Source organism: Dioscorea cayenensis, chromosome 5 (assembly GCF_009730915.1).
Source record: "Dioscorea cayenensis subsp. rotundata cultivar TDr96_F1 chromosome 5, TDr96_F1_v2_PseudoChromosome.rev07_lg8_w22 25.fasta, whole genome shotgun sequence".
NCBI lineage: Eukaryota > Viridiplantae > Streptophyta > Magnoliopsida > Dioscoreales > Dioscoreaceae > Dioscorea > Dioscorea cayenensis.
Genome location: NC_052475.1, coordinates 20,678,012 through 20,801,827, shown reverse-complemented (window position 1 = coordinate 20,801,827; position 123,816 = coordinate 20,678,012). Strand labels below are relative to the sequence as shown.

At 34.8% G+C, this 123,816-nt stretch overlaps 9 protein-coding genes, 1 non-coding gene and 1 pseudogene across 13 annotated transcripts; 4 read left to right on the top strand and 7 right to left on the bottom strand.

Annotated features, from left to right (window-relative positions):
• The first annotated feature begins 22,885 nt into the window (after positions 1-22,885).
• On the top strand, positions 22,886-29,714 carry LOC120260641 (V-type proton ATPase subunit B2-like). Its single transcript, XM_039268170.1, has 15 exons — positions 22,886-23,011; positions 23,879-23,950; positions 24,332-24,387; positions 24,493-24,591; positions 25,066-25,125; positions 25,589-25,700; positions 25,805-26,013; positions 26,807-26,935; positions 27,101-27,238; positions 28,128-28,278; positions 28,458-28,540; positions 28,781-28,828; positions 28,949-29,002; positions 29,086-29,169; positions 29,272-29,714. The coding sequence occupies exons 2-15, from the start codon at positions 23,893-23,895 to the stop codon at positions 29,455-29,457; spliced, it is 1,467 nt and encodes a 488-aa protein (XP_039124104.1). The 5' UTR covers positions 22,886-23,011; positions 23,879-23,892; the 3' UTR covers positions 29,458-29,714.
• A 246-nt stretch (positions 29,715-29,960) lies between these two features.
• LOC120260642 (thioredoxin-like 2, chloroplastic) lies at positions 29,961-34,669 on the bottom strand. The gene is made up of 4 exons (XM_039268171.1): positions 34,487-34,669; positions 34,210-34,392; positions 33,033-33,197; positions 29,961-30,263 (listed from the first exon to the last, which is right to left on the bottom strand). The coding sequence occupies exons 1-4, from the start codon at positions 34,634-34,636 to the stop codon at positions 30,144-30,146; spliced, it is 618 nt and encodes a 205-aa protein (XP_039124105.1). The 5' UTR covers positions 34,637-34,669; the 3' UTR covers positions 29,961-30,143.
• Positions 34,670-35,778: 1,109 nt separating this feature from the next.
• LOC120260333 (histone deacetylase 2) lies at positions 35,779-39,950 on the bottom strand. Its single transcript, XM_039267775.1, is given in 14 exon segments — positions 35,779-36,017; positions 36,101-36,188; positions 36,774-36,860; positions 37,169-37,219; positions 37,320-37,364; positions 38,032-38,078; positions 38,153-38,217; positions 38,345-38,511; positions 38,585-38,653; positions 39,010-39,072; positions 39,144-39,261; positions 39,659-39,714; positions 39,790-39,859; positions 39,861-39,950. Coding segments are annotated over 14 exon segments (1,065 nt in total). The 5' UTR covers positions 39,899-39,950; the 3' UTR covers positions 35,779-35,916.
• Positions 39,951-60,895: 20,945 nt separating this feature from the next.
• LOC120261893 (GATA transcription factor 21-like) lies at positions 60,896-62,114 on the top strand. Of its 2 annotated transcripts, none has more exons than XM_039269907.1 (3): positions 60,896-61,245; positions 61,346-61,588; positions 61,741-62,114. In XM_039269907.1, the coding sequence occupies exons 1-3, from the start codon at positions 61,066-61,068 to the stop codon at positions 62,020-62,022; spliced, it is 705 nt and encodes a 234-aa protein (XP_039125841.1). In that variant the 5' UTR covers positions 60,896-61,065; the 3' UTR covers positions 62,023-62,114. The 2 variants fall into 2 exon arrangements, with proteins under 2 accessions (XP_039125841.1, XP_039125840.1); XM_039269906.1 differs by having other exon boundaries at positions 60,897-61,245; positions 61,711-62,114.
• Positions 62,115-64,315: 2,201 nt separating this feature from the next.
• LOC120261600 (DEAD-box ATP-dependent RNA helicase 20) lies at positions 64,316-69,388 on the bottom strand. 3 transcript variants are annotated; one of them, XR_005536622.1, is made up of 11 exons: positions 69,189-69,387; positions 68,854-69,102; positions 67,510-67,689; positions 67,228-67,389; positions 66,729-66,883; positions 65,860-65,952; positions 65,680-65,765; positions 65,377-65,603; positions 65,053-65,286; positions 64,599-64,752; positions 64,316-64,513 (listed from the first exon to the last, which is right to left on the bottom strand). XR_005536622.1 is itself a non-coding variant. In XM_039269547.1 (10 exons), the coding sequence occupies exons 1-10, from the start codon at positions 69,242-69,244 to the stop codon at positions 64,694-64,696; spliced, it is 1,503 nt and encodes a 500-aa protein (XP_039125481.1). In that variant the 5' UTR covers positions 69,245-69,388; the 3' UTR covers positions 64,316-64,693. The 3 variants fall into 3 exon arrangements, 2 of the variants coding, with proteins under 2 accessions (XP_039125481.1, XP_039125480.1); XM_039269547.1 differs by having other exon boundaries at positions 64,316-64,752; positions 67,510-67,687; positions 68,850-69,102; positions 69,189-69,388; XM_039269546.1 differs by having other exon boundaries at positions 64,316-64,752.
• Positions 69,389-72,297: 2,909 nt separating this feature from the next.
• On the top strand, positions 72,298-72,437 carry LOC120262687. The gene has a single exon (XR_005536944.1). It is a non-coding gene; the product is annotated as a small nucleolar RNA Z247 (small nucleolar RNA).
• Positions 72,438-74,197: 1,760 nt separating this feature from the next.
• LOC120260094 lies at positions 74,198-76,098 on the bottom strand (annotated as a pseudogene).
• Positions 76,099-79,182: 3,084 nt separating this feature from the next.
• On the bottom strand, positions 79,183-80,517 carry LOC120260093. Its single transcript, XM_039267535.1, has 5 exons — positions 80,046-80,517; positions 79,800-79,919; positions 79,597-79,667; positions 79,431-79,515; positions 79,183-79,301 (listed from the first exon to the last, which is right to left on the bottom strand). Exons 1-5 carry the CDS (start codon positions 80,515-80,517, stop codon positions 79,183-79,185), a joined length of 867 nt encoding a protein of 288 aa, XP_039123469.1.
• A 24,514-nt stretch (positions 80,518-105,031) lies between these two features.
• On the top strand, positions 105,032-108,398 carry LOC120260091 (nucleosome assembly protein 1;2-like). The gene is made up of 11 exons (XM_039267534.1): positions 105,032-105,210; positions 105,288-105,331; positions 105,422-105,517; positions 106,661-106,753; positions 106,993-107,083; positions 107,160-107,221; positions 107,336-107,520; positions 107,602-107,779; positions 107,878-107,921; positions 108,038-108,236; positions 108,333-108,398. Exons 1-11 carry the CDS (start codon positions 105,138-105,140, stop codon positions 108,396-108,398), a joined length of 1,131 nt encoding a protein of 376 aa, XP_039123468.1. The 5' UTR covers positions 105,032-105,137.
• Positions 108,399-110,112: 1,714 nt separating this feature from the next.
• LOC120260565 (probable ADP,ATP carrier protein At5g56450) lies at positions 110,113-113,042 on the bottom strand. The gene is made up of 2 exons (XM_039268065.1): positions 112,448-113,042; positions 110,113-110,869 (listed from the first exon to the last, which is right to left on the bottom strand). The coding sequence occupies exons 1-2, from the start codon at positions 112,805-112,807 to the stop codon at positions 110,225-110,227; spliced, it is 1,005 nt and encodes a 334-aa protein (XP_039123999.1). The 5' UTR covers positions 112,808-113,042; the 3' UTR covers positions 110,113-110,224.
• A 915-nt stretch (positions 113,043-113,957) lies between these two features.
• LOC120260090 (heterogeneous nuclear ribonucleoprotein Q-like) lies at positions 113,958-118,220 on the bottom strand. The gene is made up of 8 exons (XM_039267533.1): positions 118,151-118,220; positions 116,793-116,875; positions 116,591-116,714; positions 116,014-116,429; positions 115,707-115,899; positions 115,494-115,614; positions 114,881-114,920; positions 113,958-113,993 (listed from the first exon to the last, which is right to left on the bottom strand). Exons 4-8 carry the CDS (start codon positions 116,173-116,175, stop codon positions 113,958-113,960), a joined length of 552 nt encoding a protein of 183 aa, XP_039123467.1. The 5' UTR covers positions 116,176-116,429; positions 116,591-116,714; positions 116,793-116,875; positions 118,151-118,220.
• Positions 118,221-123,816: the final 5,596 nt, after the last annotated feature.

Here is a 123,816-nt window from a genome sequence, read left to right as displayed (position 1 = left end):
CTTATTTAATTCAACAAAATGTTGAGGATATACCTTATTAAGAGGAGGTCGGCTTTGTGGTTTATAGTGAACTATGAGACTTCAGCCCAGATAAGATTGGAGGAGCAGAGAAAATCAAGTATCCAAGTAATCAACATGGAGTAAATGGTAGTCGGAGAGAAAATATGCACTGTGGAAAGTGGTGGAGACAAATGTAAACTAGGGTCCCCTTACCCCCAAGATTTTAAAACCTTTAATATATATATATATATAATATTATAAATTGCCCCCAAATATTTTAATTTTCTTAAAAGTTCAAGTTAAAGTGTGTTGGGCTTGGGTTCCCTTCTTATGTGGAGAAAACCCAAATTTTTTGTGAGACCCATTTTATGATAACCTATCAAGGTTGTAATAATATTTTTTAGTAATTTTCTTTGAAAATAGGTCACGGTTTTGCAACCTCTTTGAGAAAACAAAGAAAGGAAGAGCTTGTGAGATATTCTATTATATAGGCAGTTTCATCAACTTAGCAATTGGATAATCATTTGTAGTTTGATCGAGCTGAGTTTTGGTAGGCATGTTCACATATCAATGTTCTTCATTTTGAATGGTGGAGATCTGATTTGACAGCTGGTTTTCTTATTAGAGCTCTCTGAATAGAAGGTGTTCTGGGTTATATTTCTGCTCCATCTAACTTCACGATCAATAGAGCATCCGTGGTTTGATTTTGCTGATTTTTTTGTTAGTTTAGAAGACATTTAGAGGTTTATTCTGAACGGTTGAGATAGTTATTTGAGGACATGAAGGTTGTCTTTTATTGCAATAACTACAGCTCTAATTAATGTCTCCATAGTCTTGTGTTTCTCTTTTGTGATGGTTGTTCATGTTTTTGGCATGATGTGCTAGTGAACATATTTGATTGATGTAGATGATGTTGATTCATAGTGAAGCCTTGTATTGGACCAAAGAGAGGTGTTGTGATTTTTATCCTTTTCTTTTGAAGGAGTTTTCCACGTTAAAAATTGTGTGGTTTGTGTGATGTTTTGTGATCTTTATTGTGTTTTTGGTCAAACAATTATTACTCCTCTTATACATTCAAGCATGAAAGGATTTGTTTTCCTCTTTTTCCTTTCCCAACAAGTGGTATCATAATAGGTTTGAGTTGTGCTATTTTTTTTTTACTTGATTGAATGATGGAAGCAAATTTGAGTAGAATGGTTTGTTTAGATGGCGCAAATTATCATAGGTGGAAAAAAAGATGAAAGATCTACTTTTTGTGAAGAAACTGCACTTGCCTGTGTTTCTTGCTCAAAAACCTAGGTCTAAAAGTGAAGAAGAATGGGAATTTGAGCACCAACAAGTTTGTGGTTTTATTCGGCAATGGGTGGAAGATAATGTATTGAATCAAATTGTCAATGAAACAAATGCTAGTTGATTGTGGGACAAACTTGAAACTTTGTATGCTTCAAAAACTGGCAATAACAAGCTATTTTTGCTCAAGTAGGCCATGCACTTAAGATATAAAGAGGGAAGCTCCATAGCATATCACTTAAATAAATTTCAAGGATGTTTTGATCAGTTGTCCAGCATGGGTGTAAAGTTTGATGATGAGATTCTTGGGATTTGGTTGCTTAATACTCTTCCTGATTCATGGGAGAATTTTCAGGTATCTCTGACTAACTCAATTCATAATGGTGTGGTGACCATGGAATATGTGAAGAGTGGTGTCCTAAATGAAGAAATGAGAAGGAGAACTCAAGGGGCATCAACATCATAGTCAGAGATTTTGGTTACTGAAAATAGAGGAAAGAGTAAAACCAAGAGTTAAGATCAAAATAGAGGCTTTAGCAGCAGTAAATCCAAGCCAAAGTATAAAAATTTTGAGTGCAATTATTGTGGCAAAAAGGGGCGCATAAAAAAAATTATTTTAAGTGAAAGAAAGAAAATAAGGGCAACAACAAGCAAGAAAATAAAGGTAATGATAAGAAGAATGACCATGTTGATGTTGCTACTTCAAATGATCTTCTTGTTGTGTATGGTGAAGATGGGATTAATCTTGCTTGTGATGAGACTAGTTGGGTAGTTGACAGTGGTGCTATTTTTCATGTTACATCAAGGAAGGAGTTCTTCACATCTTACATTCCCTGTGATTTTAGAGTTTTGAAGATGGGTAATGATAGTTTGTCAAAGGCAGTGGGTACTGGAATTATTTGTTTGGAGACTAGTATTAGCACAAAGCTGGTACTAAAAAATGTCAAGCATGTACCAGATATTCGATTACACTTAATCTCCATAGGTAAGCTTGATGATGATCAGTATTCCAGCACTTTTTATGATGGTCAGTGGAAATTGACTAAAAGCTCCATGGTTGTGGCTTTTGGGAAAAAGTCTTCTAATTTATATTACCTACATGCTTCAATTACTACCAACCTCATAAATGCAATTGAGAATGATGGTTCTTCAGAGTTATGGCATAGAATATTTAGTTACATTAGCAAGAAAGGCCTTGACTATCTAGCAAAGAATAATATGCTTTTAGGCTTGAAAGGTGCAAGGTTAGATAGATGTGCTCATTATTTGGGTCGAAAAATAAAGAAGGCTTTCTTTTAAGCATCGTTCCCCATCTAGGAAGAAGGATTTTTTTGAGATGGTACATTCAGATGTTTGTGGTCTTTTGAAAGAAAAATCATTTGGAGGTGCACGTTATTTTGTAACTTTTATTGATGATCACTCAAGGAAACTTTGGGTTCTCACTTTGAAGTCAAAGGATCAAGTACTTAATGTTTTTAAAGAATTTCAAGTTTCTATTGAGAGAGAAACATGCAAGAAACTTAAATGTATCCACATTGATGATGGTGGTGAATATCATGGCCCGTTTAATGCTTATTATCAAGAGCATGGTATTAAACATTAGATGACACCTCCTAAGACTCCATAGTTGAATGACTTGGCAGAAAGAATGAACAAAACTTCGGTGGAAAGAGTCAGATGTCTGCTTTCAGATGTAAAATTACATAGATCTTTTTGGGGTGAGGCTTTGTACACTATTGCATATGTTATCAATCTAACTCCTACCATTGCAAGTGCATGTGCCTAAAGATGAAAGATCTAACCTTGATGCTATGACAAGACAGTGTATCTTCATTGGCTATGGCAAAGATGAGTTTGGCTATCATTGTTATGATCCAATTAAGAAAAAGCTTGTCAGAAGTCGTGATGTGGTTTTTGCAGAAGATCAAACCATTGAAGACATTAGTAAGATAGAGAAGTCATAGTTCCAAATTGGTGACACTACAATAAATATAGGAAAAGGCAATGAAAATTTAGCAACGGAATTAGCAATAGAATCATTCCGACGGCTATTTTCAAGTCGCTATTCAAATTCCATCGGTATTATAAAATTTCATCGTTATTTCTTATGTTGTGCTGACGGACACTTCTGTTGCCAAACACAAGAACTCTGTTATTAATATAATGATAAAATCTTCATTTTTTGATGGTTCACAAAAATTCTGTTGCTATATTTCCGTCGCTATTTTTACATAGCAACAGAATATTCCATTACTATTATTGTTATACCAACGGAAAGTTTTATTTTATTGATAATATTTTTCTTATTTTAGCAACAGAATGTCCATCGCTATTATCTTATTTCTAATGAAAGTTCCATTGCTATGTCCTCATTAACTACAAAATCCATATTATTTCCGTTGCTATTTTTCTTGTAGCAACGGGATTTTGATTGTTTTATCCTATTAGCAACGATTTTTTTTCCCGTTGTTATTTTTCTTGTTGCAATGGAATTTTGGTTGTCATTTTCCTATTAGCAACGGATGTTTTTTTCCCGTTGCTATTTTTCTTGTTGCAATTGAATTTTGGTTATTGTTTTTTTATTAGCAAAGGATTTTCTTTTTTCCATTGCTATTTTCTTGTAGCAATAGAATTTCGGTTGTTGTTTTTTTTTTTAGCAACGGATTTTCCTTTTTTCCATTGCTATTTTCACTTGTATTAACGGAATTTCAGTTGTTGTTTTCCTATTATCATTTGTCATTTACAATGGAATATCCTTCGGTATTTTTTGTTATTGATTATCATAGCTATTAGCTACAGAATTTATTTTTTCACACAACCTGCATAATTTATTACACAAATGAAAAAAATTGTCCATACAAATACACTTAATATAAATTTTCCATACAAATGATCTATAAAACAAATTATCTCATTAAATATCAAAAATCCATCATTTCATTCATACCAAAAAGACAAATAATTTATACAAATGATCCGACATTCCATCACAACCAAAAATCCATCATAAAAAATTCTCTAATTCATCAATACAATTGTCATCAACAAACAAAGTTAAGTAAAAATCCATCATGAACATACATTGAATTACCTTGAGTTTCTTTGTTCCGTCTTCTTGCCCATTGTCTTCCCTTTTATTAAAAATCATAAAAAATTTAAAAATCCATCAAATAAAAATTGTTATAAAAAAATACAATTGTGAACAACATACAAAAGTAAAAAGTAATATATAAAGGTGTATTCAATTACCTTGAGTTTTTCCCTCGCCCCTAATGTCATCATCCTCTATGAAAATCATGAAAATTTAAAATCCATCAAATTAAATTGCACTAGAAATTTATAAGTATAACACAAAAAATTAAGAGAAGTAAGATCAAATTTATACCTGAAATCATTTACATATTGGTGGAGGAATATTTGATCCAAATTTCTCCATCATGAAATTTATCATAATCTGAAATTGATTTTTTAAGTCACTTATATCACCTATAGCAATCTTCACTTGACTCACAGCATCAGTCAATGATTCAAGCTTCCCCTCTATAAACTCACAATACTATCATCACTAAGAGAAGCATTCATATGCGGAGTTGACACGTTCGAATATGCGTGTAAACCGCAAGTGCACGGGTGTCGAAGTAATAATTACCCGTGAGTGGGTAGTCGAATCCACGAGGGAACAGGGCTACTAGTAATCGACTTCTTCTCTCGCTTTCTAACCCTAATGAGAAATGGAAAGGTGTGGTGATCTAATGTGCAAAAGAAATGAATACCGGAGACAAATATGCAAGGGTAAAAATGGAAGGAGAATCTCAATCAAGAAAAGTGGGGGTATTCGGGCAATGCTCCCCTAGGATTCGTGTATTAGGTACTCGGATAAGCAAAGTGTTTCTATGATGAGTAAGTTAAGTCGTGGAAATCCAAACATAATCGGGTCTCATCTCTAGATCATCGATACTAGTCCCCTCACGAGGTCCCGGTGGAGAAAATCGCTCAATCTCAACACCTCACACCACATATGACCGCAGAAAGCACTCTAGGGATTCCAAACCGTGTATCCAATTCCTAAAAGATTGATCCAACCCCTAATTCCCTGCGAAGGACCCTAACCCCCTACAAGGTCCCGCGGAGAAATCGAGCAATCTCACGCCTCCCACCAAATATGGTTGCATAGAGCGTAGGGAATGGAGATAGAATACACCAATCGGAGGGGAAAGGGGACACTTCACTATCTCATGACTCACCCTCTCAACCGCTCTTCAATCTTGAGGTTCTAACCCTAATGGAGATCTCTCTCCCACTAAGGCAACAAATCATGCAAACCAAATAACCATAAGATCAATAAGGCAAGCAAGCATTAAACAATCAAGAATGAAACTTAATCAAACTCGAATTAAATAGAAACACAAAGCAAATCCACAAAAGATGAGAATCCTAGTGTTCACAAGCCCAAATACCCTCTAGGGTTTTAGTCCTCCATGGAGCAACATACAAAACACACCATCAATAAATGAAAGTACATTAAAACCATAGAAATAAACCCCTTATATATGAACCGATGGCCTAGATGGAGAGCTTCGACGTCTTGAAGGACCCACTCCGAAGCTAGGTTCACCGGTGGCTTCCTTGATGCTATGACGGAGGAGGAACGATCACGCTAGTAACGAAGCGCCTCAAAGCCGCAAAGACCTCCTCTCCAAACCCTAGCCGCTCTCACCCTCAAGAGCCGCATAAAAAGATGAGAAAGAATAGGGCAAAACGGGCTATTTATAGGGCTTTTAGATCACGCTCATCACGTGCCCTCACGCCGCCGTGTGGATTTTTCCACGCTGACGTGCAGTGCAGAAATTTCGCAGGCGGCGTGAACAACAATTTTGCTACATGACTTCTACAGTGAAATTGCTACAGTACTTTTCACAAAACGCGATCCGAACACTCTTCTCTTAAGGCCACATGGGCACACGTCCATGTGGTAGACTATAAAACTTTTCTTCATCGACGTATCTTTGAGAGATCTTGCAATCTTCACAAAGAGAAGGAATATGAAAATGTGGGTCGCCTTTGTGCCCTTCCAAATAGTGAATTGACTTGAATCTTCTTGGAAGTTGGCACACATCTCCACGCTTTATGAACTCGCTCTCATGTCTTGATCCTTGAATTGAACAAGAACTCCCAACATTGTGTCTTTATAGCCTATCTTTGCTTCCTTTTTTTACTCTTCAAGGCATTCACAACCTATATGCATAAAAGAACACCAAATACACAATATGAGACATAAACCATAGTAAAAATGATGCTCAATGCATGTAAAACATATAGAAAAATATGTCTACTCAAGCATTTATCAGGAGTACTAGTAGAAGGATCACAAATTGAGTTAATTGTGCATACAACTGCACTAGAATTAGTATCAAATAATGCTTTAGAATTCACCATGGTGCCAAACCCACATACATGCGTGCGAGTAGCTATTTTTCCTCCAATTGATGATGTCCATGCTTCTAGATCAAACTCAGGATGATCAGAAGTATTATCACCATATTTTTCGGATAATGTAGATTGATATTTATCCTATAATAAGTGAAAATCATAAAAAAATTAATTGATTTAAGTTTACCAAAATATGAAGTAACAATTCACAACTTAAGGAATGAATTGCTAATGATTAACATACACTAACAACTTTGGATTTATTGTCTACAAAATCACGACTTCCTTTTGACCGTTTATGAGTTCTCTCAAACAATTCTGGATATTGTATTGGTCGTTGAAGCTCTTCTTCCTACATAAGGAATGTTTTTAATTAGACTATACATATAATTTAATTATTGCAAATGTGTCTATAATAAATTGGCAAAATTAAATCCATGACATGAGTGAAGTGAAAAAGTTAGATACCATTAGCTTTTGAGTAGCAAGAAATGAACGAGAATTGCTAGTGTGTCTCGTTATACTTCTTTTTTTTTTGGGTCCGTTTGATTCGCATGTGGGTACATCACAAGAGCACAACACAACACAAGGGGTTGTAGTACAGCACAACAACTTGTCCTGTACTCTGTTTGACATTCAAAGAACCGTACAAATTTTTTTGTGCTATTCTTCATTTGATTGGGGCAAGTACAGGACAAATAAATATAAAATTACTAATAATACCCTTTATATACTACTATGTTGGTAAAAGATAATATTTAAATTACTCACCACAAATATATTTTTAAAATTTTCAAAATGTATTAAACCAAAATATATTTTAAATCACATGTTGTAACATAATTCAATATAATTTGATTTTCATGCGACTCAATTACAAAATTTTCATAATAATATTTGCCATTTATGGAAAAAATTATAAGTACATATATATATATATATCCACCACATGCTTCATATCTTAACTAACTTTATCTAATTCTTTACTATGTTGGATCATTATTACAAAACTTAGGTTAAAATAAATAAATAAATAAAGCCTTTGATGGGGCAAATTTGACATTTGTTTGTGCTGTCCCATAGCTTAAAATTTGTACCATGGATTTGGTGGGATAGATTGTTTGCTCTTTTGTACTGTACTCCAATATCCTTTTGTGTTGTACCCAATCACATTTGCAAATCAAACAAGGGATAAGAGGATTGGTGTTGTCTTGTCCCTTATATTTTCGGGGATCAAACGGGCCCTTTGAGTTAAACGATTGGGCAATGTTTTCTTGGATTTGTTTTCCTAACTCTCTGTACTCCAAACTGTATCTATCAAAGCATACCAAATTTTAGTTGGCATCCAATTCCTTTCATTCCTTTACAATTCTTAATATCAACAATATTAGTGACACCGCTTCTTCCATAGTTTTTGTTCTTTCACCATTCAATGTGTCTTTGAATTGCTCCTTACATGTCTTTTCCCATACTCTTTGTACATTTGGTTCCTCTTGTAAGGACCAATTAAAAAATTCCTAATGTTGGGCATTAATAATTAGAAGTCATATACATAAAAATAAAATTTAAGGTTTAAGGAAGTAAATCAAGTTAAGACAAAATACACACAATTGATAGTTACCCCAAATTTCTTCCACATAGCTTCTTTTACATCATATGGAATTTTTTTTCCATGTTAGCCACACCCTGGTAAAAGAATTTTTAATTATTTTGACAATAGTTGATGACACCCCTTTCTTCACAAAAACACTGTGACAAGTTATAGTTAGCCATTAAACAATAAAAGTATAAAAACAAAAAAATAGTTAATAAACCCAAAGAAAAAAATCATTTGTGAATATATCACATTACATCCAAATGTTTTCAAATTACCTATTACCAAGAATTGTCAAAGTATGTTTTTTGTTTGCATCTTCTGGAGTGATTCTTCCTAAAGTAGGACCCTTTGTTTCGCGTTGTATATCTTGTCTTGTAACATCCTCAACTGTAGTTGATAATCCACCAGAACCTAATTCCAATATCTCATTTACTATTGGTTCAAGTGGTGGATTATTATTTGTCAATGGTTGATTGCTTGGACTACCCATAGAAGGTGCCATCATAAATGGTTCCGTAGTGGGCTGAATAGAGGAAGTTACTTTCAAATGTGGATGATATGCAGAATTCCTTGTAGGGCGAGTGTTGCTTGTTTCACTTGCTTGAACTTTACTTTTATTTATGGTCTTGGGATCTTTTGATTTAACCATTGCAACACTATTGCAAAAAAAAATTAATTGTTAGGACCAATTAACAATGGTAATCTTTAGCTACACATTAATACAAAAATTAAACAATATTCATGAACAACAAAAAAACATACATTCAATCTATATGTTAATGACTAAATTAACATATGAATTACATTAGTGACTATCACAATAACCGAAAGATACGCACAAAAATTAATCAATATTCATGAACAACAAAAAAAACACACATTTAATCTATATGTTAATGACTACATTAGACAAATTGCAAACATAAGCAAGATAATTTTTTCATGAAATAAGTTGCAGCCTAATGCCATAAGCTTTTGCATAACAAATTGGAAAACTAAAAATATTATGGTGAGATTAGTCCAAAAACTTAAAATAAATGTACAGATTAATATTTTTCATGAGCAATAGGCAAATTGATAAAATATCATCGATAAGTTTACATATAGAAATATATATATGTCCTTGACAAATAATATATTAAAAGCTCTCAATTATCATCGTAGTAATGAAAATAATTTTCTTCATCATTTTCAAATTCATCTCCATCATCCACATGTTTGCTTCATCCCCGTCTTCATCGCCATTTTAATCTCCATCTTCATCAACTTCATGTTCATCTTCTTGTCGTTCTTCGACAAATGAAATTATCTCCTCAAATATACCATTAGCAAGAACAATTGGGTGTTTAAGTCCCTTTAAAGGAGTAATATATGTAGAAATGCACATTTCATTTTCTTAATAAATGTCATCAACTAAATTAGCTGTACTTTCTTCATTAGTCTTCCTTGTATAAACATGAAATGTATTCCTTGCCTTTGTTTTGAAAACTACCCATCAATCACGGCGATCTCTCTTACTAGAGGGATAAGGAATATACCAAACTTATTGATCTTCATTAGCTAAAACAAATGGTTCACTACTATGAAGTATTGATTTGTGTTTAATTTCAACAAGACCATGACGAGGATCAAACTTAACCCCTCTTTCCATGTCAAACCAATGACATTTAAAAAGTATAACCTTGTTTCCAACAACAAAATATTCTAATTGGATAATATCCTTGAAGACACCATAAAAATCTCTCTCATGATCATTAGAAGAACTCTCTTTTACGCAAACTCCACTATTTTTTGTATTGCGGTTTTTCCCATAGTCTTGCATGTGGAACTTGAAACAATTTATAAAATAACCTTTGTAACATAAAGCAATTCGTCCAGGACCATATGACATTTCGACAACACAAGAATCAATTTCATCTTTATGTGTTGCCATCTAAAAAAGTGTAAGACATAGAACAATATTTTATGTCACAAATATATGCATTCACTAGTAATACAACCATATCTTTATACAAAACTTACAAATTGTCTAAACCATTTTGGAAATCTTGTATCTCGTAATTTCTTTTTTCGCACATTCTTTTTTCGCCATTTCATCGAACATCCTATATTTAAGAAAATAAAGTTAGTGATATTGATTAAGTTTAAATTTATATTTTGTGCCATAAATACTAGTTACAAAATAATACTTACTCCATATATGGATACATCTCCTCGCAATTCATAAGTACATATAGTTCTGCAGCATAATGTTCTTCGTCCTACAGATTTAACATCTCCACCATCATCATTGCGAGGTACACGATTTAATCTTGTTTCCATAGTAGATTCAAAAGCATCGAACAAAATAATGAGATTTCTTCTTCGATATATGCCTCACATATAAATCCTTCCACACATGCTTGATTTTTCACCTTTTTCTTTAAATGATGCAAAAAAAAAAAATCTAAACATCATAAAAGGAACTATAAGGTTTAAGTTACAATGTAAAAATATTAGAATAGGCTTTTATTTGTAATTAACCAAAGAGTAAAGAAAATGAAAAAGAAATGCTACCTTTCAAACAAATACATCCAACGATATTGCACCGGTTCTCCAACCTTAGCCTCATAAGGTAAGTGTATTAGCAAATGTTCCATTGAGTCAAAAAATACATGGGAAATTTTTTTTCTAGTTTGCATATTGTTTCAACAATGGTAACTTTCAATTTTTCCACATGCACTATGACAACGCCCCTTGCGTGTTACCCGCAAGTGCACAGATTTGTCGAAGTAATAAATCCCAGGTGAATGGGTATCGTATCCACAGGGAGTAGGGAATAAAAATACTAAAATTGCTACTTAACCAAGTGAAGATGAACAATGATTATGTTGATGAAATGTAATGTAAACAGAAATAAAAGAAACAAGAATGAGAGGCACAAATAAGTGAGAGAAAAGACAATCGATAAAAGTGGGGTACTCGGACAATGCTCCCCCTAGGACTAATGTTTCAAGTGCAAGACCAACTATTATGTCTCTTAATTGATGCTTAATAAGTCGTGGACATCCTTGAATACACGGTTCCAAACCTAAGGTCAACCGCAACTAACTCTACACTATGCCCTGGCGGAGAAATCAAACAGTCTCAACACCTCACACTGTGTAAAGTTGTAAGACGTTCCAGGGATTCCAGGTGATAAACCCTATTCTTATGTGTAGATCTAACCCTTTGGTCCAGGCGAAAGATCCCTAGTCACAATTAAGCCACAGGTGCTAAAGTCACTTCAACGCTTTACTCTGTTGCTCGCGCAACTAAGCCCCAGCAGAGTTCATCTCTTAGCCCTTTACTCTACTATGATATCAAAGAACTCTTGGAACGTGGAGGTAGGATAAATAACATCAGAAGAGAAAGGGAACGCTCCGCTACCTCTCGACTCACCCTCTCGACCCTCTCCAACCTTGCTTTGTCTAACCCTCATGGTGTGTCACTCATCCACAAAGGTTACCAAGATGGTCTCTCAACCCTAGTATAACTCTAAGGGAGAAATCATTCAACAAGCATTCAAAATTAGAACTAAATTAGAGACATCAATTAAGGAAAGCATAATAAAAGGTCAATGAAACAAAAACATCCTAGGGTTTACAAAATCCAAGTACCCACTAGGGGGTTTAGCTCTCTATGGAGCAAGATACAATTAATAATGAAATCGAAAGTGAAAACAAGTAATCTATAGGAAAACTCCCTCGGTATTCGTGTCGATAGGTCTTGTGGAGTAGCCTCTTCTTCTCCAAAGGCCCCTTTGTCCGACCTAGGGCACACCTCGCCGGATCGATACCGACGAAAGCTCCCCCAATAACCTTCTTCCAAGAGAAGCGCGATATCGAATCCGTAGGATGACTCCAAATACTTGCCAAAAGCCTCTCTAAACCCTAGCCGACGGGCTCCCAAAAGGAGGGAGAAAAGTTGGAGAGAAGGATGAAAAATGGCCCCCAAAATCGGGCTGAATCACGGCTTAAATAGGGCTGTAATCGGGCATTCACACGGGCCTGTGGATTTTTCACACGCCACTGTGGAATTTTCATACGGGCATGTGGAATTTCCACACGCCCGTATGGATTCTCTAGAATCCTGATTTTTGGCCAGTTGTGAACAGTAAGTGCTACAGTGCATTTCTACAGTACCTGCTAAAGTACCCCGCCAAAACACTCCCGATTCCATATTTTTCATCGAGGCAACATAAACGGGTACACGTCTATGTCGTAGATCGCGACGCTTCTTCAATAAAAAATCTCATTGGTGAAGATCTTGCTATCAATGCACAAGTCGGGATACGCAAATGCGACTGCCTTCATGCCCCTCCAACTCATTGTAATTACTTGAATACATGGAGGTTGACACACATTCACGTATCTTCGAACCTAACTTGTGTCTTCGTGTTTGTTCCTTCGAAGATTCCACCAAAGAGTGCATTCACCATCTACTTGGGCTTTTTTTCTTAATACTTAGCTTCACAAACCTATATGCACGAAAGTATCACAAATACACATGTATTAGCGCTAAAACCTGATAAAAGTAATGCTCATCGTAAGAAAAGAATACTTCATATTACTAATACACAAGCACTTATCACACTATGTGTATTTTAGTTGAGCATAAATCCCTAAAAAATGTGACAACTCAGTGATTGCGTCATATATAGAGTTGGGAACCATATCACGCATGATAATTGGCAGCAAACGTTGCATGAAAACATGACAGTCATGATTTTTCAACTCATAAAACTTGCATTTAGCTTCATTTACACACTAAGATATATTTGATGCAAAACCATTATGAAGTTTTAACTGTTTCACCCATGTGCAAATGCGTTTCCTATCTTCTTTACTCAAAGTGTACGAGTCTTGTGGGATGTAAACACAACCATTAGTTTCTATCAATTCCAATTCTTTACGATTGCAATACACCGCCACATCCGTACGAGCTTTTATGTTTTCTTTTGTTTTGCCCTTTATACCCATCATCATATTAAATATATACTCAAAGATATTTCTTTCAATATGCATCACATCTAAATTATGGCGTATAAGATTTGTGTGCCATTAAGGTAATTTCCAAAATATACTTTTCTTCACCCAATTACGACTTTCTCTGAACCCTATAAGCTTCTCTTCATTGCATTTAGTGCCACATGTAATATCTAGAAAGCAATTCAACTGTGTCAATATTTCTTCACCTAATAATCGAGGAATTAGATAGTCATGCTCAAGTCTTTTTGAAAATTTATATTTTTTTCTCCTAAAAGAATGATCTCTTCGCAAAAATTGGAGATGACAATAAAAAAAAGCATGGCTTCCTACCATGAACCAACCTGAAGGACTTAATATGCCCCATGCAATAAGGGCATAATAAAGTTCTGTGAGTACTCCAACCAGACAACATGCCATAAGTCGGGAAATCATTAATTGTCCATAACAATGATGCTCTCATTGTGAAATTATGTTACTTAAAAGCATCATACGTCAGGATACCATCAACCCTTAGATTTTTCAACTCATCTATCAAAGGCTGGAAGAACATGTCAATGTTTTGGCCTGGACCTTATTTCCCTTGGAATAACCATATTAAGAAATATGTATGGTTGCTTCATGCACATCCAAGGAGGTAAATTGTACACAACAATCATTACTGGCCAAATAGAATATGGTTTTGTTGCAGGTCCAAAAGAACTAAAACTATCCGCACATAACCCGAGTCTCACATTACATGGTTCTTGACTAAAAGATGGATATGTTTCATTGAAGTGTTGCCATGCCTCCCCATCAATAGGATGCCTAAGTACTCCATCAGTGCTTTGATTAGTTACATGTCATGTCATGTCTTCAGCAGTCTTTGCTAATATATAAAGTTTTTAAAGTCTAGGTATAAGTGGCAAATAACGTAAAATTTTGCATGGAATCTCCTTTTGCTTCCCCTTTTTAAATTTCTTCATTTGTCTCATCTTATACTGAGGATACCCATAAACAAAACAGTGGTTAAGTTCATCGGCTTCTTTATAAAACAACATGCAATTGTTTTGACAAACATGAATATTCTCATAACCCTATACCAAGATTTTTCATCTTCTGTTTTCTTCTATAAAAGTTGTCAAGTGGGCATGCATCTTCTGGAAGCATATTCTTAATGATCACCACAAGACGAACAAAACATGCTTCGCTCATGTTAAATTCATTCTTTAAATTTAGTAATTTGATAAAGTTGATAACTTTGTGTACTGGCCACAACTTTGATATAATGGTTCATCTACATCATGCAATAAAGAATAGAATGCAGCCACCTTTGGATTGGGTTCTTCTTCCACAAAACTTGAGCTACTACCATGATAGGGAAGAATATTAAAAGTTGGGCCCATAAAATCCATAATCAACTGAGTATATAGATTTTGGGATTCCACTTGAGACATTGTGTCAACGTGTTCATCTCCATATCTAGAAGATTGTCTAATTTCATATTCTCCATGAGAAGTCCAAGTTGTATAACCAAGCATAAATCCATTATAGTAAAGGTGTCTATGAACTATATCAACAATCTAAAACATGCTATTTTCACATAGATGACAAGGACATCTCATAGAATCCCCACTAACAATACCATTTTGAGAATATGCAAAGACAATAAATTCCTCTACTCCCTTTATAAATTCATCATTGATGAATGATGCCCAATCCCTACGGCAATACATCCAAGACCGATCTCTAACCATGTTTCAAGTCTAAAAAGAAAAAAAAACACAACATTGTATTAAAATTATTTGTACAATTAAAAATATTCAAATTATCAAGTATTTGTACAATTAAATTAATGTAGCATTATTTCCCCTTACTAGTAAACCAGTATGGTCATACAAATATGAGCGAAAGGTCTACATGCAATTCCATCAATAAATCCATGCTTAAAAAGAACAAACTAGTATCAAAATTGGAATCATTTGATAATATTAGAATGGGATAAAATTAATATTTTTTACTTCAACATAACTCCAAATTGCATTTTATGACAAATTAAAAAGAGATATGTGTACCATTAACAAGAGCGCAAAATTCAATTTGGAAATCACCAAAGAATTTCAAATCTATGGTCCACCCGAATCTGCAATCACAAAAGAATTGACTGAATATTATTTATAAATTCTAAGCATATATAAATTTTACTATCTAATTTATATAATAATTTTTTCATTAAAATTATAAACATATTTAAAATCCAAAATATTTTTAATAAAATTAAATAAATCTGAAAATAAATTTAAATTAATTTAAATAATATAATTGGATTAAAGACCAAGTTTTCTTTTTTAATTAGAAGTGCATTCTCCGTGTCATAGTTTGATTTCCATAGCTTACAAAAATGAATTATAAAAGTTGTGGTTGAGAAGTCTAGTGAATTAGAAGTTATAAGTTTTCATCAGATATCATTGAAGTAAGAAGGCCAGGATATTAGGAAGATTATTATCCAGATGAAGAACAAACGTAAGAGAGCATCATCTTCATTTCAATGGTAAATTCTTGTATCAACTTTACTGATAAATGAAATCAACTATACTGAAGAGATCAAATAATTGTGTGTGTGGTGGTTATTCAGTTGATCTATATGATGCACTTTCCAAATATAATGTGTTTGCCGTCAAGATAATTTCATTCTCAACTTTAATTTTCTATCCAAACATTTCAGCATCTCAATCTTAATAACATAAAGCACATGGATCTCGGAATCAACAGTTTCAAATATATTAATTATGAGTAGTCAATGTATGAGAACCTTTTTCAGATTAAAAAATATTAAATATATTATAAAAGTTTAATTGTTTCTTGTTTGGTATACAAAGCAAATTAAAAACAAGCTTCTTATTAAGCACTCAACTTTAATTTTATTAAGGTTTATCACAGAACCAGTAAAATGGTAAGAAGACAACAAGACGTTGAAGAAATAGCTAATAAAAGTTGGAAAACTCACACTAAAAACATATAACATTACATAACAGGCAAAGCGGTAAACAATTTTTAATAGATTAAGATTAGCAACAACGCTCGGACATGCTAAAAAAGATCCAGTAGTAAGTCTCAAAGACCAAAAATGGTATGCAAAACATCATCAAATTCTCATTTTAAAGAAGGGCAAACCAAAGAGAATCTCATCATAACATTTACTCTAATCAAGAACTCAACCCACCCCTACGGACTTGTCATAAAATACTGGCAGTACAAGAAGTCCCATTTCTTTTAAATTACCAAAATGATGCCATTGGTGCTACAAGATTATGTAGCAAAACCCATATTTCTATTTTTGTAATCAAAACCCATCATTTTTTTCTCCAAGAAATGCATCTCAAAAACCTAATATCCATAAACCAAAAACAAAGCAAAAAAGAAAGCAACCAAGCAAGAAAGAGCAAAAAAGGAATCCAAGAAATAAAGAAAGATAAAAGAAAAGGTTTCAATCTTGAAAAAGATAAACACAAACAACAACCTATGCAACATCTTCAAAACCACAACCCAAACAACACCCCCACACATTGCCCTGCTCTGCAAAGCAAAGCAAAGATACACAAAAACAAAGCAAAAGAAATGCGAGACAAAAGAGAAAGGCTACAAAGCCACCAAGAACAAGAAGATATCTCACCATTGAGTTAATCAAGATACATGAAGGGGCAAAATATGTTCTACTACGTACAAAGTCTTTGCAGATTCACACACCTTAGTCACCTCCAAGCTAGTTGCTTTTCTAATATCTTTTTCCTTTTGCTTGAAGTGAATCACTGGTTGATTCAATGCACAACAAACTATGAGCCTTTGATAAATATATGCATGTCGGCCCTAAAAGAGAAGATAAGGCATATTAAAAAAAAGTCTAAGTGATAAAGAACACTCAATAAACTATTAAAACAATGATTATGTGGGACTTCCAAAAGGCCTCTACTAAGATGCAATGTCCAACAACAATGCCCAACAGCTCTCAAAATATTTCTTGAGTAAATTATCACAAGAGATTGATTTCCAAATATCAAATAACATGTAGAAATCCAGAAACAACACCATAACTGGGTTGAATTCAAGAGCAAACTTACTTTCGATAGTGAGAACATCAATTTGATGCAACAAACGGAATACCAAGCAGAAAAAGCAATTGGCAGGGAATGAAACTATAATTGAAGTATCCTTTGCTCCATCTCCTCTCACGGTTTAGGGTTTGGTTTTCTGGACCTAATAGCCAAAATGAAACCGCAGATTAGAGAAGAAATACCACAAGATTTGAATATCTAGCAGAAGGATTTAGAGCTCACCGAAAATTGTAGAAAAACCTTTGAAAATCTAGGATATGAAAGAGCGATGAAGAGAGCAACTTTGTTTATCTTTGGAAACCCCCGTGTAATTGAGGATGAAGCCGTGTCGGATCTAAACCCACGTTATAATAGATGCAAATAGAAAATCCGATTTTGAGTCATAAACAAGTCGGATGCACTTACCAAGCGGATTCGGGTATAGGTTATAGTGGCACCTTAAAATTAATGCATTAATAGTGATGATAATATAATTTCTAATACATACTAAATTTTTGGTTTTACTTTTAATTTTTAGGATAAAAATATAATTTTTTATCTTTTCATAAAAAAATATTTTTAAATTTGCTCCCTCTCAATCCAATAATAAGGGGAATTTATAGCTTTGAGATGGGATTAGGGTTTCGTTGGTCTTCAAACACTTTGAATTTGTTCAGGTTTTTGTTTTCTTGTAAAAATTAGAAATTTTCCTATGAATGATTTATTTGTAAATGGAGACTTAAGTTAAATATTCTTTTTTTTTTAATTTTCCATACCTTTTTTTACATTATTCTATCTATACCTAATATTTTCTATACCCCAACTTGTCCTAAAAATCTCTATATATCATTCTATACCTTTTTTTTATTTTCTTTAAAAAAAATATATAAATAAAGAATTAAGGCATATTCTTATTTTTATTATTATATAGAAAAACTTACTCAATTTAAGACTTATGTTTGTTTTAATCTTTTAATATATAAATTGAAAATCAAATATTTTTTAAAAGTGAAAATGTATAAATGAAAAATATATAAATTATAAATATTAATAAATAATATTTTATTTATATTTTTAAAGTTTGGAATAGCAACGGACTTATTTTGTTGCTATGTTTCCATTGCAACTCATCTAAATTCTATTGCTATATTTTACAATTCCGTTGGTAATGTAATAAAAAAAACTGAACTTATAAAGTTTTATTCCGTTGGTAATCCGACACTGAGTCCGTCACCAATGTTTGGAAATAGCGATGAAACGGATCCGTAGCACTTTATTATCAACAGAAATTTGTGGGAAAATTAAGGCGTGTAATTTCTAGCAATGGAATAGTAACAAACTTATTCTGTTGCTATATTATACAATTCCATTATTAATGCAATAAAAACAAATTGAACTTCTGAAGTTTCATTTCGTCGGTAATCTGACGCTAATTCTATCGCCAATGTGTACAAATAGCAACAGAACTAATCCGTAGTAATATTTCCGTTGTCTTTTCTTGTATTTCTTGTAATGTGATGGATCAATAGATTTAGATCCTACTCCAATAAATGGGCCTGATGCAGCTAATATTGAGAATCCAGTTAATGTGTAGGATGAAGCTCAGAATGATCAAGTTGAGGGTGATCGAGCATGTAGTTGAGGAAGTAGATGCTTTTGTTGAGCAACTTGAAAATTTAGTTAGGCAGTCTACCAGAGACCAAAGATCTTCTAGCTGGTGCTCACCTATTGATTATGTACTTTTAACTGATGGAGAGGAACCTGAATGCTATCAAAAGGCAACTGAAAGTGATCAGAAGGAAGAATGGGTTGCATCCATGAAAGATTAAATGCATTCTTTACTTGATAATCATACTTATGAACTGGTGAAGCTTCCTAAAGGCAGAAAAGCTTTGAAAAATTGGTAGATTTATAGGGTAAAGCAAGAAGAGAATTCTTCACATCCTCGGTATAAAGCTAGATTAGTTGTTAAAGGCTTTGACCAGAAAAAAGGGATTGACTTTGAGGAGATTTTCTCTCAAGTGGTTAAGATGTCCTCCATTTGAGTTGTCTTGGGTTTAGTTGGCAGTCTTATTTAGAAATTGAGCAAATGGATGTGAAGACAACTTTTCTCCACTGTGATGTAGAGGAGGAAATCTACATGGAACAACCTAAAAGGGTTGTAGTGAAAGAGAAAGAAAGGCATGTGTGCAAGCTGAAGAAAAGTTTATATGGCTTGAAACAAGCACCAAGGTAATGGTACATAAAGTTTGAGTCAGTTATGGTTCAACAAGGACATAAGAAGTCTGCTTCAGATCATTGTGTTTTTGTACAAAACTTCTCTGATAATGACTTTGTCATTTTGTTGCTATATGTAGATGATATGCTCATTGTGGGTTATAATTCTTCCCGAATTGTTAGTTTGAAGAAAGAGTTGAGTAATTGTTTTGCAATGAAAGATATGGGGCCGGCAAAGAATATTATGGGCATGAGAATTATTCATAACAGGAAATGTAAGACATTATGGCTTTCTCAAGAAAAGTATTTATTGAGAAGCACTGAAGTGATTTAATATGGCTAAGGGTAAAGGTATAGGTACACCTCTTGCTGTATCTTTTAGATTGAGTGTTAATCATTCTCCTTCTAATAAGAAAGCGAGATAATATATGCAAAAGGTTCCTTATACATCTGCCGTTGGGAGTTTAATGGATGCAATGGTTTGTACTCGCCCAAATATAGCTCATGCAGTTAGCACAGTGAGTAGATTTTTATCTAATCCAAGAAAAGAACACTGGAATGCAGTAAAGTGGATTTTAAGATATCTCCATGTTACTTCTAGTTTGAAGCTTTGTTTCAGAAGTGAAACCCCAATTCTTATTGGCTATACTGATTCTGATTTAGCTGGAGATGTAAACTCAAGAAAATTCACTTCTGGGTATATGATTACTTTTGCAAGGGATGTTGTAGCATGGCAACCAAGACTATAAAAGTGTACAACATTGTCTACTACTGAGGCAGAGTTCATTGCAGCCACTGAAGCTTGCAAAGAATTGCTTTTGATGAAGAAATTCCTAAATAAGCTTGGTTTCATGCAAGAAAGGTATGTGCTATTTTGTGATTGTCAAAGCACAATTCATCTTAGCAAGAATCCTACTTTTCATGGTAGATTGAAACATATTGATATGAGGTATCATTAGATCCGTGAAGTCTTCGATTCTAAACAACTTGAGTTTGAGAAAATTCACACAGATGATAATGGTTTTTATATATGTACTAAGACGCTATCTAAATGGAAGTTTGAAGCATGTCGATCAGTTACCGGCTTGGCAATCTTTTCCACATTATCCTGAATGGGGAGAATTGTTGGGCTTGGGTTCTCTTCTTATGTGGAGAAAGCCCAAATTTTTTGTAAGGCCCATGTTATGATAACCCATTAGGGTTTTAATAATGTTTTTCAGTAATTTTCTTTGAAAACAGGTCATGGTTTTTGCAGCCTCTTTGAGAAAACAAAGAAAGTCAGAGTTTGTGAGATATTCTATTCTATAGCCAGTTTCATCAGCTTAACAATTGGATAATCATTTGTATTTTGATAGAACTAAGTTTTGGTAGGCGTGTTCGCATATCAATGTTTTTTATTCTGAACGGTAAAGATTTGATTTTGATGAGCTAGTTTTCTTATTAGAGCTCTCTGAATAGGTATTCTGGGTTGTATTTTTGCTTCGGCTGAGCATTCTAAGTCTAATTTGGCTGATTTTTTTGTCAATTTTAGAAGACATTTGGAGGTTTATTCTGAATAGTGGAGATCGTTGTTTGAGGTTAGGAAGGTTATCTTTTATTGCAATAACTGTATCCCTAATTTATCTATCCATATTCTTGTGTTTTTCTTTTGTGATGGTTGTTCATGTTTTGGCATGGTGCTAGTGAACATATTTGATTGTTGTAGACATTGTTGATTCATAGTAGATAGAGCCTTACATTTGGACGTAGAGAGAGGTCCCGTGATTTTTATCCTTCTCTTCCGAAGGAGTTTTCCATGTTAAAAATTGTTATGTGGTTTATGTGATGTTTTGTGATCTCTATTGTGTTTTTGGACAAACAATTATTGCTCCTCTTATTCATTCAAGCAGGAAAGGATTTGGTCTCCTTTGTTTCCCTTTCCCAACAAAGTGGGCCTCTCATTAGTTTTTTCATAAATATCCAATAGTCTATTTTAAACTTAAAAGTTCAAGTGGGCTTTGCAACATTTAGATTAACTTAACCTAAAGTCTCCATCAAAACCCTAACATCTCACATCCATGGCCTATGGCCCTTACCTTGCCTTCCAAATATTTCTTCCCTCTTCTCCAGACCCTATCCTCACAAATTAGTGGCCTCTTGGTGAAATAGCGGTGGTTTTTGATAGATCTAAGATTTCAATTTTGATAATCTTTCTATTAACTATTGTCTATGTTTAATCACTTCTATGCTTGATTTTTTTTATTTTTATCTTGAAATTCTTTAAAAGGTTGAATTTATTATTTCTCAATCTTGTTTTGTGATTGATTTTGATCAACATGTGGAGTTTAATATCCTAAAAATAAAATATAAATATTTGTTATTTATATTGAGAGATAAATTGCTGAAACTTTTGACTCAAAATCTGTACTTATGATTTCATTTCTTTGTATTCTCATCTTTAATTTTTTTTACATACTATATATCTTTTATATATGGAATGCCATACATAATAAAATTTTAAAATTTTTATGTAATAGGTATGCATATGAAACAAATTATACTATTTTTTTTATATATTTGACTTTAGTTTGATCTCCACAATATTGAAATTCTTAGCCACTACCCACTGGTTGTGGGATAAAATTAGTAGCATGTATATACATACTTTAGGTGCACACAATTTTTTTAAATTCATTTTAAATATAAAAAACATAAATTATACACTGTAAACACTTTTAAGGATCGCCACATTTTTCTCTATCTAAACTAATTGATACTTAACTAACTATTATTAACTTATTATTTTTAAAATAATATATATACCAAAGTTAATTTAAATTACTATCCTAACATAATAAAGTAGTTACTAAAATAAAAATTTTAAAATATATGATAATATTAGCAAATAATACATGCAATTAAAATTGAAAACATAATTAGTATGCCTCATCATGAGTAATAAATAATAGAGTGACCTTATCCATCCAGCTAGCCCAAATCCAGCTTGTCACACTATTTTATTTACACGTGTCAACATACCACTGGACAAGCTCCTCATCAATCACCACCCTTGATTTAACATTTAAATCCTTGATCTTGACCGTTCAAACAATAGACCCGCCAATAATGATGACTCTTAAAATCCAACGGTCAGGATCAATCCCAATCTCATCATCCTTTGTATTCATTACTGACACCTCTCCCGATCCAACCGGTAGTCTTAGCCCACGACATCATCATTGTCCACGTGCCATTCACGTGACGACGATGGGGATTAAAATATATATTAAAAAAAAAAAGAAAAAAGAAAAATCAAGGCGCGTTTCACATTATTCTCGTTTTTTTCTCACAAATCCGAAGGTCCATTCCTTCCTCGCCCTTGCTCTCGCTCCTCCTCTCGAGGCTCTTAGATCGAATCCGGGGTATGTTGTGCTTCTTCTGATCAGATTATCATTCGATTTGTGTATGTTTTCTCGTAATTCATCGATGTGTGTGTGAATCTCATGGCTGTGGATCGGATTCATGTGGTATTGCAGTATTTAGATTTATGATCCGCTTGAATCAGAGATTGGAATTATCCTGAGTTTTTTTTTATAATTATTTGGGGAAAAATGGTGGAATTGTATGGATCAGGGTTTTAGTGTGGGTTCTTGAGGCGTTTTGTGTGGAATTGTGTGCCAGTGTCTGTGGATCGCAAGATCTGGGTTTTCGATTTTGATGGAAAGTAGAGTTTTTCCATTTTTTCTGAAGGAATTCTGGGATTTGAGCTGATATTATTAGTCTTTTTTATGGATTTTTTCAGGGGTGAAATACCACCAAGCCTGTTGATTTTAGAAAGGTGTTTTGTCATTGATCATTGAGAATAGAACAGTTGACAGTGACATTAAAGTTAATGTGTGTGGTGTCTTGTCTAAGCTTTTTCTTTTTTCTTTTTCAATAATTTTGTTGTTTATTATCCTTTATTGGTTGGTTAACTTATGATATATATGTTTGTGTGTGCTATCATGAGAGTTTCTGGATCAAATATTGGTTGGTAAATGGGTAAATGATAAAACCTTGACATCTTCTTCATCAATGTTCTTAGACTGTTACTTTTGATTTTTGTGTGAATGAGTTGACATGACATGGAAGATCTAGCTTTGTACCATATTAATGTTTTGGTATTCATATGTTATGCAAGGGTTGAGACCATATTAGCCTGAAAGTTTTTGTTTGTTGGATTGACTACTGGATGGCTACTAGGTTTGGATTATATGGAGTATTTGATTTTGCTCTTTCCTTGCCTTCAGGTTGCTGGGTTGAAATGGGTGTGGCACAGAACAGTATTGACATGGAGGAGGGAACATTGGAGATTGGCATGGGTATGTTGCATCAGATTGCTTGTGCCATTTGTATTCATGTGAAATTTTGATTGGTTTACATGTGCATATGTTGCAATATTGCTTACCTTAATGTTTATTATAAACTTGAATTGTAAGAGTTAAATGTTACCATGACAGAAGAAATATTTGGTGCTAAGTAATACCTTGTGCTGTGTTGTTGGCTCACTTGACAATACAAAAACAAAAAAACAATAGTTCACAACAGCACGGGACAAAAGTGTTGTTACACAAATAGAGATACATACACCCATGCACACAATATACATTACATTTGAGATTAAATATGCTTGTTTTTAGTAGTGTTGCTTTTATCTTGTAGCATTTTCAATGGCTAAATTCCATTTATTTATTGTGATGCAGAATACAGGACTGTTTCTGGAGTGGCAGGACCTCTAGTTATTTTGGAGAAGGTCAAGGTATGTATTTTTCATTAGGGTCTGTCACCCAATGAATCATTGATGTATTCACCATTTTTGACATTTTCTATTAAAATTTTGCTCACTTATACTTGTCTTTTTTAGGGACCCAAGTACCAGGAAATTGTCAATATTAGATTGGGAGATGGCACAACTCGACGTGGGCAGGTCCTTGAAGTTGATGGTGAGAAGGCTGTTGTGCAGGTCAATGAGCTTACTTTATGTCTTTTAAATTTTTTGCTATTTGTACTCTGCATATTGTGGTTTGGGAGCAGTCCTAGGAGCTCATTGGTTAAGCCTTGGAACCTGATTCTCTGCAATCATAATCTTCATCTCGTCATCTTTCAAGAACCCACTTTAATTGCTTGCAGTCAAGAGATAAGAACCCCCAATAGAAGTGTTCTGACATGAATATATACATTTTTGATGTGTAAGGCATTATTGGAACTCAGTCTACTTATGGAACTAGGAGTGCATTGGCAAAGATTTATAAATTTAAATTAAAATTGGTAGCTAAAGTGTGTTAGATCTAGTTTTAGTATGACATGAATTTTACTAATTGTTTCTTTCAGATTTGCCACATGATATGTATATATATATATATATATATAGTTGTATATATTCTCCATAGAGGAATCTCTCTTCAAATATGTATGTGTTTTTGCCGATTTTTGTCAGGTTTTTGAGGGAACGTCAGGAATTGACAACAAATATACAACTGTCCAATTCACAGGAGAGGTGATGAACTTTCTAACACTATTTCATACTTATTTAAGTCAACTAATATAATCATCTACATTTTTATGTCATGTATATTATTATTTATGAGAGCCATTTACAGAGTTATTATTATATGAGAGGATGATGTTATGGGTGAGAGCTAACTAGGAGCATTTATTCTTCATTTTTGTCCTCTCTATGTGGTTTTCCCATGTTATTTTTATACCATTCAAGTGAGGCTTGGTTTATGCCATCCAATGATTATTGATTTTGGATCATGCTTGAACTGATGGAAGTGAGAGGAGAATTATAGAAAAAATTATCTTATCTGATGTGTAAAAAGAGCAAGAACTCAAGTTTGCTTATGAATAGCTACACTAGTACCTTTTTTCCTTGAGGGCAATATAATGTTGTAAATTCTTTTGATTTAAATATATGTTATCATATTCCATTGCACATATTTACCTTTGTATGTGTTCAGGTTTTGAAAACACCTGTTTCCTTGGATATGCTTGGACGGATTTTCAATGGTTCAGGGAAACCAATAGATAATGGTCCTCCAATTTTGCCTGAGGCTTACTTGGATATTTCTGGTAAGTTGATTGAGTTATATGGCGTATTTTATATTATAATGAAAGCTTTGAACTTTCTCCATATTTTTTCTGGCACACTTTAATTTTTTACAAGCATGTCGCAGGAAGTTCAATCAATCCCAGTGAACGAACATATCCTGAAGAGATGATTCAAACAGGAATATCAACCATTGATGTCATGAACTCTATTGCTCGAGGGCAAAAAATCCCTCTTTTTTCTGCAGCCGGTCTTCCTCATAATGAAATAGCTGCTCAAATTTGTAGACAAGCTGGTTTGGTGAAGCGTTTGGAGAAGTCTGATAATCTTTTGGAGGTAATTCAAATCTAAGCATGCTAATGCATGAATAAATGTTACGAATTTTCTAGGTTTAAAATTACTTCCACTGCTGGCGGCGAATGCAATTTTCATTTCGCATTTTAATATATTGAAGCATCTGAAAGTTAATTATGGAAATTATGGTTAGTTTCTTTGGTTGTTTAGAGGACAATTTTCATGAATTGCTTATGTTGCCTAGTTAACATTGATCTGAGAGATTGGTTTGTGACATATCAATAAAAGAGGCTGTTTTGACATATTTATCTTACCCTGTTGTATTAGGATTTTTGGAGTTCTTAATGTCCATTTGCTTCAGTATTATCTCATCTCTGGTTTTTGGTCAAGAAAAAAGGATGAATTTTTTTTTTTGGAAGATCCATTAGATTGTTCATTGTGTTTCTATGCTTGAATCTTTTTTACATTCTAAGGTAGGGTTCTACTTTTCTGTTAAAAACTATTATAAAATGTTATGTATAAGAAAAATTTTTAAGCCATTTGGGAAGACATTTGTAATTTCTTGATTGGAACTTCTTACTTCTGTGCAATCTACTTTAACCCTTTGACGGACAATGAACTTGGATTGCTGCCGAAAACTACTTTAGAATGTGTCATTATATATTACATCAAAGTGCAGTTATATATTGCATGATATAATGTGTTTCAATTCAGTAACTGACAAGTATTTAAAAATTTATTCATTTTGGATGGCCTTGATGTTTCTTCTTGCTGACTTAAGCTTATTGTTCCCTATTGTCCCGTCATTATGTACCCATTTCCCTTACATTTACAGGATGGAGAGGAGGAGAATTTTGCAATTGTGTTTGCAGCTATGGGAGTAAACATGGAAACTGCACAGTTTTTTAAACGAGATTTTGAAGAAAATGGTTCAATGGAGCGAGTCACCCTTTTCCTAAATCTGGTAATGTTCCAATGTCAGTTTGCTTAACAGTATATTAGTTACCATCATAATGTAGACACCATTTCTCAATGCCCTTTTAGCTTTTTACTCTGGAAAGTTGAACAGGGCAGGAATTTCACGTTCTTCATACTGTCTTTAGCTCTTTCTCTGGCCCTTTCTTTGCAGGCAAATGACCCCACAATTGAACGTATTATCACCCCTCGAATTGCTCTCACTACAGCAGAATACTTAGCTTATGAATGTGGGAAGCATGTGCTTGTCATCCTAACAGACATGAGCTCATACGCAGATGCACTTCGTGAGGTAAAGACTCCTGCTTGCCTTTTCCCCTGCGGATGCTGTGCGTGCAATTTTTGAAGTGTGATTCATAGCTTTTGTTCATTTCAATTCATAGCTTTTGTTCATTTCAATCTGAAGTGGTTAAGGCCCTTAACCACATGTCTGGAATGCAACTGTTTTCTGTTTAATGTGAGATCTGCGTATACCTAAATATGATTCTAGCTAGCTACATATATCATAGGTTTAAAAAAAAATGCTAGGTCTGCATAAATTTGTTCAACAAATCATTTGTGCTTGGCACACACCTTAATGAAGAATTTTGTTGATTATGTCATACCAAGTTTTCAGGTGTGGTGCAGGCATGGGTTTGTTCCTGCATTTTCTGTGGCTATAATCACATCTGAACCTGGATTATATGGAGTATTCCTTGTTTACTGATTGATGGCCTCATTTATTTGAAACTTCTACTCTTGCTGGCCTTTCATTTAACATCTTTTTGTGTGCTTACACTTACTAATCACTTGAGTACACATTCTGTTTAGAAGTACTAACGATGTTTATGTTTTGAAAATTCACCCTCAGGATCTTAAGTGAAGAAATTGTGTTAACCACTAAATGTAATTTTGCTTAGTGCAAAGTGTGTTTTTCATTCTGGTGAAGTGTATCGCAATTTTCAAGTCTATGTTTTGGATATTCACTCTCTGGATCGTAAGTGAAGAAATTGTGTTGACCACTAAATGTGATTTTGCTTAGTGCAAATGTGTTTTTCATTCTGGTGAAGTGTATTGCAATTTTGCTTCATGTGGCTGTTGTTTTATTTTTATTTTTATCTATCTTTTTATCTTATGCATTTGCTGCTCTTTGAATAATATGCTTTATTTGAATGATATCTGAATATTTGTTCTAATTTCAGGTATCTGCAGCCAGAGAGGAGGTCCCTGGAAGACGTGGTTATCCTGGGTACATGTATACTGATCTGGCTACTATTTATGAGCGTGCTGGACGTATAGAGGGAAGAAAAGGATCTATCACACAGATCCCTATCTTGACCATGCCTAATGATGGTATGTTTTGTTTTTTTAGTTTGTCTCTCATTATGATCATTTTTGCCTTATTTTATTTCTATAGACTTGCGTGGTACTTCCTTATTCCTGCTGGAAATTTCTCTCTGTTCTATCTTTAATGTGGGATAGAAAAAACAAATCCTTTTTTGTTTGATTCATTGGTTGTGTATACTGAACAGATATAACACATCCAACACCTGATCTTACTGGATACATCACTGAGGGTCAAATCTACATTGACAGGCAGCTTCATAATCGGCAGGTACTGCATCCCTACTTTCAAGAGTGTTTATTTAGAGCAATGATGTAGTTATCAACTTTGTTATTGGTGCTAGTGTTTCTGAAAATTGCTTCTGTCCATCTCTTTACCACCTGTTGTGACTGCACATTTTTATGAAATTTTTAAGACAAGCAGTTTTTCCATCTGGCAGTCTGGAGTTTTGTTTATTTGTGTATACATGATGTGCATGCTGGAATTCTAAAAGTCATTGCCCATTTGCAGATATACCCTCCGATCAATGTCCTCCCATCACTCTCAAGGCTGATGAAGGTTAACTTCTTGTAAATTCAATTCTTTCAAAGAACATGCATCCTCCTGGGTTTCTGGTATAACTAGAGATCTCCATGGATAGTATAGATTTTGTGTTTATTGAGTTGGTTTTGCTTGCAGAGTGCAATTGGTGAGGGCATGACTCGCCGTGATCACTCGGATGTGTCTAACCAGGTTGGTCATCAGGACTTCAGCTTGTTTGCAGTTGGCTGGTGTTTTAGACATGAGATAATGATTTGAATTTCTTTCTGATTCAGCTCTACGCTAATTATGCTATTGGGAAAGATGTTCAAGCCATGAAAGCAGTTGTCGGAGAGGAGGCACTCTCTTCAGAGGATCTGGTATCTCCCTTAAAACTTGCTCAATAATACAGATTGTCATTCTACCATGTTTTTATCTTTCTATATATTAATTTGATATTCTTTTCTTGATTTGAAACACAGCTGTACCTAGAGTTTCTGGAAAAGTTTGAGAGGAAATTCGTTACCCAAGGGGCATATGACACCCGAAACATTTTCCAGTCTCTTGATCTTGCCTGGACGCTGCTTCGCATCTTCCCTCGAGAGCTTCTCCATCGCATACCTGCGAAGACTTTGGACCAGTACTACAGCCGAGACAGCGCGCACTGAAACTGTCCGTCAGAGCCTTATTTTTTTCCCCGAAAAATTATATTGAGAGTTGCATAAATAAATTTATTTTGCTATCACCTTCAACTCGGCGGTTTGTCTGTCTGATAGTTTAGGTACTTATTCTTTTCCTGTCAAAATTCTCTGGTATTTATAATGCCTTTGCAAGGCATTTGTAACATTATTCCTTTTTCCCACTGGTGATGCTAAATTTGGTGTTTCAAGGTTATCTATATAAATTCAACTTATCAATGGCTGAAGTCTTTATTATATGAAATTCTTGTTGATTGTGGAGACCAGGTCCTTTAGATACATGATATTGTATTTGATGAAATTATGAAGCAGGAAAAAATGTGTCATAACTAATTTGATCTTCAGTTTCAGAAACTTTGAAGCATGTGAATCCTTATGTTTGTGGTATTCTTACAAGTAGGTTGAATAAAAGTCTAAAATTGATGCCACAATTTCCTAAAACTGTTTTCCAAAGCTGCAACCAAGCTTGATCATTAGTATAATAAAAAAGATTAGTGATTAAAAAATCCCTTAAAATTCACAAATTGTTACACCCATACCATACATCTGATTTTCAGAGTTTACAGTCTTATTCTTTTTTCCTTCCAACATATAAAACTTGACCTTACCGCTCCCGAGAACTTGCTTCAGCAGGCTTTTACAATGGAGAGCTTGTTTCAGCAGACTTCTCCAATGAAGTTTAAGGCTTCAAGGCCGATATTTCCAATACCCAAAGGTGGACCAAGGCTACACCGTGGTGTGTTATGTGTAGTAATAGCATCGATAATTTTTTGAAACTGCATACATAAATAGTCATTGATAATTTATAAGAATAGTTTTATATTATTTGTTACCAAATAAAACAATTTTCTATACTCGCATTAAAGAAAAAAATTAAAAATATCTTCCCTCCAAAGATGCAGTGCCTTGCATGAAATTTTGATAATGCTGAAGATAACAGCATTTGGGTAAGATTGGAGTGTTCTATTGCTGATGAACTATTATCCCAAGGGGTATCATGTACCATATGGTTGTATTTGGATAGAGGACTAAAGATAGATTAAGGTCCAGGTTCAAACCAATTTATTCTCCACTCTAATGCCCTTTAAGGTGTTTTAATAACTGTAGGAACCAATTAATACTAGATAAGAGGGGTAATATTTTATTCTGTAATAAGGTGTTCTAATTCACATGATGAGTGGTAATAAAAGAAGAGTATTAGTTTGTATTCTTTTCCGAGCACAGCCCATGAACTTCGCATTAGCATGCTGATAAAAATACGATCAGAAATGGTCATAATGTTTAGTAGCATAACATAGTTGAGATTATTCAACAGTACACTTAATAATTACACAAAAATCGAAAGCATAAAATGTGAATTATACTATCTACTAAAGAATATGAGTAGAAGATGAAGAGACAAAGGATACACAAAAATCAAAGCCATGTATGTGCAGGTGAGCCACTGAGAGGAAAAAACAAAAAATGGAGTTTGATAACTTGGAAGATACTGGTAGTAGATGTAATAGATTTGAGCTTTTCACAATGAAGTGGTTGAATTTATTGCACAATTAATTTAGACAGCATGCCTTGGTAATCTACATAATACTAAATTTCATAGTGGCAAACTATTTATTTAAGAAAATTGCTTGCATCTGTATGTAACAATGGGCAATAGGAATGCAAAACTATGACATGACTTATTAACACAGGCATGACATGGAGCTGAGTGGGTTTTGGATTTGATATAATGGTGTTGATGCTTAATTGCATTGATCCACTTAAAACATGAGAACTTTCCTATCATAATCAGATTGATCGGCCCATCTAGATCTGTTTAAATTTAAATTTAATACTTATTTTTTTAAGCATTTAATAATATTGATTGTAGATTCATTTAACCTTAAAAATAAATATAAAGCCAAAGGTAATATTTAACATTATCTCGAATTTAATGTCTATAACAAATTAACAATTCAATTAGATGTGTTTTGTACATGCGTTTCATAGTGTTGGGATTTCGGAGGTGTCAAAGGTTGTGACAGAAGGCAACATGAAAAACTATTGGTTTTTCACAAACAAACTTTCTAAAACCAAATTGCTGAGTTGAAACCAAAATAACAAATAATAGTAATTGCACAAGACAATAAAATAAAAGGTTAACAACTGAAATGAATAGTTTATTCACCATATGATTCAATGATGATGAGCTTGAGCTTGGTGATATTCTTCATTCTATATAGGGTGCATACTGAAAATACATAATCTAAAACTGTGTTTGATTGATAACTAGAAGGGTGTGTTTAAGAGAATATTTTCTGCAAATTGGTTTGGAGAGAAAACTCTTATATTGAGACACTTTCACTCAGTTGTTACTAATTAAAATTGAATAGTAATAGATATTTATTAATATTAATAATGTTTAAAACTTAATTAATAAATATATTTATCTAAATAATTAGATCTATACAAATAGGTATATGTTGATGAGATAAGTATCCGATATTTGGTTGGTGACCTTTAGTAACACACTAACCAAAGACTTCAACTTGAATTAGAATTCCTTAGCAGATATGGTTTCTCAATTTTGGTCGCATGGAAACTCACTAAAAGGAAGTCTAATTCACCCTAGAATTAATCCAAGGTGATTACTTCATAAACACAGAACTAAAAGTGAAACCATGAATTCAGGCCCACTGCCATGTTCTTGGGATGTTTCGGCTAAGTTTTTGACTGAGCTGGTCTTGGCCCTTTTGGGCCCTCTTTTGACATGGTCGCCCACCTCATAAGCCAAAGTGTCCCACCATCATCATTGGTGCCAGTTCTAAATTTATATTAGTTGATCCAAGTGGTTCTAACATGGACTTGGGTTCAGTTGGAATCATCATGGTTGCATCCAGCTCCTTGCCTAGTTCCTCCTTGTACTCATTCTTTTTTGCCTTGAACCATTTGTAAGGTTCTCTCATTTAGATGTGTCATAGGTCCTTAACATATCATGTTTTATCATGTAAAAACAAGACGTGATTAAATAAACTTGTCATCTGTACTACATTGTTTTAACTGTTTGCTAATCATGTCATGTCCATGTTTAGTTTTTGATAATTTTATTTAATTGTGTTGTGTTTGTGTTAGCCAAATTTCTGTAAAATGTAAAGGTTGACACCACTCTTTTATAATCATATAACCTGAATTGGCACCTAATAGTAATGCTGGGGCAAAGTTAGTAGGATAGTTCTCATAGACGTTTTATTTGCATGTCCAGCAGACATGCTTAAAAATGTTGAAGAATCAAAGAGAAATGATAAACAAGGTTGAACCAATATGAAGGAAATGAAAATTATTAACTAAATGTTAGATGGAAAACTAACAAGAAAAACAGAGTATTTTCATCAAGCCAAGCGATCAACGTAGCTAGTCATCGAATAAATAGAAAGGAAGTAGCTTATTATGCCTGGTTATTTATATATGTTATTATCAGTTCACGAAATGTCAGCATGGCTTCCTGACTGATAGAATATCCAAAGTTCCAAACCATAATATAATGAATAAGAGAAAAAAATTATTACCCTTGGAAGGGAGCAAGAAAATGACTCCAATAATCCATCTGCACCACGGTAAAACTGGAAACAAGGAAGCATCTTAACATTCAGTCTCCTGCACATTGGCTGGTTTTCATCATAGTCCACCTTGAGGAATAAAACATCAGGGTGATCTCGAGCTGTTCTGCATAACTGAAAGACAATGATGGGAAAAGGAAGAACATGAATACCTATATTATGATTTTCAACACTCAAACACTGCAATTTAAATCTCAATTACAAAGTAACACATGAGATGGTAAATGGAGAATTTTCTACTATTCAGCCAGCATTATCATGGCAGGTCATTATGTTTCATTCAGTCAAAAGTATCTAACTTGATATGAGCAAACTATAAAATCCTCTAGCATGATCAAACTGACAATAAAACTAGAACTATGAATCACATACTAATCCTTCAAGGTGCTCTTTTCCCCTCATAATTGGAGGCAGTTCAATACATGATTCATCTTAAAATTTGGAAAAATATACATATTGTTACTTGAAATGTTTCCTTTTGAGCATTCATCAAAATCAGAAAGAACAAAAGTCCTATTCATGCATTTATATCTATTGAATAAATTGAGTTTTCATTCCTCTATTAACACTAAAGTCATTGGCCTTATCTTTTAACAGGATATTTTGGCCAAAATGGCCAAGTGTTTCATACTTGTCCAACTTGTAAGTTGTAATATCACAATAAGCTAACTAGTAAGAATAACATCATAGTGATTCCTTGTTCAATGGATCATGATGTCCCACACTAAGGAAAGCTCAAGAAACAAATGAGAGTCTTAAAGTCCAAACTAACAAGTAGACAAATCTATGCATCATTCATACATCCAACTTGCAAATAATCCAAGCTGATAAATTCCAAATTGAAGACAAATAAACTAAACTAGCAGCATCAAGCACATAACTGATCAATTGATCTCAGAATTCAGAAGCTCAAAGTGAACTTTGTAAAAAGGGCTCCACAATGTCCACATGAAGCATATACTAAGTTCAAAGTAGATAAATCCTTATCCAAGAAAATCCTACACGCTTAAAAAACAATCCAAGGAAATTAATCCCAAACTGATAACACAAAACCTAAACCATAAACTACACAACATAGCATCAAGCACAAAAATCAGAAACTCAAAGTAACTCAAAGTGAACTTAACTTTGGGAAAAGAGCTCTACATGAAGCGCACCAAGTGCCATAAAATTCAACAATTACAAGCCTATCTCCAGCTTCACTCAACTGATTCAAAAACTCCTCAGTAGAATGCACATCAACCATGTTTTTCCCTGCATTTCTCTCCCACCATTTGGGACCTTCATTCTGAGAAACAATACCATGAGCCTGCAAACACAATCAATCAACAAAATCCAGTGCTTGTTTTCCAAGAAAATAATTTAAAAAAAAATGATAAATTTGATCTTATTGAGGGTGTTACCTTCAGACGAGGCAAACGGATGATTGGCCTGCGGACGACGGGGGATGCGGCGGCGGCGTGCTTGACGGGATCACACCGGAGCTCCGGTGGCGGCGGGCTTTGAAGAGAAAGGTTGGAAGTGAGGTAGAAATGGAGCAGAGCGTCCGCCATGGAACTCTCACAACCAAAACGTCAAAGGTCTTCCTCACTGTTCAAGATCCATGAAAAATAGTTTATTTATGTATTGGTCCCTCCATAATAATTGCAGATACATCCTCCGAAATTATAATATTTGACTCGAGTTTATGTTCGCAGTTCAAGATCCATGAAAATAGTTTAATTATGTTTTGGTCCTCCAAAATAATTGCAGATACGTCTTTCGAAATTATAATATTTGACTCGAGTTTATGTTCGCAGTTCAAGATCCATGAAAATAGTTTAACTATGTTTTGGTCCTCCAAAATAATTGCAGATACGTCTTTCGAAATTATAATATTTGACTCGAGTTTATTTGTGGATATGTCCGAAATTATCATATATTTGAGTATAATTCAAAATTTATTATGATTTGCCAGTTTTAATGTTTCGAAAAATTTTGATCTGAAATAAGAGAGGTTAAGTTTGTCATTTTCAAAAGTTACATATATATATATATATATTGACAAATGGTGATAAGGGTCGGCCAGGACGTCAAAGAGACACAATGAAATATACTATGTGGGGTAGATATATAGGTATTTAAAGTATATCATGTGTGCCCAAGATTATATATCAACGACCACAACCTCACGATGATAAACTCCTGCTTTTGCAATTTTAAAAGGATGGAGAATATAACTTTTTTTACGAAAGCTCCCGGTGAACACTGGGTGGACAATATCGATGCAGTATTTTTTCACACAATATTACACGAGTACTATGCACAAGAGATTCAACCTAACGCTACTCACCCACCACCCAAAGCTTAGATGGAAATTTCAGGAGCACATAGGGAACAACCCACAAGAATAATGGAAACCAAAGGGTCACACTCCATCTGTGAAAGATAATTCCCATCCATGTAGTTCAACTAAACACCAAGGACCAAAACATAAATTTGATATCAAACAAATCAAAATTAGAAGTTACAAGAGGGTCATGGAAAACTTAAAAGTTTTGTAATAGCATCAAAATGTGATATTACAACCATATGTAGAATATATGTACAAGCATAGTAAAACATTCCAAAACATGCTCAATAACATTCCCTGTATTAAAAAATGTACAAATATGTAGAATATATGTACAAACATAGTAAAATTTCCAAAACATGCTCAATAACATTCCCTGTATTAAAAAACGTACAAATATGTAGAATATATGTACAAACATAGTAAAACATTCTAAAACATGCTCAATTACATTCCCTGTATTAAAAAATGTACAATATGAACAAGCATACCAAATAGATTTTATTTTCTGCTCAATTTGCTTGGTATTTCAATCAAGTTTTTCTTTGCCAGGTTTGTTATTGAATCCGCTATGACTCGAGCACTTGACTTCATATAGCCACCTGGTATGGTAATTGAGACGATTTAACATAAGGTATATTGCAGGTAAAAAAATTTCAAGTGAAAGTATGCAGCAGGTTCTCACCAGATGTAAGCATGATAATTGGTATATTCTGTTCTTTGGCAAATCTGAACACTTTTTCATCTCTTGCAGTTACTCCTTCAGGACTGATCTGAGCACATGGAAAACCGATTGATAAACAGTTAAATAGTTAAATAGTTCATGTTTTAGGTCAAAAATTAATGGGTGGGCAGGTTCAGAGAGAGACTCTCATATATTAGAAAACATCTCATTATGTGCAATGGGATGTTTGCTTAAGTTCCAAAACAGTTAAATAGTTCATGTTTTAGGTCAAATCACAGCAATGAGCTGATCCTGTACTCATTTGTGATTATTTAGCTGAATGCCTTGATTATAATTCAGTTCAAGCCGCAAAAGGATCGCAGTCTACTTCAACCGCATCATGACTTCTTGAATCTCTAAAAACATTGTAAACTAACACAAAATTGTATGCAGATCTGTGTAGCCACTAAGCTTATAGCTTATAAGAAGATAATCATGAAGTCCTAAATAAAATCATAAACAAGACTCTGTACAATCATCTTTATATTATTATCTCTAGGCTCTAGGATGAAATAGGTCTTAGAAAAAAATTTAGGTAACATAACCAGAAATAATAAGAGTTGAGTTCAAGCCTAATAGAACCATGCCATTAAGCAAATTGAAATGGTTTGAATACTAAATCAGCATAACACACCTTTAACCTTCCCAAAGGATCTCCGTCAAGTATATCGGTGCCAGCATTATACACAATCAATTCAGGATCAAAACTGTTTCTTGCAACCTACAACCCAAACCAAAACTTAAATATTCATATGTGCACAAGACTTGTTTATTGAATGAAATGACCACAAGTCAAATGCACATAAATAAATGGTTAATGCACTTCACTAATGATATAATGACATATAAAAAAGGGTCAATAAATTTTAATTGATGAGTGATGAACAAATATTTTAGAACAATACTTAAGAATAAATAGATGCACTCTTCTCAACAGTATTCAAATTTCTCAGCCAATGCTTTCACAGAATAAAATCATTCCTAAATATAAGTTGTCTGACAGATGAACACATTAGATAATTAATGTACCTCAAGTGACTTGTCTAACTGATCCAAGTAGTCCTTTGTTTTTGTTCCACTCTATTGATGTATAAAAGAAAAACAATTAACCACATGCACTTTGAAATTGGACATGACTTGAATTAGCAAAACGAACTCATAAAACAGTCTCTCGGCTTACCACTAATTCTACCTTCTGGTCGATATATCTGCTTGCCTCAAAGTCCTGTTAATGAGAACATCTTTACGCATAAATAATGGGATTGAAAAGAAATGCTGTTTGAAAGTGGGTCTGATAAGAACAATAATTTTCACCATAATCAATGTAGCCATCCCATTTAAAGTCTTCTCCACAAATTTATACTGCTGACTAGAAAATGCAAAATGGCTTACTCCTTATAGTTTCATTTATTATTTGTTTATTTAAATATACAAACATAAGTCCAATTTCACGTACAAATTCTTCATCCTGAATTAGCCATGCAGATTAGGTCTCATAACATCTACTTCCTAAAAATTAACCAATTTCAATGTCCTGAACAAAATATTGATAGATTATATGGTCTCCAAATATTATAATGTTTTATATCGTTCCAATTTTGACAAATAGAGAATCAGATATGAGCCTGACATCATAAAGCAACCCCAATAAAGTTGGCCAGAAAATATATACACCAAAATATATGAAGATAAGTTCATTTGAACCAGTCTTTGAACATCAATCAGGCCTTGATGGGATTTTATACAATTATAATTTTTTTTCCTCCCCCCCATACACACTCATACAAGCATGTGAGTGCTTGCCTGTGTGCTGTAAAGAGTTCTCTATATAAAAGTTGGAAATCGGGACATAAGAAACAAAATTTGAAACAGGAGTTTAGGATAGTTCTTACAAGAGGATAGATTCCAGAGTTGTACATGTCCATGATATAGATTCTCCCTGTAATTAAACAAAACAGTTAGTTGAATCTAACAAGTAAGGACAATTGCAAGCATTGTAAGGAGAAAACATACTGTCATCAGAGAAGTCTCTTTCATGGCCATTCCCTTGGTGAGCATCAAGATCAATAATCATTGCCCTGAAGATTACAACATCAACAAATAGTACGGAAGAGACATACATCAGAGAATGAGCATTGCACTTCATCTTAGAAGGGCTTAATCAAGACAACAGAATTTAATCACATTAGGGAGCAACCTACCGACCTTGAAATGTTTAACCGGACATATGCATATTGAATGCATAAAGAAATATCAGCATAAACACAAAACCCACCACCCTCATTTGCAGAACAATGGTGGAATCCTCCGCCAACATTTATTGCCCAACCTCGCTCTTTTGCAAGTTTTGCTGCCAATATAGAACCTCCCACCTGTAAGTAACACCAATAAGCGACTCTCTATATAACTTTTATTGAAACATTCGCTGATAGATTAATTAGCAACCTGTTTGCGAAATGGGTAAAGCACCTTTCTCTGTAGAAGGCAGTTGGGAAGGGCCGCAACAGGTGGTACCTAAAGAAGAAATCATCCATCTACTTACACAGCATAAAAAAAGCCATTTGTAAAAACATCGGAAAATTTCTACATCAATTTAAATAATCAATCAATCAAATTTCTACATTATAAATGTTCCTATGTACAAATATAGTAGAGAGATTAACATTCATATTTCAAGTCTAATAGATCAAAAGTAACTGAAAAAGCTTGCAAAATGCCATACTTAATGCTAGCTGAAGATTCTTTTTTTTTTTAAAAGCTTTTTTTGCAGTTTATGCAGGAAATATAAAACAAATGCACAATTCATTAAAGGGCAGCTAAGAAGCTAAGATATTGAAATAAAAGTCTGAAATTCATAGAAAACTATGTACCTCAATGATAAGGGAGACCTTCAAACTGCTTTTAAGACTGCTCAAGTATGATTCAGGGTGCACCTATTTAAGAAATCTGTGAATATAAGGAGTCAAACAATGATCAAAGCCGACAAATAGCACAAACACCTTACCACCAGTAGGTCGTCTTGTAAAGCTTCTAATGGCTCTACAATTTGAGACTTCTCCAAAACTCCTTCTGAAATCAGAAACTGGCATATTCGCCCCCATTTAGATGAATCAAAAGGGTGCCTGCACAGATAATTCTCGACTTTCAATGGAAAATGACCTTTATAATATATGGGAAAATTTAATCCACATTAGTTACTTATCTACTCCTGAAAATCACAGGATGCACTCTAGTTTTTCAGCTGCATAGCTACTTTAAACTTCATCATCTCACTATCAAATCTCTTATAGCAAATCCCATATCCTATAATTGATATTCCTTCATTCCAATTCACAACTTCGGATACTCCTACTTAATTTCTACACTTTGGAAATGATCCTATCCCACAAAACTCGCACTCAAAACACAAAATTTTTTAAGAAAAAAAGCAACAAGTAAAAACTCTCCGAATACAATCCAAGTGAACTTCAAAAACAACAACAACAACAACAACAACAACAACAACGAGAATTATCTCACAATTTCTCGATTCCAAGGAACGCGATGTCATAAGAGGGCGAATAGATCAACGAAACCTAGAAACAGGGGCAAAACCTCAGATATCATTCAGCAGAGCAAAACAGAGCAACATAGGAAGTCGAGGGCCATACCTTGGAGGGAGGCACATCGAAGTAGAGCTTGGAGGAGAGTATCCGAGCTCTGCGGATGGCATCGGGGGTATCCAGGAGCGTTGGGAAGGGTGGTGGAGGATGAGGCCATGGCGATGATTCGTAGTGTGGTGTCTTTGAATAACAGCTGGATGAAAGAACAACGAGTCTATTCTTATATAGCTTCGTTCTCAAGCCAACTGATGGTATTTTTATAGAAGGCATCTCGCCTGGTTTCAGGTATTCCTTAGTTTTCCCCTATCATATTCTGACATGTATTCTCTTAAAAAAAAATAACATCATACGAAAACATGAATGTAATAGGGAAGAACAAAAACAAATATGAATGTAATAGGGAAGAACAAAAAACATATGCCCTCCAAAACCAAAATAGGCATTGTTTTGTTTTTATTTTTATTTTATTCTTATTTTTAATAAATAAAACTAGTTAATCCCAATATTAATTAAAATTTATTAATACTGTGAAACTGTGTTTTAATTTATCATACTAAATTCTATATTCATAGGTCTGACACATAGTTTATTCATATTTATTAAAAAAAAAAAAACTTATTAGTATAACCTTAGTGATAGAAATATGGCAATATGCGAATAAAATATTGAGACATCAACTTCCTTTCACAATTGAAATGGTTTATCTATTTTATTAAAATAAATAAATAAATAAATAAATATGAAATATATATGTATATATTGTCTTCGTAAATATATGACAATATTTTATTCTAATTTAATTTTAATTAAATAATCAAAATTGTATGTTTGGTATTCATTTTTTTTTTCAGTTATCCATAATCATGTTTTGGTCAATTGAGTTATTTGGTATTTAAGTGATTTTATTTTATTGAAACCGTATTGTACCAAAATATTAGATTAGTAGGAGCATCTAATCAACGATACATTTGAATTATTTATATAAAAGTTCATGTGAGATACACAAATAACAATTTTTTACATTAGTGTATGCACTCAATCAAACAATGGAAAAAATGGACCATGTAACAAAAGAAATGCACTCAAGCCATTGCAATATTATCTTACTATCACATGGCATATATACAACAGCTTTAGTGCGAGTAGGCTAGAATTTTGTGCGTTTGATATAGTTGTTATGGTTAAATGTTGAAAAGCCCCAAGTGAGAATCATTGGGTAAGACCTTTCCTGAGAGGATGGAGGAAGATGTCGAGGAGGAATGGACCTTCCCGTTGCTTAATGACGAGGAGGAAAATGATGTTGATCATTTCTCGCCGTTGAGGGAGAGGTTGGGCACACGGCTGGTGTTCACCATCGAGGGAGAGGCTGTCTACAAACCAATTTTGCTTCCTTCTCGTAGGGAGCTTTGGGGATGCAAAGCCGTTAGGTCGGCATGCAATGGTTGTGGGGCTCGGAGAAGATTTGTGTACGAGATCCCCTCAGATGAGAAGGGGAAGCAACCATGACCAGAGAAAACAAGCGTGCAGATCAAGAGGGTAGTTGAGCCTTGCTCTCACCCCAATGAGGGAAGTAGATGTGTTCCGTCGGTGGTGAAGAGTGCTATCGGTGCCGAGGTAAAATGGCAACTCTTATACCTTTGCAAGGAGGAGGCAGCATGCAGAGGAAGGGTTGGACCCTTAGCAGAGACTCTGGCTGTGGTAGAACATAGCTTCCACGCAGCCACCCAAGATGGCTTCTCGGAGGTTCTTCTGGCGGTGGTTGAGCACAGCTCCCACAAAGGCGGTCAAGATGGATTTTCGGAGGTATTTCCGGCAGTGGTGGAGCTTGGCTCCCACGCCGGTGGTGGGGATGGGCAAGAGGGGAAAGATGTGTTGACGACTGCATGTCCTTCAATGGTTGAACTTTGCTCCCATACCGGAAGGCAGAGTGTTGTGTCGGAGAAGGTCTCTGCGGTGGTGGAGCCTGGCTCTCATGTTGGTGTTGATGCGGCGCAGGCACATCTACAACTAGTCATGCGTTGGACCGATGGTCAAGATGGCGCTCAGGTAGCGACTAATGGTCAGGGTGCGTCTTGGTCTGCTGAGCAAGCGTGATCAGCGCATGGATTGAAGCGCCGATCGCTTGGTTCAAGGGAGCGTGGTGTCGAACTTTAGTTGTCTTGGCTATTAACCTCGATATCTCCATCTGTAAGGTCAAGTGGCGCGCATTTTTTTGAGGGGTCAAATAAGGCGTCCGAGGTTTTTGAATTGGAAGTCTTGATCACGTGTTGGGAGGTTGTTGAAACATGGGAGGTAGAGATATGGGTGGCTCCTATAAATGGGCTTGTTGGGCTTCATTTTGGAGTGGTCATGTTACCAATTAGGGGAGATTTCTCTGATCAGACTAAAGACCCTCTTGTGGTATCACTGCTATGTGATGTGGGAAGCTTTGTGCGCCATGATGGCACTCTTGTTGCCAAAGTAAGTGAGAAGAGGCTTACGCTAAGTGATGGGCCAGATTTGCCCAATGGGTTGGGGATGGGCACCTCTATGTGTACCATCCTACGCAATTTGGATTATATAAGTCCTCACTTGGAGATGGTTAGTGGGACACTCACATTGGTAGAGCCCCCAGTGGTCTCTGTCGGAGGACCGATTGTGTTTGGGGAGGGGGAAAACCAAAATCAGGAAGAAGGCTAGTTTGTTATCTTGTTTCCACTCTACCCGGTGGGAGTTTCATGTCGCCGGTCTATCCTTCTTCTGTTTTTGTTGTTATTCCTAGTCTCTTTTCCACAGCTAGTGGATATTTTGTAACCGTATTTCTGTTTTAATAAATCTTGTGGTTTATCCACCTTTTCAAAAAAAAAAAAATAATAATAGTTGAAAAGCATATATCATAAGTTGATAGATTTTTAACATTTTCTTAGACATGTTGGACAACAATATAAAAGTAACTGTGAGTGAAGATGTAATTTTTATTTTTGTTTGTTTTTAAAGAAATAAATTAAGATGAAATCAAAATCTATGCCATAAATTTCTAACAAACAAACTGCTCAAAGTTAAAACAGAGGAATGTGATCATTTTTCGGATGTTTATAGAATATAATTATAGAGGCAAGTTAGGCTTCATAAACAGGCCATTGGTAGCCTAGTGATATTGTCATAACGCAGTGAAAGGTAAAATGCAAATCCGAGTCCTTGAGCAAAAATACTATAGCACAATATAGTGTGTTGAAGCAGTACTACTAGTCATCATTGTTCTCGGGCATAGGCATAGTTTATGGTATCGTTAAAATGGGTTTGGTAGGTTTTTTATGGGAGATGTTGTATTTTTCCCCTCTAGAATTGCATGACATGGGGATTTATTAGCTCGGTTAATGACATGATTTTCATCATCCCATGTGATGTCTAAATGGTTAATAAATTTTTAAGTGGTCAATAAGCCATCATAATTGGTGTACTATTATACTTATATGTCTCTTGATAACCCAACTACCTAGTTTATTCATTACAATCTGCTTATATAAGGGAGTTATATGCTGTCACTAGAGCTGTCAGCAGATTTTGACACTATCTCTTTGGCAACAAGTTTGTAATAAGAACTGATCAAGAGTCATTGAAACATCTTTGCCAACAGACAATTCAAACTCTTGAGCAACAGCGGTGGATACCAAAATTACTTGGGTATGACTTTAAGATCGAGTATAAGCCTGGCAAAGATAATGTAGTTGCGGATGCCTTATCCAAATGCTTCATTTTGCAATTATCTTCTTCCCAGTGCTCACTGATTGATCAGATACGTGAGTCACAGTTACAAGATCCAGATTGTAAGGCCATTATCATACAAATTCAGTCAATTGGTGCTAACACTAAAGACTTTTATTGGAAAAATAATTTATTGTGGAAACATGGGAAATTATTCATTCCTGATGATCAACAATTGAAACACATTTTGCTGGTAGAATTTCATTCTACTCCTATGGGAGGACATTCAGGTACACTGAGAACTTATTCTCGTTTAGCTCATCAATTGTTTTTGGAAAGGCATGCGTAAGGATGTTGGGGAATTTGTGAAGGCTTGCATGGTTTGTCAATGAGCCAAGTCTGATCACACTAATCCTAGCGGTCTCTTACAACCTCTCCCTATTCCTCAGCAAATTTGGGAAGATCTGGCAATTGACTTTATTACAGGGTTGCCAATATCAAAAGGATATTCTGTGATTTTTGTGATCATTGATAGGCTCTCTAAATTTGGCTATTTCATTCCCTTAAAAGCGGATTTTTTTTAGCAAAATAGTTGCAAAAGCCTTTGTCCAACATATTGTCAAATTACATGGGATTCCTAAAACTATTGTAAGTGACAGGGACAAGACATTCATCAGTCGGTTTTGGAAGCACTTGTTTCAAGCTATGGGCACGACCTTATCTATGTCATCCGCATACCATCCTCAAATGGATGGCCAAACCGAAGCTTTGAACAAATGCCTTGAATTATATCTTCATTGTTTTGTTTTAGAAAATCCAAAATCATGGGTGGAATTTTTGCCATGGGATCAATTTTGGTACAACACTTCCTACCATTGCAGTATTGAATTGACACCATTCCAGATTGTATATGGACGGGATCCTCCAGCATTAATCAACTACCACTCTAATGATAATGATCCTCCGGAAGTCTCTCTAATGTTACAGAGAAGAGACACAGTTTTATCTCAACTAAAACAAAATTTATTAAAGGCACAACAAAGGATGAAGAAAATACTGATAAGAGAAGATCGGAGATTTCATTTAAAGGGGGTGATTGGGTTTTTGTGAAGTTACAACCGTATCGTCAACATTCAGTGGTTACTGCGAAGAAATCAGAAATCAAGCATGAAGTATTTTGGTCTATTTCGGGTCATTCACAAAATTGGTGTTGTTGCTTATAAGTTACACCTGCCAGAGGGAGCAAAGATACACCCAGTCTTTCATGTTTCTCTTCTCAAAAGATGTGTGGGAGATCACACAACATAGCCATCTTCAATTCCTTTACCATTACTTACCATTGAACTTGGTCCAGTTCTTCAACCATTACCTATCTTGCAATCTCGCAGTGTGCTACACAATCGGTGTGGAGGTCCGCCAAGTGTTAGTACAATGGGAAGGCTATGCAGAGAAGGATTCTTCATGGGAGGATTGGGAATTATTGCAAAAAGATTTTCCTCATTTGGACCTTGAGGACAAGGTCACAGCAAAAATGGGTTAGGGGGGGGTATTGTTGTGACATAGAGGGAAAGAAGGGCGCCAAGGGATCTAATTTTAAATTATCAGCTCATGACCAAGGGGTTGGATGACATGTCAATGGGTATTTTAAAGGAGGACAGATGTGCTGCTGATCAGGTGGAGGAATTGCCAACAAGGCGCAAAAGTGGGCGAATGAGGAAAAAGAACTTTGCCACTTGAGGAGTTCGTTGTGGATGTCCAGCGTGGCAAATGAATTAATGGAAAGGGATGGCCATTGAGTGGGTTAGTTATGCACAGGTGGTAAGGGATATAAAAAGGGGAGAAGAGAAAACAGAGAGAGGCAAGTAAGAAGAGAAATTTAGCAAGGCATGCGTTCTGGTGAAGCTCCGGCGAACATCTCCGGTGAACTCGGGAGGAAGGCAACTTCCATCTATCGTACTGTCTTTTTCTGCGTATTGAGCTAGATCCATGGATCTATAAGCTATGTGGTTAATTGTTAATTGATTGCTTTTCATGTTGCTTTTTGAGCTTCTGATGTCCAACTAAAAGAGTCCTTTTTTAACAAGTGAGTCAAAGGATGTGCTATTATTGCATATGCCTTTATGAATCTCCTATAGTAACCACTGAGACCAAGAAATCCCCTCAATTACTTGACAGAAGATGGTGATGGCCACTGCAATATAGCTTCAACTTTAGATTTATCCATGTGAACACCCACTACTGATATTACATGACCCAAATATTCAATCTGAAGGAGACCAAAATAGCATTTAGAGTACTTGGAATACAGTTTATATTCCTCCAAAGTCATGAGAACTTTCTCCAAATGAATTAAATGACTTCCCAAATCTTTGATGTAAACCAAGATCTCATCAAAGAATATAAGCACATATTTGCACACAGCGAAGTTGAAAACACTGTTCATCAAAGCCTGAAAAGTCGTTGGAGCATTTGATAAACCAAAGGGCATCACCAGCCATTGAAAATGGCTATGGTGAGTTCTGAAGCAGTTTTATATCTGTCTTGCTGATGTACCAATAGCTGATGATAACCTAATCGGAGGTCTAACTTTGAAAAAATTTGAGCTCCACACAGCTCGTCTAGCAACTCATCAACTGTAGGGATAGGGAATGCATCTTTTATGGTGAGTGCATTTAAGACCTTGTAATCAGTACAAAAATGCCATGTACCATCTTTCTTTTTAACCAATAAAACTGGAGAGAAAAGGAACTGGTGCTTGGCTCAATTAAGCCTTCCTGAAGCATCTGTGAAACCATGGCTTTAAATTCAAATTTTTGGCTAAAAGGATAATGGTAAGGTCTAACTTTGACTGGGGGTCATCAGCCGGCAATGGTATGTGATTATCAAAAGCCCTTTGTGGAGGCAGTCCCACAGGCACAGAAAAAACAATTTGATATTTGCATAGCAATTGTTTCAATAATTCAGGCATATCAAGAGGAAGGTCTAACACATTATCCACCATGAGTTTAGAAGAGTTGGAAGGTACCTGAGAATGGGAAGTATGTGCCGGTTCCTGGACAGACAGACTGAAACATTCTGCAATAGATTTTGAAGTACATAATCTGTGCAGTTGATGTAAAGAGGCTGCCATTGGACTAATGTTTGGAATACCATTAAAAGTAATAAACTGTGTATTGTCAAAGAACTGGATTGATCTGGCTTTATAATCCACCATATGGGGCCCAATGTGGCTAACCATGCTGCCCCAAGTATAACCTCAGCTCCCTCAATTGGTAGTAGACACACAGGAATTTTCAGCACATGATTCTAAATCTTCAAAGGTAACTCTTCAATAAACCCTTCCACCTGCAAAGAGTTTCCATCACCCACCAAAACTTTAAAGGGAATAGTTAGCTGGACATCTAATTTTAAGAACTTGGCAATCCTGGGCTGTATAAAACTATCATCACTGCCCCATCTAATAGCACAGTAATTATACAACCATTAATACTTCCATTAAACCTTAGTGTTCCTGAGACTAGAGCACTATTCATCATATTTAAAGAATGCTTAGGAGTGTCATCTACGCCATCAGGTGGAGGTTCAATCTCCATCAAATGAGCATTGTCCCCATGATCTTCAACTGAATTGTTCTCTTCCCATTGTAATAATAACATTCTCTTGTTTTGGCATCTATGAGTAGATGTATATTTTTCATCACAATTAAAACATAGGCCTTTAGCTTTACACACTTGCATTTCATTAAATGACATCTTCTTGAATGAAGAAGAAGCATTAGAAGATCTAGGAATAGATGTAGTACCTGCCACATGAGGGATAGTATTAGCCAATCCTTTGGGAGGAATACCAACTATAGCAGTGGACTTGTGATTGTTCACAATTGCATGTATATCTGGAGGAAAAGAATTCTTTCCAACACCAGTCTTCACAGTTGGAAAATACTTCTCTTCATATAATTTGGCCAAGGTAAAAGCAGTAGTGACGGAATCTAGCTTCCAGGGAATCACATCCCGCTGAATCTCCTTCTTCAAGCCACTAATAAAGCAAGATAAAAGAGCTGAAGATGAAAGATCATCCACCCTGTTAGCCAATGATGTAAAAAGAGAATAATAGCTAAAAACTGACTCCTCTTGAGTGAGTTTAAACAAGGCATAGCTTGGATCTTCATAAGCTGATGGTCCTTACACAGCCTCCATGGATCACATCAATTGAGACCAAGTAGAAATAATTCCCCTCTTATGCAAGCCCTGAAACTAAAGAATCACTGACCTGTCCAGATAGATAGCTGCAATCTTCAATCGATAAGCATCATTGATCTCATAGAAATCAAAAAACTGCTCAGCTTGGAAGATCCATTGAAGAACATCAGTACTACTGAATCGAGGAAAATCCAATCAAATAAAGCGCGATGATAAAAAAGAATGAGAAGCATGATCACTAGGTAGTTGGATCGTTGGAGATACAGGTAACTCAACCTACTGTGGATCACTCTGTATGTGATGAGATTCCAAGCTTTGAGATAGACGAGAAACCGATTGTTCCAGCAGCTTAACGTGCTCATCGCGCTGGTCCATAGATGCTAACAGCCTTTCTTCTTATTGTTCCATAACAGCAATCAAGGTATCCATCTTCGCGGCCAGATCCTTCAAACGAGTATTCTCAGCCATGATCTAGGTGAATTGAATCACCAGTAATCAATGAAAAGCACCAAATATGTAATGAATAAATAGATTCCTCAACAGAAAAATTATAATAAGAGATCAACTCTTCAACTAGAATTCCAATCCATGAACAAATCTCTACTGAAATCATTTTTGGATGTTTATAGAATATAATTATAGAGGCAAGTTAGGCTTCATAAACAGGCCATTGGTAACCTAGTGACATTGTCATAATGCAGTGAAAGGTAAAGTGCAAGGGCGAATCCTTGAGAAAAAATACTATAGCACAATATAGTGTATTGAAGCAGTAGTATTGGTCATCATTGTTCTTGGGCATAGGCATAGTTTATGGTATTGTTTAAATGGGTTTGGTAGGTCTTTTATGGGAGGTGTTGTATTTTTCCCCTCTAGAATTGTATGACATGGGGATTTATTAGCTCGGTTAATGACAGGACTTTCATCATCCCATGTGATATCTAAATGGGTTAATAAATTTTTAAGTGGTCAATAAGCCATCATAATTGGTGTATATACTATTATACTTATATATCTCTTGATAATCCTTTAATGCGGTAGCGCTTATTGTTATAGTAAATTATTTGAGAAGATTAATAAAAAAATAACAACACCATATACACCCACATGGTTAGGATCATTTAGGATAACTAGATTCATGCATTTTATGTTCAATCATGTAGCAAAATGAATTGTCAAGAGAAATCTTTGCTTATTAAAAAAAACAATTTCTAATATTTTTGCACACTTTTAGTTACAAATTAAATAAATAGTATGATCAATTACAATTTTATTTGCGCTGACTAGACCTTAAGTCAATTTATAATATGTAGTATGGAAATAACTGCATCACCAACTCGTTATACAAATATCTCATTTATATAAAATCTCCAAACTATGACTTGAAATCTAAGAGATATTTCTAAATGTAAACCATAAACTCATAAAATCAAGGCCAACAAATCAAAAGGAGACACACTCATGGCACTTTTTTTTTGTGGGGAAGAGGAGCGGGGCAAACCCATTAGAGACCCCAGGGACGTACACAAGTCTCAGTGAAACAAGTGGAGACGGGGCCGCGCTCACGTGGGCGCAGGAACCATTCGTACATAACTACTATTCATAACTCCCAGAAATGTGCCTCAGTCGAGAATCGAACTCTCACTACTCGGTGAGAGCTCTATCGGCGACCCATGTACCAATAGACCCGAAGGTCGTTGGCACTCATGACACTTTTTGGCAAGGGAGTTAAGAGAATCCGGAGTGTTGTGGTGCCATTCTTATGAAGTCGAAGGGACTCAAGTCATGGGAAGTGGGGACAGATGAGAAAATAGCAGGCTTCCTACTCTTAGTATCTCTAGTCTAAGTCCATGTATTTATGTACCTCATAGATTAAAACTAAATTATTGTTATTTTATCCATTTATCTCTTATTTATATTTGTTCTTAATTGTAGGTTCTCACGACAAAATTTAGGATAATTAGCATTAGGAGTTTACCCCTAATGAAAGTCATAAATACACAAGCACTTGAATAGAGTATATTTTTAAGAAACAAGTACTTGTTGAAGACAAGATTTGATTAAATTTTTAAGAAACCGGAGCCATATTTTCATAAAGTATTCCAACTTTGTCTATGGTATGCCAAGGAGCACTATAGGAAGCCCAAAAAATTATAAAAATAAAAGGATGAAAAGTTATTTCAAAAAACAAACTTGATTTACTTGGGCAATAGGAGCCTGGACAATTCACTGAGTGTAGCCAATTCAAAGCAGGTTGAAGTAGGTTCTACTGAATTGATTGCATAAACGGTCTAATTAGATATTAAAATTAATTTAAAGATTAGGTTATTGAGTCTGCCAATCGGACTATTGGACCAATCCAAGTTTAATAAATATGACTCTAGCTACATATATTGAACTTTTTGAAAATTATGATTTTCTATTTGTAAAACAGTAAAAGAATGGTCAGAAAGTTAATTGATATGAAACAATAAATAAAAATACAATAAATTTTGGTGAATAAACACCCAAATTTCATGTTTCTTTTACATGATTTTTTTTTTAAAAAAAAAAGCCTTAGTTTGAAGTGATATATTAACATAATTATTATTGTATGAAGGGATTAAGATGAGATATAGCATAACAAATGTGAATTTATAAGTCAACGATCTTTTGGTTCATAATTATTAGACCTATGTGTAAAATGCTAGTGTTTTGCTAAAGAAACTCATTTGAATTACGGCTCATCCAAAATAAATGGATAGATGTGCAGAAAGATTAATTACATATAATTGTATATTAATGTTTTTGATATGATTTATAAATATTTAATAGAAATAAATAAAAATAAAAAAAGTGAAACTATGAGCTTTTTAACAGTCAATCATAGAGCATGTCCAACAAAATATAGCTTTCGTAAGTGTGTCTGGTTTAGGTCGTGGGTGTGCACTAGAAAACACTGCTAGCTTTGCAACGTGGTCCATTCCTTTTCCTCTAGCTCTCTCTAGATCATGCCCACCCGTACACTCTTGTACCTATCCATTCTTGTAACCTAATTACAAAGTATTTTATAATTTTTTTTCTTATATTTAATTAGTTGATTAAACTTCATAAAAACATATTTATATGCAACAATAAAGAAGCAATAATTTCATTGACCAAAACATAACAATATCATAAACACTCAATAAAATAGAAAATTAGAATCAAGCTAGCAAAACATAATTTCAAAACACAGTTTAACTCCTTCATATTGACTTGGAGTATACACTTCAAAAAATTATTAGTGAAAAATATCTATGATTGCTTAATATTGCAATCTTACTCAACACACACACACTTATTTAAAATCTTGAAATCATATATATATGTACATATAGCTTTTAATGTTGTTTTCTATCTTGTTAAAAAAATTATAATAAATTTATTTTTAGAATATATTTATTTATATGATTATAATAGTTTGAAAAGCAAAACGTTTATAATCTATTTCTGTAATTCAAAGTTTTATATAGCTATATATGTATAGCACATAAAAATTGAAGAATCTAACAATAAAAGTAACAAAATATTGAAATCAATTTAAAAATATTTTACGTTGATTTAAAAAAATATTTTGTTAAAAAACTTAATAAAGTATGACATTAATTTACACAGACAATCTGTATTACATAAATAATTTGCAAAAAGATAGATATATACCTTCAATCATATTAATTTGAATTAAATAGAACATTAGATGGTTAATCTCTATTTTAAAGACCATGAAAGAGTAATAACGATATTTGACGGTACTTCTAATTTATCTTCAATAGGTAAAAAATTTATAAAAAATTAGAACCGATGGTGTTGGCCGTTATATAATTATTTTTATTAAAAAAATTAACTTCATTTTAAATTGGATCAATATTTACAATACTGATTGTGATTAATACAAGTTTTAATAATAATGTTCATGCATAGACTGTAACAATTTAAAGTTTAAATATATACCAATCCTGTTTGTAATTAATAAAAATAAAAACAAGATTTAAATTAACACCCTCCTCGTGACCTTTGATTGATATATCATTTCTTGATAAGTTTGACTTATTAAGTACTTCTCCCAAGCAGCAATGTATCATATGAACATGTGTCAAGAGATCACAAGAGACATGAACATGAACATGCACGTGAATGAGAACTCTGACTGTTTGATAAAAGAAACATGACCAAGAAACAGTAAAATCATAGTCATTAATGCCTCAGTTTTGGCTGTGCCCTTGAGCACCAGCATGCCTCTTTTTCTTCTTTGGCATTTCTCTTTAGAAGTATGTGACCCTTTAAGTTCTAGGGCCATTGGCACGTCTCTCTCTCTCTCTCTCTTTCTCTCTTTAATAAAAATAAAAACAAATTAAGGCCTCATCATCTTTTGTCTCTCTATCTTTAATAAAAATAAGAACAAAGGCCGCATCATCTTTTGCTGTTGTTTTGAATCTGGAAAGTAAATGCAGAAAAAAGATAATTAACTGTTCTTGGAGTCAAGTCCTTGTCTCTATATCCCTTCTTCTTGCTCATAGTTTCAAAGTTCCTTCAGTGTCAAAAGTTAACAAGTAGAAAGATAGAGTAGCGCTGTTGTTGTAGCTAATTAAATTGTTGCCGAAATGGGAAAACTTAACATTCATTTAATCATTTGCATGCATGGTTGGTGTTTGGGAATTTTGTCTTGTAATGTTGGATCTTGGATCTCGTAATGTTATATATGTGCCTTTAATAATACTATATATATATATATATATATTGGTTTTTTTCTGGTGCATATATATATTATCTGTGAAATCTTTTGATTGTGCATGAAATTCATTGACTATTTGTTAATTAGTCACATATATCTCTTTGAAATCTTCAATGTTATTATAATTAACTCCTTAATGTCAGTTGAATCCTTTTGATCTCAGTGACTTTAACCCAAATTGTAAAATGATCATGTCTCTTAAAGCAAGATTAAGAATAGAATGAGTTATTCTCAAATGAAGAGAGAGGGGGCCGGGAAAGAGAAGCAAAGCCAGAATATAAAGAGTATATATCCATGGCAAAAAAGTTTAGATGGCCCAGTGGAAATTATTAGCATATATTATTATTATTATTATATTGGTATATAAGGATATTTTTTTAGTCTATTTACTTTTCTTGTAAAACCTAGTTGTAAACCTAGCTATATAAAAAACCCCTTATGTCTATTCTTTTTTCTTAGAAAGGCTAATATGAAATCCCTAGCCTCCGTTTCTCTGTCTTCATGCCTCCGTCTCTCTATGTCTTCATGTTATCAGAGACAGGCTAACGGATTCTTCTCTTTGCTTGATTGAAGAAATTTTCTCTCTGATTTGTCTTTGCTCACGTTCGTTTGACTGGATCCTGTCAATTCAGGGTTTTTTTTTCGATTTCGGTTGATTTGGGGATTTCATACTGTGTCTTTTTTGTCATGGCTATTAGTAAAGATGATTCGCTTCAGTCGATTAGTGTTCGGTTGGATAGTAAAAACTACACATATTGGAGTTATGTTATGAAGAATTTTTTGAGTGAAAAATCTATGTGGAGCTATGTTACAGGTGTGCGGGTTAAACCTACAGATGATAAGGCAACCGATTATGTGTCCTTGGTTGACAAATGGGAGGCTGATAATTCGAAGATTATCACGTGGATCAGTTGGCTCTCACTGAGTCTATAACGCTGCGAGGATTTGACTCGTATATTGCTCGCTGAGAAGAACAGTGTCTGGTACAGTTTTCTGATGGCCCTTTGGAATGATTTCGAAGGATTGCGTGGGATAATTCTACATCATTCTCCTCTTCCATCTGTTGATTCAGTGGTTAATAAACTGCTAGTAGAGGAAATTCGGCTCAAGTCTAAGTCAGATAAGGGGTTTGTCACACCTATGACTCCATCTGTCTTTGCTGGCCCACAACAATCTCCACCTGGCAACCAAAACAGATCAGCTACTAAAGTCTCTCAAGATGAATATGTTTTCTGCAAGCAGAAGGGTCATTGGAAGGCTCAGTGTCCAAAACTGCTGAGTAAATGCAAACGTCAACAACAACAACAACAACAATGACCACCACAACAACAACGCCGGTCGCAGATTGCTCCATGGATGCATCGTCCACCTCTGTCCAACAATGCAGTTGCTGCCCCCTCTTTGGATCCCTATATGTTTGAGCAGTTTCAGCAATTCCTTGCTTCTCAGCCTCATGCCATGTCGGCCTCCTCACAAAAAGGTTTGTCTTTATGTGGTACCTCATGTACATCCTCTTCCTTATGGATCTTGGATTCATGAATCTTGGATTCAAGAGCTTCTTATCATATGTCTCATGATATTGATTCCTTTGTGTCTGTTAATTCTGCCCCATCTTTGTCTGTCATGACTGCCGATGATACCTCAATGCCATTGGCAGGCGTTGGTTCTGTCCGCACATCCCGTTTATCTCTCTCAGATGTATACCATATTTCTAGTCTAACTTTAAATTTTGCATATGTTGGTCAATTATGTGATTCTGGTCTCTCAATTCTTTTCACTTCTACCAATTGTTGTGTTCATGACCCGCGCTCTCAGAGGGTGATTGAGGCAAGCCATAGGGATGATGGACTCTATGTATTGGATGAGCTCAAAGTATCAGATGTTGCTGCCTCCAATGTGGATTTGTCGTCTTTTCGTTTGAGTCGTTTGCCCTCTGATTTTTATCTTTGGCATTCTCGTTTGGGTCATGTTTTTGTGTCTCATTTAAAGTTTTTAGCTTCTACTAGAGCTTTAGGTCATTTGGACAGTCATGATATTTCTGATTGTAGTGGTTGTAAATTGGCTAAATTTTCAGCCTTGCCTTTTTATCAAAGTATTTCTCTTTCCCTTGCACCGTTTGATCTTGTGGATTCTGATGTATGGGGACCCTCTCCGGTACTCACCAAAGGGGGTTCTAGATATTATGTTTCGTTTATTGATGATTTCACTCATTATACTTGGGTTTATCTTATGAAACATAAGTCTAATTTTCTTACCATATTCAGTAACATTCGAGCCCTTGTGAAGACCCAACACTCATTTGTCATTAAGTGCTTTCGGTGTGATTTGGGGGGGTGAATACACTTCTAATGAATTTTCTCAATTACTTGCTTGTGATGGGACTATCCACCAAACCTCGTGTACAGACACTCCTTAACAAAACAGTGTTACCGAAAAGAAACATCGCCATCTGGTCGAAACAACTTGTTCTCTTGTTGTCAGCCGAGGTTCCTAGTGCGTTTTCGGGTGAAGCGGCCCTTACCGCTGCTCATGTGATCAACAGAATTCCAATCTCTTATAATTCAGGTTTGTCTCCTTTTGAGAAGTTGTATGGTCATTTCACCTGATTAATCCTCGTTGTGCATCTTTGGTTGTACTTGTTTTGTTCTACGACCTCATGTTGAACGTAGTAAATTGTCTCCTCGGTCTGCTTTGTGTGTCTTTTTGGGTTATGGTGTTGGTCAAAAGGGATATCGTTGTTTTGATCCAGTTAGTCAAAAATTGTATGTCTTGCGTCATGTTGTGTTTTTAGAGCATATACCCTTTCTTTTCTGTTCGTGCTAGTTTACATCATATGACATAATCAGATCTTGTTCGTATTGATCCCTTCGATACCGACCCCACTGAAGCTCTGTCGATACTTTGGTTCATGAGACATCCACCTCTCATATCCATGCTCCTACGACCACCAAGTTGCCGGATGAGATTACGGTTAATCCTCCTCTACATCAGTCCACTTGTCTCCGTAAGTCCAATAAACTACCTGACTTTGAGTATTCATCCTATTCTGCCTCCTTTGCTTCTTTTGTTGCATCTGTTCATCGTCTTTTGAGCCTTTATCCTACAAAGAGGCAGTTTGTGATCCTCTTTGGCAGACTGCTGTGGCTGAGGAACTTACGGCTCTACACCAGACTCATACATGGGATTTAGTTCCGCTACAGCCCAGAAAACATGCCATTGGTTTTCGTTGGGTGTACAAGATTAAAACCAAATCAGACGGATCCATTGAATGGTACAAGGCCCAACTTGTTGCTAAAGGCTACTCCCAAGAGTATGGCATGGACTATGAAGAAACTTTTGCTCCTGTTGCCAAAATGGCGACTGTTCGTACTCTGATTGCTGTTACTTCCATTTGCCGATGGAGAATATATCAGATGGATGCCAAGAATGCTTTCTTGAATGTCGATCTTCATAAAGAAGTTTATACGACGCCTCCTCCTTGTGTTGCACATCAGTCAGGTGAAGTTTGCAAGTTTCATAAAGCTCTTTATGGTCTCAAACAAGCACCACGTGCCTGGTTTGAGAAGTTTTCCACTGTGATCACTTCACTTGGCTTTCATCTTAGTCACCATGATTCGGTGTTATTTGTCAAGTGTACAATGGCAAGTCGTATTCTATTATCCTTGTATGTTGGTGACATAATTATTACTGGTGATGATTGTGATGGAATTAACTCTTTTTGAAGTCTGAATTAACACGTTGCTTTGCCATGAAAGACTTGGGTATACTACATTATTTTTGGGGAATTGAGGTTGCCTATTCCTCGAAAGGCTATCTATTATCTCAATCAAAGTATATAGCTGATCTATTTGAGCGTGCTTGACTCACTGATAGCCGGACCTTTGATACTCCCCCTGAAACTAATGCTAGATACTCTCTGTCGAGATGGTACTCCTTTGGCAGATTCCAGTCTTTATCGTACTATTGTTGTCAGCTTGGTTTATCTTACTGTGACTCGCCCTGACATTGCACATGCTATTCAAGTGGTTAATTAGTTTGTCACTGCCCCTACTACAGTTCATTGGGCTATCGTGCTTCGTATTCTCAGGTATCTTTGGGGCACTCAATTTCAGAGCCTCTTGTTTTCTTCTACGTCATCGTTAGAGCTGCATGCTTACTTTGATGCTGATTGGGCTGGTGATCCTACGGATCGCAAGTCGACTACTGGATTTTGTATTTTTCTCGGTGACTCACTTATTTAGTGGAGGAGCAAGAAACAAGATGTCATCTCTTGATCTTCTACATAAGTTGAGTATCGTGCCATGGCCTCGACTACCTATGAAATTGTTTGGCTACATTGGTTGCTTGCTGAGATGGGTATCTCTCTTTATTACCCTACTCCACTACATTGTGATAATCAGAGTGCTATTTAGATTACACGTAATTCAGTTTTTCATGAGCGCACCAAGCATATCGAGATTGATTGTCATATCACTCGCCATCATCTCTAGATTGGCACCATCACATTGCCATTTATTCCATCTTCTCTCCAAATTGCTGATATTTTTACAAAAGCACACTCGGCTTCGCTCTTCCGTTTCTTATCTGACAAACTCTCGATGCTTATCGTTGTCGCATCATGAGTTTGAGGGGGGATATTTGCATATATTATTATGTTATTATATAAAAATATATTAGCATATATTATTATTATGTTGGTATATAAGGATATTTTAGTCTATTTATTTTTTTTGTAAAACCTAGTTGTAAACCTAGCTATATAAAAAACCCTTTTTGTGTATTCCTTTTTCTTAGAAAGGCTAATATGAAATCCCCAGCCTCTATTTCTCTGTCTTCATGCCTCCGTCTCTCTATGTCTTCAGAAATCACCATGAGTGATAGGTTAGTGGTGTAAGGTTAAATCCTTGTGCTATAATACTGTGTAGTACTGTGCAAACATAATGCAGATATATTATAAAAATATTGTATTAGTATTGTTCATATACTGTTCACATGGTTCTTTGTTAAAGGAGTCTTATTTTCCGCCCTTCTAGGGTTGCAAGAAAGGGAGAATTTACTATTGTGGAGTTGTGGTTATTGATATATCATCTAGGGTATATGTGGCAGGCCTTAATTATTCTGGGTGTTAGTTTGTCCCGTATGGTTAATCTCTATTGGTTGTTAAATCACCAGTAATTAGTGCACTACTGTATCTTCTTTATCCTTTGACGCCCCCTTGTGAGACAGCGCTCATTCCTTTCGTCTAAAAAAAAATTAGATAGGTCTTTTATATTTTTTTTAAAAAAAACAAAAGAGTAGAAAGAAGTCAAATGAGTACGCAAAGGATATTTTAAAATTAATGTCAATTTTTTAATTAAAAATATATTTTTGAAGTACATCTGCTAATTATGTTAGAAAAATATTTTAATAGTAATTTTTATTTTTTTTATTTTTTTTATTTTTTTTACCACAGTGAGCTAAAACAACTTTCGTTTAAAAAAAAAAAGATAGAAGGTCTTTTATATTTTTTAAAAAAACAAAAGTGCAAAAAGAAGCCAAATGAGAACGGAAAGAAAAGTTTAAAATTAATGTCAATTTTTTAATTAAAAAGATATTTTTGAAGTACAACTAGCTAATTGTGTTAGAAAAATATTTTAATAGTAATTTTTATTTTTTTTTTTTTTATGTAATTTTTTTTTACCGCAGTGAGCTAAAACAAATTATGTATATATATATTTGAGTTCTCTGTAAAACCGAAAAGTTTCGTAGAGGTATACATTTAAAAATCTTGGTGGAGCTCATCAGGAATTCTCAGCTTCTACCAAACTCTGTATTTAGTTCATCTTTCACTGAATTCGAATGAGTTAAAGCAAAAAAGAAAAAGTTATTTGTGGGTAACTTATTAATATTAGTTAAAAACCTAATATTCATGCATGACATGGTTGGTGTCCAAGAAGAGTTTCGGTGGCATTTTGGAATGTTACGTGTGAATGGTCAAAATAAATTTGGTAGAATAACCTAACTTGATTGGTGACTAAATGCATCTCAAATTATGTGAAGTTTAATTTTTAATTTTAATTCTTATTTTTCTTATCGAAAAGAAAAGAAAAGAAAAACTCAATCATGCATCATATCCTTACAACCAATGGCCTGTTGGAATTTTTAAAGAAAAGAAGAAATATAAAATAATAATAATAATAATAATAATAATAAAGTTTTTATTATCTAAATGCTTTATATAAATATCAAAACATAACTAGTTATATAGACTAAAATAAACTGATAAGACTCCACAATTTACTAAACTATAAATAACAAACAAAGTTATTATTTAACAACTTCGAATTATTCTCCAACACACTCCCTCAATTCAAAGTTGCAACTCATTAAAAATAAAAAAATAATAAAAAAAATATAGAAACTTCAAACATGGAGCACTTCTCTCCATACTTCTAATATTCGTGAAGCACTTCTCTTCACTATATGATGCACTTCTCACCAACTTGCAATTATTAGAACATATATCTTTAAAAACTTCTTGGTGCACTTCTCACCAATTAATTCAGAAAAATAATTTCTGCTTCATCCACTTCTACATAAATTTGCAAGCAATTTTTTTTTAGATGCCCAAACTTTTGCATTTGAAATATTGAGGTTTCTCCTTTTGACCAAAATTTATCTTGATCATCCACATGTCCATCTATCATCCACAGGTCCTCTCAGATCTATAAAGCTCAAATATCAAAACATCACTCGTTATATAAGCTAAAACAAACTGACTCCACAATTTATTAAACTAAATAACAAACAAAGATATCATCTAACAACTTTAAATTATTCTCCAACATGGCCATCCCATGCATGACCAGTTCATCAGGGACATATACATTGCATTTGCAGCTTTAAAGGGACAAAAGTTTTAAATAATATGCTCTCACAAGAACATTTGCAAGGCTTATTAGTTACTTTCTCCGTTTTTTTTTAATCAAATTTTGGAGCTTTTCTTTGTTTTTTTACTTGTTCATTTAAAAATTTTATGTAATATTAAATATTGTTTTTCTAAATTTACATGTATATTTACAACTTTCAATAAATTATATTTAACTATAAATTTTTAAAATATATTTTAAATAAAGGTAATATTGAAAAGTTAATATAATTTTTATAAATTTTTTGTTACCTACTAACTTCAACCAATTTTTTTCTTAATCGGCATAAATTGAGTAAAATTGACTAATAAAAAGGAATTGAGGGAGCATTAGCTTACTTGCAACTTACGAATATTACAATCCTTTTCTTTAATTACTTTTAATTCAGGGATGAGTGTAGTGCACTTTATTACACATGATAAATATTTCACTTATTTATATACATATTTTGGTGTGCTTATCTTTATTTTGATATTTAAGTGGAATATATTTTGTATATTAATGATATATATATTTTTAAAAAAATGAACAAACTACTTTCGGTTAAAATAAAGATATAGAAACAGATAGACGCAAGAAGATAGTGAAAATTACAAAAAAAAATAAAATAAAATAAAATAAAAATAAAAAAATAAAGTAGGAAAACGGTTCCACTAAAGAGTGGAAAATACTTAAAAACATCTAGCTAGGACATTAATACATTGGGGAGAGAAGAACTACAGTGCAGACCAAAAGAGCCTCAAAGTCAAAGGTCTAGTCAGTGTTTGGTTACTCCAAGATCAGTTACAATGTAGGTTGTGTTATAATATCATTTGTTTATGTAAATATATTGTTTTTTCCTCTCTATGTTCCTAGAGTGATAGCGCCAATTTTTTTTTTTATCAAACATGTTTTTTATTTTATTATTATTATCATTTTTTTTTACAAAGTGGACAAGGCATTGTAAGAAGCATGAGTCTGTCATGAATATATTACGCGCTCTCAACATATACATGGAGGACCGACATTGTCCATGCACAAAAAACCCTATTCATTATGCATTGGAGGGATCTCTGACCCCTCATATAGAAAAAGAGAAAATTAATCTAGTGGGCTCGATTTTATGGTTCCTACTTCCTACTACACAACCAAGGCATGCCTCATTCTTAACCATGGATTTATAAATTTTAATTTTATTTATTTATTATATAATACATGGATTGGGTGATAATTACACTTAAAGATGACTATCTTTTGTTTTAAAAATCACTAAATTGAAACAATTTAACCGGTGAGGATGAGTCGCATCTTAGTTCCATCGTAATTACCAAGAAACGGTGTCCATGGAATTATTAAACTGTAAATGAATGCCTTAACCATGGGCTAACTCAATATTAACCATAATTTTTTTAATTTTAGTTTCACATAAAACTTTCTCTGATCACTTTTCATGCATTTATCCCGTAAATAGAGGATATCTAACAATTGCTTCTAACCAAATCCTTGTTCTACATTTCTATTATTATTATTATTATATTATTATGGTGGTGATGATGATGATGTTAGATAGCCCTTTCTAGTAACAAGGAACTCTCAAATCTAAACATCCTCTTTTGTTGTTCACCTTTTGCTTCATAAAAGAGACCAATTGGTACATGGCTCTCCAAACAACACATGTTCTCTCCCTCTCCAATTGGTCATTGATTCCATTCACAACACACTGTCTCTCTGTCTCTTTCTCTCTCTCATCTATTTTTCCTTGTGTTCTCCATCTCCATTGTTCTTTGCCCTCCAACTATTTCTCATGACTACTCCTATCTCTCCTACAAAGCTAAATCAAGATAACCAAAGTGATCATCATCTCTTCAACCCAAGGACCACTTCATTCCCATGCACCATCTTCTTCAAAACCTTACAAGATCAAGCAGCAAGTGGTAGTGATCATACCAACCCTGATCATCAGCATGATCATCACCAACAAAAGGTAAGGGTTATAAAGATATATATCTCCACAACTGTGTGTGTGTGTGTGTGTGTGTGTGTGTGTGATAGAAATTAGGAAATATAACATGAAATCTTTGCAGAAGAAAGATGACCTACAAACACATCAAAACAATACATGTGATGATCAGTGTTCAAGAGATCATGAAGAGGATACAAATAAATCAACAAAGTGGATGTCTTCAACGATGAGATTAATGAGGAAAATGACTAATCAAGAGAGTATCCGCAATTCTCCCTCTGGTTGTAACACTTTCATCAGAGTTTGCTCAGATTGTAACACTACAAAGACTCCTTTGTGGAGAAGCGGTCCTCAAGGTCCTAAGGTCTCTTAATTCTTCTCCCTCTATATATATATATATATATATATCCTAAGAACTCATTTATAAGGACTCTATCTTTTGATGAAGCTTTGTATATATATATATATATATATTTCATGGTGCAGTCCTTATGCAATGCATGTGGAATACGGCAGCGAAAGGCGAGAAGAGCAATGGCAGCGGCGGCGGTGGCTGGAGACACCGGAATTATCCCGACCGACACTTTGAAGAAGGTGAAGAAACAAAAGGGATCAAATGTTGATCAAAGTATGCCATTCAAGAAAAGGTGCAAAATTTTAAGCTCTCAAGAGAATGATAAGAAGAAGCATTGGTTTGAGTTGAGTAAGAGCTTATCTTTGTATTCAGTTCTCCCTCCAGATGAAAGGGATGCAGCTATACTGTTAATGGCTCTCTCTTATGGCCTTATTTGTGGTTGATTTTGAGGTATTTTTGGGTGTGATTCATGAGATGTTGTGTTTGAGAAATGTGTGAGAAGAATAAGATGAGAAATTGAAGTCTTGTTTTATCATGCTGTGAATTGTTCATTAATTTCTCCTTTTTGCTTTTTGGTATGCTTTTCATTACTGTTCCCAATTATAACCTAAATATTCTAAGCATTATACAATATGAAGGGAAGATTAGAGTTATGAAATCAAAATTGAGATAATGTTTTTTTGTTTTTTTGACATCTAATTGGTAGATTATTTTTAAAAGAATAAGGTATAAAAGATACATAAACTTTAACTTAAATCAGATTAAAATGATATAAAAAAAAAGTCATGCATGCAAGGACTCTCAGGCGTCCTATAATTGGGAAATGGAAGTCTTGTACCAACCAAACTCCTCTCAAGAGAGAGAGATTATTTTTTAGCCCCTTGTGACAAAGAGTGTATATTATAAGGTATTAGTCTCTCAAATAGATGTGAAATGGGTTGGCACTAGGATTGACACGAGGCAACCAAGTTTTGGCTCATAAATTCCATCAAGTTTTATTTATTTATTTTTATTTTTATTTTTATTTTTGGATAAGCTACACAAACAAAGTGTTAGTTTTATCCAATGGGCAACCACATATGATCACATCTTGGGCTCCCAATTTGTGAATCTCTCTACTCAAGTGGTCCTTGTTGAATCTCTGGATGACAGTATTGAAACTCATTAGTTTGAGATTGTGTTTGAAAATTTCTCTTTGTTTAAATAGTTTTTTTAAAAATATTAATTTAGATTTTTTTTAAAAAAAAATATAGACAAGTTATTATATATATTTTATTTACATCTTAACCATATATTGGAAAAGAGTTGAACCTTCAACGTCTTGTATGGAAGTCAAATGTCTTACTGCTCAGCCATTGTGATGATGGTAGTTCAAAATGTTTTCACTTATATAATCTCTTTTTTTTATGGGGGGTCATTTTTTTTTTAATTTTCAAAAACTTAATTTTTGTTTGTAATAAAAATAATGTTAATGTTAAAAAATAATTATTAATACTTTCAACGGGCAATTCCATACGAATACTTGAAATATTGGGATCTATATAAAAAGATTTTTAAAAAAGCACAGTGAAAATGATGAGATTCTTTTTTTCTTTTTTTTTTAATATCATCCATGAGAATTTTAGGAGTTTTAGAATTTTTAAGCAGGGTATAATTAAGAAATAAATTATAAACAAAACCGACAATAATAATAATAATGTTATAAAGCTGAATATCTTACTTATATCCAATTGTTTTAAATAAATTAAACTATTTTATTATTCTGAAAATAATTATTTAAACTACTGAATGCAACACTGGCACTGAAAACTTTTATTATTTATTTATTTATTCAAATTGCAATATTCATGAGCTTCATTCTTACAAATACTATTTATTTCATTTGTTCCTTTATCCAAAATCCAAATTAACAAGAAAAAGAGCCATGTGGCATTGGAAGATTAATCCCATGTTATTCTTAATCAATAAAAACTCCATCTCAAATTATACTGCTTCCAAATCACACAACTTTTAGCATATGGATCTCATATAAATCATCAGATGAACAACCACATGATAGAAATCTGAATTTGCTGAATCAATAATTTTTTTAAAAAAAAAAGATGAAAAAGAAAATTATATTTTTCCCATTAATTATTTATTATTTATTAATGAATATATACAAACCATAAAATGAAACCCTCAACTCAGAAATTGGGAGAAAAATGAAATAACATCTTGTATTTTTCTAGTTATCATCTTCATTTGATTCCTTTCTTTCTGAAACAAAATCTTTAATAAAAGCCCATTCTATTATTCCCATCTAAATTGGTGAAGCTCAACACAATTGTTTGGGAATATTACACACAAATGATAATTAAATACATGAAAATAAATTATTATTTTTTTAACCATAAAGGACTAATTTTGTTGAATTCACTAAGGACCACAAACACTCTGCATTTTTGAAGTTTGCGCCCTGATACCTTCAGAATTGGACCACTAATCTGAAAGCAAGCTCAAGAATAAAGCACTGGTTAAAAATTTCCAGAAAATGAATAGCATAAATCCATGAACAAATAAATAAAGAAATTACAGCAGAAGCAATCTTTTAAATCTTATCAAATATCCCAACACTCTTCTCATTTGAGATATGGGTATTTTAGAGAATAACTTTACCCTTTTTGGTAAAAAAAAAACCAATGGTAATAGGTGAAATTGAAAGTCCAAAACTATAAAATAGAGAGATGAAAAATGGAGTGGAAACCACAAAAACTTTAAAAAAAGTCCATTAACATTTCTTGTCAAAAGTTAGCTGTTTCACAACCAACAACAAAAAATAAAATAAAAATACAAGAAATTAAGATGAGGATGCTTCTCTCATTTTCTTCAATTATGTTCTTATATTAACTTTACATCCTAACATGCAAGGTCACTGATTGGCTCAACAGGCTTCTGCAACATCAACAAATTTATCAGTTGCCAGCTTACCATACACCAAGCAAGAGTTTGGTAACAACAAGGTTACTATATGTATAACCTTCAACTGCCAAAATACGTATGGCTTTAATGGCCGAAAACAATTGATCACATTCCATTGACGAATCAGAGCATTTCTCTCAATGGACAGAATTATCAGCTCCATGAACGGCCTCCGCCAAAACCCTTTCCACGGTCCCGAAATCCTCCATGTGCTGTTCAACAAATCAGTGATACAAAATTGATAGTTTACATCCTTACCAAACAATAAAAAAATTGCTCCATCCAACTAGTTTGCATGTAAAATTGCCTAAAGTATTATTCCTAGTTTAAATTCAAAATTAGTCACTGAGCAAACAACTGCTAGTGGAACAATAGTTAAGGAAGTGGACTACTTGGTTTTGATGAGATAAACCCAAAGTAAAGGTGTAGTAAGCATTGATTAGATGACAGAACTCTTAAACAGAATACGAATATGCATCAATGATACCAGCAACAAAGTCAGAAACATTTACCTGGAGGCGGAGGTGGGGGGCCATGGCCCATTGCAGCAAGTTCTGGAGGGACTTTCTGCCCAGCTTCTTCCAATATATGTATTAGATCTTTGGCAAATCTTGCATTAGCTGCAGTAAAGAATGTATATGCAGTTCCCTTTGCCCCTGCTCTACCTGTCCGACCAATGCGATGGACATAATCCTCCAAGGATCCTGGAAAATCATAGTTGATCACATATTTGACATCCTTCACGTCTGCAAACATTCAGGGGAAAAGCTTAAAAAACAGCCAGCAGTAGTTCTTGACAACACTTTGAAGAGATTCAGAAGAACTCAGTACATCACCTAAACCACGAGCAGCAACATCCGTGGCAGTCATTATAGGACTCTTCCCTGCTTTGAATTCAGAGAGAACCCAGTCCCTTTCTGCTTGGCTCTTATCACCATGAATCGACAAAGCAGGCCAGCCATCCATCCTTAGCTGTCTAGTGGTCTGGTCACACCCTTTCTTGGTGTCCATAAATATGAGGATCCTGCTACCATCCATAATATCTTCAAGTAGCTTCACCAATCTGACAAAGAATAAAAACACTTGAGATGAAAGTTCACATAGTCTAAAACAAATCATCAAAATATAGGATATCATACTTGTTATATTTCTGATTTTCAGATACAATCTCTACACGCTGCTGAATCGCATGATTGGCTTTCAAGTCTACAGAACCAATAATCACCTGCCATGATGAAGCAATTCTATTAGTTGTCCTAGAGGACGCAACAACAAGCTCATTTGCACGGTTGCACTAGTAGCATAGCTATGACTCTTACCTTATATGGGTTGTAGAGGAATTGCCTTGCAAGTTGTTCAACCTCCTTGGGCCAAGTAGCACTCCAATAAAGAGTTTGACGATCTGAGCGAATCTACATGAATAAAATAGCCAAATGAGAAGTTTACATAAGATTTGATTGCCATAAATCTTTCAATAACTGCAAATAGAATAACTTGAAATTTCCGAATTCTATAAATATTCTGGCAACTCCACTAAAGCAAACTAATAACGAGACTCAAGTTTGTATTCAGCAGATCCAATTTCTTTCCTAGCATAAGATTCACAAACCAAACTGAAAAATATTTGAATAAGCATCTTCTGATGGCACCTACTTTATAGGTTACACCATAAGACACCCCAAAAGTTCCCCACATAAATGTAATACAGTAGAGGTGGCTCATAACCAAATGGCAGGAAACTTGTAAAGTGAATACTGGATAGTGGACCAGTACTCATATTAACAACCACACAACAAAAACTTCAATGACTCATAGGGTACAAGAGAACCGACATAGTAAATAAATCAGCAAAAAAAATATCACAACAAATTCTTAAACAAGCTTAGAGAGAGAGAGAGAGAGAGAGAGGGGGGCATAAACATATGAATTGGTAAGAACATAAATCTTTAAGCATCATAAAATACAATATTTATGTCAAATGATTGAGAAACATAATAAGGGCAAGAATATCAAACTATAGAAACAAATTGCCCAGTGATGATCTTGATATCTAACAAGTCATATGGTTATATAAAACGCAGCAGACATATGAGACTACATGATGTATAATCAACTTAGATAACAGAAGAAAGGACTCAAAGCAAATCATCATATAATAGATACAGGTGTAGAGGAACAAGCAGTGTACCTGTGAAACAATTTTCCTAATTTGAGGCTCAAAACCCATGTCTAGCATCCGATCTGCCTCATCTAGAACAAGGTATGTTACTCTCCTCAAATTTGTATGATGTGATTCTAACATATCAATTAGCCGACCCGGTGTGGCAATGACTATTTCAACACCTGATTTAAAGCATTAACAAGGACATGCCAATATGTTCAGTCGAAGTTTTTAATAATGATTTAGTATAACCAATATTAGATACAGACTAAGCTTTAACCAATATACTCAGATCAGAGTTATAGATCCCACCCCCGCAAAGTGTTGCATCCTACATTATGATGCAATTCCTACACCATGTTCATACAATTCACAGTAGAGAACATTATATACAAACAAATTCAAATGAGTCCATCAAGCATTCTGGATAAAGTATTAAAAGAGATTAATTGATCTTTAACTCACCAGTTTAAATATTCACACGTCAAAATCTAATTTAAAAAACAACAAGATGATCATCACCAACCTTTCTGGAGATCACGAACTTGTGGTCCTTTTGGAACTCCACCATATATACAGGTGTTCTTTATTTTTGATGAAGCCCCAAACTTAGTTGCCTCTTGTTGTATCTGAACAGCAAGTTCACGAGTAGGAGCCAATACCAAAACAATTGGTCCATCCCCAGGAGCTTAAAAGAAATAAGTAAATAAAGCTTTAATAAATGGGCATTGGCCCATTCTTAAATATATATACACCAAAATGTTTTCTGAAAAACAATGTATTCAACAAAACAGTTTCAGAATTGCACCTAAAATTGGCTGTGCATTAACATGAACAATAGCAGGTAGCAAATAGGCAAGGGTTTTCCCTGATCCTGTTTCAGCAATACCAATAAGATCACGACCTTTCAGAGCCATAGGCCATCCTTGGGCTTGAATAGGAGTAGGCTCCACAAAGCCAGCTTTAGTAACTTCTTGCATAACATACTCTGCAAGAAATATAAATAACTTCCGAGGATGAATATTGCTCAAAAGAATAGTGAATTCCCATGAGTTCAGTAATATATAGGAAACAATCAATGGAGATCCAAAGAATAAATATAGACTTCTTACAATAAGTTGAACCAAAATTTCAGGGACTATAAATAGCACAGGACTTAACATGGTTATGAGACAAATTGACATACTAAGAAATATATTATTTAAAAAAACACTAATCAGAAGATTTTAAGAAACATTTACTTGGACAGATGAGAAATTTGATTCAATGTGAAAAACTGAACAAAAAAAGATGCAAAAAAAGCACATAAATTCTTTGAAAAAATCCTAGAATGTCAATTCCACACATATGCTCATTTAGAAAATCATTATCCACCAACTCTTTCAAATCAAATTACGCTGATTCTTAGGATGTTTTGGCGGTAAAGAGGACATGCCACCTTCAATTAAGTACCCTAAAATTTTGCACTAGAGCACACATAGAATTAAGGTATACACTGCATAACTATTCTAGATTTGTAAACTTCATTTTGCACATGATACAAACAATTTTAATCCAGTCAACATACTATTCCCCAATTTATCATCAATATATTTCAATGTGTATACCTTTTTTTTTATTGCATTCCAAAGGCTTGGTAAATCTTGATTGACATGAGAGAGTACAAGAAATGCTTCAGATCCAAATCCTTACTCAGCAGATAACTAACCTAAGTTTTACTCTTTCCAGATAGATCCAAAACCTTTCACATTTCCTCCGCTATCATCATAAAATCACAATAGTAATGTACACAATATAAAGCTCAAAACTTCCCTATAAAGTTTGTCATTTCCATTCAAAGTACAAATGCATCACAGATACATGTAAACAGATCTTCTAACTCATGATCATAAGTCAATTCCTTTATGAAATCACACAGCAAGGTAAGCTCTCAGTCAGTACGTCATTAGCTGATTGTTACACCTCAACACCAAAACTCAAAGTTTTCAATCTCTAAACTTAACAAGAACTATAAAAATTTCAATTTGACATGTAAATCTACACCTCCCAAATTTGATACTACATCATTTTTAGATGTTTTAACCAGTCTAAGCATTGAAAAATCACTAACAAACCAATAAGAATTCAATAAACGAGCCTAAAGAGAACGTACCTGGAAAACCCTACATCACGAAAATCCCTAACGGGCTTGGGCACATCCTTGCCTTCCACGGTAATCTCCCTCTTTCGGCGGTACGCCTCGACATCATCCTCAGTCATAGCCGCCACCGAAGGCGACTCCACATAGAAATTCTTCTCAAATGGTGTCAAACCAGCAAGGTCGGCTCCACCGCCGCCATCAGCGTCCCTCCTGCCCGAGGACTCAAACGCCCTCGAAGCTCCACCGCCGAAGCTCACATCACTGAAACTCATAGCAATAGCAGCAAACGGAGGTGAATACATCGCAGGGCATTGAATGGAGATAGGGTTAGGGTTTAGCGCCTGTACCTTCTCCGGTCACGGTAGGAACCGGGGTCACCAGGCCGTCCATCGTAGCGGCTCATTGTTGAGCTTCTCCTTCTCTTCTCGTCGATCTCCGGCGAGAAATCGAGGGTTTCGATGGAGTTGGGGGCGGGAATGAGGAACACTGATTCGAAGGAACTCCAACGCGAGGGCAGAGTAGATGAGCATAGGGCGGTAGAAGGTTCTAAGAAACATGTCACAAGTTTTACATATAAAACCCTGTGAAAAAGATGAATTGAAATAAACACTAAACTAAGAAATTGCATTTAAGTCCCTAAGTAAACTCGTATTTTGCAATTATTCATGTTTGTGATCTCACATTCAAATTATTTATGCTCCACGATCAATCATTTTTGTGGGCTATGACTTTTTTTTTAAGAAATTGTTGTTTTACAATGTTTTTCATTTTGAGCAGGTTTAGGTTTAAGATAAAATATTCATTTATATGGACGAATGGACAAGTGATTCCGTTTCTATTTTAAGATAAAATATTCCAACGGATTTTCTAATATTAGCCACGAAAGAAGATTCCGTTGCTAAATTTATATTTTATTACAAAAATTTTGTTTAAGATAATTTAGACAAATGATAAATAACCTTTATATATATTTATCATATTTCTTAAAAAAATATATTATAAAGATACTTATTGATAAGATTAGGATTTAATAAATATTAGATCAATATTTTTAAAATTTTGATTATATTTTTTTAAAACATTTTTGTTTGGTGAATCAATTTAAGTAGTTATAAATTTTCTTAATTGTATTCATGAAAAAATAATTTTTAAATAGTTTTTTTATAAAGTATATATTAACTCCTTTTTTGATATAATTGTTATCGATTATTAACTCTTTTTATTTTTTAGGATAAAAATTATTTGGGATTTTTTTAATAGCTCAAGACCAATAATTTTCTTTAAAATAGATAACTTAAAAAATTTACAATATTTAAATTTTCTAAATGTATTGATTGTTTAAAGATAAAAATAATTTTTTTAAAATAAAATATATATATAAATAAAAATTACAAACCGATACCAAAATCCGTTGGTATATATAACAACGAATCGTTTGCAATGTTACAAACGGATCGTTTGTAAATTACAAACATATCCGATTCTATCTGGATCTGTTTTGTAAATTATTTTTGGAATAAATTTTAGTAATTACAAATTTTCTTAAATATACTCATGAGATATTAATTTATAATTATTAATAATAAATTTAAAATATTTAAAATTTATACAATATATTAATTCTTTTTTTGATAGAATGAATTTTGAAAACAAAATATGTAAAGACTACCAATTTATTTTAAACCCATTTTTTTCTATTTCTAAACTCAATTCTAATTTATGTTTTAAAATTAAAAGAAAATGTATTTAGAAAATTCATTAAAGAACTTTAAATTAGATTTAAAATTAAATCTAGTCATGTATGCTATAATTATGCTTTTGTAAATTTATCTTTTTATATTAAAATTATTTGGTAAATTTTCAAATGACTTGCATATATAAAATTATTAAATATATTATTTATTTTTGATGGAATGAATTTAAAAAATTAAAATGTATATATAAATATATATTATAAACTATATATAATAATATTATTATTAAATTGCAATTTCCCAAATGGATCTTGGATCCATTTGTATAGCATAAGGATCCGTTTGACGAAGTAAATATTCGTTTGTATAACACAAACGGAGCCAAGATCCGTTTGTGTTCACATGGATCTAGATATGTTAATCAAACAGATCCGGATCCGTTAACATGTATCTTTTAGGTTTAAACTTTAAAGAAAAATTCATTTGGTTACATTGCCTCTCTTTTTCCCATCTCCACTGTGAACCCTAGCAACATCTTCTCTGTCATCATTAACGGAATTGAGCCCTTCGATTAGCACTCCGGCGGTACATTGCCCTTCGATGATCACTCTAGAGTTAGAGATAAGCTAACAGATGTGAACAATGCATGGTTGCTTCCTTTGCAAGCTTAGTTGCTATTCGCTGTCCACCGTGAGTCACCTGATTCCTTGTTTTCTTGATTATTAGGCGGTAGTTTTGCTCAATGTTTTTTTAAAATATTTTTGTTTTGTTTGATTATTTTCTTGAATGAGTAAAGTGAGTTGAATAAAGAGTTATTTTGCATGATATATGGGTTGTGATATTGAGATGAATCAGTGAATTAATGAAAAATTTGGATGGGAACTTTGATGCCCAAATAATGATTTGTTATGGTGTAAAAGATTGTGTTTTTTTTCCCAGTTTTTGGGTGGTATATGGAATCCATGTGTCGTGTTTGAGTTATTGTTTTGCTGAAAGCTTGTTCTTCACCTGTTTGTGAAATAACCAAGTCTTTGTAATATGGTTGTAAGTCCTGGTCTTTAGGATCTAGCATATAGTGGATGGCTTGCACGTTGTCACATGATCTGTAATTTCAGGTTAACCATTTCAGCCTTGTTTGGCAATATAAATAGCACATCACCTGCAACTTAAGGTGTGTACAAGATTGCTCCATATTCTTCTTCTTCTACTTATTCTGTCACGGTGCCAGAGCTTGGTTGCACCACATCAACCATGTCTATCTCCACCTCCATGACCAACACCTCTTCTATTTCTCTGCCCGGCCTACTCCCTATTCCCAACTTCAGTCACCTCAACAACGTCAAATTGACGCACAACAACTATTTGCTGTGGAAGGCCCAGTTCATGCAATATCTGCGAAGTCAATGCCTTCTTGGATATGTTGATGGCTCGATTGTTTGTCCTGCAGCAATGATCACTGAAACCACAACCTCTGGCGCAACACAAGTACCAAACCCGGCGTATCACCAATGGTTGTAACAAGATCAATTGGTTATGAACACCCTCCGTCCTCCTTATCAGAAGAGGTGCTTTCTCAAGTGTTGTTCCTTACAACTTCTACCGATGTTTGGATTGCTTTGGAACACATGTTTGCATCTAGTTCCAAAGCAAGAGCAATACATATTAGATTGCAATTGTCCACCATCAAGAAGAATGATCTTTCTATTACTGATTACTTTAATGAAGTCAAGAACCTTACAAACACTTTGTAGGTTATAGGACAACAACTAAGAGAATAAGAGATTGTTTCATACATGCTTGCTGGTCTAGATTTAGATTATGATGCGTTGGTTACATTGATCATTACAAGATTCGATCCCATATCATTCGCTGATCTTTATGCACACATGTTGAGCTTTGGACTGCTCAAGGAGCACAATAGCAATGCTTTTCAAACACTGGGGTCATCTGCCAATGATGTGATATGCGGTAATCATGGAGGCCACAATGCTACAAGAAGATGAAGGCCAGCCTGACAAGTTTGTGGTAGACCAGCCTCAGGGAATAACTCCAACTCACCTCAGAACACAAGTAGCCCAACCTGACAAGTTTGTGGCAAAATTGGTCATGTCGCATTGAAGTGCTTTCACAAATTTAATCATTCATACTAAGCTGAAGACACTCATGCAGCTGCAATGGTGGCAACACCCCTCATATGCCATTGACTCAAACTGGTACACAGATTCTGGAGCAATCGACCACATCATCGGTGACCTTGACAAGCTGTCAATTCAGGAGAAATGCCATGGGAAGGATCAAGTCCAGGTGGCAAACTGATCGGGTTTGCCTATTCTTCACACTGGTCACTCTCATATTTCTACTACTTCTCGATTTCTAAAAATGTCCAATATTCTACATGTTCCCAACATTACTAGAAACTTGCTATCTATTCATCATTTTTCAACAAACAATAATGTTTTCTTTGAATTTCATCCTACCTGTTTTCTTATAAAGGATTGAATCACGAAGAAACTTCTCTTTCAAGGCAAATGTAAAGGAGGATTATATCCTTTGGTGCCATTCAGCAATGCCTTGAATAAGAAAGCTCTCACAAGTGTTAAGGTTTCTCAAGACCTATGGCATTGTGGACTCAGTCAACCTTCCTCCACTATTGTTTAGCATGTCCTTCAAGAAAACAATCTCCCTCTAGTTGTCAGTAATGACAATTCCACTATCTGTAATGCTTTGTGGGATAGCAAATACGCGCCTTAGCGTCGTGTCGGTGAAGAGACACCAGTCAATATATATCGAATCACAAATGTAATTTATTTTGTTTATTTTGTTTTTGTGTATTCTTCCATTCCTAATAGATGCAAGCCTCTATTATTAATTACCCCATATTAAAATCTTAGAAACCTCTGATTAAGAGCTCGAGTACAAGTAAAGACAAGAACATTACGAATTATTTATTTTATTTATTATATATATATATATATATTACATCATTTATATATGGAGATATAACTTATATATATTATAGTGTTGTCACTGCCTATGCCTCATCATAACGTTGCATGCCTCATTGCCCGCCTTGATATGTATCATACCTTATTGCCATCTTGAGATGTATATCTCATAATCACCTTGATATTTGTTGTTGACTCAAGATAAACATTCTTGTCGTTGATTTGAAGTGTTCATTTTTACCGTTTCTTCAGGATGAGTATTTTTTTCATTTTATAACATTATACATGGTACAGGTCATCTTGAAGGGTTTCACATATAGGAAATAGTCGATTGCTTTTGGGTTTTGGCTTCCTTCCAATCAAGGTCCTTCATAACAACGGTTGCACGTTGATAACTATGGATATATATATATATATATATATATATATATATATAAATGTGAAGCAAGCTTATTACTGATAGACAACACGTTGCTCGAGAATAGTGTGTATGCATATAAAGGCCTTCAAGTGTTTCCATTGGTTGGGCACGTACATGCTTGCATGCATGCCTATGATGCCTTTTTTTATTTACCACTATATATATATATATATATATATATATATATATATATATATATATATAATTGAGAGGAAGCATAAACATATATCCATTTTTTATAACTTCAAATGCAACATTTTGGTATCCATATACAAAAGTAGATCAAAAAGGATTGTTCATGCAGTATGGATCATTTCTTTTATAACTTCAGTAGCATCTTTCAATAAGCTAGTAGGTGAGGAGGAACCATGAGGTATAGGATACAGTTCTCCATCAACACAAGTGAAGCAAATATAATATTCTTCCACATTCGGATTAGCTTCTGTATCACCAGCAAATGTAGCTTCAGAATGTGCATCTTCTACATGCTCAAAAGGATCCATGTTGGCAGTTAATTTGAAGAATCTATCAAAGTAAGATCCTTTCACCAACTTGATTTTTTTTATTATTTTTTTTAGCTTGTGATCGAGATGGTATATTCACAAAATAAATACATGTAAGCATTAACTGCAAGTATAAAGTTGCTATTAATAGCACAAAGGAATAGACCTCCATCTATTTAAAGAGACACTACATTTTATTGGGGACTTTTCTGTTAAACTTAATGAGTATTCACCCATTGGCACCTTGTCTCTTATGCTAGCAGTTTGTATCACTTCTTTTGCTACTTTCTCTTGTACATTAGGATGCTTTCATAGTATATACAAGAACATGATGAAATTCTTGCAGTTGTGTCTTTGCCAGCCATCATGAAATTCAGTATTATATCTCGCAGATATTGGTTGTTCATGTTTACTAGATCCTTCTTCTTTTCGATCAAGAATCACTATAAGATATATATAATTTTATTTATTTATTTCTTTATTTCATAAAATCCTCTTGATATGCAGCAAGATGCTCTAGCTTGGTGTCAATCAACTTGTACACAACATCATCAATAATTTTAATGTTCTTCCTCATCATGACCTCCGCACCAACATTCATATACTTCTTGACTTTATTCCTTTTTCTTTCAAAACAACCTTCTAACCAGGTTGAATACCAGGCCGAACCTTCAAGACAACATCACCCGTGAGAGTTAGAATGTGAATGGTGCCTCCCATGACCGAATGACTAGCATTAAGGACAGCATCTACATGTATATCAGATTTCTCCCGTTGGAAAACAAGGTCTTCTCTGACCTTGATGGTAACATATAGATCACCCGGCTGATTACCATCAGGGTCTAGGGTTTGGATGAATTTAGATAACTCCCCCTAGTTGTTCTAGACACGGAAGAGCAAGCTGTTGACATTACAAGTGGGGAACTTGTGTGGCCCTGCTTTCATAGCCAATTATTCAGCATTGAATCCATCGGTGGATGCAGGCAAAAACGAAGAGGAGGAAGAGGAACAGGGTTTCTTCGTGGACCCATCCTTCTCCACTGGTTTAAGAAAAAGCACTTCATGACTTCTTTATGTAAAGGTCGCCCACCAAGCTCTCTAATGATTGCTTCAATTTCAGGTTCTTCTAATTGATGAAAACCATCTTGATAGTATCCCTTCCAGACGTCTCCTTATAATTCTTCTACAAAAAATTCAGTCATAGAAATCGAGTTCCTCCCAGTCGCATTCACCTTCCACGTTGAAAAGTTCCCAAAAGGATCAGTCTAATACAGTGACAGCATACCAGTATAGGGATCAAACCCGATAATGAGCTTAGATAGCCCAAATAACCGGACACTGTCGGTCTCTATATACTTTTGTTGTATTCCAGCGATGTATTGAGTGATGTACTCAATGGTGCCAGGATCCTCTACAGTGAGGCGATGACTCTGACATTCGATCCTTGCCTTGTTGACATGCACATCGGCCTTCAACCCCGTACATGCCAATGCGATGTGATTATCTTGGTTGACAATATTCTTCACCATCCGAGAGTCTTGCAGCTTGGTAGTAGACTTCATCTCAACACCTAGAATGATCGTGTCGGTGCCGTAGACGCTGACAGAAGTGTTGCCCTTGAGTACGGCTTCAAGGACTAGGAAGAGGCGGCCCTCGGAGAAGAAGACGGTGATAGTGTAATCGTAGAGAGCCATGGATGGATCAATCAATGAGCAATCTCACAAGGATTCTAGGGTTTCTTCTCTTTGATCTTTGGATGGAGTTCTTCAATGAAGAAAAAAAAAGAGCTTGGAAGAAAATGCCATTTTTAGGGTTATTTCCCTCTATGCTAGCAAGTGGTAACACCTCTTTATTGAGGATCATGTCTATGATATCCTTTATGGAAACTCCTTTTCCCAACTCTTGATCGATGAAATCCAAGAATTTTGGAACTCTTGTCAGCAGCCATGGCTTCTACATTGGCATCCATTTCTTCAAGTTCGGAACTAGATAGAGTGCTCGGGTAGTAGAACGAATGATAAGATACAAAGACCAAGAAGAGAAGAGTAGAAGTTTGGAAGAAGAGTGTGGAGTTTTCAGAGATAACTTGCAGGATACTTTGTATTCAAAAATACTCTGCTGAAGAACACAAGACTACAGTCAAATGTAAAGACTCACCAAAGCAAACATACAGATAGCCCACAAAACATTAAAGACCAATACAACAAAGATAACAAAGATAATGACAACTCCTTTAGATATGGTTCAGTCCAATCACACATGGTGTAGTAGACATCTTGATGCATGAGAACTACAAGCCACCGACAAGTCAGTATAGCCCACATTTTGTCTACTCACTAGTGCTCGATGTATCTAAGTGATATTCAACACGCTCCCATCACTCAAAAACTCTTCAACCCAAGTTGTTCTGCAAAGTATTTGTGCTTGTCCGATGGCAGAGCTTTTGTAAATATATCGGCCACTTGATCATTAGTGCTATAGTGAATTAATTTGATTACTCCTTCGCTAATTAATCCTCAGATGAAGTGGTAACGAGTATTGATGTGCTTTGTGCGACCATGTAACGTTGGGTTCTTGGCAAGAGTGATCGCTGACTTGTTGTCACAGAAGATCAATGTGGGTTCGACTTGCTTCTCATTCATGTCTTGCAATAACCTCCTCATCTATACAGCTTGGCAGGCTGTTGAGGTTGTCGAGATGTATTCAGCTTTGGTGCTGGACAGAGCCATTATTTCTTGTTTCTTTGAGCACCATGTAACTGCTGTTGAACCAAGATGAAAAAACCAGCCCGAGGTACTCTTACAATCATCTATCGAGCCACCCCAGTCGCTATCTGTATATCCGGTGAGATTCAATTGATTAGTATGTTCATATAGCAACCCAACATTGATTGTTTTTGCCACATAGTGTAAAATACGCTTCACTGCACCAAGATGATGTTTTGTTGGTTGATGCATGTAACGTGAGACAACTGTGACAACAAATATAAGATCTGGCCTGGTATGAGTGAGGTATAGAAGGCTGCCCACCAGTTTCCTGTATCTCCTTGCATCGCCTTCACCCGAGTCATCATTCAGGCTGAATTTGTCATTTGTATTCATTGGGCTTGCCATGGTCTTACAATGAAGCATCCCAGATTTCCTCAGAAGATCTTCAGCATATCGTTTTTGTGAGACAAACACACAATCATTCTCTTGTTGCACTTCAAGGCCCAAAAAATAGTGAAGACGTCTGAGATCAGTCATTTCTAAGGTTTTCATCATGCAATCTTTGAACTCATGTAACATTTCAGTAGATGAGCTCATGTAGATGATGTCATCTATGTATATGGACAGCAGTAGGATGTGTGAAGCTCCATGAAGCTTTTTGTGAAGAGTAGGCTCGTTTGTGTTGCGTTCGAACCCCAACTTGTGGAAGTGTTAATCTACCTTGCTATACCATGCCCTGGGCACCTGTCATAGCCCATCAAAATCAATGCCTTCCTTTTACGAGTATCCCTTTACTACTAGAGGGGCTTTTTCTTTTGTGTAGCACACCTTCAGTGTTATATTTGGATTTGAAGATCCATTTTAAGCCAACTGCTCGCTTGCCTTCAGGTAGATCGATCAATTCCCATGATGGTTGCAGTAGATAGCAGTGATTTCTTCAGTCATAGTGGCTTGCCATCCTTCATCTTTGACAACATCTTCAAATGTAGTGGGATCCATGGTAGCAAGAGCGAAAGAACATGTGTTGTAAATATCTTATAGTGCTTTATACCTTACAGGGGAATCTCCTTCTGAATTTGGAGATAAATTCTCAGAATTTGATAGAGTGGAGTTATTGTCTTGTTGTGATATCTCAGACTGGACATTAACTTGGTTTGTGTTTCACATGTCAATAGACACAAACTTAGATGCAATATCGTGAGGATGGGTCATGTCCCAACTGACGTCTTCAAAGAAGCTAACTTCTCTGCTAATTTGGACTTTTCCTATTGAAGGGACAAGCATTCTGCAGCCTTTTGTCTCCTCACAACACCCAATGAAAACATGTCTCTGTGTCTTGGAATCAAGTTTGCTTCTTGCATGTGAGTTAACGAGCACATGGCCAATACATCCAAAGACTCAGAGATGTTCTACAGAGGGCTTCCTTCCATTGAGTGCTTCATATGGAGTTTGATGTTTTAGAGCACTAGTGGGCAATCAATTTAGAAGATAAATTGCTGATGCAACTGCTTCTGCCCACAGAGAAATGGGAAGCTTCATCTCATGCAACATAGTCCGTGCCATCTCAATTACCATTCGATTTTTTCTTTCTTCCACCACGTTTTGTTGGGGTGAGTATGGAGCCGTGAGTTGTCGGTGAATCCCATGCTCTTCACAATAATGAGCAAACTCTTTAGAGGTAAATTCTCCACCCTTGTTAGTGTGAAGAGCGTTTAGAGGAAGACCAACTTGCTTCTCTTGTAGTTGTTTAAAGGCTTTTAAACGATCCAGCGCTTCTGATTTGCGTTGTAAGAAGAAAGCCCAACAATACCTGGAATAGTCATCAGTTAAGAGAAAGTTGTATGTATTACCTCTAAGAGATGTCATTTGCATGGGCCCAACCAGATCACCATGTACAAGTTCCAAAGGTTTCATCGCACGCCTGGCTTGTCCATTTGGAAAAGAATGTCTTGTTTGTTTTCCTGAAGAACAAACTTCACATGGACCAACCAGTGCTATGCGAGGTAGCCTTTTCACAAGTTGTTTTTGAGCCATCAGTTCCATACTTCTAGAGTTCAGATGCTCAAACCTTCAATGCCAAAGCTTGGATTCTTTAGTCTCTCCTAGTACCATTTGAGCAGACCCTATATCTCCACCATCCAGGGGAAACATCTTGTGGGCTGTCATCCGAATGCATGCAATTGTTATGTCTACATGTCAGTATGAGATTTTACATTCACCATCTTAAAACTGAACTGTGTATCCAGATATCATTAGTTGACCCATACTGAGAAGATTGTGGGCCAACTTAGGAACATACTAGACTTTAGTGAGCAAACTGATCTTCCCAGTATTCGAATGGAGAAGAACGTCACCAATACCACCAACCTTCAAAATCTTACCATCTCCAAGTCTCACAGTTTGCTAAGAGGTGTTTACCAAATTCTGGAACAACTCCTTGTTTCCAGACATGTGGTTGGAACAACCACTATCAATGAGCCATACTTGACTTGCTTCTTCACTTCCATTGACCATGAACAATAGTCCTTCAGTTTCTTCATTTTTAGTTTCTTCTCCTGCGTTTTCAGCAACATTGGCTTCTTTGTCATTATACCAACATTGAGCTTTTGTATGATCGAACTTCTTGCACATATAACACTGAACACTAGGTCTTTGTTATTGCCTTGATGTAAGGTCAGCCCCTCTACCTCTGCCTCGGCCACGAAAATGTTCCCTGAAGGGACCATGAACATTGCCTCTCCCTCCTCTAAGACTAGTTTCAGCAAGGGAGTTGGTTACAACTTGAAAGGCAGTTTCTTCTTCTTTTCCTGCAGAGAGTAAGAGGATGGCCTCATGACTTTTCAGTGAACCCCCAGCTCTTCAACAGTTAGCATGGCCAGATTTTTTACTTCTACAATAAAAAAAAACAACATGGGTGAACTTGGGAGTGAGACTCCTTAGAATTTTTCCCACCATTGTTGACTCAGGTACATCTTCGCCGAGCACTCTGATCTGATAGACCACATCTAAGACTCTGCTGATGAAGTCTTGGATTTTCTCACCGCTCTTCATCTTGGTAGTCTCGAGCTCTTGCCGAAGTGAATACAACTTGACAGAGAGTATTTTTGTGTTTGCTTGGTACTCAGTTTTAAGGATGTCCCAAGCTTGTTTGGCAGTTTCAGCCTCAGCAATTCGAATGAGAATCCTCTCATCTAGGCCTTGCTGAATAAGATAGAGAGCATCCAAATCTTGCTTCCTGATTTCCTCCATTTGTGCTTCAGCTCCTTCCTCACTAAAACCTTTCTCGACAAGAGGCCAAAGTCCTTTTGATCGAAACATTGTCTTCATCTTAAAAATCCACAAGTTGAAGGTTTCGCTTTTGAAAATGGGAACATGTGTTTGTGAGGTGGTGCTGCTCTTGGCCATGGAAGTTTAATGAAAGAGAGCTTGAGCTCTGATACCACTGATAAGATATAAAGACCAAGAAGAGAAAAGTAGAAGTTTGGAAGATGAGTGTGGAGTTTTTAGAGATAACTTGCAGGATACTTTGTATTCAAAAATACTCTGCTGAAGAACATAAGACTGCAACCAAATATAAATACTCACAAAAGCAAACATACAAACATAGCCCACAAAACATTAAAGACCAATACAACAAAGACAACAAAGACAATGACAACTCCTTTAGATATGGTTCAGTCTAATCACACATGGTGTAGTGGACATCTTGATGCATGAATCCTACAAGCCACCGACAAGTCAGCATAGCCCGCATTCTGTCTACTCACTAATGCTCGATGTATCTGAGTGATATTTAACAACGAATGCTTCTCTTTAGGAATTTTTTTTTGAACATGTGAATCCAATTCTTCTGGTCAGATTCATTCTGCGGGCTTGGCAGGGATGATGACGACAGCAGCAGTGGCAACAACGGCAATGATGAGAGTCTTAGCAATGGCTGCAGTAGTAGCAACAATGATCTCTCTCTCCAGCGACAGCTTCAATATCTTCTTTGGCGACAGTAGTGAAGTGGCAAGCGGTGATAAGCAACAACTGTGGCAGAGCGAGAGCGATAGCATCAACAACGACTGATTCTAACTTTTTTATGTAGATATATATAGGTATACGATGAGAGCAAGACCTTCTTCTTCTTCTTCTTCTTCTTCTTCTTCTTCTTCTTCTTTTTCTTCTTCTCTTGTCTTCTTCAAAACCTCCTTTCTTCAATCTTCTCCTTCCTCCGATCTTCTTTCTCCTCGCTTGTTCCTCCTTCTTCTTTCTCTTTTCTTCGCTGGTCCCCTCCTTCTATTCTTCAGCTAGACCCTTTTTAAAGACTTTCACGTGGCAGTTGCGCGGTTGTGTCGATCGTAAAGCGGCGTGACATTTGTAAGGCGACGTGGAGCAATTGCTACAGTTCTTTTGATTATGGGACCTGAGAGTGAGGACCACGACCAGCATGTTTTCCTATTTGTTTATTATTCATTATTTTTTTATGATTATATATATATATATTACACATATATATTTCATATTATAATTATATATTAAATATTTTATATTCATTATTTTATTTATTTTTGGATGATCGTGGGGCGACCAAGCCCCACTTCCCCATTTTTTTATTGTATTTTATTTTATTTTAATTTATTATATTAATTTATTTATTTTATCTTCATTTGATTTTTTTATATATTTTATTTTATTTTATTTGATTTTTCTTTTAACTTTATCTAATTTGGATTTCTTATTATTTATTTATATTTATTTTATTTTTATTATCTTTATCTAATTTTTTTTCTTTATCAGTATTATATATATTTTATTATTATTTGTATTATTTATTTTTTTATTATTATTATTATCTTTAGTTTATATATATTTTTTAATTTGCCTCGTGATTTGTATTCATAGTTGATCTTGGCCTGAGATCGTCTCGAGATATGTGCTCTCGGCTGATTTTGAGATTTAGGTATTTTAGATCACTTCGAGATCTGTGCTCTTGGCTAATCTAAGGATTTGTGTATTTTAGATTGTCTCGAGATATATGCTCTTGACTGATCTTGTATTTTAGACTGTCTCGAGATCTGTGCTCTCAGTTGGTCTTGAGATTTGGATATTTTGGATCGTCTCGAGATACGTGCTCTCTGCTGATCCTGAGATTTGAGTATTTTAGATCACCTCGAGATATGTGCTCTTAGATGATCTTGAGATTTGAGTATTTTAGACTGTCTCGAGGTCTGTGGTCTCGGTTGATCTTGAGATTTGAGTATTTTAGACCGTCTCGAGATCTGTGCTCTTTTCTGGTCTTGAGATTTGGATATTTTGGAATGCCTTGAGATCTATGCTCTTGGCTAATCCTAAGATTTGAGTATTTTAGACTGCCTTGAGGTCTGTGATTTCGGCTGATTTTGAGATTTGGATATTTTGGAACGCCTCGAGATATGTGCTCTCTGCTGATCCTGAGATTTGAGTATTTTAGACTGCCTCGAGGTCTGTGCTCTCGGCTAATCTTAAGATTTGAGTATTTTAGACCGCCTCGAGATTTGTACTCTCGGCTGGTCTTGAGATTTGGATATTTTGAATCTTCTCGAGATATGTGCTCTCGGCTGATTATGAGATTTGAGTATTTTAGACCGCCTTGATATCTATGCTCTCGGCTGGTCTTGAGATTTGGATATTTTATAATTAATTTTTTAAAAAAAATAGGAGATGCATTTAATTAATAATAATTATTATTATAATTATAATTATAATTATAATTATAATAATAATTATTATTATTATTATCATTATTTATCAAACAATGTTTCCTCTTCTCTTTATCAAACAATGTTTCCTCTTCTCCTCCTGAGCTTGTGTTCACTGATGTATATGGCCCTACCTTAACTTCAGTAGGGGAAACAAATATTATGTCAGCTTTATAGATGATTTCAGCAAATTCACTTGGATATATTGTCTTAAGTGTAAATCCAATGTTGCTCAAGTTTTCACTCAATTTTAGAAGCACATTGAAAGGTTGTTTAGTAAGACAATCTTATGTGTCTAATCTGACTGGGGTGGGGAATACCAAACTCTTCATAAACTTTTTCAGCAAATTGTTATCAAACATCAGGATTCATGTCGCTGTATTCATCAACAAAATGGGGCAATAGAGAGAAAACATAGACACATTGTAGAAGTAGGACTCTCACTTCTTTCTCAAGCTTCCATGCCTCTAAAGTTTTGGGATAAAGCATTTCAAACTGCATGTTTTCTCATTAACCGACTTCCTAGTCATGTTATTCAGTTTGCCTCTACAAAAGCACTTTAATAGAAAACCTGATTATTCTTTACTTAAAACCTTTGCTTGTGCCTGTTGGCCTAATTTATGGCCTTATAATTCACACAAATTATAATTTCAATCACAACAATGTGTGTTTTTTAGTTATAGCCACTTGCATAATGGATATAAATGTCTTTATAGACCCACTATTCATGTATATATTTCCAGAGATGTTTTTTTTATGAAAAAGTACTCCCATTTGCTTTATATCATAATTCTCACCCTACTATTTCCGACAGACTGATGTCCTTCTATCTCTTCCGTCTCTGTGTCAACCACTTGAACAACCACAAACTTCCAACTTCTTCTCCTACCTCAAATCCTGAGAGTGATCATGTGGAGGACAATAACCAATCCACTCATATTGTCACTAATGATATAGATAACTATGTTGTTTTATACCATTCACAAGTACAACATCAAGGCATGAGTACCAGACTACAGAACAATATTCAAAAGCCAAAAAAGTACACTGATGGTTGTACGCTACTCAATAAAGAGGAGAGCATTCATTGTTGCTCTTGAACCATCATGCCATATTGAAGCTATGGATGTTGAGTATGCAGGTTTTTTGAAGAATAAAACTTGGCACTTGGATCCTTCTCATCGTGACTTGAATGTTATTGATTCTAAATGGGTTTTCAAGCTCAAGAGAAAACCATATGGCTTAATTAACAAATGTAAAGCTTAGCTTGTTACCAAGAAATCCAAACAAAGGTATGGTATAGACTATAAAGATAATTTTAATCCTGTCTTTAAGCCAGCAACAATTAAGCTCATTCTTGCCTTAGCAATTTCAAGAGGTTGGAATTTAAGACAAGTGGATATCCAAAATGCCTTTTTACATGGTGTTTTTAAAGAAGATGTTTACATGAAACAACCACCTAATTATGAAGATGTCAAGTTCCCACATTATCTCTTCAAGTTGGATAAGGCTCTTTATAGGCTTAAACAAGCACCCCAAGCATGGATTTCTAGACTCAGCTCAAAGCTACATGAACTGGGATTTGCACCATCTACTATAGATACCTCTTTGTTTATATACAACCATGGTGGAAAGATCATCTATGTACTCATTTATATGGATGATATAATTATTACTAGTTCGTCTCCTCAAGCCATTGATGAACTTGTTCAACATCTGCACAAGGATTTTGCTGCAAAGGACCTAGGTGATCTTCATTACTTTATGTGAGTTGAGGTGCTACACAGAGATGATGACATTATATTGTCATAATGCAAGTATATTGCAGATGTACTGAAACGAGTCAACATGGAAAACTGCAAGCCTATTACTACTCCTATAGCATCCACAACAAAGTTGTCCAAGACTAAAGGCACAACTCTAAGTGTCATAGAAGCTACAAGATAGAGAAGCACTATTGGGGTATTACAGTATTTGATGATGACTCGGCCTAACATTGCTTACTCAGTAAATAAAGTTTGTTAATACTTGCATTCATCTACGAATGATCATTGGATACCAGTGAAGCGCATTCTCAAATACTTGAAACATACTTGTGACTTGGGCTTGTTCATCAAAAAGTCAGATTTTACCCTAGTTAGTGTATTTTTAGATGTAGATTGGGTAGGGTGTTCTGACGATTGTAGGTCCATAGGAGGATATGCAGTTTATTTTGGAATTAACTTGGTCTCTTGGAGTTCTCACAAACAAGCTACAGTATCATGTTCTAGTACCGAATTAGAATATAAAGCTTTGGCGAATGCAATGGCTGAAGTGATCTGGATACAATCGCTGTTGGGAAAGCTAGGAGTATTTTAATAGAGACCACTGTCTCTGTGGTGCAACAACCTAGGAGCAACCTAACTCAGCTAATCCTGTTTTTCATGTATATACCAAACATATCGAGGTGGCTTTCCACTTTGTACGAGAAAGGGTTGCACCAAGAATGCTTGAGATAAAGTTCATCTCCTCTCAAGATCAAATAACTGACATATTTACTAAACCACTATTAATTCAAAGTTTTTCAGATTTCTGCAGCAATCTCAATTTGTTTTCTATAAGTTGAGATTGAGAAAAGGGTGTTGAAATGACCATGTCTTTGTAATATGGTCATAAGTCTTGGTCTTTAGGATCTAGTACATAGTGGATGGCTTGCACGTTGTCACATGATCTGTAATTTCAAGTTAACCGTTTTAGCCTTGTCTGGTAATATAAGTAGCATATCACTTGCAACTTAAGGTATGTGCAAGATTGCCCCATATTCTTCTTCTTCTACTTATTCTATCACGGTTTGCCCATTGGATAGTGAGGAAATGAAAGTAGGGAACTTTTCAAGCTTGCTAGGTAACTATATATTTATATTTGCTTGTACTTCACTGGTTTGCCCATTGAATGAGAATGAACTTAGGATAACTTGTTTTGGAGTTTGGATGACTGAATGTGGATTAAATACTTGAGATGAAACTAACTTATAGTTAGTTTCATCTCAAGTATTTTGTTAATCAAGTTTTCTCAATAAGATTTCATTGTTTTTCACTTTGGATTGTTGTAAATATGGATACATCAAAATAAGTAAATTAAGAGGGGAGGAGACTTTACAGCTTTCTATTCTTACTATGGTTAATAGTTTTTACAGAGGAATTTGATTTTGAATTATGCCCAGAAATAATTCTGATTCATCTCCAAGTCTTGAGCGCGAACAAGCTTCCCTATTTAGGAGCACTGATTCATCTCCAGGAGAACCACTACTGCAACATATATAATAACTCTCATTTCTTACTCTTTTCCATAATTATGTATTAAAGGTAGCTTTGAACTATTGATAATAAAGATATTATTGTGCAAAAGTGGTTGTTGATATTTTAATAATTGGCTATCTATTTTAATTAGTGTTCACAATACAAAGTTGTCCCTATATATATATATATATATATATATATATATATATATAAATTAAGTGGATGTGATCCATTTGTGGTGGTTTTATATGTTTGTTGCATTCCATTAAAACTTTTACTGAATTGCCATAAGAAAGAATCCAAACTCAGTAACTAGTGTCATGTTTGTTCCACTAAGAGAAAAACAAATTATTAACTAGTGTCATGTTGATATTTTAATATATATATATATATATATATATATATATATATATATATTCATTACACTATGTATATATACACATAAAAATAAATACTTTCTAGCAACATTGTGGTCGGACCATGGACCGACGTCCGATGGTGTTGGGTATGTTAATGCGATGAGGTACAAACGCACGATGCTCGTGCCATCGTAGTCGTAGAAGTAGGCCAGCATGTTGCAGCCAATGGCAGTGAATATATTTTTGGTTTGAGAGACAGCGTAGGGAAATTGATCACCATCAAGGTTGGCTCTCACCCAACTATATGTCTTACAAGGGATCCCATTGCTAGTGCCAGAATCACATTCAACAGAAGCTGCAACAAGGAGGTTGACGATAACCACATCATCTGTTATATTGAAAATGTCGATGTCACCAAATTCAATGAATGGCTTTGGTGGATTGTAGGTGTCATTGCATGTGATGTCAAAACCGGAGAGGCTATAGTCGGAGATGTCGAAGGGGTAGGGGATGGTGACGTGGCCACACTTGTTAGGCAAGCTGCCATTCAAGGCTAGACAAGGAGAACAACAACACATGTCAAGCAAACAGAGAGACATACCTCAAACTTCTCCTTCCTTTATCTCCTCCTGTTGTTGAAAAGCATTTATTTCTATGTGTATATATAGTGGAATGAATATATAAATACACATTACCTAACATATATTAAAATATCAGTAACTAGTGTCATGTTGTCTAACTAGGATCAAACTTCTGTTTCCATTAAAACTTTTACTAATGTAAAACTTTTACTGATTTAATGCTTACATTTACTTGACATATATATTTTCTCTTATGCTTGACTTCTAAGCTGCCAACTTTGTTTCTAACCATAAAAGTGCATGTATTAAAATATTAGTAAGCAAGTTATTTCAAAATGAGCATGTATTTTTTTTAATGATAAAACGATGATTACTTTTATTAATATTTCATGCTAATTTTATGAATTCAATCATAAAAGTATTTATTTTTTCTTTCGCATTGTGTTGCAACACCTCGATTAGTTGAAATCTCTTTGCTACCATTTGACAAGTTTGGTTAGTCTTATTCAGAATATTGGCAATTTGGCATATAATTAAGTGAATCACTTTGGAAAGGTAAGTACTATGTATTTTTTATTTATATGAATTTAAAAAGAAAAAATAGATTTTTACGTACTCTAATAGCTAGGGTCATATGTACATGATATTCCATGCCACTAGATATACAACAATGTTTACTGATTACATCCTTTTATAACACAATGCTTATTAAAATGAATTCAAAAAGGAGTTGGATGTATGTTAGGCTTAAAGATGGCTTTCTGAACCCTGATTTTTTATGAGGTATCAATGACTTTATTGAGTTTGCAAAGATGCATCCAGAATGTATGGATGGAATTAAAATTAAGTGTCCATGTAATCATCGCAAATGCCAAAATCGTGTCTTTTGGGTTGAATATACAGTTATGTATCATTTAATGAAGTATGGATTCATAAGGTACTATTATCAATGGATTCACCATGGAGAACCTAATGAGCCATATATTGATGCTCATGGTGAATAAGGTGTAACTGCTAAACTGGTCACAAGTTTTGGACCATCATCATATAATATATATGAATAGATGGTCATAGATGATGAATGGCTTGGTTTCTCACCTACTTATATGGAGAACCTCCAAATGTGGTAGCTCAAAAATGGTTTGATATGTTAAGAGCAGCTAACTAAGAGGCTTGGCCAGGCTATGAAAATCACTCACAACTATCAGCAATTACAAGAATGTTAAATATGAAGGCAAAACATCATTTATCTAAAAGGTGTTTCAATGACTTTTGTCAATTTTTGAAAGAAATATTACCAGTCTATAATGCAATACGAAGTAACTTTTACAGCACAAAGAAGTTAGTTCTAGGCTTGGGTCTACTGGTTGAGAAAATTCATTGTTGTCTTAATGGATGCATGATATATTGGGGAGGAGATAGTGAACTAATGAGTTGCAAAATTTGCGAGAATCCTAGGTATAAGTGTCGATAAGGTAGCTCATTCAAAAACAAGGAAAATATTCCACACAAGAAAATGTATTACTTTCCTTTTAAAGCAAGGCTACAAAGATTATATGCATCAAATGCAACAACAAAATAAATGAGATGGCATGCGGAGCATGAGCTTGAAGAAAGGGTGATGCGCCATTATTCTGATTGCCTATGTGGAAGCATTTTAATAATAACCACCCTTCATTTGCAGCAGAAAATCAAAATGTGAGATTAGGGTTGTGCACTGATGGATTCCTACCTTTTGGGCAGTTAGGTCAACAGTATTTCTCTTGGTCAGTAATTGTCACTCCTTACAATTTGCCACCTTCGATGTGTATGAAAGAGGAGTATATATTCCTAATGGTGATAGTTCCTGGCCCAAGCAATCTAAAAGATATGTTGGATGTGTATTTGCAGCCTCTCACTGCAGAATTGAGGTAATTGTGAGAAATTGCAGCTAAAACATATGATGCATCAAGAAAGAATAATGTTCAAATGCGTGTTGCACTTATGTGGACCATAAGTGATTTTCCAACATTTTTGATGTTGTCCTAATGAAGCAATGCAAGTAGAAGAGCTTGTCCCTATTGTAAGGAAGATTCAGATGCATTTACTTTAACAAGAGGGGGGAAGCAATCATGGTTTGATAATCACCGTAAATTCTTATCTCCTAATTTTCCATTTAGAAAGAACAAAACTGCTTTCAAAAAAAAATAAAATGGTGACAAAAATGGCTCTTGCTATCCAAACTAGTGAAGAAACCCTAAAAGAAATACAAAATATGAAGCTAAAAAGGGTCATGGATACTAGTGCATATGAGACCAATAGCCGCATTGCTAAGACTACTGGCTAGAGAAAATGTAAAAGATAACAAGCATGAACTTACATCTATCACAATTTCAGTTAAATGTTTTTGTAATATGATTTGATACTTATCTACTGTTTGAATTGAATGTATGGGTAGATGCATAAGTAGCTGATGTTGGTACCAACCTCTTATGATACCTTTATGCCACCAAATCTAAATATGTGAATTACTCCCATTATTTAATTATTTAAATATATAGTATAAATATAATTTATATTTATTTTCATGTTAAACTATAGAAACACTTCATCTGGGATGAGTCAATTTCATCTATTATCAAGATGGCATGGTAGCACAAAGCTGTAGAACATTATAGATCATTGATGTAAGTCTTTAAAAAAGTTAAAGGAAAAACATTGTATGTGACTGATACTACGTGGCAAATATGGAATGAAGCATGAAATTCCCCATAGTTTAAAGCTTGAAGCCTAAAATTTTCTGCAAATCATCTTACTGAGGCTGAAGGACCTGGATCTGGACATCCCGCACTCAAGAGGCTCCATTTTTTACATATGTCATGCAGAGAAATTAGTAATGCATTTTAATTTATATAAATGTAACTTTATTCTCCATATTTTGTCTAACATTAATTTTAACTTAATACAAGTTGTTATATTGTTGTAGCGATCGAGGCTTCGTTGTGACCCTCTTCCATATGAGCTTTTCGAAGCGACACATACAAAGAAGGGTACCTCTAAGCTTATTGATACAAGAGCTCAGACCATTAAGGTAAATAGATCAATACTCTCTTAATGTATATGTGAGTTGTAGATGAGTAATTTATTTTTTATATATTTAAATTGTAGACTTTGTTTATATTTCATTAGTTTTTATTATATTATGTTAATCACAATATTTGAGTTCTCAAATTTATTGTGGCAGGATCATTATTTGAACCTTCTGGATCAAGCATCGCAAACGCAAGAAACGAGTAATGAGCCTTCGATTGTAGACAAAGCAAATATATTCCTTCAAGCTGCGGGAGGAGAAAAAAATGTCAGGTTTATGGAGTGAGCTCCCAAGCATCTATTTTTTTATCCCTAGCTACCGCAAAGCTCATCTACAGGCATATCATCTATGGACATACATGCTAATATTAGGCAAACATGTGATATCGTTGATTTGCTTTTCATCTACAGATACATCATCCAAGGAGCTACAAGTTAAGATTACACGGCTGTGTGAGACATTGATCAGCTACAAGATAAAAATAAAGAGCTTTTAGTCTGCACGAGGTGAAGGATGATAACAAGGGGCTTTAGCAGAGTTTGTACAACATGAGACAGAGAAAAATGAGTATCGGGATCAGATGATGTGTCAAATGTAGGATATGATGGTGGAGTTCGAGGCTAGGATCCTTTAGCACTCATAGTTCACTTAGGACTCACAACCAGCTAGTAATGATCATGATATCGACCATCTAGATGAGTTGTAGTTTATTTGTTATTTGTAAGTATTTTTCTTTTGTTAAACTTCATTTTTTTAACATATTTTTTAAAATGCATTAATGAAATCATTTTTTGTTAGCTTTATTGGATGAAAAATTTTGATATAACAAGTATTATTTATATCAATTATGAAAATAAATGTCATATTTTTTTATTATTTAGGTTTTTAGCAATGGATTACAAACAAATTAATTTATTTCAAAATATAATTATATATATATATATATATATATATATATATATATAAATTTTAGCTATGGATTTGCAACAAAATATTTTTTTCCTAATAAAAAAATTAAAACAAAATATGTTCCATTGCAAATCTGTTTCTGCATTATGAAATGACAATTATTCCATTGTAAATTCGTTGTTACATTCTGAAACAAATTAGTAACGAAATAAATTCTGTTGTAGAATGTGGCAATGCTTTTGAAACGGAATAGTTTCCGTTGTGATTTTCAAAAATTGTAAACGGAATTTTTTTTTCCATTACAAACCCATTGCTAATGTCTGAAACGGAATTTTATTTTGTTTGTAATAAATTAGCAACACATATTCTAGAAAACAAAAAAATTCCATTTCTAATCTGTTGCTAATTCAATTTAGCAACGGATTAAAAATGAAAAACACTATTTGTAAACTGCAATTCTTTTGTAGTGAGCCCTTTCTTAACGAGGAAGGTAAGTGTCCTACAGTAGTTATGTTTGCAAATGGCTTAGTCTTTCTGGGAGATTATAAGTGATGGTTGCTAGTAATACTAATGCATATTTAGATGCCTCATCTCTAGCTCAAGAGGTAGCTTTGGAAAAGATCAAGGCTTCGATTCATGATTTTCTAAAAAAGTGCTCAAGAGTCAAGAGAGACTGCAAACTTAACTTTTTACTAAGTTTTTGGAGAAGACCCTTTCTTTCAAACAGATCAAGTTGGCTTTTGTCACGACTCTACCTACTGTTAAGCTCTCAACAACCACCATGACAACAAGCATTTCACAAATCCAACAACATCATATCACAAACAAAAATAGTCTCTTCAATTTTAAAAACCACTATTATCATGTATTCATTTAAAAAAAACATAACATTACATGATATAGGATATTTTAATACAAATATATTAAGTATGTACTAGGGCTTGGACCAAAACATGGTATAGAACATTTAATACTTCAAATAATAAAATGTTTTGAATCAAGCTGTAAAACATTCCAAAGCAAATAATGATTTAGACAATAAAGCCAATATGGATTGCATGGTAAAGGCATAAAATGATCAAGCTATAATGGAATAGGTTATAAGAGCATAATAGCCCCATTATAAAAGCATGTTAGAACAATTTATGGAGCATTGCGATATAAAGAATAAAACCAATGGGAATGGATTTTCCTTTGAAGTATTTGTGTATAATAACTAGCTTCTACACTATATTTATTCTTTTACTCTGTTGCCTTGAGCAAAACCCAATATCTTGCTTAGACTTCTATTCCAATTTCATCTTTCCTTCCTTTTCAACTTCATCCCTATGAATATTTCTCTTATGATCCCAACTTCATATCAAAAGATAATCAAACTCCCTAGCACGTCACTTACATGCCTACTTTCTAAAGCATAGCTTCAAAACATAGTTCATTTCTCTAGTCCTTTGGAATTTTACACATCATCATAAGGTTTTCACATGATAATAATGATGATGATGATGATAATTGTGGTGTTTTGACTTTTTCGAGTGAGTAGAATTGAACTTGGATCAAGCCAATTTATTGTTAGTTAGTTAAACTAAGCCTGTTTGGATGTGTGTTCGAGCCTTTTCTAGGCTTGCACAGTGGTGCATGCTTGCCTTCGAGGCTTGGACCGAAGGCCGAATCATATGCTCGCGCTTATTGGGGCCGCTTGCACCTGTCAAGCGAGTGCTAGGTGCACCTAGGTCTGCCTGCTCCCGCGGGACGTGTTAGGTGAGCCCATGCAGGCCGCTAGCACCCACAGGGCGCTCGCACCTTGGCGGGTGTGTGCGGGCCTCCTGCGCCCGCAGGCGTGCTCGTGGGGCATGACCTACCTTGTTTTTTAAGGCTTTTGAGCCTTCTTTTTGACTTGTTTCGGATGCCCTCTCTTCCACCTCTCTTCTCCTTTCTTCCTCCTCTCCCTTGTGCTTCCATTGGAGTTAGAAGAGGAGTTCCTAGCATTGTTTTTGCACCAATAGAGCCAAGTTTCATCCATTGAATCCTTGAATTCTTGAGGTAATCTCTTCTCCTTGATTGTCTTTGTTGATAGAGAATAGTTGATCTTGAGTTGAATATTGGTTCATCCTTGGTTCTTCTTGTTGATAATTTCTTTTAGTAAAGTGGTAGATTTAGATTGTTATCACTTCTTTGGGTAGTAAAGTGTTACTGTAGCACATGATAAACTTAGTTGTTTCTTGGAATTCTTTGTTTTGTAGTGAAGATCTAACCCGTAGGAATTCATGACTCTTGAAACCAGTTTTGAGCCAACCTTAGAGCCTATCTATGGTTATTTATCGTTAGTAAAACCTAGGGTTTCATTTATTTAGTTTGCTTTGTATAATGCTTGCATGTTGTTTGTGTTGATGCTTTGGCTAGGCGGTGAGAACTCGTCTAGAGGTGAGGAGCCGGCCGAGGATTAGCACGTCTGGGAATTTAAATCGCCGAAGTGGTGAGTGGATTTACGTTGATGCACATTATTTAGTAGAATACGATTTAAATGTCTTCCTTCTTTGATGGATAATTATGTCTTGATTTTATCGTATTTAAATCGATATATTGATCGATTTGGATGGAATTTATGGCTTTAAATTTATATTGGAAAACTCTTGTTGGTTGAAAGGAAATATTATGCCATTATTTTCTCTTGCTTCAAGAAATTAAAAATGATTTTTGTGAGCATGTTTAGTATGCTTTTTCCATTGAGACTTGTGGAATTGGTTTTCATCCCAGGTATAGGGGTGGTGTCCTGGTTCTGGACTTGATGATTGTTATACATGTATTATATTATTGAGCTTCCACATGTTTTGTTGGTGACAGGGCAGAGCTCTACCCTACTGAAGTAGGCGGTCTTCACGGCCAATCTTTTGGGTTGGTGTAAATAGCTGAGTTATTGTCCAGCTTAGGTGGCATGTAGAATCTTAAATGGATGCGCATCAAGAATTTAGAGTCACCACACGGGCTCTCGGTGGGCCAACATCAAGGTTATGAATACCTCGACGACTCTCAACCTAGTCGCGATGGTGACTAAGTTGGAGAGCGTTTTTAGGCCATTACTCATTCCTTTAAGATGAACTTTCGTATTTGAGAAAATTTTGGTTTCATGCAATCGGGCTTTTGAGTAGCATTCTATTGTTTATATTCTGGATTGATGTTCGATGAGGAGTTTACCTTATAAGGATTATTGGAACTTGTGTTTATGTAATCCTTAGATTTTAAGTTGTTGAAAACTTACTTGATCTAAAATGGGTTTAAGAGGTTTATTGATTTCGTTCATGTACCTTGTGTTTATTCATACTTATGTGAAATGTTAAGAATTATGTTATAGTGAGAGATTTTGTTTAAGAAAAATTCATTGGTTTATTCCTGTATTCTACTAGAATTATGCTAACCCATTCACTAAGTGACTTAGGTTACTCACCTTCTCCTTCCTTTCCAAGCTATAGTAGGCAGTATTATGGCGATGCAACAGAGTGCTGGGAATTATTCTACTATCTTCTCATTTCTTGTCTTACATATATTTCTTTTTTAGCATTTTACATAATATAAAGATATGGATCAACTAGTGTATGTGTTATTTTATTTGTATGTTTTGTATGTTGTTTACTTTTTGAAACCTTGTGGTATTTATGACCAGTATCTTTTTTGAACTCCATTATTAGGTTTTGTTGTTGTTGTTGTTTCCTCTATGTTATTGTTGTACTCTTGGTTTTGTATATCTCCATGTAAAGGTGATTTCTGATTCAGTGTTGTTTATTTCATGGATTGTGTTAGCCTTGCAGTGACTCTGGGGTTGAGTGGTGCGGTATCCCTCCTTAGGTCATCGGGGTTGTTATCATGTCCCGGGGCAACGAGTCGAGGCATGACAATAATAATAATAATAATAATATCATTTTAGTATACAAATTCAATCACATCCCATATTACCATTATCCTCAAAGCTTCTTTAGCAAAAAAACCCATAATAATTTACCTCCAGTTGTACCTATGAAGCTTGCTTCCATATATGTATCCCCCTTATTAGCTCTCATTATCTTATTTATATGATCAACAACAAGTTATGAAAATATTCACCGCCTCATATTTGCAAAAGTAAGTCTAATCTCATGCTTAATTATAGGAAACACTTATGCCTAAAATATATAAACTTATGCATGCCAAGTTTCCTCTCCAAGCCTTCCTTCTATTTTCTAAATGCTTGAAAGGGGTTTACATACTTGAAGAAAATTACATGCATGATGCAAATAAAATTGTACCATCAAGACCCTTGAGGACTGTTTTTGACATAACTTTAAGTACCTTTTTCCAAATCACATATTCTTGCCAATGTTTTTAAAACCGGATCGGACCTGCCGGTCTGCTGGAAAAACTGGGAACTGGACTGCAGTCTGGTCCGAGTTAATACCAATATTTGACCAACCTTGGAACCGGTCAAATTTGGCTAAAACTAGTGAACCGGGCGATTGGGCCTGAACCTGGCAAAACCCGGTTTATGAATTAGGTTTGATTCTTTTGAAATGTTCTCTTTTTCTCAATCTAGACTCACAGCCTCTTACCTGGCTGCCTCTCATTCATTTTTCTCATCTTCTCAATGTTCTCATCTCCTAGTCAATCTCACCCATTTTGCTGAGAAAAGAGGGAAGAAAAGAGAAGACCTACTACAAGGATAGATCTCTCTCTGCTACAACTACAAAGAGAAGGTGAAGGCTTGCTGCAAGGAGAAGGAGATTTTTTCCTACTAGATGACCAAAGGCCTGCCGCAAGGAGAAGGAGGTTAAATCTTTTTTTCATCAATGTTTTTTGGTAAATCTTTACCGATATAAGTATATATTAGCAATTTACTCTCTATTATATCTCCAATTAGGCAACATGACTTGGTTTGCATATTCTGAACATTATTAATCACTCAGCGGCTACTTGTGTCCCAAGAGATTGAAGAGAGTTCCTTGATCAAACTCAGTTACTCAAACAAGTTCAATCCTATACTATTATAAATATACTCCTCAAACAATTGTTTCAAATTTCAACTTTCAACCATGTTCATACCTATGAACTCATTATGGTTCTCATTTTTATCAATTTATGGATTGTGCTTTGTCTAAAGAGAGGTATTAGTAATTGTGCAAAATATTGATTTTTCTGTTTTTGTTCTCTTTATGTACGCATATTTTAATTATTATGCTATCTCAATTATATTAGGTAAAGATTATGTATATGTATATTGTATATTAATTGATTATGAAATTATTATGCTTTGTATTTTTTTTTTGTTTGATCTCAAATTGACTTTGTTGTTATGATTTTATCTTATTAAATATTTTTTTTAAATTGTTAGTTTAATATATATTATTTAATTGTCACACAAAATATTTATAATTTTATATTATTTTTTTAATATATATATATACATGTATATATATGACATCATTCGGTCCAACCAGAACGGGTTATCCGGTAGGACCGACCAACCCATGACTCAAATATGAGGCCAGTTCGCTTCCCGGTCTGGTTTTAAAAACATTGATTCTTGCTTAACTAGGAAAACTAAACATAGAAGACTATAACATTTCTAGAGTTCACAGTAATTAGAGCACTTCACAATTTATGGTAACCATTTGAATCTCCACCTATTTCTACACACTGTAATGCAGACATATCCCCTTTTAAACATGCGTATCTTCCAACATATATCTCCAAATGTAATAACATTTTACATGTAGATAGCTTATTCAAAGAGGGACATCCTTCCTATTTTGCACTATATCCAATTTAATCTCTAAGGACAGGAAAAATACCAATAAATTTTCAGGTTCTACACAAGAGATCTAATTCAAGGCAGTTATACTAATATAGCCCTATCTCATAAACCGAATAGAATTTGAAATTTTGCAGGCATTTACTTAAGACCAAACTCTACATGTTTCATATGTTTGCTTATCTTAAAATTATGTCTCTAAGACCCCTGAAATTTAAGTAAGATTTATGCTATTTCATTAACAAAATCCTGAAATTTCTCATCCTAACAACTCAATTAGTAATCATGCAATAATTCAAGAACATAGCTCGATATTGAACACATTCATATACAACCTCTCCCAAACTATCTTCCCTAACAAAATCAAACACCTTATAGGCATCCTCTAAAACACAAATTACCACACCCAACCCACTCTAATTAAGTTTCTAATTAACAAGTACAACACAAATACTAATCATATATTTAAGATCACAATAAAGAATATCATGAATAAAAGTCTCATACATCTCAACCCCACATGTCTAGTTTACCAACTAATACCACTCTTATGCAACATGCATTCTATAAATAATTATGCATATCATCCTTTTCCTTGAATCCTCCCAACTTCCTACCATCTCTTAGGCTAGAAAGTCAATACCAAATACAACTAACAACAAACAAGTAAAGACAAAAATTCTCCCAACAATTAAATAGACTAAAATCATAATACTCCTAATGGGTCATTAAAGTTTGGCAAGAAATCAAAAAGAATTCAATTAAACTGAAAACCATACAATATTTCATAAATAGGGAGCATCAAAAGAAGTCTACCCACCAAATAGAGCTACCCCAAAACTCCCTCCTCCTCCTCCTCCTCCTCCTCTTCTTCCTTTTATTCTCCTTCTTCTAATCTAACCTCTCAACCCTTCAAATATTTCTCTTCTCTTCTTTACCATGTAACCCAGTCTTTTCTCTTATTCCTCCCTAATTAGAATCTCAAAGAAAAATAAATCATTTATAGGTCTACAATAATCTTTGCAACAATTATTATCTATAATAGCACTGTAATGGATCAAATTTAGCTATATTAATACTATGCAATAAAAACAGTTACGAGTGATAGGATTTGAGGCACTACACAGTATTATTCTCTTTTGACGTTCCTCGATTAGACTAGTTAAGCTTTTACCCTGCTCTTGATATTTACACATAATTTTGTACTTTGTAGATCAAATAAAATTTTTATGTATAATTCATAAATTACTAGTGTGTTTTTAGCTATATATATATATATATATATATATATATATATATATATATATATGAAAAAAACTACTATGTCTTAAAAAGCCAATTTTAGTTATTATTTAATAATAAAATAGTCTTATTTTTGTTGCATGCATAGTTGTGGGTATTGTATTATTCATGTTTGATGATATATTTTATTTTAGGGTTGCATTGTATAGAAATCAAATTAATGATGTAAGACATGATTATCCATATTCCTTGCACCCCAAAATAGTTCAGAACCCATGATTAAAATAAGATTTTGTAATCATTATTGGTTGCCACATATTGTATTACTGTATGTGATAGAGTGGTATGCCTCATTCACTAAAGTGGAAACTTAACATTATGAGAATTTGTAGTTAACAAATCTCGAACTGGACCACTAAAGAACTCTTAGACCAAACATTGTCATGGAGAGAAAAAATTATTTTGTTACAGAAAGTCCTTATTACCTGAGGGTGTTATTAAATCTTATGTATAAATTATATTACTTTGATAGTGTAAACTGGTGATGTTTAATTGGGGGCTATATACAAACACATTGGGTTATATAATGAATACATGCGGGTTTATAGTTATCCAATATGGGATCTATCATTTTTATTGTAGGAGAGAATATTTTAGATTGTGTTTCTTATGTGTTGAATGAAAATTTGACAGGTTAATTTTTTAAAAGTATTTTATTATATAAAATATATATTATTATACATGTTTTTTTTAAATTATTTTATGTCCAATAGTATAAAGAAATACACATATAAGTGGGGAGCAATAGTGTCATTGGTGGTCTAATCATACCCATTTATATGGAATATTTATTGATAGAGTGACTAATATATAAAATATTATATTGGGGTCTCACATATAAATATATCTAATCATTAAATTAAATTGCATTTTGTTGATGGACATGATTGTGATTATTAAAATTGGTATAGACTAACTTGCTAAATATGTAGAGATCACTTCTAACCTTATATGATTATTCCCTATTGTTAGGGCTAGAAGCTTAAGTTGGCATTATATGACAAACACAGAGATGATGTGACACAGGCAATGGTGATATGAAAAATGAAATGACTTGGCAGACAAAGTGAAAAGGATGATGAAATGGCAAAAGCACGTTATGATAAAGACACAAAGGCCAAAAGATAATGTTAGGATCTTATGTTTGGAGGATTTCTCTCAATGAACCATATGGAGAAAATCTATTAGGAAGACTATCTTTGGAAAGACCATCAAGGTGAAAGAGTCTCTCTTGAAGAGCAAATTTATCTTCAATATGATATAATTTATCTCTAGTAAGATCCAAGATGATAAAATCTATCTTTAATAAACTCTTTTCTTATAAGAGGTTTATTTCTAAAGAAATGAATAATCTATTGTTAGCAAAAAAAAAATATCATCACTTGGAGACAAGGATTGCATGGAGCTTAGTTTGATGTGAACCTATTTGAAGATACAAACTAAGAAAGGCAAAGGCAAGCCAACATGATTCTCCAAACCATAATTAGCAATACACTTTAAAGAAAAAAGATCTAAAGCTAATTATGGGCGGAACTATTTGAAGACATAATCTATTCAAGGATACAAGACATTTAGGCAAGATTTGATAGAAGATTGAAGACCCAAGCTTGGATGAATGAAGATCATGCTTGGAAGATATTGAAGATCTAAACTTGGATAAGAGGAGATCAAATTTAGTAACAATATATTGAAGACCAATCTTGAATGAATGAAGATCAAGTTTGAAGATTTTGTGAAGACCAAACTTGGACTAAGTTTGGAAAGAAGATCGAGGAGATCTTTGAAGACCATCTTTGGTGAGATGGATTCGGGCCTAGGTGGGTGTGACCTTTGGGACAGGGACTCGCTGATATGACATGAGGAAGGAGGCTAATTGCTGGTGGCAAGAACTCAGGATGAGTGGATTGCGTCAACGTGAACTAGAGCAATTGGGTGGGTTGAAGGTGTCGTAAGTTGTGTTGCAACGGGAGCTGGAACTCAGTCAGGATCAATAGGTGGGCTGTGTTGTAAGCTCGGTTGCAACTGGAGTTACAACTTCTAACTTTGGAAGGTGTCTAAGCTAAGCAGCAGCGAAGAATCTAAAAGATGAAGCTTTGTTGGGACATAGAGATGCCAATATAAGATACCCTATTTGAAGATTTATGATGAGCCACGAGTGAGAGACCCTAATGTGTGGGTTGAGGAGAGTGGGCATCGGGCAATGTAGAGAGGGTTATTCTTTGTTGTGTGTGAGAGAGAATGAGTGTTGTAACTCTTCTTTCTTTTTCTCTTTTAGTAGATTATTTTTTCCGGGCTCAGCCCCCCAGACGTAGGCAAGGTTGTACTGAACTGGGTAACCAATTTGTGTCTCCTTTCTCTTGCATAATAGATTGTGTAAGATCTACCTTGTTATAACCAGTTTTTATTGTAGATTGAACTATCCTATTTCTATAGATTTTTCAGCCCAATACTGTAGCGGTTTGGTTCTGTTGCAGCCCGATCCTGTAGCAGTATGTTACTATAGCAGTCCATTATTGTAGCACCACGAATTTTTGCTCTAAAAGCCTTTCTTCCTTTCTTCTTCTTCTTCTTCCCTAGTTTGGACGAACCCTTCTCTCATCCTAAAATTTTTTTCGGCGAGATTTTCGGGCGAACCAAGTGTCTTTTCCCTTCCTCCCTCACTCTTGAACTTGGTAAGCTTGGATTTAATGTTTTATACCGTATTTTCTTCTTGTATTTCCTTGTTTTTAGATTTTTTTTGTTAAAACCAAGATTTCTCAATGGATTTAGTTGTTTATTCACTCAAATTGAAGCCATTGACTTGTTGTTCATGTATGAGAATGTTTGTAAAGAAATTTCTTGAATTGGTGTTGTAAATTGGGAGAAAAGCATAGTATAAGAGATGGTTTACTGTAGCAAATACGAGGTTACTGTAGCACCGACGATATTTAGTTGTTTCTTTGATTTCTTTGGACTAGAGTGAAGCTAAAACCCTCAGGAATTCATTGGTAACCTTTAGACCTAGCTTTGAGCTAACCTTATGATCGAATTAGGGTTCTTTGTTAGAAAACTTAGGGGTTTTCTTGTGTGATTTGTTTTATTTGCTAATTATTGTTATGTTTTGTTATACTTTGGCAAGGAGAAGTCTTGGCTCAAGGCAAAGATTTAGCCGAGAAGTAGCTAGCGAGGAAGATAAATCGCCAATTCAGTGAGTGGAATTGTTGAGCATAGCTTTAATTAGAAGAATGCCAATGAGCTGAGATATATCATATATATATATATATATATATATCAGAGTATGTGGGACATATTATGTCTAAGTCTTTATTAATTTATACTTGTTTGAGTATTATCTGCTGAATGATAGTTATATATATGAGAAAATCTTGGATGTCTCATTTGGCTTTTTTGATTTGTTATTGTTGTATTTGTGATATGATATATATATATATATATATATATATATATATATATACATATTATGTTTTAAGTTTTATTAATTTATACTTGTTTGGTATTTTGGTGAATGATAGTTATTATTGAGAAAATCTTGGATGTCTCATTTGGCTTTTGATTTGTTATTGTTGGATTTGTGATTGATATGTATATATATCCATGAGTTTGTGAAATCCTTATTTTGTATGAAACTTGAGATTTGTTGTTGTTTCTTGTGTGGGATTTGTAAATTAAATTGTGTTAAAAGCTTGAGCTTTCCTTGTGTTTTATCTTGTCCTCGTACAATGGTCAAGGTGTTGTTGATTGATGAATTTGGATGACTTTTATACTTCGAGTGGAGTTGCGTTTATTGTGGTGACTGTATGGTGATATCCTACTGCAGTAGGCAGTCTCCATGGCCAGCCTGTTGAGGTGGCATGATGATCGACTGATTACTATGAGGGCCAGTTCAGGTGAGAGTGTAGAGCCCTGACTGGATATTCATCGGGTAGCCGGAGTCACCAACCGGTGAACTGATGGGTCAACGTCAAGGGCATGAGTACCTTGACGGCGCTGAACCTAGCCATGGCCACAGCGAAGGTTTAGAGAGTTTTCTAGACCACGTTATGCTGGGTGAATATTGGGTATTGTGCTTATTTATTAAAACCATGTTTTGTGGTTTTGGTGTTGTAAACCCTAGTTGGGGTAAAATGGTTTTTTTGGTATTATTATGTTATTTTTATCCTTTTGAAGACTTCTATTATATGTGTTAATGTTTCTAAACTAGTATTGTTTTGGTAAAGCTTTTATTTTGATGTTTTATTATTGTTATTACTGTTGGTGTATTTCTGCTAAAGTTGTGCTAACGTCCCCTCATTGAGTAACTTGAGTTACTCATCCCTCTTTCTTCCTCCCGATCATTGCGGGTAGTAGGTGTAGCGTGTGGCGAGTATCTTTGGGCATTTGCTCATGTTTCTATCTTATGTTGTATTTCTTCAGTTCGTATGTTGTATGTTGTTGTTATTGTCATGGAACATATTATAAGACCTATGGATCCACTAGTGTGTAGAAAAACTTTGTTGCATGGTTTAGTATCTAAATAACTCTTAAACTTTCATGTACTAGCATTTCCTACTGTTGTTAGGGTTGTTTCCTTGTGTATTTGTGAACCTCTATATTTTCTATATCCTACTGTTGTTGTTGTTACTATTGTTGAATTCCAGGTGTATTGATCAGTCTTGCGGTGTCCTGAGGGTTGAGTGGCGGGGTATCCCTCCTCGGGATTGCTGCGGCAATTGTCGCATCCCGTGGGCCTGCGGGTCGGGGCGTGACATACCTCTTCAAAACTTACACCTATAAACATGTGATATGAGATTAGAGTTTTAGGGTCCATTTGATTTATTCATAAGAACAACACAAAGCGGTATAGTATAGGACAAATGATTGAAGTGCAGTACAAATGCTTGTGTTATTCTATGTTTGATGTTTATTGGACAACACAAATTTTTTTGTGCTGTTTGGTGTTTGATTTGCAAAAATATAGAACTAAAATTTATAAATTTACTACAATGCTCTTATTCTATATTAGTTTTATAATATAAGAACATTCAACACAATATTTTTTAAAAATCCAAAGATTTGATCCAAACAAAACATAATTTAAAAATACTTTAGATCCACAACTAACAAACTCCCATTAAAATCCTAATCTAAAAAAAACAGACAAATAAATAAATAATGTAATCACATTGCTCTAGATAAAGAACTATAAAAATAAATCTCATCTCCATTCAAAAAGAGAAAAAAAAACCTAATTACCTAGTGAAAACTAATTCCCTTTCAAATATATTAATGTAATTTTTAATTTTAGGTAGGGCAATATGGTCTTTAAGTTGTCCTGTACTTCGATAAGATTTTTGTACCATACTTTTGGTGATACAAAAAAATTAGGCAGTTGTGTTATACTCAATCAACCGTTTGTACCATACTCTCACTTTTTTTATAAATCAAACAAGTAACAATTTAAGTTGTTCCGTGTTGTTCTGTAAAATCTTACGTATCAAACGGACCCTTAATGAACAGTTATTTTTATTACATTAGTTGCTATCATTTGTGTTTGCCTGTTGGATGATATTTGTGAGGTAACCTATCCATCACATATATTCATATGTTCATATGATATGTCATTAATAATTAATTAATTATTGATTAAATATCAATAAATAGTAATTAATAGTTTTTTTTATTAGAATGATTTTTTATAACTCTAATTCATCTAACAACAATATATATCCGTATACCACATCATCATTATATAAAATTAATTTTTTAAAAATAAAATAGCTTTTGCAGTTCACATGCTTTGTTAACATTATTCATCTGAAAAATGTATATATTATGTAAAAATTATTAATTTAATACTGATTAACAGAATTATTTCTGGGTCAGCAACTTATATGGTTCGGAAATTATTGTTGCTTTGGTACAGTTTCACCCAAAAATATAATACTAAAAAAAAAACACTTAAAGAAGATCTTGGAATTTTGAATATAAAATAGACGTTATTAATTGTAGAAAAAGAGAGCATAAAATAGAGTATTAAATAGACATTGGTGACAGCTAACATCCTGCAATAATAACGTGAGCACAGCCAGAACATACCATCCATTATATTACATAAAAACAAAAAGAGTAACACAATCCAATTAAACACCCAATCTTTACTAATAAAAACCTATGTTAATACTTTCTCCAATTAAACCAACCATCTCCAATATGATCTAAAATGAAAAAGTGAGAGATAAAGTGAAGATAAGTAACATCACTTTTATTATATGAGGTGTTAATTTGTCAAAATAAATAAATAAATAAATAAATAAATAAATAAATAAGCATGAGACCAAAAAGACTTGGATATTAAGATGAAGTCTTAAAAATTCAAAACAATTTTAAAAATAGGGAAATGTAAGTTTTTACAGGGTAATTAACATCCCTCCACTTCAATAAAATATTACTCTGTTTTTTTTTTAATCTGTCGTCATGGTTAATCAAATTTCACGTACGAAAAAATTTAGCTATTTTACAAAATTTTATAAAAAAATTAATTATTTTTCTAAAATTACCTTTAATTTATATTTTTATATTTCTCTTTTATATTTAATTCTAATTAAAGAATTTACTAGAGTGTTAAGAATAATTTAAAAAAAAATAATAAATTCTCCATTCAATAAAGTTGGGGATTATTTCTTAATTTTCCTTCTCTTCTCAAAGCAAACACACTCAATTTAATAGATACCCAAATAAGTCACCTCTTAATAATAGCCAATAATAGAATGCCACCTAAGCTACTTTCAAGATGCCAGTAAAGGCACCCAGTTAGTCGGCCACCGCTTCAATGTTTGCGGCCACTAAAGAGACCCAAAAAGTCACCCAGACTTTGACACCCGTTTGAAACGGGACCTCGATTCTTATATAAATATCGCGCCCCTTTCACTGCCCCACCTCTCTTTTCCGCCTCCGCCCCCAAACCGCTAGGGCTTCTCTTCTCTTCTCTTCTCTTCTTCTCCTCCTCTCTCTCTCTCCATCGGCGCGGTGCGGCGGAGGATTCGCGAGGATGAGTGACGACAAGCAGAAGGATGGCCTTAACATCTCCGATCTTAGCGCTGCTCTCCCTGCCAACGTCCCTGGTTTGATGTTTCTCCCGGTTTTGGTGCTTTTGGTTTGTTTGATTGTTCTTGGAAGTGATTTAGCGGGTGCTTTTCAGGTCTCAGTGCGGAGGATCGGGCTGACCTCGTGAATGCTCTCAAGGTGGGTTTTTGTTTGATTTGTGGTTTTGTTTTGGTTTGCCAATGATTTGAGAAATGTTTGTGGGTTTTGATGGGGTTTTATGGGTTGTAGAACAAGCTGCATAGCCTAGCGGGGCAGCACTCGGATGTTTTGGAGAGCCTCCCGACAAAGGTCAGAAAGCGGGTTGAAGTCTTAAGGGAAATACAGGTTTGATTTTCTTTTCTTTTTCCTTGGAAATGTGTGTTTTTTTTATCGGATGTTTTCTATTGAATCTTTTGCTTTTGATTATTAAAGTTTGTTTTACTGATTGTTTTGGATATCTTGGTTTCTATTGTTTACCATTTGAGGTTCATTCTCTTGCTGATCAAATGCCGATGTACTTTTAGTTGTTGCTTGAAGTGATCTTCTTGTTCAATAGGTTTAGGCATTGGTGATCGGTTTGCCTTTGCCATCAATACATTTCCTTGTTATTAATAATTTGAAATGCTCATTTACGGATTGGGTTGGGGGTTAGTAACTTTTTGTTGGATTTGTCTTCGTTACATAATATAGTTGATGTGCTTGAATTTGTGGGGTCATGATTCCCTGGTTATGAATCTTTTTACTGTCCTGATGCAAGCATTCTTCCTGGTGATGATTTGTGTTTGGCAACTCTTATTGTAGTATAAGAAATAATGTTGGTTGCTTCTTGATTTTATAATATTTATATAGGGAGATTCTATGTGTATATTAATTCAACTTTCCTTGTTTGTTTGTTTGTTTTGTTTGTTTTTTGTGAGGCAACTTGGGGGACTGAACCTTCTGAATATTTGGTATGGCTATCATATTATGGGTGGGTCTTGTTAAAATAATTTGCATTGTCTAAGATTTGGACATGAGAGGAATAATTTCATTGGTATATTGTGGTTGTGTTTTGTTAACAAATATTTGTATGATCCAAGATGTTGGTCATTTTCACTTGTGTCTGTTGCTTTGATATATGTTGGGTTAATTTGTCACAAAAATTATGGAATGAATTTGTTGAATTTTTATTTTAGCTGTTTGTTGGTTATGAGCAATATTGAATAATGTTATAGAAAAGTTCTACCTTGTCTGGTGTAATACCTTGTTAGGGGTGTATACACAATCATCAATGTTTCTTTTGCAACTTTGGTGATGTTGATATTCTATTCTGTGGTGAATTTCACAACTTATGTTCATTTTATTTTCCTGGCTTTTTTCCCATTTACTATTGAAAAACTAAAGCTAATGATGGTTTAACAAAGTTCAGCAATCTGTTGTTTGGGAATTGTATTGCCCAATTGGAGATCTTTGGTCATTCTTATAGTTTATAATCTTTGTTTTCCTCAGAGTCAACATGATGAGCTTGAAGCTAAATTTTTTGAGGAAAGAGCAGCCCTTGAAGCTAAGTACCAAAAGCTTTATGAGCCATTATACACCAAGGTATCCTTGCTTTTCAGCAGTAGCCATTGCTCATATACTTGCTTTTCAGAAGTAGCCATTGCTCATATACTTTTCTTAACTGTTAAATGATGCTATATAGCCATTTATGTTGCCATTTTAAGTGTTAAATGATGCTATATAGCCCTTTATGTTGGCATCCTACGAGGGAAACATTATTAGCTAGTTGTTTTTAGCCTTTGCTCATTCAATTTTCCTTTTTTTCTTTTTTAATGTCTTAGCGATATGAAATTGTGAATGGTGTGGTTGAAGTGGAAACTGTTAAAGGTGAAGGCACGGAAGAAGCACCTGCCGAGGAAAAAGAAACTGAAGGTTTTCATCATTAACTCATGGTGTGCACTGCCTTTTTTCGTTAGTACTATATGCTTATTTTATTTTTGAATCTCAGAAAAAGGTGTGCCTGACTTTTGGCTGACTGCTATGAAGACCAATGAAGTACTGGGTGAGGAGGTCAGCAAGTGCCTGACTTTCTCCGCATTCGCATTTGCATTTGCATGTGCAAGTTTCATTTGATGATTACTTGTTGTTTCCTTTCCTATTGAAAATTTTGGCAATTTCATTCAGATCCAAGAACGGGATGAGGCAGCACTGAAGTATTTGAAGGATATCAAGTGGTACAGAATAGATAATCCAAAGGGTTTTAAGCTTGAATTCTTTTTTGACACCAATCCGTTTTTCAAGAATTCTGTTCTCTCCAAAACCTATCACATGATTGATGATGATGAACCTATTCTGGAAAAAGCAATTGGGTGAGTTTGCCCCCCACGTTAGGTGAGTATCCATAACGGGTGATGTTTTAGTTAACAATATTGTTTTTGGCTTATATGCAGGACTGAGATAGAATGGCACCCTGGGAAGTGTTTAACCCAAAAGATTCTGAAAAAGAAGCCTAAGAAAGGATCAAAGAATGCCAAGCCCATTACCAAAACTGAGAATTGTGAAAGTTTCTTTAATTTCTTCAATCCACCTCAAGTTCCAGAAGATGATGAGGATATTGATGATGAGACTGTGAGTGAATTTTATTTCCTATGCAATAGTTTTAGAAAGAGGAACCAATGGAAGCCTGTTGTTGGTAATTACTTATCCGCTTCTATTCATATTGTCAGGCTGAACAACTACAGAGCCAGATGGAACAAGATTATGATATTGGGTCAGCTGCTTCCCTCACCTTATCTAGAAGATGCTTGCCTACTTGTTCGTTTTAGTTCACTTGCATATTATTGATAGTGTAATTGGATTTTGACCCTGTTGCTCGTTGTTTTACAGATCCACTATTAGGGATAAGATAATTCCTCATGCTGTTTCATGGTTTACGGGAGAGGCTGTTCAAGGAGAAGATTTTGAGGACTTGGGTGATGTTGATGAGGAAGATGGAGATGAAGAGGATGAAAATGAAGATGAGGATGAAGAAGAAGATGACGAGGATGAGGATGATGATGAAGAGGAAGTAAAAACCAGGAAGAAGGTACGCTGGCTTTGCTATGTATATCTTTTCCTGTGTCATCGTCCTTCATGAAATTCCTTAGCTATAATAACAAACAATGGATTCTCATAACTGCAGAAGTCAGGGTGGAACCCATGCCGAGGGGTCAGCGTTGATCGCCCGCAGAATCAAGCAGCCAGTTGATCGGCCCGCAGAATGCAAGCAGCAGTGACTTTGTTTAGTATGAAAAACATTGCTATTAGCACAAATGTGCGTAGTATCGGAGGTGTTGGTGGTGAGTGAACTTGTCTGGTTCTGATTTTCCTGTTGTGTTGTATTGGGGGAAAACCCTGGACTGGGGATTTGGGGACTGGAGTTTTGTTGTCCTGTAGGCTTCTGTTAGTATATCCTATTATTGGTTATTCCTTTGCTCTTTTCCTTATTATTGTGCTATATAAATATCTCGGCTTGGTCTAAATTTCCGTGATTATTTTGGATGCCTATTTATTGAGCAAGACATAAAATGGCAGGAAATCAGGCTTTTATTTTGGCATCCCTGTTATCCATTATTTTGTTTGACATTAAGTAAAATTGGTAAGTGCTCTTTAACCCCATGTTTGGTTGGGGCTTGTTTTTTTGGGGATATGTAGTGGGGAGTGGGAGTTGAGGGTGTGTTTGGCTGTAAGAAAATGGGGACAGCACGAGTTTAGTGGGGCGGTGCATCTCTCTCTCGTCATCTTACATGGATAAAATTGTCCCTGTGAAAATAGTTTTTTTTTTAATATAATTATTCCTGTTAAAAAATAAAAATATATTATCAAATATATTATCTTTGTTTATTTTAAATTTTTAGATTAGTTTAATAATAATAATAATAATAATAATAAAGTTTATATAAAATAATATATAAAAAAAATGTGTAAATAATTATTTAAAAAAAGTAAAAAAAAAAAATAAGACCCCTTCTCTGTTATCTTGGCTTACCCTATTCCAACTCCCACGCGCATTCCGGAGGGCAAGCCATAGTTTCACACTCGTGCATAATAAACTCATAATTGGCAAATTATACTAGAGAGTAGAGACTTTGGCCCTGGCCTGTTGATCCTGAGACAATCCAAACAGCACAGGATTAGATTTTTAGCTCTTTCCGAGTGGTATTTCACTGATCCTCCATCTCAACTGCAACTGCATGGGAGTGACTCAAACCAAATCCTCGAAAATAATAAAGTTTTATAAGGTCTTTTTGGTCCGCATCATCACAGACATATCTATTTTACTTAGTCTCCTCTGATGAGACAGTGCCCAGATTGTCAACGCCTTGCCTTTCGTGAGGATCGAAATTTACTCAACAAGAAATTTTGCCTTAACAGTTACTGTCATTGATCACTACTCTAGGACTTCAATCACTGGCTACCTGATTATTAGGTCATCAACTTCATCTTTCTATAAAATTCTTCTCTTGAATATCACCTAAAAAAAAATTTCACAGTGGCCACTATTCCAGAAAGTTAGCAATCCAAAGTTCCAGATTTTTATTAAATGAGAGAGAAACCCGCCATGGCAAAACTACTATAGATAGAAGATCCAGTAGGAAAACCAATGCTTCCCTTTTCTTTTTCAGTTTTATCTGAGACTTAATTATTAGTAATGAACTTACTTCAATCGTTCTCTGAACCAAAGACAGGGTTAAGGCATTACACATGGCCTTAATTCTAATCAGATAAAAAAAAAAAAGGCACCAAAATATAGGAGAACATAGGAAAAACGTAGCCATCAAGGGATTTCCCATTTATTAACAAACAAGTAGAACATTACCTACATGCCAATTACGAAAGGCCCTAGGAAAACAATTCAATCAAGACCTTTTCTCTGTATACATGTATTCATTAGTGGAAAGAAAAATGAATCAGTTAAATACACAAAAAGTCATTTTACTAGGCATGCAAGCCTTCTCACCTCTATTTCCTTTAGATTGTGCTCATTTGTGAGTCGAAAAAAATTTGAGGCATGATTATTACCTCCTGTTCTTGTCACAAACCACCCCATTTCATAAATTTCTTGACTTCATCATACAAAACCAAGATCGCAGCTGCTCCAGTACTTCTAAACATATTAGAAACTGCTCCGCGATAAAAGGAAGCCACACCCTCCATCATATAAATCTTCTTCCAACAATCTAGTGTGTTCTTGTACATTAGTTCTTGCATCCCGGACTGCATCATCATCCTCCTTCGGACAGTGTCTAACGGGTACGATATCAATCCTGCTGAGGTAGTCACAGCCTGCGCCACGAGCCAACGTTTCCACAGAGGTGCTTCCTCCATCTTTGAATGATCAGAAGTAGTCATGTACTCCTTTGCTGTGTCGAAACCACCAAAGTAAAGGCCACGGTGGACAATCATGCCGTGGAGGGAAGCAGGAAGACCTCGGTAAATGCCCCGAATCCCGTCTTTCTTGTAGATGGCACGAAGAAAGTGGCAGATTCCTCTGAATTCACGCGAGTCTGTGCTGCCAAGGTCAGCAGCGAGGCGGGTGTGGGCAATATCAAGTGGATAGATGATAACTAGTGTGGTGCAACCTGCTGCAGACCCTGCAATGAAGTTGGCAGCTGCCCCAGAAAAAATATGGGAATTCTGTGATGCTTCACCACCCTTTAGCATGGCCCTGTACAAATCCTGTGCCAAAAATAAAAAATAAAAAAACTCATGTTATGCACCACCCAGGTATCTTGAAAAACAAGATGTTGTGGATATAATTTAAGTTGCATTTATTCCTAGCAATAACGCTTAAGACTTCTGGAATAAATTCTTAAAGGAAATATGCCAAAAATCACATAGAAATAGATTGATCCAATAGACCTCTGACCAGGATAACTCATACAAGTTGTCAGTTGAAGTCAGTTTCATCTTTTCTCTATGTTGGCACAATAAAGGCTTATTCTATTGATACCAACTAAGGGCATGTAAACTAAACTAACGTGCAGTACCCACTATAAATCTCGGAAGGTTGCATAAAAAGTACATGGCGTACTTTCACACTTTCCATAATGTCCTATTCTAGAAGTTCATAGATACAGGTAAGCAAATAAATTAAAAGAATACAACGACAAAATTCCTTCTAGTGATCAAATGAACAAAATTCGGTTTTATAAACTAAACTAAAAATACACAAAAAAGCAACAGGCCTTCATCAACATTAATACATTATCAACATGCAAGAAAAATACCTGATATTCTCAATATACACGTATATAATAATGTAAATGAACTAAAGAGAACAACCATTGAATCACAATGCCAATAGTCCACTTTAGTGGTAAAAGCTGTACATACTATAAAGTTAGAGAAATAGAATAGAATAGAATCCCATTCATTGGCAAATAATCCTCCTCAAGATGAAATGATAGATTTTTGGTAGATTCCCCCTTTATTAAAGGTGATTGATAATAATTATCGACCATACTTCTCCCTCTCTTCATTTTACATCAACTAAATTAGTAAAAGTTCAACCTTTTATTGCATGCCATTCACCCCCATTAAGGTGAACATCAGCCAATAACTTGTGACGGTGATCTAGCAAACAAATTGTCAATACAGATAGATTTTCATACCATTATTTCCATCCTTCAAGAATTCCTAGAATACAACCCCAGGCCAATAACAATAGTTTGATCCCCAAAAGCATATTGAAAAAGAACCCTCACAAGATTTGCTGGTTTCTATCAACATCAATTTAATAATAACTAAAAAAAAAAAAAGTTCTGATAAAAAGCTACTGTCACATGAACTATAACCCATCCAAGAGAACAAAAGAATTGATACAAAACCCTAATCTTTAATAATTCAAAGCAAAAGTTCTAATTCCTTCTCACAAGATCACCACCTTTTGACCACAAACCCCACAAAAATCCAAAGAAATTCTCAAACTAGTTTTTCCAAGAACCAACAACAAACACCTCATAAGCATCTTAATTAACCTATGAACCAAAAAAAAGTTGACACAAACCCTAACCTTTTCCAGATTCCTTTCACAAGATCACAAACAAACAGACAAAAGAATCCAAACAAATTCCCATACAAGTCCTCTAAGAACCAAGATCAAACACCTAATACGCATTCCCAACAACCCACCCACCACCAATCCAAATTTCCAAAAACACCAATCCAATGAAAAACCAAAACAAGAATGCCACCAATCAACAAATCAAACATCAAAAAAACTGCCCCAAAATCAAATCAAATCAAATCAAATACCTTGAGAGAAAAGTTCAACGCGACGGAAGGATAATACCGAAGAACACTAGTCCCATTGCCACGCCAAAGCGACATCACGCCCTCATCCCGAACAGTACGCGCGATGCAATCAAGCATACCACGAAACCTCCGACGCCGAGGTCTACCTCCAAGACCAAGCACAGAAGCGTTGCTCTCCTGCGTCTGGAGCAGCAACTTCGCGCGTTCGATCGGCGCAACAACGGTGTGCACAACACCACCCATCGCCGCTCCGGCAAGCATATCCCTCTGGAACTCGCCCGCCCATCCCTCCTCCCCATTCCTCCTTCTCCTTCTCCTCCTCCTCCTCGTCCCTTCATCCTCGTCCTCATCTCCTCCCATTTCTTGGCCTTTCTTTGTTTTTCTTATTCCAATTTGGGAATTGGAATTAACGCTATTCCAATGGTGCTAAACCGGTATAAAAATGTTTAGTTATGTGGGGGTTTTTTTGTGAATATGTCCCTCATTATATGTGTATTTATAGATTGGAGGGGTAAATGACACGTGTCAGTTTATGGGGGGATTGGTGGAGGTATTAGGTTTTATTTGCTATGATGGACACGCATCTTGAGGGAATTTTAATGGATGAGATTGGATTAGATTGTTGATGATGATTAGGTGGTGACGTGTGCATGCTCAGCCCTGCTTTTGTTTCTCTTGTAGGGGTCTTTTTCAATTGGCACTTTTTTCTTTTTTTATTTATTTTTTGTTCTTTTGTTTGATTTTAATTTAATTTAGTTTGAAACTTGAAAGCAACATGACATGTATGAACTAAATTATGTATAAATATATTGTATAATCTTGCTTTGATGTTTGACTCGTTAGCTTAGGATTGATTATTTCTGGTCAGAATTGAATTATGTTATTTATTAATGTTCTTAATTTGGATTGATGACGAATTGAATAAGGTTACATGTATAAATTAAAGTATAAATCTCGTTGAACTAATTGGACATGCAAACGGATTTTATAAATTAAGATTAAAGATATTTGTAATTATAATTAGTATAAATATTGAACATAAACAAAATAAAATTGTTTTGAATACTCACAATGAATTATTCGTAGCATCATTTTTTCATTAAACTGTTACCTACCGCAATTTATAACTTTAATTCATTGATAGTGAAAAAAAAAAGGTGAAAAAAAGCCTACTCACTAGAATCATATTGTTTAAACTGAATAATTTGATGAATTTTGACCAAAAAAAAGAGAAATAAAAAAAGATGAGAAGGTTGCTTTGATTTCAAGCTTGAACTTTCATTCATGATGAAGAACAGTCTACTACAAGGTATTTAAGGCCTATACAGACCAAAAGAATAACCAAAAAAAAAGAAAAGGAGATATGACATGCCACAAGACAAAAGAAAGCTAACATGTTAGTGTATTTCAGTTGATATTTGCGAAAATTCACAACTGTATGATCACAATGTCATGTAACAATTTCGAGAGGCATTAATACAGGTTGAATTTGCGCTTTTGAATCATATCGTTACTTTGCTGGCCTTCGCCGGATCTTCCACTTCCACTGCAGGCAATTACAAGAATGACGAAGAGCAGTAAACAGACAACCGCAATCAGTAGTGGGGCCGCAGCTGAGCCGGTTGACAGTCAGCCCGGTCGAGTTCGGTCGATAATCGGGTCGACCAGGGGTCTGAACAGGGAAGTCGATAATAAAATATTAAAAAATATATTATAATAATTAATAATGATAAAAAAAATAATATAACTTATATTTTTAATAATTAAAAAACACAATTAATTAAAAATGTTATTTTAAAATTTTATTTTATATATATTTGTTGATTTTAAAAATATTTAAAATAGAATTAAATCTAATATTTAAAATTTTAGGTTTATATAAAATATTAAAAAAATAAAATATTTAAAAGCCCTAATCATCTCCCACACTTCTCTATTGGGACTCACAAAGAAAAAAAACAAATTAAAAACATCCCCTTTTCTTGGGACTCACTAACGAGGGAATAAAAAAAACTATTTGAGTGCTCTCTCTTTCTTTCTCTTGTGTCTCTCTCTCTCATTCTTCTGGTCTAGTGGCCTTCACCGGCGTCTCTCTCTCATTTCTTCTTGTTCTTCTCCGGTTCTCCCTTGTTTCTCTCGCGCTCCCCGTCGTTGCTTGAAGTCACTCGCCATAGAAATTTTTTATGGCTGATATATGGAAAATCTCACTTTCTCCCGCCATAGAAAATTTTTATTTTTTTTTTAAATTTTAATTCTTTTAACCCGGTAGATCCGGCCGGGTCAACCGGTTTCCGGGTTAACCGGCCGGGTCACCGGTTTTTGGCCGGGTTACTTCAACACCGAGTCGAAGGGGGTAGCCGGACCGGCCTCATGGCCGGTTCCCGGTTTTTCTGGTCGAACCGGCCGGGCCGGTCCGGTTTTGACAACACTGACCGCAATTAGGATCAGCAGACAATTTTGACATTTCCGAGATCTACATGTAAAATGTAGTTGGGCTTGAGAATCACAAACAATCATCAAAATTCGAAATTGAAGATTAATGAATACAGGTTGGACAATAAAATACAATGTGTCACAATTGGCCTGATGTATATATGACACAAAATAGAATGAAGAAAATCTTTCATTTGTTTATCAGCATGTTATACACGGTGAGAAATGAAGCCATGACACCTAGCTTTAAAAGTGACATGCAATCTTAAAAAAGTGAGCCATGACACCCAGCTTAATCATTTGTTATAGAAAGAAGAAAATCTTTCATTTGACGGCATGCAATCTTAAAAAGTAAATAAATAAATAAAAGTGAGCCATGACACCAGCTTAATAGAACTGTCAACTAACATGCATTTGGAAAGTGGTCATCACTTATCAGCTAAGATTATTGGCACCAATGGTGTACCTGGTGCAGCATAACTCCAGTCAAGCATTGGCTGAAGCATATACAACAACTTAATATTGCAGGAGTGGCATGCATCTCAAGCAGGAAATAAATACAGGAGCAACTCACCAAAACCACTTGTCTATTTATGTTCACAATATATCATACCTGCACATATTGTCCATTTGGGAAGGACAATTTGGTGGCAGAGGACCTTTCTGTGTATTAGGTCCTATTGCACCTTTCTTTACAGTTTGAGCTTTTCCAAGGTCGCACTCAAGGACTCGACCTGTCATTAAACCAGTAAAGTGGCATAAAAGGGTGAACCACAGCCAATACCAGAAGAGTAAATAGAATATTTATGGATAAAATATTTTTTACCATCTAGATGGTGTCTCTCAGAATTCCGTAATCCTTTCTTGGCTGCTGACCGCTCACTAAAATGCACAAAACCATATTCACACTTTGGAGTTGGAAGGTCCACAGTATTGATTTTTCCGTGGTGCTCAAATGGCCTTCTCAAATGATCTTCAGTCACATTATTAGGTAAGTTTTTTACATAAATTGAATTCACCTGGAAAAATAAACAAAGGTCAATGCAAGCCAAAAGTTCTGGAAAACTCCACTTTAACATATAAACACATCACAAAATGGAGAGCCAAAAGTAATCAAAAAGACATTGTAGAACCTGAGAAGCTGAAGGATTATAGTAAGTCACCGTAGGCGCATTACCATCCAGTTTGAATGTTGGATCAGACATTTTCTCTTTACAATATTTTGCACAATCATGGTCACGATACTCAACAAAAGCAAAATGCTTATTACAGCCATGATATGTATTCTTTATCATAGAACAGTCAAGAATGAAAACAAACACAATGTGTGAATCAGAAAAAGGTGAGTAACACAATTATTTCATAGTTAATGCAATATCCTGGGAGATAGGTGTCTGCAGTTTACCATCACCAAATCCACTTTAGTGACTCCAACACCTATCGCTTCCACCTTTTCTCTCAGAACATCTTCTGTCCAGTGTTTAGGAATATTACCAATGAATAAGCAATGTTGTTTTTCTTGAGCTCTTGAGCACGTTACTTTCTTTCCCTGAGACCAAAGAAAAGCCTCAAACAAAAAGAATCTGAAGGCTGAGCTCTATAAGAATAAGCACCTAAATATTTTCTCTATCATATTATCCAGATCTGCTTGTTTCATTTTTCTAGGTAAGACCAAACATCTCTGAAAAATAAGCAACAGCCAATATCTACCTCCTCATTAGATTCATTTGGTTGTACAGGTTCTGCTCGTTTAACAGATTCAGCTTGCTTAACAGCAGCAGCTCGGTCCTTTCTACTATGCATCTTCTAATCCAGAAAAACTCTTGCAAGGAAACTGCAATAGGGGCACAGAAGCCAGAAGCATTTGGAGATGGAAACAAACATATTTGGAAAGGAAGGGAAAAGTCGAGACCCCCAAAAGAGTTCCAGCGTAAGAATGGTGATTCGAACCAAGCCATAGCTTCGGGTCGAAGGAGAATCAATAAGCAAGAATCTCTGTGGGGTGATAGCAGAGCAGTAAAAATTGAGATGAGCAAGATAGATTTTCATAATGACAATTAAGAGCACAACACTCAATATGTGCCATCAATTAAGAGATCAGTTTCATGAGGCATAGCATCAGCCTGAAGCACAGATATTGTCAAAATACAGTTTATGGTGTTATTGCATTACCAAAATTTAGATCCATAAATCAAAATTTATAAAAAAAAAAGAAAGCAACAAAATGAGAAATACTAAATAGAAAGAGTATACAGTAAAATGAAGAGCCAATAATACTGTCAAATCAAACTATACATACATGAGATACAACAAACAGTATCTATGAGCCAAAAAATGGATAAAAGACATCATAGAATCACAAAGTAACAGTGAAGCAAGAGCTCTACAGCTTGGATGCTAAAAAATGCAAATCAATGCTATCAAGATATGAAGGAGCCCACCAATATTGAAATTTTAATCTAAAACAAGGAACAATTTGCTGCAAACTGAGTTCCAAGAACTGAAATTTTTGACAATAGAACAAGAATTTAATTTTATGAATTTTATCCACTGAAAAAAGTTGACCAACGTTATATTTAGGCACTATAGATAAACACCTTCAATCCAAAAGACCTGACAACCTAAATAGGAAAAAGAAAAGAAACAAAAGCAAAAAGTTAATGAGGGTCTAGATTATTCATATTGAAGGAAATTACAGGACAGCCTTTTCTAAAATAGATCATTTTCTTAGCTTCTTTTTCTGTTTCCCAGTGCCAAAAACACACTCTAAAAGCAGTTTTAGCCCATGAACAGCATGAAATCCTTCAAAAATCACCGAAAATTCACACCTCTTAAAAATATCAGGAAATAGATGGGAAACTCCTAATTCAACATCAAGAAAATCACCAAATAGATGAAAAATCCAAAAAAACAGAGAAATAAAAAAAGGCAAACAAGTAGTTTGGATCTAAGAAAATCAAATGACATCCATTTTCTAAAAAAACATCAATTTCTTAGCCTTCCTTTCTGTTTCCCCGCATTCCAAACACACTTTGAGGCAATTTTAGGCGACGAACAGCATGAAATCCTTAAAAAAATCATAAAAAAATTCACACATTTCTCAAGAAAAACACTGGGAAAAATGATGGGAAAAAAATCGTAATTGAAGAAAACTCAAGAAATCATCAACAGAATAGATGCAAATCCACACAAACATTCAAATGATTCCAAGAAACCCGAAGATATCTGAACCAATCATCAAGAAAGAAAGAATCGAGAGCGAGAGCATACCAGCGAAGCTGCGAGAGTTCGACGTCGACCAGAAATCACACCTGATGTGGTTTCGTTATACGAATGTTGAGAAAAACACTTCGTTGTATGCTTTCAAAAAGAGAGAAATTTGCATAAAAAGTCCCTGCGTTTTTATTTATATATATTAACAAGCTAAATCATAAAATTATTTATCCCATTATCCTTTTTAAAAATATAATAAAAATACAATATATATATATATATATATATATATTTATAATACGCATGATGCGGAAGACATGTCCCTGGGTCGGGCCACATTCATAATTAATAAAATTTGAGCTTGCTCAAGTCCGGCCTTACCTAGTAATACAAGTCTTCATTTTTTCAGTATGCCTAAAGGGTATGCCTAAATTTTTATAGCATTTAACCAAGATCCGTCAAAATAGATTTTTTTCATCAAATAATAGATAATTTATAAAAAATTAACAATAATATTAATTTGTGAACACTACCCAATATTATTCTACAAAAATAAATTAAAAATCAAAATACCAAATATACATTTTTTTGTTCAATTACAATAACTAAATTTAAACTCTTATAACCCATTTTTAAAAACTAAATAAATCAAACTGGGTCGGCCGGGCATTTAACAATAAAAACCAGACGAGGTCTTTTTTAGAAACGGGTTTCATATTTTGTCCAATCCTAGTCATCGAGCCTCATATATTTGTTCAAACTCTCAATTTTCGAGCGAGCCTTTGGAGTTTAGCGAGTAGCCCAGCCCTTGGACAGGTCTATGTAGAATCAACAAGTTTTTTTTATATATAAAATTTGATCCAGGGAGAAACTTTTTAGAGGAGATATTTTAAAAATGAAATTTTATTTTTATGAAAATAATAAATGTTTATTATAAGTACAAATTAATTATTTTTATTTCAAAATTTTTTTGGTTGAGGGAATAATTCTTATCCCTAATAAAATATGGGGTAATTATCGCCAATAACATCCAATAAAAGAACTCCCTACCCCTTATTAAATGCAAGCATAGGGTTAATATAATTCATACAGTTTGTCAACTGTCCAAATGCAAAATAATCTCACTAGATATATATTTAAGAAACTCATTTTTTTTTTTAATATTATGATCAGATGTTGAATTTGATTTATGTCTCATCATCTTTGTTAATCCTCAATAGTGATGTGAGTATTGATACAACAACTCTTGTAAAACATCACTTGACTTCTAGCAAAGAAAATAAAAACAAAAAAGAATCAAAATAGCCTTAAATATTTTGAACATAAATGAAGAAAATCACATAAAAATATAACTCATTTTCACCGGTAAAAAATACACTATATTAAACAAATAAATATCTACCAATTGATAATAAAAAAAAATACAGAGATGTATTAGTGAGTAATAAAACATTCAATACTAACTTCATTCCAATCGCATCTGACTAGTAAACCAGCTTTCAATAGATCAAATCCAATTCAAATCTTTTAAATCAAAATTTTTAGTCTAACAAAGAATATGATGTTGCGGATACCAATGGTTATCATCAATCAATGTTATTTTGCATTAATTATATGCATTTGCTATCCATTCTTCATTTGCTTGAAACACTCACCATAATTTGGTCACACAATTACCATCCTGCATTTGTTGACACAAATCCTCAAGGATTCCACAAACCGTAGGAAATATACTACTGAATAGCATGCAAATGCTACAAACTATAATATGCAAAACACAAACTACAATAATAATTTGAAAAATAGCTAGAAATTTTCATCCGCAGAGTGGCAGTAGCATCGCCTAACGATGAATTGGCCTCGCGCGATTTGCCGACCTCACCCAAGCGCACGATACACCAACCCGGGAAGCAGAACTCCGTAGCCTCAAAGACGCTTCGGGTCGAGATATCTCAAGAGCACCGCAAAGGTTCGAGCAGAACCATAACACAAATGTTTAGGGTTTTTCCCGGCACGCAAAAAGCACACCTCGGCCTGCACGTACAGCACACCCGGAGAAGAATATGAGAGAAAGAAGTAAGCAAGCTAGTGTGCTTTTTGGGTTCATGGCTTTGGACATGCATTTATAGGAGAGAGTTCATTAGCAACCTTTCAAAAATAGGCAATGTGGGACTAAAAAGAATCGAGGGATTTGGTCTGAGCGTAAAACATGTGGGGACCAGTGGGATCCCACAGGATCACATCTAACAATCTCCCACTACCATAACCCATACGACCAACAACGATAACGACGAGCAACAGATTTTCGAAGATAATCAATCAAAAGTAACGATCAAAAGAATAATGAACGGTCACCGAACCTTGGGTTTTCACCGATCAGCTAGGTGCCTGAAGACTTGAACCTCAACCTCGTTAGAGTTTTCAATCGATGAGATGGTAGAATCGAGTTCTTGAACTATAACTCTTGAATCGAATTCAACTTTTAATGATAATCTGTGATTGTACTTGACAAACGGGCTACGCGCCATCGGGACTAATAACTCTCCATGAAATGATATCGAGCGCATGGCTACACAATGCGCCAACCCCGCTTATCCAAGTGCAATCACAAGATTATCATTAAAATTGAATTCTAATTCAAGGAGTTGTAGTTCAAGAACTCGACTCACTACCATCTCTATCGCTTGAAACTCTAATGAAAGGTTAAGGTTCAAGTCTTCAAAGACACCTTAGCTTGATCGAAAGTGAAAACCCAAGGTTCAGTTGTTCATCCCTTCATTATTCTTTTGATCATTTACTTTTGATTGATTATCTTCCCAAAAATCTTTGCTGCATCTGTTATCATCGTTGGTCGTATTTAGGTTATGAGTGTAGTGGGGATTGTTAGATGTGGGTCCCTGTGGGTCCCACTTGGTCCCACATGTTTTACACTCAAACCAAATCCTCTAATTCTTTTTAGTCCCATATCGCTTATTTTGAAGAGTTGCTAATGAACTCTCCTATAAATGCATGTCCAAACCATGAACCCAAAAAGCACACTAGCTTACTTACTTCTCTCTCATATTCTTCTCCCGTGTGCTTTTTAGTGCACTGAACCGAGTGTGCTTTTTATGCGTCTCGAAAAACCTAAACATTTTGTTCTCGTGGTTCTCTCACCGAACCTCATGGGTGTTCTTGGGATATCTCGACGCCGAACGTCATAGGCTACGAGAGTTCTTCATTCCCAAGTTAGCGTATCCTCGCGCTTGAGTGAGGGTCGGAAAAATCCTACACGAGGGAGGCCAATTCATCGTTAGGGCAGTGCTTACGCACGCCTACCCCAGGCTGGAAATTTCTAACTGTTATTTTTGAATTATTATTGTAGTTTGTGTTTTGCATATTATAGTTTGTAGTATTTGCATGCTATTCAGTAGTATATTTCCTATGTGTGACTCTTGGAAACGGCTCAGTAGCACACGAGTTAGGGAGAGGACGGATTTATTTGAAGATGACATCTGGGAAAGTTCTAGAGGAGGGTTCACCCATCTCAAGTACATTTACTTGCGGTTTGGGTGGACCGGAATTTTTGCTGACAGGTTCAGTCTTGCGAAAGAAGCAATCTCGGGCAACATGGTTTGTCCTACCACAAACAAAAAGCAAGATGTTTAGGACTTTTCTCATAAGGTTTAGGAGCAGAAGATTTGGGTTGCTGAGAGGTTTGAGAACGAGAATGGGTTAGCTTCCTCAATTCTAATGGTGTTGTAAACTCCTACAAGGTCCAAGGAATCGATCTTGTGTCTAAGTCCATTCGCAAAGCCTGACCAAGAAAGTGGTAGCTTGTTCAGGAGAATGGACACAATGTGGCTCTCATTGTGTACAGTACCACACTTCTCTATGGCACTAAGGTAGTCCTGAAAGGTGTGAATCAGTTCTCCCATCTCTACTCCGTCTACCATCTTGTAGTTTTCAAACTCTATGCTCAGGTGGCTAATCCTAGTAGCATTATCAGGGCCATACTCCTTTTCTAGGGCACTCCATATATCCTTAGCAGTCTTATAATCAAAGTATTTATCATAAAGACGATCAGAAAGAATGCTAAGAATTCTATGGCGGCAGTGGAAATCGATCTCTTTAGGAGTTTTACTAGGAGCTAAGGAGCTAGATGTTTGGTTTACAGTCGAGATGGATAATCGGCGAAGTCCACTAGGATCAAGATCAGAAGAATAAGAATCAGAATCAGAGGATAGAGTAAGAGCTATGGATACTCCTAAGGTGTACAACCAAAATTCAGCCTGATGTTTCCACCTCCTAAAGTTCACCTTACCGTCAAACTTGACAGGTTTACACGAAGTATCATATTGTGCATCCATGTGTGTGTAATGTACGTTAATCAGGTTCACGGTCTACTAATGTGACACAAGCAAGTTTTAATGTGCAGAAATTGATTTGTAGAAATATAATACTGTAGAACTATATGTACAGGAATACGAGATGCAATATTATATGTATGAATACAGTATACAGGATATCTACATATAAAATATAGCCTATAGTATTATGCGTACAAAATATAATATTGCAGAATACAAACTACAATAATAATTCAAAAATAACAGTTAAAAATTTCCATCCTCGGGTAGGCGTGCGTAAGCACTGGCCTAACGCTGAATTGGCCTCCCTCGTGCAGGATTTTCCGGTCTCACTCCAAGCGTAGGATACACTAACCCGGGAAGGAAGAACTCTCGTAGCCTAGCACGTTCGGTGTCAAGATATCCCAAGAGCACCCGCAAGGTTCAGGCAGAGAACCACAGAACAAAATGTTTAGGTTTTCCAAGCACGCAAAAGCACACCCGGGAGAAAAATATGAGAGAAGAAGTAAGTAAGATAGTGTGTTTTTGGGTTCATGGTTTGGACAAGCATTTATAGGAGAGAGTTCATTAGCAACTCTTCAAAATAGACAATGTGGGACTAAAAGAATGAGAGGGATTTGGTTTGAGTGTAAAACATGTGGGACCAAATGAGATCCAAAGGACCCACATCCAACACAAACTACTTTTGCACCATGCGGCATTAAAAACATTAAATTTTGCGAGTATGAATTTGGATTTCAGAATTACCTTCCACTTAACACTTTCCCTCCTCTTTTTAATTGATTTGGCTTTTGTTTTAGGTGTAGCCCTGTCATCTTTTTTCCAATTTAATTTGCACAAAAATGATCTAAAATTCTATTGTGAACAGTTAACCTTTTTTTTTAAAAAAAAAAAAAGTTGCCCTCCATTTTTTTTTTGTTCAAATGAATCATATCTTCTAAATATAATGTTGCATTTCTACCACATCAATAATTTCGTGATCTGAACTACTTAAAAATTTAATTATGGTGGCTTCTCAATTCTCCTATACATTAGCTTGAATCATAGCAACTTCCGTCTCCTTGTGATACTGGCCAACAATTTTTGATCCTTGAGCTAGGAGTTGCAATTTTTGAAATAAATCCCTATAATCAAGATTACCTTCTCATCTTCTCAATTGTCAATACACCTTTCATAGTTCCTTCACCTATCAACATAAGTTGATCCCACTAAATAATAGCATAGTTAGTAACTCAATAACATTGATTTTTACTTTTTTTTCTCTTTGGTGTAATAGTGATGGTCAAAAATCATCTTCATCTTCTTTCCCACTAAAAGTCATTTCTCCTTTGGAATGGAAAAATCTTTTTTATGTTTCTAAGGTTGTCAATTCAC

Bases quoted from the DNA above. Each gene is read 5' to 3' on its own strand.
- LOC120260641 (XM_039268170.1), top strand. From the start codon at position 23,893: ATGGGTGTGGCACAGAACAGTATTGACATGGAGGAGGGAACATTGGAG. The intron at 24,388-24,492 runs GTATGTATTTTT...TGTCTTTTTTAG, and splicing joins TTATTTTGGAGAAGGTCAAG to GGACCCAAGTACCAGGAAAT. The intron at 27,239-28,127 runs GTAAAGACTCCT...TTCTAATTTCAG, and splicing joins ACGCAGATGCACTTCGTGAG to GTATCTGCAGCCAGAGAGGA.
- LOC120260642 (XM_039268171.1), bottom strand. From the start codon at position 34,636: ATGGCGGACGCTCTGCTCCATTTCTACCTCACTTCCAACCTTTCTCTT. The intron at 34,393-34,486 runs GTAACACCCTCA...TTGTGTTTGCAG, and splicing joins TCCGTTTGCCTCGTCTGAAG to GCTCATGGTATTGTTTCTCA. The intron at 33,198-34,209 runs TTAAGTTCACTT...ATTGTCTTTCAG, and splicing joins GTAGAGCTCTTTTCCCAAAG to TTATGCAGAACAGCTCGAGA.
- LOC120261893 (XM_039269906.1), top strand. From the start codon at position 61,066: ATGACTACTCCTATCTCTCCTACAAAGCTAAATCAAGATAACCAAAGT. The intron at 61,246-61,345 runs GTAAGGGTTATA...AAATCTTTGCAG, and splicing joins ATGATCATCACCAACAAAAG to AAGAAAGATGACCTACAAAC. The intron at 61,589-61,710 runs GTCTCTTAATTC...TTCATGGTGCAG, and splicing joins GCGGTCCTCAAGGTCCTAAG to TCCTTATGCAATGCATGTGG.
- LOC120261600 (XM_039269547.1), bottom strand. From the start codon at position 69,244: ATGAGCCGCTACGATGGACGGCCTGGTGACCCCGGTTCCTACCGTGAC. The intron at 66,884-67,227 runs GTTGGTGATGAT...GCTTTAAATCAG, and splicing joins AGTTCGTGATCTCCAGAAAG to GTGTTGAAATAGTCATTGCC. The intron at 65,766-65,859 runs GTAAGAGTCATA...TCATCATGGCAG, and splicing joins TCCTCTACAACCCATATAAG to GTGATTATTGGTTCTGTAGA.
- LOC120260093 (XM_039267535.1), bottom strand. From the start codon at position 80,517: ATGGCCAAGAGCAGCACCACCTCACAAACACATGTTCCCATTTTCAAA. The intron at 79,920-80,045 runs GTCTCACTCCCA...TACTCTCTGCAG, and splicing joins GGTGGGAAAAATTCTAAGGA to GAAAAGAAGAAGAAACTGCC. The intron at 79,516-79,596 runs GTATGGCTCATT...AACACCTCTTAG, and splicing joins GAAGTGAAGAAGCAAGTCAA to CAAACTGTGAGACTTGGAGA.
- LOC120260091 (XM_039267534.1), top strand. From the start codon at position 105,138: ATGAGTGACGACAAGCAGAAGGATGGCCTTAACATCTCCGATCTTAGC. The intron at 107,521-107,601 runs GTGAGTTTGCCC...GCTTATATGCAG, and splicing joins ATTCTGGAAAAAGCAATTGG to GACTGAGATAGAATGGCACC. The intron at 108,237-108,332 runs GTACGCTGGCTT...TCATAACTGCAG, and splicing joins AAGTAAAAACCAGGAAGAAG to AAGTCAGGGTGGAACCCATG.
- LOC120260565 (XM_039268065.1), bottom strand. From the start codon at position 112,807: ATGGGAGGAGATGAGGACGAGGATGAAGGGACGAGGAGGAGGAGGAGA. The intron at 110,870-112,447 runs GTATTTGATTTG...TTTTTGGCACAG, and splicing joins CGTTGAACTTTTCTCTCAAG to GATTTGTACAGGGCCATGCT.
- LOC120260090 (XM_039267533.1), bottom strand. From the start codon at position 116,175: ATGATAAAGAATACATATCATGGCTGTAATAAGCATTTTGCTTTTGTT. The intron at 115,615-115,706 runs GTAAAAAATATT...GTTTAATGACAG, and splicing joins TGAGAGACACCATCTAGATG to GTCGAGTCCTTGAGTGCGAC. The intron at 114,921-115,493 runs GTATGATATATT...TTTTACATGTAG, and splicing joins CAAATGGACAATATGTGCAG to ATCTCGGAAATGTCAAAATT.